The 144,179-nt window shown below is 41.4% G+C and overlaps 7 protein-coding genes across 20 annotated transcripts in view; 2 read left to right on the top strand and 5 right to left on the bottom strand.

Annotated features, from left to right (window-relative positions):
• Nucleotides 1-11,242, top strand: part of ddx43 (DEAD (Asp-Glu-Ala-Asp) box polypeptide 43) — a 40,834-nt gene extending 29,592 nt beyond the window's left edge. Inside the window, exons 23-25 of the mRNA XM_034101160.2 lie at nucleotides 9,751-9,889; nucleotides 10,130-10,217; nucleotides 10,562-11,242. Of these exons, the coding sequence (XP_033957051.1) occupies nucleotides 9,751-9,889; nucleotides 10,130-10,217; nucleotides 10,562-10,780 (446 nt within the window). The 3' untranslated portion in view covers nucleotides 10,781-11,242. The remainder of the gene's footprint in view (nucleotides 1-9,750; nucleotides 9,890-10,129; nucleotides 10,218-10,561) is intronic.
• A 1,417-nt stretch (nucleotides 11,243-12,659) lies between these two features.
• Nucleotides 12,660-15,752, bottom strand: cgasa (cyclic GMP-AMP synthase a). The gene is made up of 5 exons (XM_034101224.1): nucleotides 14,977-15,752; nucleotides 14,635-14,848; nucleotides 13,888-14,145; nucleotides 13,655-13,754; nucleotides 12,660-13,173 (listed from the first exon to the last, which is right to left on the bottom strand). Exons 1-5 carry the CDS (start codon nucleotides 15,724-15,726, stop codon nucleotides 12,843-12,845), a joined length of 1,653 nt encoding a protein of 550 aa, XP_033957115.1. The 5' UTR covers nucleotides 15,727-15,752; the 3' UTR covers nucleotides 12,660-12,842.
• Nucleotides 15,753-20,013: 4,261 nt separating this feature from the next.
• Nucleotides 20,014-25,886, bottom strand: eef1a1a (eukaryotic translation elongation factor 1 alpha 1a). The gene is made up of 8 exons (XM_034100950.2): nucleotides 25,780-25,886; nucleotides 24,297-24,469; nucleotides 24,020-24,199; nucleotides 23,113-23,409; nucleotides 22,539-22,689; nucleotides 21,120-21,376; nucleotides 20,593-20,827; nucleotides 20,014-20,501 (listed from the first exon to the last, which is right to left on the bottom strand). Exons 2-8 carry the CDS (start codon nucleotides 24,438-24,440, stop codon nucleotides 20,377-20,379), a joined length of 1,389 nt encoding a protein of 462 aa, XP_033956841.1. The 5' UTR covers nucleotides 24,441-24,469; nucleotides 25,780-25,886; the 3' UTR covers nucleotides 20,014-20,376.
• Nucleotides 25,887-27,264: 1,378 nt separating this feature from the next.
• Nucleotides 27,265-43,481, bottom strand: slc17a5 (solute carrier family 17 member 5). Its single transcript, XM_034101420.2, has 11 exons — nucleotides 43,313-43,481; nucleotides 42,068-42,264; nucleotides 40,540-40,773; nucleotides 40,245-40,332; nucleotides 39,653-39,739; nucleotides 38,215-38,333; nucleotides 36,033-36,194; nucleotides 35,745-35,877; nucleotides 33,494-33,641; nucleotides 33,012-33,102; nucleotides 27,265-29,864 (listed from the first exon to the last, which is right to left on the bottom strand). The coding sequence occupies exons 1-11, from the start codon at nucleotides 43,389-43,391 to the stop codon at nucleotides 29,727-29,729; spliced, it is 1,476 nt and encodes a 491-aa protein (XP_033957311.1). The 5' UTR covers nucleotides 43,392-43,481; the 3' UTR covers nucleotides 27,265-29,726.
• An 8,409-nt stretch (nucleotides 43,482-51,890) lies between these two features.
• arhgef33 (Rho guanine nucleotide exchange factor (GEF) 33) lies at nucleotides 51,891-74,073 on the top strand. Its single transcript, XM_071205656.1, has 16 exons — nucleotides 51,891-51,936; nucleotides 57,082-57,125; nucleotides 58,674-58,838; nucleotides 59,994-60,115; nucleotides 60,345-60,487; nucleotides 60,572-60,691; nucleotides 62,216-62,342; nucleotides 63,176-63,308; nucleotides 64,953-65,060; nucleotides 67,176-67,268; nucleotides 67,759-67,910; nucleotides 68,324-68,496; nucleotides 68,943-69,376; nucleotides 72,069-72,293; nucleotides 73,183-73,325; nucleotides 73,769-74,073. The coding sequence occupies exons 1-16, from the start codon at nucleotides 51,891-51,893 to the stop codon at nucleotides 73,893-73,895; spliced, it is 2,355 nt and encodes a 784-aa protein (XP_071061757.1). The 3' UTR covers nucleotides 73,896-74,073.
• A 1,505-nt stretch (nucleotides 74,074-75,578) lies between these two features.
• LOC117459776 (mitogen-activated protein kinase kinase kinase kinase 3-like) lies at nucleotides 75,579-129,940 on the bottom strand. Of its 14 annotated transcripts, none has more exons than XM_071205634.1 (35): nucleotides 129,712-129,940; nucleotides 111,553-111,610; nucleotides 109,993-110,083; nucleotides 109,735-109,799; nucleotides 109,574-109,629; nucleotides 108,922-108,969; nucleotides 108,377-108,419; nucleotides 108,090-108,162; nucleotides 107,474-107,605; nucleotides 106,973-107,035; nucleotides 106,754-106,835; nucleotides 105,410-105,526; nucleotides 104,946-105,020; nucleotides 102,766-102,844; nucleotides 102,557-102,615; nucleotides 99,992-100,054; nucleotides 98,594-98,646; nucleotides 98,195-98,233; nucleotides 96,707-96,781; nucleotides 93,648-93,699; nucleotides 92,763-93,141; nucleotides 90,347-90,459; nucleotides 89,188-89,229; nucleotides 88,995-89,079; nucleotides 88,811-88,890; nucleotides 87,928-87,988; nucleotides 87,638-87,755; nucleotides 87,371-87,429; nucleotides 87,019-87,122; nucleotides 85,439-85,622; nucleotides 85,259-85,327; nucleotides 84,520-84,612; nucleotides 83,760-83,830; nucleotides 81,701-81,756; nucleotides 75,579-79,633 (listed from the first exon to the last, which is right to left on the bottom strand). In XM_071205634.1, exons 1-35 carry the CDS (start codon nucleotides 129,808-129,810, stop codon nucleotides 79,546-79,548), a joined length of 3,024 nt encoding a protein of 1,007 aa, XP_071061735.1. In that variant the 5' UTR covers nucleotides 129,811-129,940; the 3' UTR covers nucleotides 75,579-79,545. The 14 variants fall into 14 exon arrangements, with proteins under 14 accessions (XP_071061735.1, XP_033956764.1, XP_071061736.1 ...); XM_034100873.2 differs by having other exon boundaries at nucleotides 85,451-85,622; XM_071205635.1 differs by having other exon boundaries at nucleotides 89,188-89,226.
• Nucleotides 129,941-130,095: 155 nt separating this feature from the next.
• thumpd2 (THUMP domain containing 2) lies at nucleotides 130,096-137,095 on the bottom strand. Its single transcript, XM_034100883.2, has 11 exons — nucleotides 136,900-137,095; nucleotides 135,962-136,100; nucleotides 134,881-135,408; nucleotides 134,619-134,755; nucleotides 134,426-134,503; nucleotides 134,206-134,258; nucleotides 133,919-134,006; nucleotides 132,726-132,797; nucleotides 132,323-132,437; nucleotides 131,670-131,790; nucleotides 130,096-131,217 (listed from the first exon to the last, which is right to left on the bottom strand). The coding sequence occupies exons 1-11, from the start codon at nucleotides 137,008-137,010 to the stop codon at nucleotides 130,875-130,877; spliced, it is 1,785 nt and encodes a 594-aa protein (XP_033956774.1). The 5' UTR covers nucleotides 137,011-137,095; the 3' UTR covers nucleotides 130,096-130,874.
• Nucleotides 137,096-144,179: the final 7,084 nt, after the last annotated feature.

Genomic DNA, 144,179 nt, shown 5'->3' with positions numbered 1-144,179 from the left:
TGGATGGGTTGATTGTGCGTTGATCTGTTGGTAATGCCTCGGGGTTCCGGTGGGCATGTAAACAAATGCATAATGCTGCGCTATACTTTGCGGCCTCGCCCGGTTGCATCGCGACACTTATTGTGTAGTTGTCTTTTAATAAGCAGGTAGTCCTATCATTAGCTAGAACTAGCTGGATCTGATCGATATGGACACAAACGCGAGTGAAGTCTAATCTGACGGGAGAGAGAGATCAGCTGCTGCTGCTGACGAGTCGACACGCAGCTCTGCATAACCACATGCAGCGGTGAGCGAAGCAACACACACTTCAGGTTAGGATATCACACGTAGCTATTTTAATTACCTCTCAAACTACCTAAACTAGTTATAGACAGGGATGCAAACTTGTCACCTTTCGGCGAAATTTGCTGTTTTGAATCCAAAATAGGTCGTTTGTGTGATTCATGTAGATCTGCAATAAAAATATTGTTGGGGTATGGGGGGGGGTCTGGGACCCGGAGTAATCTGCGGCCGCGAGCTGTTATGTGCCATCATGACACGCATGGTGTTCTTTTGTTATATATTATAATGAAGCGCGAGCTGTGTTAATATTAACTGTGCGGTCCGGAGTAGGGATGCTCCGATCGCCAATTTCGGGGCCGATCGCCGGAATCAGTATCGGCCGATACCGATCGAGTGGGCGGGGCCTAAATGGAAGATTTAAACATCACTTTAAATCTTCCATTTAAAGTGATGTTTAAAACTCAGTTAATGCTCATTCACTGGAGCTTCCACAAACAACAATCAACTTAATTATTACATTCAAATGAAGTACATTATTCAAGTTTACATTCACTTTGGATAATAACACGGGAGAAATTAGCGGAAGTGCTCTCTTTTCCTCTCCCCCTCTCTCTCTCTCCTGACAGCCTGTCAGTATCGTCTCATGCAGCTCACTGATCCAGTAATGAGTGACCCGACAGTGAAGAATAAATATATTAATAACTAGTTTAGCTTGTTCCAGAGGAAGATAAAATAGGGTGTGTTAGGTCTAACTCTTAGTGTGTTTCGCTGCGCATACCGGTCCGGCGGGCGGAGCTGCAGGATTTCTGCTTCACACACGTTGCATACCGCTATTTTACTGTCTTTTTCGGACACCTTAAAATAATGCCAGACAGGTGAAGCCATTTTGGCGAGCTTGTTTTGCCGCACACAGAGAAAAGTGTCATGTATTTTACGTCATGCGATCGGCTCTCGCGATCGGCATGTTTTAAAGAGCACCGATCGATCGGTAGAGAGTGAGTATCGGTCGATCTCGAACGGTGACCGATCGATCGGAGCTTCCCTAGTCCGGAGTCCCTGTGGCACAGACTGACCGCTGGTGAACAGCTGTTAGAACGGGCCGTTCAGGTGTTCAGAGCAGAGCGGCAGAGCGTGATGTGCACTGAAAAGTTTTTCTGTCGCAATATCATTTAAGGAATCGTTGAGCTAGCTAGCTAGCATTGTCACTATCTGCTAACGTTAGCTTTAGCCTTCGTTTTTCTAATAGTTTTTTTCATAGGCTATAAACAGAGGTGGTATAAGTGTAGATATTGTACTTGAGTAAAAGTAGAAGTACTCAGATATTGTACTTGAGTAAAAGTAGAAGTACTCAAATATTGTACTTAGTAAAAGTAGAAGTACTCAGATCTTGTACTTTAGTAAAAGTAGAAGTACTCAGGTCTTGTACTTTAGTAAAAGTAGAAGTACTCAGGTCTTGTACTTTAGTAAAAGTAGAAGTACTCAGATCTTGTACTTGAGTAAAAGTAGAAGTACTCAGATCTTGTACTTGATTAAAAGTAGAAGTACTCAGATCTTGTACTTGATTAAAAGTAGAAGTACTCAGATCTTGTACTTCAGTAAAAGTACTCAGGTCTTGTACTTAGTAAAAGTAGAAGTACTCAAATATTGTACTTAGTAAAAGTAGAAGTACTCAGGTCTTGTACTAGAAGTACCAGAGTGTAGGAATACTCTGTTTCAGTAAAAGTCCTGCATTACAAATGTTCAAGTGAAAGTAGAAAAGTATTCTCATCAAAATATAGTGAAAGACAGTAAAAGTAGTCGTTGTGCAGATTGGTCCATTTCCGAATAATATATATGATATGTTTTATAATGATTGATCATGAAAGTGTTCTCAAAGCTGGTAAAGGTGCAGCTAGTTTGAATGACTTTGTAGACTGCAGTAGGGATCGACCGATATGGCTTTTTCAAGGCCGATACCAATACCGATTATTAGTAATCAAGGAGTAATCAACCGATATTTGGAACCGATATACATTTGCAGTAAAAAAAAAAATCTTGGTGTCAAAATGTAGAATAACACAAACTCCAACACAACTTCTTTGAAATGCATTTAAGCATAGCCTATATTATGTTTAATTAACTTTTAAACATCTTACAACTGGTTTCTTCTCTGTGCCCTTTTCTTTAGTGCAGTCATCTGCAATGAGTTAGAGAGAGAGACAAAAAGTGGGGCAGCAGGCTGACATGCTTAACTAACAATAATGCTTAATTTATTATATCTGTCTATCTAGTACAGAGGTGGGAAACCTCCGGCCTCCGGGCCGTATACGGCCCGCGAGACAATTTGGTGCGGCCCTCGATGTCATTTATAAACACACGCAACAAATTAAAAAATGAAAGAAATCTAGACCGCAAACAAATTAAACAAGCGAGTGCCTGTTTTTCCTGGCCAAGGTCAGGGTCCTTGAACACAACACGAGCCTAACGTGTCATCACGTGGTATATGTCTCGACTGACAGGGGTGCAGTTCTGACGGAGAGCACCAGAACGCCACTTCAGAAATTGCAGTACCGATAAGTCCATACACATGCCGCAGTTTCTGCGTGTCTGTGTCTTTAGTTGAAAGCCCAGTGGCGATCTGCTCATCTGTCATACTGATCAGACAGTCAATAACGGTGTTGTTATCATTAGCATCTGGTTAGCTAGCTATGCTAACGAATATAAGAAGCTTTTTCTACAACCAGTGAGGTGAAGGCACATCTTTATATGATCATTATAGTTATAAAAAAAATAAGAGAATAAAGTAAACGGGTATAAAATACTATATGACAGTTATTAATAAAGAAGAATACAGTTTGAAAGGGGAGTGATTTGTCAAATATCCATAAATTAAAAGAAAATCTGCTTACAGTTGTGTTTGGGTGTTGAGAGATGTGTCCATAGATCTCCTAATGTTGCTCTCAAAGTGCACCAGATTGATGCTTTTAACTTCAACATTTAAAAAAAATCTTCCCAGGGGAGCACGCCGCACGTGCATGCATACGCGAGTCATGGTGAGATATCTTGATTAAGAGGTTGCTTTTTCTTTGCACAGAATGAAATGAATGGGCTGTGATTTTAGTTTTTTTAAGCAGAGGTCAATAACTTGTACGGCCCTCTGAGGATATTGTAAAAATTGAAATGGCCCTTGAGAGGAAAAAGGTTCCCCACCCCTGATCTAGTATAAAATCCCAATAAGCTGCTAGCAACTGCAAAACACTAGTACTAGCTAATGTTTTGCAAACTATTAAAAGTGAGGCTATTAACCCTCTGGAGTCGGTGGACGCGCCGGCGCGTCCAAGTGCGCATAATTTTACGTAATTAATCATATATTTTCGATTATAAGGAGTAGAAACATGATTCAGATATCCGCGGAATCGCCGGAAGGGTAGCTTTCCAGCAGTATCTCCTGTGAGACTGTAACCAGGGCACAACAGCCAATATGGCCGCTCAAAGCAGCTTGACTTTACACTGTCTGGGATTGGTGGATTCGTGTGTCCGTCAAGGAAATCTCAGCCGGCAGACATCATGGTCTGAAATGACCAATGGACATCGAGAAATCACTAAGGACCTACCCACCGAGTAAAAAAAACATAAACCACGTTTCTCCTATCAGTTTACGTCAGTGTGGAGAGAGAGAGAGAGAGACAGACAGAGAAAATGGCTAAAAAAAGTTGCCGACTTCACTCGAGATTTTTTTCGCTAGCAGCAGTAGAGCCTCAGATGTTCAGAACCTGAAGTCTTCGACTCTTCTGAAGAAGAAGAACACAACGACAACAACAAGGATCCATTTGGACATGGGTAAGTGTACATATTACAGTAATAGTGTACTAGCAATGTGTGGGGAATACCGCGAAAATGAACAATAGGTTTATTGATATATATTTGTTATCGATAGTCATGAACTTTTTCTTGGGACAAATTAGCAAACGTTTACTCTGTGTTAACGTTATTTTGGTGTGTACAAATGAGATTACATGTGTAGATGATTAAATTAATCATTTATTCGTCCCACAACGGAGACATTTACAGTGACATGATTTTGCCATCGATTATTGTATCATACTGTTCTGTACAGATGAGACTTTGTCATAGATTTATTTATGTGTGCCTGTTATTATTTTACCGTCCTGTACAGATGACACTTTGTAATCAGATGTAGCATATGTATATGTGTGTCTGTGATTTTATACTGAATGTAAAGTAACTGGAAATGTGTGTGTGTGTGTGTGTGTGTGTGTGTGTGTGTGTGTGTGTGTGTGTGTGTGTCTCCTTTTCCAACCTCCCAAACTTTCTTTTTATGTGTGCATTTTTATTTGTGCTTGAGCAACATTTTACTTGAACTTTATTTCAATGAAATTAGTTGTAATTGTTGTCCTACATTTTTATTTGTTTTACAGAGATGTTTCACAGCTGTCTGGGCCTAGTGGCCCACAGGCGGCGTTTATCCAGCAGCCACAACATCCATCTGTGCCGGCCCCCAGGTCAAGATCTACTGTGGCTCAAGGGCCTTCACTAGAGCCATCACCACCAAGGACCAGCAGACCAGCATCACTACAGCTGCCTCCACCTCCATCTGCGGCTGCCACCAGGTCAAGATACACCTCAGCACAAAGGCTCCACCACAGCCATCACCTTCAACCCAGCCAGCAAGGAGGTCTCGTGGAGGTCTCGTATAGCACTTGTACACCCCACCTACACAGCAGCCCATGCACCATCACCCCCACCTACACAGCAGCCAGACCCACTGTCTTGGAAGACAGACAAAGACCTTGACACTGTCTTGACATTTATAATGAATAGTTGGTTGAAAGTTCTGATGTTCAATATTGTAAATAGTTAGATTTTCCAGTTTCTTATATTTATATAAATAGTTGGTTGAAAAAAACATATTTATAATAAATTGTTGGTTGAAAAAAAAAGGTTGAATGCTCAATTTGTATTTTTACACATCACATGAACCTTGGTATGTAATATGAAGTCATTATTCAGTCCTGATGTATCTCAGTCCCTGCTGTGGTGAAAGTAGAGTGATAAACACAAAATTCGAATACATTTTTTTTCATTTTAGACATGAATTACACATTTATATACAGTGTAATTCAAATATTTCACTGCTTTTGTGATCCTAAGACTTTGGTAACCAAATCTAAAACACCAAAACATTTTGATCACATGAGTAAATTTGTGTTTTCATAAGAGTTTTGAAGATTTTCTGAAAATCGGATGTAACATTTTAAGCTTTTGAGCTACTTATCTCATCAAACAGTGCTCTAAGGTGAGTAATTTGCATATATAGCAATACCAGAGATTGTCCTGAACATTTTGATATTTAACACATGGGGTGCCATGTGAGAAGAAACACATTTAAAAGGGGATTTAAGAAAACATCAAAAATTCGAGAAAATACCCTTAGACTCCAGAGGGTTAATGTAGACCTAACGTTAGTCTAGTAGCCTCACTTCTAATATGTTGCTAAACATTTGCTAGATACATGTTGGCTAGCTAATGAGCTTCACATATCAACCTGAAAAACTGCGAGGCTCCACTCGCAGCCCCCCTCCACCACCACAGTTACTCCGCTGCGAGACGCTGCACGCACCCCCAACTCTGACTGACTTCCCGCGTCCCTGTGTAACTGGGAAACTGATAGAATTGGATCATAAGATCGTGGTGTTTTTTCAACTTCAGCATAGGGGATAGGGATGTTTATTGAACTTCGGTTTAACACATGTATGGCTCTGCCGCTCAGCGCTGCTGCTGCTTGCTTCAGTCTGCGTTCTTTCGCACCTGCCTGTAATCTCAGAAGGTCCTGCCTCTGGCTGGCTCCCGCCCGGAAAACCTTCAGTAATAGCCTATCAGATAGCGCTGTGGGCGGGACATTGCTCGTGTACACAGAGTGGTGACTGCAGCCAGAGAAACGGCCGCATCAGAGCCAACGTTTTATCGGCAATTTGATTTTTTTTTAAAAAGGCCGATACCGATAATCGGTCAAATGCGGAATATCGGCCCCGATAATCGGTCGACCCCTAGACTGCAGGGTAGCTTGTGGATTTACTCCAGGTGGAACTAAAGTCTGATTCAACACTTGGTTATATTTCACATCATTCATCCAGATCTGTGAAGTAACTAAAGGTATTAATACATGTAGTGGAGTAAAAGTACACCATGTACCTCTGAACTGTAGAGGAGAAGAAGAACAATGTAGCAAAACTTTGAAATACTTAAATAAAGTACAAGTATCTCAAAATTGTACCCAAGTATAGTACTTGAGTTTATGAACTTAGTTACTTTACACCAGATGCCATAAAGATAGAAAGACTCAGCCTTGCACAGAGGCGTGACAATATATTTTCAAAATGCTCAACAGTGCTGCCAAAATTATAAACTGACTGCTACACAATTAAAATAAATGCTTTTATATATTTCTATTAGATGTGACTCTTTGGCGTTTCTGTTATTACCTGCTGCTTTAGTTGTTCTGACTGCTAAAATCCTCTGTTATTCCTAATTGTAAAGCCGATATTCCGTGGGGTCGGGGGGCTCGGGTCCTTGTCACCTTTTTCATACCGGATTAGTTTGCATCCCTGTATAGTAGGGGTGTAACAGTACACGTACCCGTACCGAAATTATTCGGTACGGGCCCTTCGGTTCGGTACACGTGTGTACCGAAGTGTACCGAACGAATATAACGTTAAACGTAAAAAAATTGAGAACGTGAACAACTTCTTGAAAGTAATCTCGGGTGCTGCGTCGCAGCATTCAGAATAATTTGCTCCCATTGTGTTCAACGCATCATAGAGCGAGCAAGTCATTTCATTGGACGAGCTGGTCAGAGGGATGCGTTCAAATGTAGTCAGTAATTTGTGGAACTGTCGAAATGGTGAACGCAGATAAAGTTGAGCTCAAAAATCCTCCAGCATCATTGAAGTCTCCGGTTTGGGAACATTTTGGTTTCGCAGTTACGTACAAGGATGACGGACAAAGACAGGTGGACCGAACCAAAGCTGTTTGTCGGCATTGTTCAACTAACATTGGTTACGCGGCTGGCAATACATCAAACTTGCACACTCATTTGAAAAGGCATCACCCAAACGTGAATATCACCGGTACCAAAAGAAAAAAGGCTGAAGTGCAAACTCCCGCTAGCATTTAGCCTCCACCACTCGCAAAAAGTTCAGACCGAGCCAAAGCTATTACAAACGGCAAATATCCTTATGTTGCCATGTTAGCAAAGCGCTACCTGGCTGTATCTGCTACTACCTCTGTCCCTAGAGAGGGTGTTCTCCACGGCAGGAGACATTGTTAGTGCCAGCAGATCTGCCCTTTCGGCAAGCAATTTGGACAAGTTCATCTTTCTTTAAAAAAACATGAAATGACAAGCAAGTCATAATGTCAAACTGGCTGCTTAGGTACTAGTACAGTACAAATACAGATTATTTCAGTTCATCGAAAAGCTGCACCTTAATGTTTATTTTATTATATTTTATATTTATTAGAGTGAATATTCATAGTTTAATAATAATTAAAAACCCAAAACTAATATGTTATGTTTTGTGAGTAGGCCTACTAGTACAGTTCAGTTCAAATACAGATTATTTCAGTTAATCGAAATGCTGCACCTTAATGTTTATTTTATTATATTTTATATTTATTAGAGTGAATATTCATAGTTTAATAATAATTAAAAACCCAAAACTAATATGTTATGTTTTGTGAGTAGGCCTACTAGTACAGTTCAGTTCAAATACAGATTATTTCAGTTAATCGAAATGCTGCACCTTAATGTTTATTTTATTATATTTTGTATTTATTTGAGTGAATACATTATTCACAGTTTAATAATAATTAAAAAAATATGTTATGTTTTGTGATAATTTTTTCTGCTGTACCGAAAACATACCGAACCGTGACCTAAAAACCGAGGTACGTACCGAACCGAAATGTTTGTGAACCGTTACACCCCTACTGTATAGATATGTTTAGTTTTACTGTCGGGTCACTCATTACTGGATCCGCGAGCGGCATGAGACTGACGGGCTGTCAGGAGAGAGCGCTCCGTTTATTATTCCCGTGTCATTGTAAGTTACTGTTCACTTTTGAATAATGCAGTTAATCTACTATAATTAGTTTGTTTAATATCGAATCATATCAATTTGTTTTAAAGCTCAATAAATAACAAAGAAGACCTTTGACCGGCACTTTTCTCAGTTTGTCCGGAAGATTGAAACTTCAACGGACATTTTGACCGGCACAAAAATATTCTAGCGGGAACTCTGGTTATGACCAGTGTTGGGACTAACGCGTTACTTTGTAAGGCGTTACTGTAACGCCGTCATCTTTGGCAGTAACTAGTACTCTAACGCATTACTTTTTAAATTCAGTAACTCGGTTACCGTTACTACATGGTGCGTTACTCCGTTAGTTTTTTTATATAGTCAACAGCCAGGCGAACAGAGATGAGAACTGTACTTAAGTACAGTACTTGAGTAAATGTACTTAAATACTTCCTGTGTCACATGCGGAGACGGGCTGTGGGCGTGTGTGTGTTGTTTACTAACAAGACTGTCATGGCGGCGGCGGCGGAGCTCAAGTCTAGTTTCTCCACCTGGAGATATTCTCACTATTTCACTTTTGTCGAGCACAAGGAAAAGAAAGTTTCTGTTAAATATAAGTTGTGTCCTGGCGGGTCAAAGAGCCTATCTACTGCCCAAACCAGTCATTCAAATCTCTTAAAACATCTGCAGAAACAACATGCTGGGACGAAGCTAGTAGCTAAGACCACAGAGACTCAGCCGACGCCACTCCACCTCCACCTAAGCAACAGCGGCTGGATTTTAACCAAGGGATTTAAATCACGGCATATGGGACGGAAAACTTTTTCCAACTACCTGGAGAAAGAATATACAAAAATGTAAAGCCAGCTAATATCGATGCTATCCAGATTGCATATAATGCATGTCAAGTTGATCAACAGATTGTAGTATTCTCCAATGCAATAACAGAACTGAAATGAAGGATAAGGGCATTAATATAATGGGAGCCCTTTTTTAAGTAACTAAAACGTTACTTTTCACAGTAACGCATTACTTTTTGGTGTAAGTAATCAGTAAAGTAACCGAGTTACTTTTGAAATGAAGTAACTAGTAATGGTAACTAGTTACTGGTTTTCAGTAACTAGCACAACACTGGTTATGACAATGAAAGTCTTAGGTCACAGGCTCCTCCAACAGTGCAACACAATACAACAGATAATAGTGCAAGTTAATAGAAATAGTGCAGAATAGTCGATCTACAAGTAATTGGAATATATATATATATATATATATATGTTACAACCAAATGAATGTTATAGATGTTCTTTCAGAAGTGCAGGTGTTTAACAGTCGTATGTCCTGTAGGACGAAACTGTCCCTTAGACAATTGACCAACAATTTAATATTTTTCCAGGCCGAGTTCGTATCCTGGTCGCGACAGACTTGGCATCTCGAGGGTTGGACGTCCATGACATAACGCATGTTTATAACTATGACTTCCCACGCAACATAGAGGAGTATGTCCATCGAGTGGGCCGCACGGGACGAGCAGGGTAAGAGTTTGTGTGTCATTAGTTTACTTTGCAAATTGGCCTCTTTATCTTTTGATTATTTAAAACATCATCTTGAGGCTTCACAAATCATTTTTTTCTCTTTCCCGATTATTTTCATATTTCCTTACTCCCCCTAGTTTAGGAGGGAACGCAACCGTAATGATCACCTTATTCTGAGAGTCTCACAATTTGAAAATCACTGCCAGTGTCTGTTTTAATGGTGATGCATTTATGCTCCAGGCGCTCGGGTGCTTCCATTACCCTGGTAACAAGGGAGAACTGGAGGATGGCCGCTGAGCTGATTCTCATCCTGGAGCGAGCTGGACAGGTTGGTGCAAACATATTATTTTGACAAACCTTTTGCTTTACATTAAAATGTGTTTGACGTAAGGTAACTCAAAGTGTTCATAGAATTGTCAGGCATGCACCTCTCCCTTCGGTATTTCACTGCTGAGGGACAATAGGTTTTATTGTATTTACTAATAAACAAAAGCATGCCATTGTTTCACTTCAAATAAATATATTGTTGAACAAATGCGTAGTTTCCAGCTAGTATTTGCAATATGAAAGCTTAAGTAAACACTGTTATTGAAGGGGATGAAAAATATATATATAATTTTAGTAAAATATCTAATGTCTAAATGAATGTACTCTTTGTTAATCCTGTTGTAGGAAGTCCCTGAGGAGCTGGTGATTATGGCAGAGAGATTCGCGAAGAACAAGAGGGACAAAGAGATGGACAATCCGAGAGGAGGAGGAAGAGGAGGAGGGGGAAGAGGAGGAGGAGGATGGGGAGGAGGTGGTGGTGGTGGAGGAGGAGGAGGAGGATGGGGAAGGAGAGAAGGTGGCGGGAGAAGAGGCAGAGATGAAGACTCTGAATGGGCGTTCTAGTCAATGTCCACACGTATCACAAGGTTCCCTACATAAGGACTCGGAAGTGTTTATAAAGACAAAAAAATGGTTGTTGACACTTTGTTATAAAACAATAAAAAAAATACTATCTGTCAGATAAAAAATAAAAGCAATATACTTTGAGTGAATTATAATTTAGGAATGACGTTTTTCTCATTAGGTTAGTACAGGATCTGTTGTACATTTATTGTTGATTGTATATATTTCCTTTTATACATTTTCTTTGATTGAAAAGTTGTGTTTGCATGGGTTTTGATGGATTGTCATCCTTTATCAGTGAGGCACCTTGTGTTGTGCTTCTGTTTAAAAAAATGTTTGAAATGCACAATTCTGACAGTTTTCTCCTGTCTGTAACAATCACTGCATCTTTTGTTCATGTCATTTCTTTATCAGGCCAGAATTCAATCTGTAAAATAAATTCTCCTTTTTAAAGAGATTTGACACCATGTGTATTTTATTTGTCATATCGAAAAGAAATGACTAAATCTGCATTGACGCATTTCTATAAATCAACTACCATGGGAAAAGTTTACAAAGAAGACGCCAAAGGTAAATGTTAGTTTATAATCATGAATTAGAAAAAGGCAAATCTATTCAGTCTTGTAATTACCAAATATATGCAGAAGTGTACAAATCAGTTTCAACTCCGTTTAGAAAATGTATCAGCCAGAGGTGGGAAGTAGTGCAGTACAAATACTTTGTTACTGTACTTAAGTACATCTTTCTGGTATCAGTACTTTACTCCACTACTTATTTTTCTGACGACTTTTACTTCTTACATTTTGAACACAAATACCTGTAGGCTACCTTCTACTTCTTACATGTTCCAAACAGGCTGGTTCCTTTAGTTTGAATGTGTGTTTGGTGGCGTGATCATTATTAGTTAGTCATTGCGTGCCTATTGATTTGAACACGATCCGTGTATCCATCATTTCCTGGTCTTCTCTAAAGAAGAGGGACCAATGAGAACGTTGTCATGTTGCCGTTGTTCAGCATGGAAACATTCATTAGCTAACAATGACATCAATCAATGTCAGGTACTCTTTAAAACAACTGGTAGTTATGGGTACTTTTTACTGAAGTACATTTCAAAGCCCATACTTCTTTACTTTTACTTGAGTAAAAAAGTTTAGTCAGTACTTCTACTTTTACCAGAGTATTTTTAAACACGAGTATCTGTACCTCTACTTGAGGAAAGGATGTGTGTACTTTTGCCGTCCCTGCTGTCAGCACTTCTGACACGTGAGCTGGTCGTTCGAGGACAACACATTTAGCTAAGTCTTGCTATCAGGCCCTTTCTTCAACACAAGTGAAATACTAAGGTGTTTCTGTTTGAACCCATTTATTACAACTTATTTAGTCTTAACATGATTATTTTCCAAAGCATTGCAACGTGTTATTCATTTGAATGTCTGCAATGGTTCCATGGTAGAAAAGATTAAAGCTCAAAAGTATTTTAAGTTGTATGTCACATCACTGATCTAAGAAGTCCCGACCAGCACAGTCTTAACTTTTCTTTATCACTCCATGACTTTAATTAACAAACTTAAGCGCACAATTTTGTATTGCATAAAACTTGATTTCCCTTATCACTATCTTTTAGTTCAATCTTATTTAAACCGTTATATGACCATTTTTGACTTGTAAGATTATGAAGTGAATAGCAATGAGCCCTTCATTTATAAAAAGGGTCTTGGAGAAGTTATTAAATTCAACTTCATGATTTCTGCATATCTTGCATCCTTCAAGATATAGTTAACGATTGACAGTTTGCGTTTACTTTCATTTTCTTACTTTGACTGTCATGAAGGACTTGGTGTTGCAGTGCATTTAAGAAATACAAAAGAAGCCAAACATGGACAAGCTAGACATTTATTAAAAGGTAGGTTTAGAGAAAATAAATCAATGTGGTAGACACGAGCATTAATTACAACAATTCCATTTCAAATATGCTTTCTTGAACAGTTGCCCAGTTCTTTGTTGAAAGATGTTTCAAACTCTCTGCGGTGCAGTCACAGGTCAAACTCTTCTTGTGAAGTTGTCATTTGAAAATAGGAAAGCCCTTGTCGCATTCCTCCCTGATGCAACGAGCCAGGCTGTTGCACTTGTTCCTGCTGAGACTGGAGAGCAGGTTCTGGGTTGGGATGAAGAAGTTGTTGAGTATACCCTCTTCCAGGTGGGACACAAAGTCCTTCAGAAGCAGGCGGAAACACTGGCTCAGACTCGAGGCCCTCCAGTCCGTGTCTTTAGTTCTGGAGCAGCAGGCGTGGAGCAGCGTGGTTTTGGCGTGATAGGAACAAAACTTTTCAAATGAAGAGTTATTTTCCTTCAGCAGACTGAGAAGGTGCTTCAAGAGCTTCAAACAGTCCTTCCTGTATGTAAAGACAAAGGAACATACTTAGGTACCCTTAAATTGAGGACAATAATAATCTGTCCAACCTCAGAGCACATTACAACAACTGTGAACACACACACACACACACACACACACACACACACACCACTCAAAGACTCCAAAGACACCACTATGTAGACATACTTATGGCTATTTTACTAATATATATTTAGACTGTAAGTGTAAATATGCACATTGACATTGAATTGTATCTCGTTGCACTGTCGTCGCTACTACCTCTGCTTTTACCACTTTTATTTATTTATTGTGTCTATTTTTTACTGCAGTGAGAGTTGCCAAAGAAATGTCCTTGTACTTTGTATGATGACAATAAAGATATATATATTCTGTAATTATACCATTGTTGCCAAATATACATAAAGATTTGTTTTTCTAAGTAATGGCAATGCATTGGACAAAAGACTATTTTTACTTGAGGATTAAGTTAAAATCTTCACCTGCAGCAGCGTTCTCCCTCTTTCTCACAGCATGTCTTCTGCGATCCGTGATTTTTCAGTATGGCCTTCTCAACATGAGAGAATGACACCCTCCAAGTATCTGCGTGGTAAAGAAGAGAAAATACTCAACGGGTAAGGAAAGTTTAAGCTTCCCTTTTTTCCAGTTTTCATTCATTAAATAGCTTATGTAAAAGCCCCAACATGTTGTGTATGTAACAAAGAGAAAGGCTTACCCTTGGCTAGGACCCCGTATTTCTCTTCTGTACCGGTGCCTTCAAATTTTGGTACAAGATAATATGGCCGCCACTTGTATTCCCGCTTTACTTTAGTGCCCAGCCAGCTATCTATTTGAAGGCCTTCTTTGGTGAAAGATGGCCAGCTCGATTTAACCACGAGGCTCAGAACGATATCCAGTGAGACGGTGACCGATTGTACTGTTCTGATCAGAGTCACTGCAGGGCAGCCTTTTTTCTTCCTTGTCACCTCCCATCCTGAAAATACAAACAAGAAGCACAATTTAGATTTAGTATTCATTATGGTTTTATAATGTATACACATTTGACTAAAGCAGACTGTGGCGGCTCAATTTCCAGTTAAGTTTGAGTCGCAGAGAGGCTAAGCTTGGCTTTATGCTGCGATGCGTCTTCAATGAGAAAGTCCATAGGCCTACTGAAGTAAGATAGTTTGACGATATTTAATAAACAAAATAGAAACAGTAATTATAGGGACAAAAACGGTCAACAGAAAAAATGACAGCACAAGTTCACCCTCTGTCATCCGCACTCGACATGAAACAGGTGACCTACAGTACACAAACCACACCCATGTGACATACCGGAAGTGCTCAACAAACAAATACAAGTTACTTAAACAAATAATACAAATAATGAACACAGGCTAAGTAGCATTTGGCACGTACACAGACTTTTTCCTTACGATTTCCCTTTTGGATCTTTTTATATCTACGTTCTGGCAGTTACCTGTATATTTCTTGGCACATTCCTTGACTTCTTCCCTGAACTCGTCCAGCATTTTACTGGCGGATAAAGTGCTGCTCTCTTCAAATCTCTTCAGAGGGCTATTGCCACGTTTTAACTCCACACTGTAAAAGGCTCCATCATCTCCAAACGGACTCACGTTCACTCGGTCAACTGGAATGGCCACCATGACATCAAATTCATCCGGATTAGAAATCTGCAAACACGAAAAAACCACATTATTTAAAGACATTATTTTTCAAGTACGGCACTAACGTAAGTATATCTTCCACCTACTTACAGAACCAGTGTTTGTTTGAGGAGATATGAACCAAAGTGACTTACCTTTAGATTTTCATAGTAACTCCCAGTCCGTAGTGGTTCGGCTTCTTTAAAGCATTGAGTGTTCTTTTTCAAATGCGAAAGTATGGCGTCTACAAGTTCATTAACAACTTCGGATGTATATGATTTTTCATCACTTTTTATTCTTAATTTGTCCAGAGTTGTGGAGAGGATAGTGTCCACTTTGCCTTCACACCGATCAGCCTTTGGGTTCTCCTTGGGTGTCACTGGCTGCATTTTTGTCTCTGGAATTTTATCTTTGGCAGTGCATGTTTTTGCCATCTTGATGTCCTCCGGCTGCAACTTCGTCTTCTCCTCTCTAGATGGTTCTGGGGATTTTTCCTTCCTGACACATTTATTTTCCTTTGTGGTTTTTGGAGAATCCTCTGTAGTGCCCTTTGGCTGCATCTTCTTTGACTTTGTAACTGGTTCTGTTTCGGCTTGTCTGCCTTGCACAGGAGCCTTTTTGTTATCTGCAGGTGTACTTTGCTGCTTGCTCACCTCTTCTGTGAAATGTTGTGTGGTCTTCTCTTTACGGATGCTCTGTGCAGATGGCTTTTCGTCAGTGCTGCTCGTCTGTTTCTGCACCTTTGGTTTCTGTTCCTTTGTGGCGCCTTTCTGCTTCTCTTCTTTAAAGTCCTTCCTCGTACATCTGGGGGGAGATTCATGTTTCATTTCCTCAGGTTTAGATTTACTCTTGGCACACTTAGTGTCAGGGCTTTTTGCCTTGCATGTTCTCCCTCTACCAGTCATGATGCTGCAATGAGAGCAATGAAACAGCTCTGTCAGTTGTACCCAAAGAGTTTCCGGGAAATGAATGAGAACACGCCCCTTTAGTTTTCCTCTGTAGTAAGTGTTTATACACCCACTCCACTCTTTGTCCCTCAACACACATCGGGAGTCATTTTCAACAGCAACTACTCCTTTGATTACCACATCAATATAATCAAAGGAAAAGTATATTTTGTTCACACTAAAAACGTGTCTCCACCCACCACTCTCCTTCTTAACTGAGAAAGAAACTTTGATCCATACCTTCATCACATTCATAGATAAACTTCACTATATCCAAAACTTTGCAGCACCTGTCTTCACACCATGATCATGTCGTCCTTTAGAACTTCCACTGGTTTATTTGTTCCCACAATACATCTATTACAAATGTGTATATCTTAAGTGAGGTGTTTTCATATTATCTTGTGTACACAATGTGTGTGTTTACAGTGTATTTGAGTACTACGAGAAGCGCTCTATAAAAACATTTACTGTATGCATTTTTGTATTATATGATTGTCATACACTGCATTTGAAAATTCCTATTTTGTTCCTGAACCAATAGCTCCATCTCCTGGACACGTGCTCGGACTGCTCTGATTTGTATCAGACTTTCTTTAAACTATCGGAACGTTCAAGGCACTGTCAATTACATGCAGGACATTGAAGGGGGAAAAAAAACTGACCGCAGTCCAACATTTTGGTTGAAACGTGTTTAATGTTAGAAAGAGGCTCATGCCATCTTACAGTAAGGTGTAGTCGCGTATGCCAATTCAAGCTTCTCAAGTGCAAAGTTAGCAAAATGCCAATCAAAGTGCTTTAGGAATCAACAGGTAGTTTACTCTAAAACCCTCGGGAAGGGCACATATCCACCATTTGTTTTAAGTCCTTTTTATAATTTAAACACAACAATCACCAAGTTCTACTTATCTACTACTCGGAAGAACGTAGTTATAGCATTGTGCCATACAGAGCACCATGAAGTTACAAACAAACACTAAAAGCAAGACAACACAAAGAGAACAGTGCCTGCACTCCAGAAAGCTTGAGCGGTGATACGTTTCGGTATCTCTAATAGTTCATTATCAATATCCATCCATCCATCTTCTCCCGCTTATCCGTGGTCGGGTCGCGGGGGTAGCAGTTCCAGCAGAGAGCCCCAAACTTTCTTTTCCCTGGCGACATCAACCAGCTCTGACTGGGGGATCCCAAGGCGCTCCCAGGCCAGCGAAGAGATATAATCCCTCCACCTGGTCCTAGGTCTACCCCTTGGTCTCTTCCCAGCTGGACGTGCCTGGAACACCTCCCTAGGGAGGCGCCCAGGTGGCATCCTAACTAGGTGCCCGAACCACCTCAACTGGCTTCTTTCGACGCGAAGGAGGAGCGGCTCAACTCCGAGTCCCTCCCTGATGACCGAACTTCTCACCTTATCTCTAAGGGAGACACCAGCCACCCGGCGGAGGAAACCCATCTCGGCCGCTTGTATCCGCGATCTCGTTCTTTCGGTCATGACCCATCCTTCATGACCATAGGTGAGGGTAGGAACGAAAATGGCCCGGTAGACAGAGAGCTTTGCCTTCTGACTCAGCTCCCTTTTCGTCACAACGGTGCGGTAAAGCGACTGCAATACCGCTCCCGCTGCTCCGATTCTCCGGCCCATCTCACGCTCCATTGTTCCCTCACTCGAGAACAAGACCCCGAGATACTTGAACTCCTTCACTTGGGGTAAGGACTCATTCCCTACTTGGAGTGGACAGTCCATCGGTTTCCTGCTGAGAACCATGGCCTCAGATTTGGAGGTGCTGATCCTCATCCCAGCCGCTTCACACTCGGTTGCGAACCGATCCAGTGAGTGCTGAAGGTCGCAGACCGATGAAGCCATCAGAACCACATCATCTGCAAAAAGCAGTGGTGCAATCCTTACTCCACCGAACTGCAGACCCCCCCCCCCACGACTACGCCTCGAAATCCGATCCATGTATATTACAAACAGGATTGGTGACAAAGCGCAGCCCTGGCGGAGGCCAACCCTCACCGGAAATGGGTCCGACTTACTGCCGAGGACCCGGACACAGCTCTCGCTTTGGGAGTACAGAGATTGGATGGCCCTGAGTAGAGACCCCCTCACCCCATACTCCCGCAGCACCTCCCACAGTAACTCCCTGGGAACCCGGTCATACGCCTTCTCCAAGTCTACAAAACACATGTAGACCGGATAAGCGTACTCCCAGGCCCCCTCCAGGATCCTTGCGAGAGTAAAAAGCTGATCCGTCGTTCCACGACCAGGACGGAATCCGCATTGTTCCTCCTCAATCTGAGGTTCGACAATCGGCCTGACCCTCCTTTCAAGTACCTTGGAGTAAACTTTCCCGGGGAGGCTGAGTAGTGTGATGCCTCTGTAATTGGCACACACCCTCTGATCCCCCTTTTTGAAAAGGGGGACCACCACCCCGGTCTGCCACTCCTTCGGCACTGTTTCCGACTTCCACGCAACGTTGATGAGACGTGTCAACCATGACAGTCCCTCAACACCCAGAGCCTTCAGCATTTCCGGGCGGATCTCATCCACCCCCGGGGCTTTGCCACTGTGGAGTTGTTTAACGACCTCAGTGACCTCCCACCGGGAGATTGGTGTTGATCCCCCGTCATACTCCAGCTCTGCCTCTAACATAGAGGGCGGAGTTGTCGGGTTCAGGAGTTCCTCAAAGTGTTCCTTCCAACGCCCCAACACTCCATCAGTTGAGGTCAACAACGTCCCATCCTTACTGTACACAGCTTGGATGGTTCCCTGCTTCCCCCTCCTGAGGTGTCGGACAGTTTTCCAGAACAACTTTGGTGCCGCCCGAAAGTCCTTCTCCATGTCTTCTCCGAACTTCTCCCACACCCGCTGCTTTGCCTCGGCCACGGATGAGGCTGCTGCCCTTCGGGCCTGTCGGTACCTTGCAACTGCCTCGGGAGTCCCCCGGGATAACAAATCCCTGAAGGCCTCCTTCTTCAGTCGGACGGCTTCCCTGACCACCGGTGTCCACCAGGAGGTTCGAGGGTTACCGCCCCTTGAGGCACCTAGGACCTTGAGACCACAGCTCCCCACCGCGGCTTCGGTAATAGAGGCTTTGAACACCGACCACTCTGGTTCAATGTCCCCAACCTCCACAGGAATGCCCGAAAAGCTCCGCCGGAGGTGTGAGTTGAAGGCCTCCTGAACTTGGGCCTCCTCCAGACGTTCCCAGTTCACCCGAACTACACGTTTGGGCTTACCAGGTCTATCCAGAGGCTTCCCCCGCCACTCGACCCAACTCACCACCAGATGGTGATCAGTTGACAACTCCGCCCCTCTCTTTACCCGAGTGTCCAAAACATACGGCCTCAGGTCCGATGATACGATAACGAAATCGATCATGGACCTTCTGCCTAGGGTGCTCTGGTACCACGTACACTTATGAGCATCCTTATGTTCGAACATGGTGTTTGTTATGGCCAATCCATGACTAGCACAGAAGTCCAGTAACAAACCACCACTCCGGTTCAGATCAGGGGGGCCGTTCCTCCCAATCACGCCCCTCCAAGTGTCTCCATCATTGCCCACATGTGCGTTGAAGTCTCCCAGCAAGACTAAGGAGTCCCCTTCAGGAGCCCCATACAGGACTCTTTCCAGGGTCTCCAAGAAGGCCGAATACTCTGAACTGCTGTTGGGTGCATAAGCACACACAACAGTCAGAGTTTTCCCCCCCATAACCCGCAGGCGTAGGGAGGCGACCCTCTCGTCCACTGGGGTAAACTCCAACAACGAAGCACCTAACCGGGGACTTGTGAGTATCCCCACACCCGCCCGGCGCCTCACACCTTGAGCAACTCCGGAGAAGAATAGAGTCCAACCCCTATCCAGAAGTAAGGTTCCAGAGCCGACGCTGTGCGTAGAGGTGAGCCCAACCAGATCCAACTGGTACCGCTCCACCTCCCGCACAAGCTCCGGCTCCTTCCCCCCCAGAGAGGTGACGTTCCACGTCCCCAAAGCCAGCTTCTGCCGCCCGGGTCTGGTCCGTCGAGACCCTCCGCTTTCACTGCCACCCTTCTGGCAGCGCACCCGACCCCATCGATGTTTCCCGTAGGTGGTGGGCCCGCGGGACGGAGAAGCGGAGGTGTTGCCCACGTTGCCTTTTCGGGCTGGGCCCGGCCGGGCTCCGTGGCAAGCCCGGCCACCAGACGCTCGCCGACGAGTCCTCCTTCTGGGCCTGGCTCCAGAAGGGGACCCCGGGCTTCCTCCGGGCCGGGTATCCTCACTTCTTGTTGTTTCTTTCATGAGGTCTTTTGAACCAATCTTAGTCTGGCCCCTTGCCTGAGACCAATTTGCCATATTGATATTATCAATATCACAGAAAAATATTGTTATGAACCGAATGGACTGTGCACGTTAACTGATTGATATTACATTGTAACTAATGGTAATCTAACCAATGGAGTCAGGATTGCTGACTCGAGATCTAAATGTCGTTCTTTCCGCCGAATGCTTTTTCGATGCATTGTGATGATTAACCAGTCTTTGATTATTAAGCAGCCAATTGAAGAGTGGAATTGGATGACGGATGTCCTGCCCTGGGAGACCTTGCGGTGGGCAGAGAAGCACAACATTCATTTGTTCCTCTGGGCCTTCTGGGCGGACTTGGTAACTTTACCAGTGGAATAGGCCTTCTTCTCCACACCTTTAATCACTCCGACGGCCACAGTCTGACGCATGTCCCGCACTGCAAAGCGGCCTGAGAGGTGAAGAGGAGTACAGTTACTTTAGGTGATGGTTTCATCTGGGATCAAGCTGTTGCAATTCAATAAAACTACACTTGAACTTACCAAGCGGAGGGTACTCGGAGAAGCTCTCAACACACATTGGCTTGCCGGGAACCATATCCACAATGGCAGCATCTCCAGACTTGAGGAATTTGGGGTTGTCCTCCAGCTTCTTGCCAGAGCGGCGATCAATCTTTTCCTTGAGCTCTGCAAACTTGCAGGCGATGTGAGCAGTGTGACAGTCGAGCACAGGAGCGTAACCTGCACTGATCTGGCCCGGGTGATTGAGGATAATCACCTGCAAAGCAAAGTCACAACATTTAAAAGGCCTGGTAATTATGGGAGATAATTTATATTCTGTCAAAGAAGTTCACTGCAAAGACTCGACTTGGCTTGTTTGGGTTCCGTCTTATCTTGACACCTTCTCTCTGTCAATTTGACAATTAAACAGTCATCATGGCTAAAAAAGGATTCAAAGCGTACTCAAAATAGACTTTACAGCAAATATTCCTCAAGACTTTTAATAGTTCCGACTCAAACTGATTTAATCACGTTCATGTTTCCTTTCTATCAACACATCCTTTGTCTACCTGAGCAGTGAAGTTGGCAGCTTCCAGCGGGGGGTCGCTCTTGCTATCGCCGGCCACATTTCCACGGCGAATGTCCTTGACCGACACATTCTTGACGTTGAATCCCACGTTGTCTCCAGGCAGGGCCTCATTCAGCGCCTCGTGGTGCATCTCCACAGACTTCACCTCAGTAGTCACATTGACGGGGGCGAAGGTCACCACCATGCCAGGCTTTAGTATCCCGGTCTCCACACGGCCCACAGGCACAGTTCCAATACCTGAGAAATGTAGCATTCAATGAAGGACCTTTAACACTAGAACCGCCAATCGGATCAATTTGACCGTGAGCTGTTTTTTATTGTATGTAACTTTTTTTCAATAAAATATTAAAGTCTCCCAGTCTGTGACTTTTTCCTGAAAGTGTGGTATGTAGCACCCTATGATGTTAAAAATGGTCAATATGATGTCGGATTGAAGAAATCGCCCCAAGAAAATTGCCATTTATACCTATTTCCGCCCAGCGGGTCATATTGACCCCACCCCTTTTCGCGCTATTGTTTTTGCGTGTAAACAAACATGACGTGTTGCTATAGCAACGCATTTTGTCTACTGCGGTTCGAGAGAGAGATAGAGAGAGAGAGAGCTAACAGCTGTTTGCTTTTCACCCAACAACGACAACCGCCTCACAAAACGCTATGTTGTAGCGTTAATAAACGAAACAATTTAACAAAATTGCTTGTCAAAATACAATTGCTTTTTAAAGCAATAATTTTACCTTGAAAATCAATGCATTCTAATACCGGGTCAATTTGACCCCGGTGGCGGTTTTAGGTATACAATTCTATTCTAGTGTTAAATCAACATAAAGACAGTTCTGATTGTTTCTGAAGTCTTTACACTGGCTTCCTGTGTGTCAAAGAATTGATTTATAAAGCATTGAATGCCTGCCTAAAATACATTTCTGACCTCCTGCTAAATTATGAACCATCCAGATCTCTCAGGTCTTCAGGGACTGGTCAGCTTTCTGTCCCCAGAGTCAGAACTAAACATGGAGAAGTTCAGTTATATGCTCCAAATATCTGGAACAAACTACCAGAAACCTGCAGGTCCGCTGCAACTCTGACTACTTTTATCTTTGCGGCTGCTTTTAATTGAACTTCTTACACTAACTTGTATTCATGTATTTTTTCTTTTAATGTTTATTTTATTATCTTTGCTTTTTAATGAATGTCTTTCATTTTTGTAAAGCACTTTGAATTGCCTAACTCTAACCCGTGTGGAAAGGTGCTATATAAATAAACTTGCCTTGCCTTGATCTACAATAAAAAAACAACCTGTTTTGATTAAACGCTCTGATCACGAGGTGTTTCATACGTTTCTAGAGTCTATTATCCCTACAGCATTTAGTTTCTACCCATTTGTTGTGATTGCTCTACATGCCTCCTATCTTGTAGACGTCCTGCAGAGGCAGACGCAGAGGTTTGTCTGTTGGACGGCTCGGCGACTGGATGGCATCCAGAGCCTCCAGGAGTGTGGTCCCTGAAGCATTGCCATCTTTCCTATTGACCTTCCACCCCTTAAACCATGTCATCTAGAGACAAGAAAATAACGTACTAAATTATACACTTTGCACAGTTATTAAAGAAGTGTTAAACTTATGATAAAACTAGAAGAGAGAAAATAATTGTCAAGTTTTAGCTTTGTTTGAGCTTCATTTTTTTGTGACTTTTGAAATAAAATAAACTCTGTCTGGGATTCCCGGTTGCTCATGGTGGCTGGTGTTAGCAAACGTAAGCCGGTGTAAAAGCCACAGTGTTCTCTTTTGAACACTGCTTTTGTAATTGCAAGGGCTACTCTATCTGCTCTTATTCGGACAAACAGTCTCAACTATTGTTTTCTCTTATAGCTACCGTTCCCCATCCCGAGTCATGCAAATTGGTATTCAAATTCAATGCTGCTTGCTTCTAATATTTCTTACGGCATTTGCATGACTGGTTTTCTGTGTTGTACTTACATTGGGGCTGGCCTCAAGCATGTTGTCTCCGTTCCAGCCTGAAACGGGTACAAAGGCCACAGTGTCCGGATTGTAGCCGATCTTCTTGATGTAGGTGCTCACTTCCTTCACGATTTCCTCATAGCGCTTTTGGCTGTAGTTTGGCTCGGTGGAGTCCATCTTGTTGACGCCTACAATGAGCTGCTTCACTCCCAGAGTATAGGCCAGAAGGGCATGTTCACGGGTCTGTCCGTTCTTAGAGATACCGGCCTCAAACTCTCCCACACCGGCCGCCACAATCAGCACAGCACAGTCTGCCTGAAGAGGATAAAACATAGTACTGTTAACAATGAAGCTGCTGTCACCATTACTCTGCAACTAGATGAATGAACATGGTGTTAGTATTTGGAAGCTGTTCATTATGGCGCCAATACAAGTGTGTGGAAAATTAAACGCAAGGCATATGCGATTGCACACTGGAATGGGCATGTTAATGTTCGGATGACTACTCTGTCATTCAAGCTGGTCTTTGGATCAGATCAGATCATGTTTGTATTACATTTAAGAAATAACGTTTTATAATGCTGTTTGTTTTTGGTTTGGCTACATTTATTTTATAAACAATTGAATTTAAGGTCATACCTTTTTGAACAGGTTAGATAAATTGATTAATGATATCATTTTAGACTGGCTCTAATACTTTTCTCTTTAAAAATGAGTTAAGGACCCAACTTGACATTAACTTATTAACCTAATTTCTTTAACCTGTGGCTTACTTGAGACTTGGACCAAATTATTTGAGTAACAAGTCACTATTGATCGGAGACACTGGTTATTCTTATCAGAGGCACAGAGTCTGACAAAAGGACCCACATCTTTCCCATGGAGCATGTCCTACACACAGACTGAGCAGCCTCTCGTTACAGACCTGGGAGGTCCCGGTGATCATGTTCTTGATGAAGTCCCTATGACCCGGGGCATCGATGATGGTCACATAGTACTTGTTGGTTTCAAACTTCCACAGTGAAATGTCGATGGTAATTCCACGCTCCCTTTCTGCCTTCAGCTTGTCCAGCACCCAGGCGTACTTGAACGACCCCTTCCCCATCTGAGAAATAAGTAATGGATAGTAATTTGTTCATAGCTGGTGATGACTTTTATCTTATTTAGAAGGCTGTCTTTTCTGACTGCCTGTATCTCCTCACCTCAGCCGCCTCTTTTTCAAACTTCTCGATAGTTCTCTTGTCGATGCCTCCACACTTGTAGATGAGGTGGCCCGTGGTGGTGGACTTGCCTGAGTCCACATGGCCGATCACGACGATATTGATGTGTTGTTTCTCCTTTCCCATGGTGAGTAGAGCTGGCTGAAGCTAGCAGTCTGTTAAAACCAGTGTTAAGTTACAGTTAGTACAACATACAGGACAGGTGGTTGGCAGGGCACGAAACGGAAACCTTGCATGCACAAGTCCCTGTAATTGATGGACATTGGATATATTTTGTGTGTGCAGTAAAATAAATATTTTAAGGGTGGAAAAACAAAGTTGTTAATGCTAGATATGCTTTGTTATTTAACACCGTCTGATTTAATGATATTTGTAAAGCGACTTTGAGCACCTGTAAAAGTGCTTACAAAATACATTTGTTATTATTATTATTTGCAAGATCACACAGTACGAAGTTAAGCAAATGCATTGCAGTGACTGATGCAGAAAGAATTTGAATGGCTGCACAAGGAAAGACGTAAGAGTCTATTTTTCTTTAGTTTATCAGCACTTAAACAATCTCACCATATTGCTGTTCCTTGTTATGTTGACCTAAGGTTGCCGACAAGGACGTCTCTTGACTAGCAATAGATGTTTGTGTCTCAGAAGATTAGGGATGGTATCAATAGCCACTGAACTGTGCCAAGTCTCACAACCCTCCCACTCTGTTTCTCCATCCATCCACACCTCTGCTCTCCTCTTTCACATCACTCTTTCTGCTGTCACTTCAACACAACAAGCCTCTCTCATGTCTTCTTCCAGACTTACTACAGCCTAATTCCAAGCCACAATCCACCATTTTGTCAGCTGCTATCGCATAACAGTGCAGCAGCCATTTCTCAGACACTGCAGTGCACTGTCACATGTTAGTGCAGAGGGAAGTAAACAATGTTGTTAACTCTGCAGGAGTGCTATGGTGATAACCTTGACTACATAATTGCACCACAAAGTCTTCTGCTAAATGAGTCCTGTGAGGATTTAAAGTGAATCTGTTGTGCTGCAGGTAGACGGGCAGCTTTAATCCAACTGTAACCAGAATCCTCACATGATCCAGGCCAGACAGGTGAACTCAGGACTGTCAGTATTTTGCATGCGCATGTTTAACTCATCCTTCAGTATACCGTCACTCACAGCAGCTGCCGCACTGCGTTAACAACACACAATATGATAAAACACATCAAAATAGAACAGCCGCGATATATTTAATATGTACAGGATTGCACGGTCTACCTCCCGCCATGTTTATCATGAACACGCTCACTGGATGCGTATTAAGTGCCCGCCGTCTGCCCTCTTTCCTGCATCACAACAACAATAACAACATTTCCAAAACACCGCATGGAGCCCAAAAAAACCGCTCATTCATTTTCATAGCATCAAAAATACAATGCACAGTTTCAATGCATAGCGTCTCGTAGTGTCGTACCTGAGAGCTGTCCGCTGTGTTTGGGTGCAGGACCTGAGGAGAGACGCTGATCCGGTTTTAGCGCACAGGACAGGAGGGGGTGTTGCGTAATTGCGCGCACGCGCTGCACAGCATCACACCGAGGGAGAAGTTACTGTGAGCGAGTTTATCAGAGGACACTGATCCTGCATGGCAAAGTGTGCATCGCAACAGCCCGAGAGTTATAACTCATTTGGGAAACATATGTGGGCTTGAGATGTGTGTTGCGATTCCAACAACTCAAAATGCAAATTAAGAACTTGAGATGTAGCATGCATTATACAGTTCCGTATGTAACACACACTCAGTTACATACTGAGTAAACAGTCTACATGTATTTACACACTTGTGGGCTGTTCCATCATAGTTGGTGTTGCAGAAAAGTATCATAGAGGGAAACAAATCGCACTTCGAGAGGCAGGACTGTATCAGAATACAATTAATTGATGATTTGAATTTGATGCTTCTTTCCTTTTTTATTTTTACTTTCATGATTTTTCTTCTATAGCTTCTGTCACGTGACCAAATAACTACAAATCAATACATCATTGTATTGGACTTTGTCAGATGCTCTATACATATTTAAGTTTATCCTTTTTTAAAAAAAAATATCACAGGTTGTTAAATTACATCTAATGTAATTACAAGTTCAAATCCATAGGCGGAGTTTGACATTTGCGCTTGGGGGGGCAAACCTTTTTTACTGACGTCAGTACACAGTCCCAACTATTGCGTGGGGTCACGGATACAGTAGCTGTAAACCAGCGTTCACCGCACTGAGTATGACTTTTCCACATACGAACACAACTCGTCCCGTCATGCACGCCTCATGCCCGCCGCACACACACACTCATATGGAAGGGGCGGTCTCTCCCCCCAACAACAGTGCATTACAACTGTAAAACTTATCATAACTGTGCACATCTTATACTTATTTGATAACTACTATATCCCTTGGTTACTTGAACACGCTACAATATTATTAACCAGTGTCCTATTTAGTGCAGAAGTAGACGCCTTAAACGTCCCAGAAATTGGACGTTTTAAAAATCGCCGCATATCTTAAATACAATAGCTGAATCACTTGTATGTAAAAAAAAGCGAGGGAACTTGTGTCCATAACCTCATACGTCACACACACACACATCACACACACACATCACAACATGCGACTGCTCAAAAATGAAATTATTTCAAACAAAACATGATATTATTCAGATTTGTATTGTAACAATCATTATATTACATATATTAAAATATTGATATACGAAATATTTGTATTGGAACAGTTTTAGACGTAGTAATGCTGTAACATATTTCAGCCACAGCCCCCGCAAAATCCGCTTATGTAAATCAACATGTTGGAAAATATGATCTTCCTTTTCATCACAGATGTAAATAAGTTATAATGTTCCTTCACTTCGCTGTGACTGTGGCTATATAATGAAATAACAACACAACACAATATCGATTTGAGAATAGCTGTATATGATTAAGTATATACAATACATTACAGTGAATTAAGACATGTTGACATATTTCAAGGTTAAAAACATACAATGATTCATTTTTTTGTAGTGTATCTATACAGTATATACACAGCAATCAAAAGTCCCATTTTCTCTGTTTGTACACACTCATGTAAATGGAAAAGAAAAAGCAGTAACGAGAGAATTCCTTTATGAAAACAATGAGTCTTCAGTCCTGACTTGTCTGACCCTGTTTAGGCTAATGTAATAAGGCACAAGTGCATTGCACCTGGAATTGGGATGATGACTTACAGAAACAACAACTGAGACAAATCCCTTCAGGCTGATTTTGGTTCACCCCCCTATAGTCATTACACTTAAAGGGGCAAGATACAACAGTCATATATGGAGTAAAACGTTAAGATAGAGAATTACTTCCATTCCTATTGAGTTAACTGTGCGCAATTAAAAAAACAGATACAAATTAAACAAACATCCTTTTTCCATTCTTCTCAGACACACCTGACGAAGAAAGTGCAAATCCTGTGAGTAAATCAAAGGCTGTGTGTCCTCCAGAATCCTCTTCAAAGCACGTTTTACTTTCCCTTCATCAGAACATCTTCTTAGTCACAGATTACAAATAAAATGCTTTCAAAATGCTTTAGTTATGGGCTGCTACCTTAACTATAAAAGGAGGACATAAACAAGTTGTTGTGCACATAAACGTTCCTTATTGGCAACATATCACAAGTAAACAAACAAATACAATAACTTGGTCCCTTTTCAAATCCCATGAAAGAGCTTTAAAATCCATTTTAAGGAGTCACTACAAGGCATGTTACCAAGCGTTGTGCATGTGCAGTCATATTGTTCCCTCTCTAGAGAAACTGTATCAATGTGTGTGTTTAGTCCAGTGGTTCTCAAAGTGGGGGGTGCAGAGGCATGCCAGGGGGGCGCGAGAGACCAGGAGGAAAAATGGTTATAAAAAAATAAAAATAAAAAATCATAAATTGAAAAATTATTGATTCGAAAATAACATGATACAGTACAGTACTATTACGCCTGGGTCTCTGTGTTTCATTAAAGCTCGGCTCTGTGTGTGTGTGGAAGGAGCCATTTTGTGTGCGAGAGAGAGAGAGAGCGCACCGGTACCGGAGATCGTTGTTGTTAGCTTCTGGTGCTAGCGAGCTACGCTAACGGATATAAGGAGTCTTTTCAACAACAAAGTGGAGGAGAGTCCTCTCCTGCCAGACTGAGAGGCTCAGTGAGCTAAAGGACTCTCTCAGCGTTATCTCAGTGGGTCTCAAACGTTTTGGTCACCATTAAAGTAAACAATTATTTCCGAGGCACACGTTTATATGATCATTATAGTTGTAAAAAAATAAGAGAATACATGAAAAACAGGTATGAAATACTATGACAGTAAAACAAGAATAACGTTTAAAAGAGCACTTATATACTAATAAAGGACTGGCTTATCTAAAGCCAGTTGAGTAGCATTGAAATGTGTGGCTCTATGAAACCTGATGTACACCAGATTGATGCTTTTAACTCAAAAGCTTGCCCCCGGACCCCCCTATGTGAGGTCCACACACCACCTATAAAAATAGCACTTTACCCCTGCTTACACCTATATGCCGTGAGCTGATTATCGAGCCTTCATTGTAACTGTCGCACTGTGTGTTTGCGTGGGGATTGTTGCAGTAGAACATTCCACTGTAGCGCCCGGTACATTAATGGGAAACCCTAAATGTTTGAGCACCCTCTATGAAACGTCAAGCTGCCCCACAGCACCCCCAAAAGAAGTCTATTTGTGTTGGGGGGGGGCCTGACGGAAAAAGTTTGAGAACCACTGGTTTAGTCTAAGAGCATAATGACTTTTTTGGGGGGGGGAGCATTCAACTTAAAACAAAGTGTATTGGCACTGAGATATGTCCGCACACAAGTGAAAATAAATGTCCTTGTTAAGAACGTAGACTTGGCAATAACCATAAGTGCTCTGGGGCTTGAATGACAAATGAGCCTGGATAGTTTGCTACCTGACAAACCTGAACACTAAAGGAACTACACTTGGATAAATCTGCATCATAGCTATTACATGCCAATCAAACAGGGTTTACTTAACCTTCTATAACATAAAATAATTCCCATTTGTCTGCTAGTAAAAAGAGAGTGGCCTGCTTCGTAAAAGCAGCTTCCTCTGATACCTCTTAGAGAGCATTCTGTGATTGTTTCCCTTCACTAAAATTGCACTCTTCTCTGTTCCTTGCTCTGACTGTAAGATCATCAGACTCTGGAGAAGTCACAGTAACGAACGTCTTGCAGGATGTAATGGCAGTTAGTTAGCAGCGCTTTGACAATTCAAATCACAGCTGGAACGTATATCTCGCTGTTTACCCGTTTATTCATCAAACCTTCACTCAAGCATCAAATGGAGGAGTCCGACGTCTGTCTTCGGTCTCAGTCTCCGTGGTTGTAGGACGTGTGGACGGCCCAGGGCTGAACGTCTCCTCGGCCGAACAGAGTGTAGACCGTCGCTCCGAACAGGTTGATGCCGGCAGCGATGTAGAAAACTGTCTGCCATTCTTCTATGGTGTTCTGGAGGACAGGAGAGTTCATAAGGAGTGTTAAAGGACCCTATTATACTGTTTTTCATCAATATATTATAGGCCTCAGATATATATGAAAATGTCTCTGAAGTGTTTGGCTCCAAACACCAAACAGATCATTGCAGCATTACCCATAATCCCCTCTGTTTCAGCCCTGTTTCAAAATGGGCTGATTCTCTGTCTTTTACTTTAGAGGAAAATAAGGAGCCCCTCCCCACGCCCCTCTGAGAGGTATTTGGTTACAAAGAACACAATGGCCACTTTCACACCAAGTACTTTGCCGCACTTAGTGCCAGCACTTAGTTCCCCCATGGAACTAAGTGCAGATCGCGTTCACACCGGAATAAGTTCCCTGAGGGAAGATTACGCAAATGAAGCCGCTGACGTCACTTCTTCTTCTGCTTTGGGTTTACTGGCAGGCCGCAAACAACTTCACGGCGTATACTGCCACCCGAAGTCCCAGGCCGGAAGTCCCCAGAGTTGGGGACTGGCTTCTACTGAAGCCTTCCGAGTAAATCGCCAGAACGCCGACACCTCCTCATCACTCCACCGTTTTTTTTTGTGTTGCCATAAGTTATTCTCTCCGTTGGTGCGCGGGGCTAATGCTAATAATGATAATAATGCTAATGCCAGCAAATACAATGGCGGCTTCACAAAACTTTTCAGAGTTTTACGGGGCGTGGTTTGCAATTCGCCCAGCCAATAGAAATTGGTACTTTTTTCTCCCCAGGAAAGTACCACCTCTCTAGCAGGCACTAACAATGGGGGTAAAAGTTAAACGGGAAAAGTACGGGGAAAAGTACTCTGGTGTGAACGCGCCTAATGGTGCTCTAGGACAGTGGTTCCCAACCTGGGGGGCGAGCCCCCCTTGGGGGGGGCGTCAAAGATCGCAGGGGGGGGTGCCAGGCCTCAGATGATTTGAGGCCAAATATCATATTTAGATTTTATTTTATTTTTTAATACATATAATTGTAACGCAATACATGATTGTCACTAAAGGCTCTTTGTCTCTACATTACAATAAAATATAAAAATTAATTGATTCATTTGAATACAAATTCAAGTTAGTATTAAAGGCATAAAAAGACAGACATGTATAATTCTTTCTTTAATAGAAATGTTTCTTCTGCCCGTAAAGTGTCCAAACCAGGCTTTTCTGGATAAGCGCATTTTCAAAACACAGTCATTGTCCATGCCGGTTTCAGTTGGATTATTTGTCAGTTGCTCCGATCAGACACCTCCATTTTGTAGATTATTTACGACTTTTGAATCCACATAAACACATCGGCAGAATCCGGCTTACTTTGAGCACGTGTTTTAAACAGTTTAATCCCTTTGTGAATTGTTTCCACTTCCGCCGTCGTTTAATTTCTTCATGCAGCGGGAATCCAAATGAATTAATCCTGAGTCCAATAACCATCAAAGTCACTCCAATAGTGCTCCTTAATTACGCTTTCATCCTCCTTTAACAAAATACTTCACATTCATCCAGTTTGTGACAGCAGTTGGGGGGGGGGGGGGGCGCAACTTCCAACAGGAGTCATTTGGGGGTGCCCTTGGAAAAAAGGTTGGGAACCCCTGCTCTAGGAGGAGATTCAGGTGATAAGGTGGGGGGAGGGGGGTTACCTTGGTTGGTGATTGGCTAATGGTTACACAAGCCAAAAAAATCGTTATGACATCATAAAGTGGCCAAAATCTGATCAGCTCATTTTCAGACAGATTTTAATATAAATGGATCAGGACAAAAAGAGAGAGAATCTTTGTTCCTGAAACTTTCAGAATCTCTTTACACAGAGGGGACACATGTATAAAAGACATGAACAAGTGGGTTTTGCATAATAGGTGCTAGCCAACTATTCAAGTTGCAGTTTACATCCATTTCTGTACAAAATGTCATTACTTCATGTTAAGTGAAATTGTAATCAAACTTTTTTTTTTACGTCAGTGACTTCGACTAATTCTAATCAGTTAATCCTTAAGTCCAACTAAAAATACAGTATGTGCCACGTTTATGTGCCATAAGGCATTCTGCTAATAATATTTCTAAAAAGGTTTGAATATATTACAATAAGACAATTGTAACAACAACAAATGATATGCACATCCTAAAAACTGAAATGGTGGAAATCTTACAAAAGAACAGCAAATAGTCGTGTTAGAAGTGACCCAAAAAAATGTGAACTTGCAAAATAATCATTTGATATTCTCGTAATTTGTTTGGTTTAGGTAACCTGCTTCAGATAGTATCATGCTTAAAAGAAGCTTTGCTTGCAAATGTAATTATATTCTTGGTCTGTACTTTAAACTGACAGTAACTGCACACTTTTAATTTTTTATTTAATTGTTAGCATTATTTTGTAATCTGCCATATATCTAATGTTGGGGAACGTGCGGTTGTGTTTGTGTAATGTGATAAATGTAAAAAAAAAGTATAAATACTTGTTTAAAAAAAAGAAAAAATGCTTTGATTGTTTAACGGCGTTCTTTACTTTTTTGATCTTCACCTGGTCTGCTTCACGTGATGTAGACTGTGGGTGTGAGCCTGCACCCCCCCCCCCCCCCCTCCACTAACAGTACTATCTGTTTTGTTATGGCACTGTCACTGCATCCTGAGCTTAGCGCCACACAAGACCACTCTGATTGGTTTAAAGAAACACAAACAAGCCATGGGCATTTATTACATGTGGAGCCCGACGTTTCTCTGGGGCTGTGGAGGTCTGGCAGTGGGAGGATGTTCTTCACCTGGTTGCCATTGTTGATAATATAAATTACAGCAATGGTTGGATAGTTGGCCAATACACGGTTTTGTTCTGTGTGGTGATGGTTAAATGCCAAAATCAATGATCTGCTGTATTAAAGGGTAGCGTACTACAACAGCAGAGACCGCATGGAGACATCTTCCTGTTTTAATCCAGAAAACCAGACAAAGAAACCCTAATCGTGCTCTGACTAAACCAAGTAAATAGGAAATGAAGTATCAAGCCGAGTAAGGATCCCATCTGGTTAGTAAGAGACGCTGGAGATCTGGAGTGATCTCAACCTTTTGAAACACCAAGCTATCACTGCTCTGTTCAATGTAAGGGAATCTTATCCACTGTGCAGACGGGTTAATGAAGGGTGAGGGTACACGTCGCACCTGTTGGGTGAGGGTCCTTGCGATGACTGGGCCCACCATGCCAGGAATGGTGGCAAACGTGTTGGTGATTCCCAGGAGAATACCAGCATACCTAAAAACATAACGAGTGCATGATTGTTAAAATACCCACGACAGTGTTGACTATAATTTAACAGCTTTCACTTGAATACAATTAATCTCTTTACACCTGGAGGAGATGTGAAACCTCTGTATGATAATGGTGCACCAGAATATATTCTTATAAATGAAATGTTCCTTTCTCAGGATTTATAATTATGGACAAAATGACACATTACATTATTGTACAATTCTGACATTAAACATTTGAAAGGTAAAATGCATACAGTATAACTAAATTACTCATAAGTGTTGAATTTAAGGCGGCAAAAACAATTATTATGACATAAAAAAGTTAATTTGTTCGTCAGTTTAACTGGATGATGAGCACTAAGATGTTAGTTGATTAACTTGGTGATTCTTACGAAGGAGCGATGTCCAGGTGGTTGATGTTGAAGCCGGAGGCGGACACCCCCCCCAGAGCGGAGGAGAGGGTGAGGAAGGTCACAGCCAGGGTGTAGTCACAGCCGGTGTACCCCACCGCCACCAGGAAGACGGCTGGCCCCAACATCCCTGCAGAAACAAACCATCAGGTGGTTGAGAAGAGAGGGGCAAAAGTACACACGTCCTTTACTCAAGTAGAAGTACAGATACTCGTGTTTAAAAATACTCTGGTGAAAGTAGAAGTACTGACTAAACTTCTTTACTCAAGTAAAAGTAAAGAGGGCTTTGAAATGTACTTCAGTAAAGAGTACCCATAGCTAGCAGCTGCTTTAAAGAGTACCTGACCTCCCTTTATATTAATAGAACAATAATGTCATTGTTAGCTAATGAATGTTTCCATGCTGACCAACGGCAACATGACAACGTTTCCATTGGTCCCTCTTCTTTAGAGAAGACCAGGAAGTGACGGATACACGGATCGTGTTCCAACCAATAGGCACGCAGTGACTCTAAAGAATAATGAACACGCACCAACACACATTCAGACTAAAGGAACCAGCTGTTTGGGAAATGAGAGAAGTAGAAAGTACAGGTATTTGAGTTCAACATGTGAAGAAGTAGAAAGTACAGGTATTTGAGTTCAACATGTGAGAAGTAGAAAGTACAGGTATTTGAGTTCAACATGTAAGAAGTAGAAAGTACAGGTATTTGGGTTCAACATGGAAGAAGTAGAAAGTACAGGTATTTGTGTTCAACATGGAAGAAGTAGAAAGTACAGGTATTTGTGTTCAACATGTGAAGAAGTAGAAAGTACAGGTATTTGGGTTCAACATGTAAGAAGTAGAAAGTACAGGTATTTGAGTTCAACATGTAAGAAGTAGAAAGTACAGGTATTTGTGTTCAACATGGAGAAGTAGAAAGTACAGGTATTTGAGTTCAACATGTGAGAAGTAGAAAGTACAGGTATTTGTGTTCAACATGTAAGAAGTAGAAAGTACAGGTATTTGGGTTCAACATGTGAGAAGTAGAAAGTACAGGTATTTGTGTTCAACATGTAAGAAGTACAAAGTACAGGTATTTGAGTTCAACATGTAAGAAGTAGAAAGTACAGGTATTTGGGTTCAACATGGAAGAAGTAGAAAGTACAGGTATTTGTGTTCAACATGGAAGAAGTAGAAAGTACAGGTATTTGAGTTCAACATGTGAGAAGTAGAAAGTACAGGTATTTGTGTTCAACATGTAAGAAGTAGAAAGTACAGGTATTTGGGTTCAACATGTGAGAAGTAGAAAGTACAGGTATTTGGGTTCAACATGTAAGAAGTAGAAAGTACAGGTATTTGAGTTCAACATGTGAGAAGTAGAAAGTACAGGTATTAGTGTTCAACATGTAAGAAGTAGAAAGTACAGGTATTGGTGTTCAACATGTAAGAAGTAGAAAGTACAGGTATTTGTGTTCAACATGTAAGAAGTAGAAAGTTCAGGTATTTGTGTTCAACATGGAAGAAGTAGAAAGTACAGGTATTTGTGTTCAACATGGAAGAAGTAGAAAGTACAGGTATTTGAGTTCAACATGTGAGAAGTAGAAAGTACAGGTATTTGTGTTCAACATGTAAGAAGTAGAAAGTACAGGTATTTGAGTTCAACATGTAAGAAGTAGAAAGTACAGGTATTTGAGTTCAACATGTGAGAAGTAGAAAGTACAGGTATTAGTGTTCAACATGTAAGAAGTAGAAAGTACAGGTATTGGTGTTCAACATGTAAGAAGTAGAAAGTACAGGTATTTGTGTTCAACATGTAAGAAGTAGAAAGTACAGGTATTTGGGTTCAACATGTAAGAAGTAGAAAGTACAGGTATTTGTGTTCAACATGGAAGAAGTAGAAAGTTCAGGTATTTGTGTTCAACATGGAAGAAGTAGAAAGTACAGGTATTAGTGTTCAACATGTAAGAAGTAGAAAGTACAGGTATTGGTGTTCAAAATGTAAGAAGTAGAAAGTACAGGTGTTTGTGTTCAAAATGTAAGAAGTAAAAGTAAAAAGTCGTCAGAAAAACAAGTAGTGGAGTAAAGTACTGATACCAGAAAATATTACTTAAGTACAGTAACAAAGTATTTGTACTCCGCTACTTCCCACCTCTGTTCAGAAGTAGCACACATGTGTGTATATTTAGATGGTTTGGTGTATTTAGACCTTAGAGCCTCACACAGTAATATAGTTATAGACAGTCCTCCTCACCAACGATGGAGAAGACCTTCCTGACGGTGACGGTGCGGACGAGACAGGTCTCCCTCAGGTGATCGGCCAGCTGACCGCTCAGCACCGCTAACACCACAGAGCCGATGTAGGGAAGAGCCGACAGCATCCCGTTCTGTTGAGGACAAGAAAAGATGCTCGACTATGAACACTGTCTTTGAATTGTATAACCTTTTGACATCTAATTGTATTTTACTTAAATAATGCCCGTTTAATCTCACAACTCATCCCATCAGCTCCACAGATGCATGTGTGTGACGTGGCCCTCACCTGCTGAATGCTGAACCCCAGCACCTCCTTCATGTAAGTGGGCAGCAGCGTGAGCAGCGTGTAGAAGGTCCAGTTGTAGGAGAAGTGAGCGACCACGATGGCCCACAGCGGGCCGGACGTTAGGATGGCTCTCCAGGGGATGTATCCTGCTGAGGTGGACAGCTGGGACAGGAAGTGGAGAACAGAGAGCAGATTTATTAGAAAGCTCTTCATTAAAGCATCAAATGTGAAAGATCGCCAAATTATTAGTAATTTATTTTTATTTTTCAAATCCAGCACCAGACACTTTTTACGCTGCTATGGACAATCTTGCACTAATGCACATTTCTCAAAGTTATTGAAGGGACTGTTATTTTGTATATATTGATTGTTGTGCTTTTATTTAAGTCTTAATGTGTGCATATGTATAAATGTGTCTGTTGATTGTGAATTACATATTTTTATATATATTTGTATTTTTCGTATTCGGGATTGTGGGAAACGGCTTTTCGATCTCTCTGGCCGTTTCTCAATGTCGAGTAAAGCTGCTCCAGAGCCACTATTTCAAGCATACTACGTCATCGAGTGGCGCAGAAGGACTGTTTAAATGCCCAGCATACATGTGCTACCAAGCAAGCCTCCTCGACATTGAGAAACGGCCTCTGTCTGTAGACACAAACTGAAGGATTGACAATAAAGTTGACTTTGAATTTAACTTTCAACCTTCAGCTGTGTGATTATTTGCATTGCATATGTACATAAATACATCCAGTTAACCGCTAGGACGTGTCTATATAACCTCTGAATAAATGGAAACAGGCCTTCTATGATCCTGCAAAGTCTCATGCCAGTTTATCTTCCAATGGGTCTCTATTGCTCTTGATTCTGTTAGCTTTATCTCCCGCTGCTGGTGAGAAGTACGGACCATATGACTGGAATAATCAGACTTGTTTCAGAGTTTATAAATTGATGTTTTGATATATGCTTGCTGTTGTTGAACTTGACCCGAACTTACTTTTAATTCATATGTACATTAGGATTCTTTGTCACTGTAGAGACGTGCAAAATAACAACGTTTTCTTCAAGGTGGGGTAGGTCATTTTGGAGAAACCAGCTCGAGTGCGCTAGAATTTGAAAATACACAGCCGGAGAAAATCTGCCACTTCCTCACAGAGCCCCTCCTCCAACACACACGAACGCTCCCATGACCAATGAGGGCACGAGATAAGTTTGTGCCCCGATGGAAGGCTGACAGGCAGGTAGGCCATCCAGTCACTTTAGCCGGGCCGGCTCAGATGATTGGTCGTGCTTTTTACAGCGCTACGGCTTCCACAGATTACTTGTTTTTATGGATTTGTAGTCAAAGCACTTCAGATATTCATTGCTATCGGGATGTTAAGAGCATTCCATGGAATATAACAAAAAGTGTATCTCGAGCCGGTTTCTCAAACTTACCTACCCCACCTTTAAAGTGAGGTGAGAGACTAATATACAAATGTTAATTTGTTTGGGGGGGGTCGAGGTATTGTCGTCTTGTTATTTTCTAATTCACAACCCTGCAGAAGAATCCAACAGTTATACTTTGTACTCTTCATAAAGATGTCAGGAGTCATGAGCGAGCGTCTGCATGTGATAATAAACTGCAGAGTCATTGCTAGGGCTGTGACACCGATGAGTTACATAAGAGAATAAAACACAGCGTCAGACCGAGGTTATGCAACATTACTATCTGATGTCTGTACTGCGCAGGAAACGTCTGAAACACTGCTACTGTCTTCACAAGAGAGAACAGAACAAATCTCTAAATACCAATTAGTGACATCATCTTCTGAACTTTTACATATTAATAACAGCTATATATTCAAATAAATAATTCATCAAATCAATGTTACTTTTTGGTGGGTATTTTATTTGTCAAACACGTTGCAAACAAAAAAAAGGAGAAGAGGAAACGGTATTTATTTTTTTATAAAGTCTATTTAATCTGAGTCGTATTTTAAAGTTTGAATCACATGTCATACGGTTACCTGTTAATTCACCAGTGTTTCATTGTTTTTGAGTAATTGCTAAAATGATAAATCTTTATTTTTTACATATCTTTTTTTGTGCAAACCAAAGGTGAATAACAAAACCTTTCCTCATATCTACGAAGGCCTGTTCTTAAAGCTTGATTTCTGGACACAGAGTCTGTTTCTGGTGTTACCTCGTTCTTGAGAGAGTTGGTGATGTAGAGCCTCTCCTGCTCTGAGATCCGTGGGTGAGTGTTCGGACTGTCGAAGGCCAGAAACGTCCACAAGACAAACCACACCAGGCCGATAGCACCTGCACACACACACGCACACACACACACACACACAAACACACACACACACACACACACACACACACACACACACACACACACACACATACACACACACACACACACACACACACACACACACACACACACACACACACACACAAAATAAACCCTTCAACACATTAAATATCCAAGGTAGGCAGCAGGTGCACGTATTATGATGATGGTGGAAGAAGAGGCACTGTGTTCGTCACTTTCATGAAACTAAAATAAAAGCCAGTCATTACCCCTTCTTTACTTGTGTAACATAGCTACACTTACATCGGCCCTGTGGTTTACAAACGGGGTTAACTAGTGGCAGTGGCATTTGTTCACCAGGAAAGCAAGCCAGTCAATTAAGCAAGACTTATTTTTTCCATCCGTGAGCACATTTTCTTCTCAAACTTGCGAACTCATCGTTTCCACCGGCCAAAGAGGAACGAAGGAGCAGACACTGGAAACAGCTCGTCTGAGGATTAGAGGATAAGTGTTAAAGGAAAACAAACATCTCCGACTAATCAATGGAGAGGCTGCTGGACGTCAGGGAAATGCTCCAGAGACTCCATAATCCAGACCTGCAGCGACTACAGAAGAGCATTTTTTTATTTACGCTTTCCTAATTAGACAAGATGAGACATCGTCTGAGATGTTCACTCGATAAGGTGTTTCTTATCCGACTTATTCATGACATGATTATTACTAGACAATGGTTTTCTGGCTTAATGCATCACGTGGAAATAGAATAGTAAGGAATTCATCAAGGACCACTTAACCAATAAAAAAACACTCGCGGACCACCTAACTCCACAAATATCCAAAATCACATCGTTTTTCTAGAACAGCTTACAAATCGCCTGAAAATGGTACAAACAAGTGGCCACATGTGTGATGAAGGTGTTGCGCTGGGCTATATCATACCATCGACAGTGAAACTTAAACTCGCTCCATTGCGGAGATATTCCCGCGAGAGTGTGTAAAACTTTAATTTATTAATTTATTTTAAATGTGAAATTGTACCAATATACTCACGGACCACTAGACCACTAGACAATGGTTAGAATAGTAAGGAATTCATCAATGATAAAAAAATTGCTCATATTCTGAAATCAATGCAAAAACCGCAACACAAAGAAAAGTTGAAGCTCATCAAAACCCAAATACAAATCAGGAAAATGTGTTAAATCACTCACAAATAAAATCAAAATATGGAAATAAAACAAAGTATTTCTGGTGGAGGGAAAGTCAGCAACAAAGGAACCCCTCTCCCACCCTACACTAGCGAAACCCCCGGATGTTTTACCGAATATGTAGAATACGTAGGTCCAGTCCAGGTAGAAGCAGATTTGTCCAGACAGAGGAAGAGATATGACCGTCCCCAGCTGGGCTCCTGGGGAGGAAGAGAGAAGACATCTGTATCCTGCAGCGGTCTGAATGCACAGAGTAACTTACGAATGATGAATATACAGAAAGTGAGAGGTAGACATTAATAATGGTATGTCTGATGATGAGGTGAGATGGGTGCGTCATACCCTGCTCTACACATGGTGAGGGAGAGATTCATATGTTTAGATCAAGTTCCTACATTGCCTTGAACTAAGGATATTTTAAGCATGAATGTTATTGTAAGTTAATATGTTGTTTTGAAATGAGTGAGTCATTGGTAAGTACAAAAAATCACTCAGAAAATAGTGGAAAATATCTTCAAATTGTTTTGTGTCCAAAAGTTAAAACGCTTCAATAACCAAATCCAACTTATTAAACAATTAGTTGGAAAGCTAATACATCACTATTCTGTTAAAGAAATATTAAGGCAGTTAAAACCCAATTCTACTGTTTCATACTGTGTTGCATAAATAGAAACGTTTTCCTTTGTGTGTGTGTGTGTGTCTTACCGATGTAGGAGATAGTGAGAAGGCGGCTCCTCTCCAGCGGGGGGGCCCAGGACGCCCACATGGTGTACATGGCAGGGAACGTCACTCCCTGAAGACAAACATAAGAAGAGCATCAACAGGAGTGCAAAAAGTACCAATAACCATCCACTTATCTGTACATGCAAACCATCGCTGTATCTGGTGTGGCTGTAGGTGTGTGTATTAACTCCATTGAGATTATGGGTGCTCAGAGATGCATTTTTAAAAAGGACATTTAAAGACCCCGTGTCGTCTCTTTAGTAATGAAACAACCTACCTCTCCTATCCCTTCCATCACCCTGACAGCGATGAGGTATTTTGCGCCCAGGTCAGCAGCCACAGGGGTGAGCAGCGTAAAAAATATAGTTCCCAGGATCCCCAGACCCATCAGCCACTTGGGGCCCCAGCGGCCGGCCAGGTATCCCCCGAGGATCTGTGTGAGGATGTATCCGTAGAAGAAGGAGCCCAGGATCCAGCCCTGGGTCTCAGAGTCCCAGTTATACACACTGGCCTGTAGGGGGGGGGGTCAGGAGTTTAGTTTGATCAAACTAAAGTTTTACTGCTTGTTTACTACATGTTACTTCAACAGTCGGTTTGTACTTGTAGCATCCTCTCCTTGAACGCCCTAAAGTTCACTTCTAACATGAACACACACTAGAGCTGCATCAACTAGTCCTCTAATTGACAGATAGAAAAAATATACCTAATCTTTCATGCAAATATAGGCAAGGCAAGTTTATTTATACAGTATAGCACCTTTCAGCACCAGGCAATTCAAGGTGCAAATATAGCAAGACATGTTATTGTTTTGGTCTCAAATAGAGACTTCCTGCTTTTTCTCTGTTTTATATAATTGCAACTGAATATCTTTGGATTTTCAAAAGGAATAACAAGACATGTAAAGATATCAACATCACTCAATATTTTAGGACACTTGATAGATTATACAATTATGAAAATAGTTGTTAGTTGCAGGCCAGTCAAACACAGTCAATAACAAAGGGCAAGTATGGTCAACATTTACATTGTCCATGCATTGTTATGTGTGTGTGCAAAGAAGCGGTCTTCAACACAGCTTCTCAATAAGAAGCATAAGGTTACCCAACATGATAACAGCATCTCTGCAGAACTGTTCTGTCAATAATGCAGAGCCTTTCTGGATGATTGTAGCAGCCTTTTGTTACCTTCACAGACTGTAAGGAGGGGCGGGTCATTGTCACATACTCAACTGTTCAGTTTGAAAGATTGAAAAGCTTAGTTTGTGCATCAGTCCTAAATGCGGTTTGAAACCAGATTCTATTTTTCCAGGACAAATTACTAATCATCAGATGTCAACTTATAAATCTAACTATCCAGTAATGATTACAGTTTTTCCAGGCAGACAAATAGGGAAACACATTGGGTGGATTTTAAAGCCCGACAACAAGGGTTTTACTGTCCGAAATGGGTGTGACCGCGTGTGCTCTATCAACTTGAATTAAACTATTTGTCTCTAAAAGGCCACAGAGGAACACACAAGGATGAGTAACAATAACAATCTTAAAGCAGTAATAGTTGTTAAAATGATGAATTGAGCTGCTGTTGCAGTGCGCACTTACTTACTACTTGCAGCTGGACTGGATTTACTTTTTTTTAAGTCTTTTTACGCAGAAAATGTAGTTATTTGTGCCACTTAAATCGTTCTTACTTTACAAAAAGCACTTAACTAATCAAGGAAAAGCTCTTGTGTGCAATACAGCTCCAAGGACAAGTTGAACCAGTTTTAATTATTCTTTTGACTCAGCTGCGTTTCTGTTCTCACTCACTGCTGTGTGGTTGTGTTTGGGCCGTGGAGGGTTGGCATGAGCCGGACACACTGAGCTGCTGTGGTTTGTGTCGGACTGGGTGTTGTTCAGCATGTCCACCATCGCCACACTGAGGTTCACGCGCAACGAGTAGACCACAAAGAAGCCAAAAGAGGAGAGAAGAGCCAGGCCATAGCGCGATGAGCCGCATGCTGGGGCTGCAGGAGACAGAGAGACGAAGACAATGAGACTGTTTGCAGGATGATGTTAGTTGATGTGTACTGAATACAACCAAACTAAGATTGGGCTGTGAATTAATCTATTGACAAATGTTATTAATCATTGAAAAAATAATAACACACAGCATTCATTTACTCTTTATTATGACTGTGACAATGTTAATCACTGGCTACAATATATACATCTTTAAAATAAAGTAATTACAGATTCATTGTAATCCGACAGACCAAATTGATGTTTAAGTGGATTAAATGTTGACATAATGCCCCATTTGTTTTAATAACCATACCTTCTATCTCCATGCAATGAGTCTCTTTTGCATAATGTGCTATTAGATAAAGTGCCATTATGGTTTCCAATGCTACTATATTTTGCATAGTAAAAGAAAAGCACCTTCTTTCTCAGTCATTTTAAAAGATAATGACACAACCAGCTTTAGTCTTCTTATCTGGCAGCTTGCCATGCTTAACATAATACATTTATGCCTTAATGAATTCTCAGTACACTTTTACACCAACATAGACTGTTTCTCAGGGTTTCAACTTGCATATCCAGACTTTGCCAAACTTTTTAGGAACCGTTGTTATCTAACTAACTCTTTAGGTATGCAAACATGACATGACTCAAAGCTCAGGTGCACATTAGGTGTGTCTTGTGACAAAAGCTCAGAACGAATGTCCCTAAAACTCGTGACAAAGGCACAGGTTGGGTGTGGGAAATTAAATCAATATTCAGATGCACCTTGCAACAAAATCCAACTGTAAATTAGACATGTTTATATGTGGAAATTGTAATCATTAAGTCAACTTATCACTATTGATTATTTGCTGTGTAAACAAAGAGTTGCCATGAGTTAAACACGTACAATTAAGCAATTAGTTAAAATAGGTTCCATTTAAGCTTTTTCTCCACATTAAACAGCCTGAAACAGCGCGGCTTTGAGACATATGTTCCCCGATATGAGCCTCCCTTACAGGCAAAAGTAATGTTAGCTTGCTCGGTTAGCTGGAGATATTTTAGTTTTACCTCTCTGGACTCTTTCCTCCTCGGCCCTTTGAAGCAGCGGTGTATCGTCCCTCTCCGTGTCCGACCCGTACCGCTCCATTTTACAGTACAACTGGGTCCACTCGGGTCTACTGCATCCCCGAAAAACAACAACAAAAGCTCCGGCTCGACTACACGTCACAAGATAACCCACGTCACGTGACGAGGGACCGGAAGTAGGAAGAAAGTAGTAGAAGTATTTTAAAGTGCCGGGAAACATTTTATCGGGTTTTATATTTTATATTGTTGAATCGACTCAGTTGTCTTGTGTCTTATCTTAACTTAAGGTGACCAGATTTTCAAAATTAAAACCGGGGACATTTTGAGTTCAAAACATCATTAACATATCCAATTTTCTTCACTGTTAAAGAAAAAAGGGGACACTTCTGGTTCAATTTAATTTGAACATTTTAACTGTTGGATAAAAACAGAAGGACGATAGCTCATATATGAGATTTCAAAAGTATTTTATTTTGAAACTCTACATCAGATTGTCCTGATTTTCTCTGATTGACTAGATGGGGTGCTATCACCCTGAAGTGAAATAAGTATTTTATTGACTTCGAATGACTCTTTGATTATGGACAGTTCCATTAAATAATAATCAACATATAGATGGACAATAGATCTAATTTGAGATTTTAAACAGCATACATTTTAAATTGTGCTTCAGAAAGTAATGTTATTTTAGGAGTGTTGTGGGATGGTGTCAACATCAATTGAAAATAGTCACCCAGTGGAAATGTCCGATATGTCTTCATAACTGTATCCTTACATTTTACATTCACTCAGTTATAATGTGGTAGTTATACGTAGTTTGTTTTAAATTATTATTGATCACATTATATAGTACATATTTCTTTATTTAAGCTTCAACATGAATATGTTTGGTGTGTTTTTTTAGGTATATTTGTTATTGACCGAGTAAACGCTTTTATTTTGAAGGCAGTTTGTACAGGCATCAACCGTAATGCATTGGATATTCGCGCCGCAATAAAACGTGCGGGCTGGCTTGGCTGTGTTTTCCGAAATGGGGGCTGGCTTGACCGCAGTCTGTTTACCCAGTGTTTCCTGACATTAAAGGTTTTATTTCACCTTGCTATGTGTTTTTAACGTATATTTAAAAAAACGGGGACATTTTCAACCGGGGACAGGCCCATACAACTGGGGACTGTCCCCGGAAAACGGGGATGTCTGGTCACCCTATCTTATCTGTCAGAGTGAAACCATTATTTATTTTATTCTATTTTATTTGTATTGTCATAAATTGTACCTCCATGTGTCTATTAACCTAATCAAATGTTATATTTGCTGCATGTACGTTAAAGTTCTTAACAAATAATCTGAGGGGAATTTATTGTTGTTTGTTTTTAACTTGTCATTTTATAAAGCACTTTGAGCTGCATGTGTTGTATGAAAAGTGCTATATAAATAAAGCTTTATTATTATTATTATTATTATTACTATTATTATCTGTGGTTCTCAAAATTAAAACTTTGCTAAACATTATATGTACTTTTCACAATATCTTTATACTTTATCAGATACCCTTTTATCTATAGAGGCGACTCATGATGGTCTTGTTGTATGAGTGTTGAATTATATGAAAACATAACATTGTGTCCATCTTGTTTGTGCAACCGACTTCAGGGCTGAAGTCGAATAGTCCATGGCTGCAGTCGAATACTCCAAAAATCAGCTCCTAAATTCTAACCCTATCGTCTATTCCTTGACCTCTGAGTGAAACGTCACGGGGTTAAGGGATAGTGGATAGGAGAATTCAAAAGGACTTAGGAGAAGAGACTGCGGGGCTGCAGTCGGATAGTTTAAAAATCAGCTCCTAAATTCTAACCCTATCGTCTATTCCTTGACCTCTGAGTGAAACGTCACGGGGTTAAGGGATAGTGGATAGGAGAATTCAAAAGGACTTAGGAGAAGAGACTGCGGTACTTTAGAGAATCCGAATGCACTTTCACTATCCGACGTGTTTATGATGCGCCAGCGGACGTCATTGTGTGCGTCTGCTGCTGTGGGGAAACTACAGTTATACAAAATACAGCGGACTACAACATGGATGTTTAATAAGAACGAGGGACTCATCTAGAGACTCTGCACCGTGCTCTGAAGCTGCTGCTTTGCTTTATGAACGTGGACAACAGAGAAACATATTCTTCATGACCAAAGTTGGAATTGAAATAAAAAAGGAAAGTGAAACGTATGCTCGTCACCCTCTCCCTCCGGTCCACATTAATACAAATGATCCCAATACGTATGATTGTATGAACTAAAGATCTTAAAATCAATACAGATGTATTTATTAGAAACATTAGTCCTTAACATCTATCACTGTGTATATCACCATTCAAACATCTTTTAGAAGTTGAACAAACCCCACACAGCTCAGTAAAGACTGAAATGTTGACTTTATTTGATAATTTCAGTAAAAACTAACGTTCATATTTCTCTTTTGATTATAATACTGATGAACGTTCAATACAAAGCACTTTGGCAACTTACCACCTATGTTTTAAAATGCTTAATAAGCACCGTAACTTTCATGATATCATTTCTCGGTCATAATCGGTTGTTTCCGTGAACGGCCGACTGTTGAGTGACGGCAAATGCTGCGGCTGCAAGGCATTGTGGGGCAGCATTTTCGCTTCTCCTGTCGGTTAGAGAGGTCCAGTGGTTCCTAAGCTAAAGGAGGCTATAAAGGAAGTTTGAAACCTCCTTTCCTATCATTCTCATCATTCTAGAGAATTCGAACGGCACTTATCATGGCTGCCACTGAGGGACTTCCGGGTCATTTCAATCCTTTAGGAAGGTTCCTAAGCTAAATGGACTATTCGACTTCAGCCCGGTACTTTAGAGAATCCGAATGCACTTTCACTATCCGACGTGTTTATGATGCGCCAGCGGACGTCATTGTGTGCGTCTGCTGCTGTGGGGAAACTATGGAAACCACAGTTTTCTAAACAGCGGACTACAACATGGATGTTTAATAAGAAGGAGGGACTACTGTGAACTCATCTAGAGACTCTGCTCCGTGCTCTGATGCTGCTGCTTTGCTTTATGAACGTGGACAACAGAGAAACAGATTCTTCAGGACCAAAGTTGGAATTGAAATAAAAAAGGAAAGTGAAACTTATGCTCATCACCCTCTCCCTCCGGTCCACATTAATACAAATGATCCCAATACGTATGATTGTATGAACTAAAGATCTTAAAATCAATACAGATGTATTTATTATAAACATTAGTGGTCCTTAACATCTATCTCTGTGTATATCACCATTCAAACATCTTTTAGAAGTTGAACAAACCCCACACAGCTCAGTAAAGACTGAAATGTTGACTTTATTTGATAATTTCAGTGAAAACTAACGTTCATATTTCTCTTTTTGATTATAATACTGATGAACGTTCAAAACAAAGCACTTTGGCAACTTACCACCTATGTTTTAAAATGCTTAATAAGCACCGTAACTTTCATGATATAATTTCTCCTTCATAATCGGTTGTTTCCGTGAACGGCCGACTGTTGAGTGACGGCAAATGCTGCGGCTGCAAGGCATTGTGGGGCAGCATTTTCGCTTCTCCTGTCGGTTAGGGAGGTCCAGTGGTTCCTAAGCTAAATGAGTTTATAAAGGAAGTGTGAAACCTCCTTTCCTATCATTCTCATCATTCTAGAGAATTCGAACGGCACTTATCATGGCTGCCACTGAGGGACTTCCGGGTCATTTCACTCCTTTAGGAAGGTTCCTAAGCTAAATGGACTATTCGACTTCAGCCCATTTAGCTTAAGAACCTTCCTAAAGGAGTGAAATGACCCGGAAGTCCCTCAGTGGCAGCCATGATAAGTGCCGTTCGAATTCTCTAGAATGATGAGAATGATAGGAAAGGAGGTTTCAAACTTCCTTTATAACCTCCTTTAGCTTACAGGAGAAGCGAAAATGCTGCCCCACAATGCCTTGCAGCCGCAGCATTTGCCGTCACTCAACAGTCGGCCGTTCACGGAAACAACCGATTATGACCGAGAAATTATATCATGAAAGTTACGGTGCTTATTAAGCATTTTAAAACATAGGTGATAAGTTGCCAAAGTGCTTTGTTTTGAACGTTCATCAGTATTATAATCAAAAAGAGAAATATGAACGTTAGTTTTTACTGAAATTATCAAATAAAGTCAACATTTCACTGAGCTGTGTGGGGTTTGTTCAACTTTGAATGGTGATATACACAGTGATAGATGTTAAGGACTAACGTTTATAATAAATACATCTGTATTGATTTTAAGATCTTTAGTTCATACAATCATACGTATTGGGATCATTAGTATTAATGTGGACCGGAGGGAGAGGGTGATGAGCATAAGTTTCACTTTCCTTTTTTATTTCAATTCCAACTTTGGTCATGAAGAATATGTTTCTCTGCTGTTCATAAAGCAAAGCAGCAGCATCAGAGCACGGTGCAGAGTCTCTCGATGAGTCCGTCGTTCTTATTAAACATCCATGTTGAAGTCCGCTGTTTAGAAAACTGTGGTTTCCATAGTTTCCCCACAGCAGCAGACGCACACAATGACGTCCGCTGGCGCATCATAAACACGTCGGATAGTGAAAGTGCATTCGGATTCTCTAAAGTACCGCAGTCTCTTCTCCTAAGTCCTTTTGAATTCTCCTGTCCACTATCCCTTAACCCCGTGACGTTTCACTCAGAGGTCAAGGAATAGACGATAGGGTTAGAATTTAGGAGCTGATTTTTAAACTATCCGACTGCAGCCCAGCTCTCAAAAAGAAAGGAAGGAGTAGGCCTACTGACCTTTCTAACATTGTGCTACTCATTGTTCGTGGTTTTATTTAATTATATTAGACTCAGGCCATGAACCCAGACAACTGCCCGCTTATTATGATTATCTGTTTGCCTTTTGGAAACTGTCTGCAAGTTCCTTGTCTGATCTTTTTTCTTTTTTCTTTAATTTGCATTGTTTGTATAAAATACCCTTGCTTATTCTTGGACCACTTTTTATTTGCTCCCACCCAATAAAAAAAACCGTTTGTACAAAAAAGACAGTTAGGCCTAATGCTTTTACAGGCTTTTGGTGTCACAGAGATTATTCCCCACAGAGTACAATTCAATAATAGACAATAATATAAGGGTTTTCTATTTATTTTGTTACAGTTGTTTAGTAATGTGATTTTCAGGCTTTTCTGAGGAAATCATTTTCCACTAACCACATTTCTTGAAGAGCAAGTTTTGTTTTGTTTTTAGAACAGGCAGAAACTGACGGGAGCCTATATTCTTCTTGCAAAAACTCACATGTAACCACTGAAATCAGATGATGCATGGGGGAATGATGTAACCTTCAAACACAGCTTTGTTGTTGAAATCTGATGCAGCTCAGCTGTTTGTCTCTGGGCTTTATCATCGCCACCGCAGACGAGAGACGGAAACAAAGAGAGAAACATGCTGCAGAAATGAAGAGAGACAGTCACATATGAGCAGACAGACTTCTACAACAGTGACCTACCAACATGAACAGAGAGACAGACAGGCTCCTGTCAGCCACGGGGCTTTGGTTATAAAGTCTCTGAAACACGAAACATCAGAGACATCAAAGAACAAAACACGTGGACGACATCTGAGTTAAAGTGTTGAGGATGTTAGGTTCTAAAAAACTGAATTATACAAGTCTTTTATCTTGACCTACTTTTGGCAAGTCCTTGACAAGCCATTTGTCATGTTTTACATCAGTTTAAGAAGTACGTTTAAAGGTCGGCACTGCAGGTTAGGGTTAGGGTTAGCAACTTGCTTTGAACCTGACCTTTGACCTAACCTTTTATGAAGAAAAAATTGCAAAAAATATATTATCAGGTTTTATTCTCCTATAGGAGAGAGGAGAAGACCTGAAACATGACATGTTGAAAAATCACATTTTGCAGTAACTACAGATAATACATTAAAGAGTAGTACTTGAAATGAAATGATGGGTTCCTGGTGAAGTAGCAGACAACTTCAAAGCTGCTCTGAATAATTGTTGTTAATCAACAATTTGCCAGATCACTGTGTGTAATGTGAAAGGGGTCCCATGTAAGAGTTTTTCATTTTACAGCCTGCAAACTTTACAGTTTTGCTTCACTCTCAATGTTCTAATTTACATTGTTTCAAGCAGCTGAAAGACACTGTACTCAGCAAAAATGATGATCAACTCACAGATTGCTGTCTGCTAGGTACCAAACGATGGACAGACAACGTTAGCAGCTAAATAAATATTTTTAAGAAAGAACATAGTGATAGCAATGAGTCTCTTTTGCATAATGTGCTATTAGATAAAGTGTCATTATGGTTTCCAATGCTACTATATTTTGCATAGTAAAAGAAAAGCACCTTCTCTCTCAGTCATTTGAAAAGATAATGACACAACCAGCTTTAGTCTTATCTGGCAGCTTGCCATGCCTAACATTATACATGTATGCCTTAATGGATTCTCAGTACACTTTTACCCCAACATAGACTGTTTCTCAGGGTTTCAACTTGCATATCCAGACTTTGCATAACTTTTTAGGAACCTTTTTTATCTAACTAACTCTTTAGGTATGCAAACATGACATGACTCAAAGCTCAAAGCTCAGGTGCACATTAGGATGCACACATATGTGGAAATTGAAATAATTGGGCATTTTTAGAAGATTCCTTCGTGTTGTCATAGGTCACATTTAATAATGGTGCAGGTGTTCAACTTATCATTATTGACTCTTAGCTGTGTAAATAGTTGCCATGAGTTAAACACGTAAAATAAGCAATTAGTTAAAATCATAGGCAGAGTTTGACATTTGCGCTTGGGGGGGGCAAACCTTTTTTACTGACGTCAGTACACAGTCCCAACTATTGCGTAGCGTGCTACGGATACAGTAGCAATAAATAAAGCCAGCGTTCACCGCACTGAGTATGACTTTTCCACATACGAACACAACTCGTCCCGTGATGCACGCCTCATGCCCGCCGTACACACACACACACACTCATATGGAAGGGGCGGTCTCTCCCCCCAACAACAGTGCATTACAACTGTAAAACTTATCATAACTGTGCACATCTTATACTTATTTGATAACTATATCCCTTGGTTACTTGAACACGCTACAATATTATTAACCAGTGTCCTACTTAGTGCAGAAGTAGACGCCTTAAACGTCCTAGAGATTGGACGTTTTAAAAATCGCTGCATATCCATTACTGCTAATTATTGTAATACAATAGCTGAATCACTTGTATGCAAAAGAAAAAGCGAGGGAACTTGTGTCCTTAACCTCATACGTCACACACACACGTCACAACATGGGACTGCTCAAACAAATTATTTGAAACAAATATATTAATCAGATTTGTATTGTAACAATCATTATATTACATCTATTAAAATATTGATATACGAAATATTTGTATTGGAACAGTTTTAGACGTAGTAATGCTTTAACATATTTCAGCCACTCCCCCTAGTGGCAATGCCCCCCCTGCCCCCCCGCAAAATCCACCTATGTCCATTTAAGTTTTTTCTCCACATTAAACAGCCTGAAACAGCGCGGCTTTGAGACATATGTTCCCCGAAATGAGCCTCCCTTACAGGCAATGGTAATGTTAGCTTGCTCGGTTAGCTGGAGACATTTTAGTTTTACCTCTCTGGACTCTTTCCTGCTCGGCCTCCTGTAGCATTTTGCTGTTAAAGACCTGAAATAATTCTCCAGAATTGATGGATACAAATGTTTAATGGAGAGGGAGTATTGGACCTACATTTATTAAGTAGCTGGAAACACAACATTAAAAGATGATGTGGCTCTGCTGCTCAGTTATAATGTTATTGTGTGTTGACAGTTTTTAGCACTGCCCTGCCCTCAAGCTTCAAACCCACTGTTGATTGTTTGGTAATGGGACCTCTCCCTGCAGCTTATGCAAGTCAAATACATTAATTTGGAATAAGGCGTCAACGAGGAACAATTAGACGATAGAAAACATATAAAAGTTCACTTGTCCTAATGACATATCCAACAACACATACTCTGAAAAGTAAAAGACTGGACACTGCAAATATAAACAAGCTTTTACACTTTAATGGCACTGGCCTACTGTGAAATTCTCCACTGCAGGCAACAACCAGCATATTATTCAACTTTACCTGCTGCAATAACTGTAATATCAATGTTAAGCACTGTGTTAATAAGGATGATACACAGCAGCACTAATCAACCAGTCACGCTTCTTTAAATCTAATGAGTTAGAAACAATATGAGTCTGTTTGATGAACAAATGTCTCTCTCTAACTCCTCCTGATATTACCCTCCTGTCTCTAACTCTCTGAGGACAAGGGCCTGTTTGTGCCAAAGCGAAATCATAGGACTCACATGCTTTGGAGGAGAGAAAGAGAGTGATCACAGCAGAAGATAGGGTGGTTCAGAGGAGAGGCACAAGTCAGAGCAGCGGACTGAAGTCATTGTGTGCTGGATAAGGACTACAGGATCAGACAGCTGGGAAATACACTGGATCAGACCCGACCGGATACTTAAACATGGAGAATGGAAAAACAGAAGACATGACAGACGGCGTGTCAGAAGGTAAAACAGGCGGGGAAAAAGTATATTAGTTACTGTTGTGAAACAGGCTGCTGGTTGTATCTAATAGTCACTGCATGTTATGAGATTTATGGGTTCTATTGTTAAGTATTTATTCCAGTCAATTAATTGTTTAGTCAATAAAATGTCAACCAACATTGCAAATTGGCTAAAAACAACTTCAGAGGTCCAAAGTTGATGAATTCGTCAATTTGAAAAGGACAAAACAGATAAGAAAAGTTGCATAATTTTCTCTCAAAACCTTTTCGACAATAACATATAAAAAAAGGTAGCAAAAGTTATCTTGTGTGAACAAATATTTGCTTTATTTGCACATGGATTATTTAAAATGCAACAGGTTTGGGCCAAGAAAGTTGACTTGGTTCAAAAAATTATTAAATGAATCTGCATTATCCATGTTTACTGCTTTCAATGTACAGTGTCTCTAGGCATTATTTAATACTTTATTATTAGAGTCGCTGGAAAATTTACTTAAATCATGTTCCAATAGGAGCTTCGAGGAACATCTGCTGCGATCACAGCACCACATCCTCCTTGTTTCCCAGTGGTAATGAATTAAACACTTTTGTGGTTTATTAATTACCACGCTCAGACACTGTAACTTAATGTTTACATCTTGACTGCAACAACGGAGGCCAATAGCAAAAAGCCACATTTAAAAAAAATAAAACAATTTTTTTAATCATTTTCCTTCTCTTGATGTCACAGTTAGGAAATGTTAAGCAATACATATTGTACATTGTGCCTGGCCTAGTCAATTATGCATGATAATATACGGTAAGTACGTATTTCAGATGACCTTTGGCAATGTTGACAGCAGTCTCAACCTGTGACATTTCCACAACAAACACCAGGATTGTGCTTCATACAACTAGCTAACTGTCCCAACAATGAACTGCATCTAAAGGAAAAATCCATCATAAATATTAATTCCTTTTGCTCTAGCAGTCCAATCATGAACACGACAACTTCCAAGCAGCTTTTTATCTGTGGAACTGACTTGATTCCACCAGGAAACAATGAATAGAAGTCATAGAGACGTACAGTTACCACAAGTCACAAGAAGATCCACATTTAAGAAGTTAAGGAACATTAAGCTGATGCTTGGTCTTGCGTGTTGGATGAATCTCTTATCTTAAAAGGATCGGTATGTGTAGCACTTTCACATGACTGAGGAATCATTCCTAAACCTTTATATCCCAACCTTGACTCCTGTGGTACGAGATATCTGTCTTGAACTCCGGTGCAAATGATTTTGCCTGTAACCCATCACATGCAGACACACATCCTCCACCGCAGAGACACATTATCCTGCTTTGATAACAATCTTAACCATGAATTGCATGACTGGCATCACCTGCAAGACCATACAGATATTGCAAGAACTAATGGTGAACTGCACCTCAACGTTTTCAGAAGATGAACATTTTGGTAATCTGTTCCGAGAATATAAAAGCTTTCTGGACCATGAATTAGTTTGTTAGATTACCAAAATTACCTTTAAAATTAGTTTTTCATACAAAAAATAGAACAAAATCATTTGCATCAACAGTATTTACCAGATTTGACACTGCATTTTATGATGAATTTGAAATGGTACTTACTGGAGCAGTAACACAACTTAGAGAGTTGTTTTCTTACAAACATATACACAGGGGTGCCCATCACTTTTTTGCCCTGGCTCTCAAAGGAGCACCTGGAGATGTTGCTTGGTGCTCATCCTTAAAATGAAATAAATAAACCGGTCTTTATTTGTCAGACACACGGCACTGAACACACATGCAGAGGTGAACACAGAACACACATGCAGAGGCGAACACAAGACAACATTAGCACACCAGTAATCCTACAAGCTGTCATCACTACCCTCCTGACTGTTCTCCTAACTGTCTTCCTCTCTGTCAGACATGGTAGCTGATGATGTAGGTAGCAAGGGCGCCGGAAGGGGGGGGGGCAACACTGTACACATCCCGTTTCAATAATTCCCCGTATACTCTAAAGTCGCATCTAAAAAGAACGCCATCTGATCTAGCTGTGTATATTTAGTTATTTTTGATTGTTATTCAATCTCATTAGCTACAGGCATTTGTGAAGCTTGTAAAGGGAAGAACACAGCTCGCCTCTCACTCGCCAATCTGCTCTTCCACAGCGCCGCTTCCCCTCCCTCCGGCTGACATTATGAATGTAAGGCATAGTAATCCACAGTTACAGTTACAGTTTGTTTTCATCTGATTTCAATTAAACAAAGTCTTGGCTTTCAGAATATTAAACTTGTTTCGGAAAATTCAGATGATAAATACAGCTTTGAAGCTTTTAGCGGCATAATTACAAGCGGAGAACGGAGTAACTTGACGTCACAGCAAGCATAACAACAGCCGGTGTTTCTCCTCAGATCGATCCAGAGAAGAGGAAACTTTAAAGGCCTTTTTCTCAAAATGATGACTCGGTGACAGTCATTATATAATGTGACATATTTTTTTATTTAAACATCTTCTTCTTATATCCGCAGCTAGCACCAGATTCTAATAACAACAGCGCCGGTACCGGTGCAGCGGTGCACCCTCCCTCTCTCACTCGCAGGCCCAATCCCAAACCACTCCCTCGACCCTACCCCTCCGTGATGGAGTGAACTCCGTCTGTAGCCACACTCGCAGCTCAACGAGGCTCCCTCCTGTCAGATGGAGGGAGTAAATACAGCAGCAAGCTTTGGGACGGCCTCCCCTCTCTCCGGCAGAAACAGGAAATGCCGTAACTGTATGTAACAACGGTTTCAAATCAGCATCTCTTAGACAAAAAGTTTAATTTAATAACTCAAATAAAACTCCAAACATCTTTCATTGAGTTTCAAAGCTCTTTTAGTTTTAAACCTGATGTTTATAAGCTTCTTAGTTTTTGCAACGGTCTGTAAATATACACAACTTTATAATAAAATGCACACATTTACCTTTTTCTAGACTAAACACAGGTATGATCCTAAGTTAAAAACATATGAGGTTATCATGAGGTTGTTAACATCGCAATTTATCAGTGGATGTTTGCTGGAACTACTTGTAAACAGCGTGTTTCCTGACGGACACACACAGCGTGACTCCGGTCAGGTAGAGACCGGTCTCAAGTCAGCACTGCTGCAGACTCGCTGTTTGAGGGCTTGATAGCCCACTCCCCCTCCACACTCGTTGCTTTGGAACAGCCCTCAATATGGCGGACCCTCCGCGTGAACGCGCAAACGGAGGGGTAGGGTGTAGGGGTAGGGTGTAGGGGGCGGTTTGGGAATGGGCCGCACTTTGGCTGTGAGCTGCGGGCGCCAGATAAGCCAACATCCCCCATTTTAATCACTTACAGCGCCCATCGTACAGGGCAAATGAAACGTGTAACCGGGGTGAAAAGGGTGTTACATTTACTTAATTATGAACGTTGTTACATCAAGGCCACAAATTAGGATGAGCACCAACGGTCAAAAATGTTTTTTTCCCTCCCAGAACTACCAGCCTCCACAGATCTGGCGCCCTAGGGGAAAATCAACGCCAGTGCGACGGGCCGGTGTTATGTTATGCCGGATTTTGAAGCCCCTCTTTATTTTTGTACCTGCTGGGCCCAGAGTGAAATGCTTTGGTGAGCATAAACTAGAGGGGAACAGCCAGCACCAGTGTGATTTTGGTGAGTCTGTGACTATCCTGGACAAAGATATAGGGGGGGTTCCAAATCCGGCAGCTCTAACAACTGCACTGCCGGATTTTGAAGCCCATCTTTAGTTTTTGACCTGCAGGGCCCAGAGTGAAATGCTTTGGTGAGCATAAACTAGAGGGGAACAGCCAGCACCAGTGTGATTTTGGTGAGTCTGTGACTATCCTGGAGAAAGATATAGGGGGGGTTCCAAATCCGGCAGGAGAAATACCTGCTCTGAACATGTTATGTAGAGAACAGTGCAGATCTTCCCTATTGACACCAGGATTAACCTAGTCTAAAATAAGGAACATTAATAGTGTGATAGAAAATTAAATGTAATGTAATAGAGGCACAGATACAAGATCAATAATACACTTTATTTTAGGGCACCTTTCAAAGCATTCAATGTCACCTTAAAATAAAATTGATACAAACATGTGTTGAGTAGGGATATATAAAATATATAAAAATGATATTCAAAGGAGCAATTCAAGTGAGTGAAGCCAGTTTGAACACATTATTTTTTAGGCTTGATTGAAAATAACACAGTGTCTGATATCATTACTGTTATATCATTGCTTACTATTCGTGGTTATCAGACACTTAAACAACAGAGAAGGTTTTAAGAAATAGGACTATACTGACAAATCACATATTATCCTGTCATTGTCTGTTCTGCAGGAAGAAGGAATATAACAGAGTGGGACGATACACTCAAAAACGGAAGTTTATTCCAATACGAAGATTGTGACAGATCTGAAAAACGTGTCCTTAAAACGAGCCTCCTCGCAAAAGGGTGAAAATACGGCGAACGCTCAACACAGGCGATTACGTCACCTTTGCGCGTCCCCGCGAACAGGGCTTCAATCCACGGCAAGGCTTCAACCTACGGCATAACACCGGCCCTGAGTTCATATGCAACTCGCAAATATCTTTCTCTCTCTCTTCTCTCTCCTCTCTTCTCTCTTCTCTCTTTTCTCTTCTCCCTTCTCTCTCCCTCTCTCTCAATGTTGGTACCCAAATGCGCCTTTTTTCAAATGACCCGGTGCTCTTTTTTTGGCCGAGGAGCGCATGCGCACCTGCGCACCAGTTATGTGCAGCCCTGCATATAAACATCTTTTGGAGTTTGTGGCAACTGTAGCCTGAGGAAAATCACTAGTTATCAGTATTCGGGAAGAATTGCAAATGGATGTCATAAATGCTGCAAACTTCTCAATAATTGTTTCTGAAGTAACCTTATTGAATTATGCAAAGGGATGAGATCAAACCAGGTTTACCTGTGACAGTAATGGTTGCTGTAGGAATGTCCACCTCTGGTGTAACCCAACAAAAAGTGAAATAACATTTTATCCACATTTTTATCCGAGATATAATTGTGTCATCCATTAATGCTTTCCATGCCTGCTTGAAAGAAGATGTAATTACTCTGCTGGTAGCTAACTGAGTTATTTTTCTTTTAAGATAAAGAAGAAAGCGTGGAGGAGGCTAACATAGAGATCGCTCAGGTATTTAAGAACTGTTATTTTCCACACCACTTACACACTTTTTGGTTTGCAGAGTGTTAGAGATGAAAAAGCTACCACTCTCTCTTCCCTTAATCCGTAAATCCGTACAACATCAGGAAGATGCTGACCCAGAAAGCGACGCAGCTTCTGGTCCAGGCTCTCGTCATCTCACGCCTAGACTACTGCAACTCCCTCCTGGCTGGTCTACCTGCATGTGCCATCCGACCTCTGCAGCTCATCCAGAATGCAGCGGCTCGTCTGGTCTTCAACCTTCCTAAATTTTCCCACACCACGCCGCTCCTCCGCTCCCTCCACTGGCTTCCGGTAACTGCTAGAATCCACTTCAAGACACTGGTACTTGCGTACCATGCTGCAAATGGATCTTGCCCTTCCTACATCCAGGACATGGTTAAACCGTACACCCCAGCGCGTGCTCTACGCTCTGCATCAGCCAAACGACTCGCTGCACCCTCGCTGCGAAGGGGACCCAAGCAGAAAGCTTACACACCTTCCGGCGCAGACTGAAAACTCATCTCTTTCGACTCCACCTCGAGCGATAGAATTACTAACAAATAACTGCTAACAGAGCACTTATATACTGATAAAGGACTGGCTTATCTAAAGCCAGTTGAGTAGCACTTGAAATGCTTGGCTCTATGAAACCTGATGGACTTATATGATTCTGTTTTCTTCAAGGTTGTGTCTTCCTGGTCGAATGCACTTATTGTAAGTCGCTTTGGATAAAAGCGTCAGCTAAATGCAATGTAATGTAATGTAATGTAAATTCCCTAATCTTCCTGTTTTTTAAAGGTTTTTTGCATCAGCTGCTTTCACTTAACTGCTCTTGAGCGGCAATCAACTTGTCCCATCTAATCGTGTCACATTTACTCTGCAATTTGTCGTGGGAAGACTCTTAAGTTTTGACTATGACGTGAACTACTGATTATCTTTTCAGACAAAAGCATAGCACAAGTGTGTTCATAATAAAAGCCTTTTAAACATTAGCTGTCAAAAAGCTATGATAACATATCTGTAAATATCACATTTGTTTTGAATTGAGTTATGGGTCACTTATTACTCACATGTCTTTATGGGCTTGTAAACATTAGGTTTAAATGAGTGTAAACTCTTATTCAAAAGGAACCGACCACAACATTGGCTAAACTTGCAATTGATATTATTAAATAATTAGATTTATGAGGAATTCATACTGTTGTGACTCTTTAGATCTGCAACCTCTCCAAATGTAAAGACACAGCATGTCAAACACAGATAGCATCAGAGAAGGAATAAGAGCGGAAGGCAAACAGGACAGATGCTCTATTCAGTCCGCTGCCTGATGCCTTTCACATGACTGAGAGAGAGAGAGAGAAGAACAAAAAACCCAAACTCAAAGAAGAAATAATAATACAACAATTACGATACTGAGTTTCTTTGGTGCATAGTTTGAACTTTCCTAAATTGTAACCCTTTAAATTAATATTTTCTTCTTTTCATTTAAAGCAGGCAGCTGAAAACATTACGTATTGCTTTGCTCTTGTGATACAGCTGCAGGGCCTGGTGGCCGAGCTGCGCGAGGGGTTCCATGCCGCTCTGACGGAGCTGTGCGAGCTGCGTCAGAGGGACCACGGCCTGGAGGAGAAGCTGCAGGCCCATCAGACTGATGTGGATGATAAGATAATGGGCCTCAAGAACTCCCTCAATACCTTTAAGGTGCAAGAGGCGCTATGAAGTGAAAACACACACACACACACACACACACACACACACACACACACACACACACACACACACACACACACACACACACACACACACACACACACACACACACACACACACACACACACACACACACACACACACAGTCTATTCATTGTGGGGTGGAGCGGCCGTTGTAACATAATTTAAAACATCTGACTGGAACTATAAACTAATTTCATTCAAGGCAACTCATTCAGACTACTAAGTTAAAAAATACTGATCGGCATTGTATGTACATTTTCTATATTGTACAATTGGTTTCAATGTACTGTTTTCATCTTTATCTAATTTATCTGCACAGACACAAGCAACTTCATTTAGCCACCAAAGGTTGATTAAATCATAATATCATGAGATGTTCAAATTGAACGCGCATGTTTTCAGTATATTAGGCATGTGCTTTATGCTTTGTGTAGCTTTGTACAGTAGGAGTTATTTAAAGGTGGGGTAGGTAATCTTGGAGAAACCAGCTCGAGTGCGCTCGAATTTGAAAGTACACAGCCGGAACAAATCTGCCACTTCCTTACAGAGCCCCTCCTCCAACACACAGGAACGCGCACATGACCAATGAGGGTACGAGATACGTTTGTGCCCAGATGGAAGGCTGACAGGCAGGTAGGCCATCCAGTTACTTTAGCCGGGCCGGCTCAGATGATTGGTCGTGCTTTTTACAGCACCACGGCTTCCACAGATGACATTTGTTTATGTATTTGTTGTCAAAGCATTTAATATATTCATTGCTATCGGGATGTTAAGAGCATTCCATGGAATATAACAAAAAGTGTATCTCGAGCCGGTTTCTCAAACTTACCTACCCCACCTTTAAGTACAGTATGCACATGCCATAATTATGTGCAAGTTGCCATATTTACAAGGATTGCCACATTTCCCATAAACCCTTCATTTCTTAATGAATATTTGTATATGAATATTAGTATAGTGGATGTTATTTACTGTAGAAGAAGAATGCTGCCTTCTTGATAGATGCCTGAAGGAAACCCAGCAGATTTCCCTCAAAATCAGATATGTACTGCTCACATTAATACATCTAGCTGTGACACTGTCTTGACACTAATGCAGTTCTTTGCTTTAATCTCCCTGCAGGAGGAGCTGAACATGGCGTTGTTCCACATAAAGGATGTGTCTAACAGACAGAGGGAGGTGCAGAAGACGATAGAGATGTTGCAGTCAGAAAACACACAAGACATCCTCTCTGCTTCACACAGGTAGAGCTTTATGCTATGATGATGTTTGAGTTGTTTCGTCCACACATTTTTTGATATATAGACATTATTAGTTAACCCTACCTCCAGAATGCAGAATTTATCAAGAACTGCTTTTAATTTCCCTATAAATAATTGCGTATTGGCAGGGAAGCAAACATATTTGGGGAAATTACAGTAGTTGTTTTTTATTTTCTGTTTCTTCTCCTTCCACTGCTAATTGGGCCAAAAGCAGAAAGGGCTCCAAGGCAGATTTGCTCTCAGGGGACGAACACATCTGTGTGCCGAGCCAATCAGACCTCAGTGTTATTCAGCAGTTCTTCTCCAGTCTGCCACACAGCAGCTCAACACATAGGAGCTCCACATCCACACACAGTGAGTCCACCCACTAAACTGAAGTGAAGACAAATGTCAGACGAATACAAAAGCAGTTTACTCACATTAATGTGTGTGTTGCAGCCTCTGCCTCAGAGCAGGAGGCTCAGCAGCAGAGAGGTTGTCCGTCCAAATCTCCAGCGTGGGGAGAAAGGAAGAACAGCAGAGAGGAGCCTGAGAGACCAAACATCCAGACTGAAAACAGTAAGACATACTGTAATATGTATATGTGTGTTAATAAAACTAATAATACCACATCCCTTATATCATCACCAGAACCACCAAGAGTCACTACTACTTATACACACACGTCTGTTGACTAATACCACTGCCAACAGAATACATACCCTTTCATAATTCAGCATTTTGGGAAACACTTACATTAATGCAGGCAGTCAGAATAAAAGATCAATATTACATGCGGGCGATCCAGGTACTCCAAAATGATCAAGTGACCACACTTAAAGAAACATTTAAAACCCTTATCATCATTAAAATACCAACATATTTCACTCACTCATTGTTTTAAGCCGTGACAAAGACACACAGTTGTCTACACTTGTAGATACACTCTCGCATATTGTTCAAAACACTTTGGGCATTGCCCTCCCTAGTGGCTGAAATATGTTACAGCAACTAGGTCTAAAACGGTTCCAATACAAATATTTCGTATATCAATATTTTAATAAGGTAGGAGGACACTGGTAAATAATATTGTAGCGTGTTCAAGTAACCAAGGGATATAGTAGTTATCAAATAAGTATAAGATGTGCACACAGACGTTTTACAGTTATGTAATGCACTGTTGTTGGGGGGAGAGACCGCCCCTTCCATATGAGTGTGTGTGTACGGCGGGCATGAGGCGTGCATGACGGGACGAGTTGTGTTCGTATGTGGAAAAGTCATGCTCAGTGCGGTGAACGCTGGCTTTATTGCTACTGTATCCGTAGCACCCCACGCAATAGTTGGGACTGTGTACTGACGTCAGTAAAAAATGTTTGCCCCCCTCAAACGCAAATGTCAAACTCCGCTAGCTGTATCCCCTTGTTTCCAACCGTTATGCTAAGCTAAGCTAACTGTTGAATAGGCATATTTCCCAGAAGGTCTTTACATTAGATTCTAGGATATTTAAGACTGTAACTGATGTAAGCAACATCATAGTTTTAGTCTGCATGGATCACATTTCAAAACTCCTAAACAAAGAATCCTCTTCATCTGTTTGAAGTCTAATATCCGGGAGTAAAACTCAACTTGCTATCTGTCGTTGGCTCGTCTCTGATACCAATTGTTGCGTGATAGTGAGCTTCATCACCACTAGTTTACGACAAATAACCAAGAGGAGCTAACCAGTTTAATTTAAACTGTATGACTTATATCTACCTCAACATAGTTTAAACTTTAAGTGTGTGTGTGTGTGTGTGTGTGTGTGTGTGTGTGTGTGTGTGTGTGTGTGTGTGTGTGTGTGTGTGTGTGTGTGTGGCCTAGCATTACTATACTTGTGGGGACCTAAATCTGTTTACATAGTCACGTGTGGGGACTCGCCTCCCTTATGGGGACAAAATGGAAGGGAATCATTAATTTTAGGGTGAAGACTTGGTTAGGGTAAGGGTAAGGGTTAGGCATGTGTTGGTTATGGTTAAGGGTAGGATAAGTCTTCAGGAAATGCATGTAAGTCAATGTAATGTTCCCTGAAGTGATGTATCATGGTATGTGTGTATGTGTGTTTAGATAAGAGGCAGAGAGTGGCTCTGGAGCTGCTGGAATCCGAGAGAGTGTATGTGTCCCACCTGTCTCTGTTGTTGAAGGCCAACATCTCCTTCAATGGATCAGAAGCTCCCACCTCCAAAGACAAACGGTAAGCCTTAAAACACGAATACTACTGAACCCAGTTTGAAAAAAAGCCTAAAAATGTTAATTGGAAATCAAAAACATACTTTATTGAACTGAACCAATAATGGATAAGGATGTAAATGGCCACTTTTTCTCAGTATATAACATTTGTATGAACATTTGTATAAACATTTAGAACGTCCGCACACAACTTTTGGAAACCCAGATTGACCCAGAGAACGCTGACCTTTAACATCCATCCTTAAACTCAATAAAAATGACAGCCTGAAGTATCTTTTCTCTAAATAACACAAACAGATCAACACCGAGATCTATTGCCGGAGTGGCTGCGGATCTAATTTCAGAGGGCATAACAGGAAATAGACTAATTAAATAAAAGCAGGTTATAGCACCAGAGAGACAGATACTAAAGACTACACCACGCAGCTCTCTAAAGTAATCACTGCACAGCACACGTGTTCTCAATGAGCACCAATGAGAAGCTACATGCTAAACGGGGTCGAATGGTACTTGTAAATGATTGCATTTGTTTTAATCTGATATAGTCTGCTGCCATATGTCTGCCACATAAAATGGCCGAATAATTGTCAGTAAATTACATGACCGTACAACTTTGAAGGATGTTTACAATTGTTAACTGTATGCACAATGTTATTTAGATAGAAGATAAAATATTGCTTTCTTTAATGAGGGGTTTTTTCTCTCCAATTTTCCAGCTTTTTGGAATGTTTCCATGTTGGTTTCTTGGTTTCATGTTGGTTCATTTTCTAAGCAGCAAAGAAGGGATTCTCTATAACTCCTGTCTTCCATGTCTTCTCTCCTTCTCGCTGTCTTTAGTCCGTTTCCCAGCACGTTGAGGTTTCTGATCCAGCAGCACCTTGAGCTTCTTCATACTCTGCAGGAACGTGTGCTAAAGTGCCAGTGGCAAGGCATCATGGGGGATGTGTTCATGAGGCTCACCAGCAAAGAGGTAAACCACAAACTCAAGTATGTACACTTGCATGTTACTGTATGGATTTCACTGTTGTGAGGTCGAAATGTAAGACCATAAAGCCTTGTGTGAGCTTTGGCTGATGCAACAGTGTCTGTTTACGGCTCTTTGGTGTGCTGTAAGGGAAATGGTATGCTTACAGAAGCATTTCCACCCTTTGTTCAAGATTCAAGGCTTTTATTGTAATTTGTACATAGCCACAGTGTATATATATATATATATCATTGAACATCTTAGGTCACAGGCGCCTCCAACAGTGCAACACAATGAAACAGATAACATAGTTAAAATAGGGCAAGTAAATACAAATAACAGGATACATTTGACCTAAAACACCTGACCTGTCTTGAATCAAAACCACCTATCAACTTGTAACCACCCTGCAACTGAATTTGTTTTGTATTATTTTGGCCACTGTAGACAAGTGGTATTATTCAATTTAACACAACCTTACTTCTAAAACAACAGCCTCCACAATGAACATAGTTGAATCAGCACTTTGTTGTCTGACACTGTCAATAACAACTCAACATGAACATCTCTAGAAATGTTTATATCTGTGTATATTTAAAAATCCATATAACACAAATAATGTCGACTTTGCTGGCTTGTAAATCAGAACTTGACATTCAGAAGCCACAGCGCCGTCCCAGGCTATTTACTGTGGACGGGTCAAAAGGTTTGGTCTTATGACCGGCTGTGTATAATCAATCTGAATAGTTTGGCAGCCATGACGGACTGGAACAGAAATATCAAATTCCAGCGAGGCCATGATGGGAGCAGGGATACAGCTGTGGTTCACAGACAACATGATTCTTATTATCACTGTACAATGTAATTATTAATATCTAAAAAGGAGCCTGTTTCTTAGCTTAAGAACTTTACAAAATGTTTAATTATATTAGGAAGGTGCTAATGGCAAAAACCAAACTGGGCTGCAAACCAAAAGCAGACACTGGAGCTAATGAGTCTATTCTATTAAGATCAATGTGTTGAGTCTGTGTGTTAGGGTTAGGGTTATCGTGTAAACACCGCCTTATGAATGAGAGGAAACGAGGTAATTGGTAGGAACACCTTTCTATTTAGAACAAATAAAGGCAGCCTGAGAGCTTTAGGAAGGAAATAGATTAAAAAACATTTTGGGAATCCTCCAATTAAAAGCTTTTACAGTTTTTTGTACCTTTATCGTTTCTAAAAGGACCTCAAACTGTTAATGTACATTATCAAGAATTACTTACATTTTTGTATTTATTTGCCATTTTTTATTTGAAAGGTATTTAGTAATAATGATTTATTTTGTTATGTTGTATGGACTTTAAAATTAAATGTATGCAAGAAATATTGCTAAAACATATCTTATCTAGCCAATAAACAGATGGTTGTAATTTAAAATACATTAAAATGTGTATTGATTTAACTACAAGTATCTCCCATTGACATTCAATATCTATTTTACAAAGAAGTCCTGGCAGTGAATTACATAAAACAATGACATTAGCTTTCAGTGAAAATACCTGCAATAAGTCGTGATCAACATGGACAACAGCTGGAAGCCAATGATGGAAAATGAGTGTGGATTGTGCATGAATACAAGCTACATAATTTCTCTCTGTCCCCTTACAGAGCGATTTCCTGGACTTCTACGTGTCCTACCTGAAGGAGCTCCCAGACTGCGTGACGGTCGTCAACATGCTCGCCTCCAGCTCCATTAAAACCTCTGCCTTCCTGGAGGTAACACAACAACAAATCAGTATATAGGAAGTGCAGTAATGTGAAAGGACCAGGCAGGGCATGCTACTGTAAAGCAGGGCTATTCAACTTCATTAGCAAGTGGGCCAAATAGGAAAATCACTGGGGGTTTGTGGGCGACACAATACTTTGTCAAGGAATCACTACAAATAACTCTTGCTTACAGTAGTGCTAATAGATACTAATACATTAAATGAACTAGTCAAGTGCATCCCTTTTTTTTACTTTAATTGTATCAACATAAATCATTACAGAAAGCAACCAGTCCATAAAAAAGTAGGAAAGCTTCGGTTACAAGGCTTGACACAAAAGTGCAAAATGTTGCATCTTTAAAACTAAGGAGACATGAGGTTTTTCCCCCAACAGTTCCATGTCCACTAATGTACAAAACAAGATGAATATAATAAAACAGTATTCATCACATTAACAGTAAGTAGCCATGTGTATAATATACTCAACACTTCCAAGCATACATAAGACAACACAAGTCCGTAAAATGTAATATTAAATGCAAATAGAACATAGTAAAACAATAGCCATCAGACTCACAATAACATATCTTGGAAACATTTTTACAATTTTCAAAACAGTAAGTAGGCTTGTTTGAATGACCATAAAAACAGATCTGCATACATACCATGAATCAGACTTCTGTCATGTTTAGCCTGTTTGAGTCAGTGAGAGAAATTACACTGCATTGATTGAGCTATTTCAGCATAGTTTGGCTCATAAGTGGTAAGAGCAATCCTGAGACACTCATGCAACTTCTCATTGGCCATGGAGCAACGTGCCCTTGTTTTGATGGCATTCATATGAGAAAAGCTAGACTCACAAGTATAGGTACATCCAAATATTGTCAGTATAAGCAAGGCCACCTTCCTCATTGTTGGCCACTTGACTCCGTTCAAATGATGCTAGCAGTCCCTGTACTTTCCTTCTCTGTTCCTCTGAGCCCACGGGAAAACTGGCAGAAAACGAGCCGTGATTTGAGTTGTAGTGTCGCTTTACGTTGTATTCTTTCATCACAGATATACTTTCGTTGCACAATAAACACACCGGTTTATTACTTGTTGCGGCTGGCAAAGTAAATACATATTTGTCAGTCCATTCATTCTGGAATTGGCGACTTTCCGAATCAACTTTACGTTTCTTGGGCTTGGAGAGAGACATCTTGAAGCTGTTGTTAACTAAAGTACTTTCTCTGTGGCCCGCGAACCTAGTGTGTAACGTGAGTTTGACTGAGCCAATGACAAGCGCGGCAGGCAAAATAATGGATTCAAAATAATTCAAATTAATAGAAAAACCAGCGTTTTCGCCGCATCGTCGAATTCAAGGTCTCCGTCCTCACCCTCCAGTGTGTCCATGGAACTCCTCACCCCCCATACCTCCTTGCGGACCACCCGTTCCAGCAACTCCAATTTCCTCAAACCCCCCAGAACTAAGCTCCGTACTATGCGAGACCTGGCCTTCTGCTCGGCTGCCCCCAGCCTGTGGAATGCTCTCCCCGACCACAGACCGTGGAGGCTTTTAAAAAAGGCCTCAAAACCCATCTCTTCAAAAGAGCCTTTGCCTAGACCTTTTTATCACCCTCTTATTTTTTATTTATTGCTTTTTTATTAATTCTACCGTGTTGTGTAATGTTTATTTATACTGTTCATGCTCACTACTTGTAGCACTTCGGGATTTGAATTCAAATATGAAGTGCTTTATAAATGGAACCCATTATTATTATTATTATTATTATTATCGTCGGATTTAGTGTGATCAGACATTTCGATTTGCAGGCAACCTCTTGTGGGCCAGAAAAAAGTTCTGAGAAGGGCCTGATTCGGCCCGTGGGCCGCTACTTGAATAGGCCTGCTGTAAAGCGTCAGAGAATGAATTCATGTGCAGAGAGCATAAGAAATGTATAAAACTCATCACATGACAGTATGGGAAGTTCAGAATGTGTTAACTAAAACATCTAGTTGGCCGAACTCTGTTAGAGTGCAAGGGCCACAGAAACAGCTTAATTAAGTCTCTCATGCTGCATTGGTTTTGTCTTTCCATCCTGATTGGTTGACTCTTTTGCTCTGATTGGTCGCATGGTGCGTTCAGAGTGAGATAATGGGAGATGAATCCAGGCCCTCGCTGCACACTCTGCTGCTCCAGCCGGTGCAGAGGATCCCTGAGTATCTGCTGCTGCTGCAGGTGAGATCAACACACTCAAACTTCATCTAACACAAAGCGTTATGTCGTAGTAAGGCGATTTAAATAGGATACATTCATAAAGAATGAGCATCTTCTCTCTGCAATATCAAACATTTCAATATAACTAAATTACCATAACATTACAATAGCTCATTAATTAAGTGCAGGGTTACACATAGCCACCCAATTTAGAGAGTACAAATCTGCATTTGAAAAAGGAACAACCACAAACAATATACATTAAGATAAATAAACAAACATTAAATAGAGCGGCGACAGAACAAAATGTATAATATTTCATTTATGGTAATGGATCTGAAGACAGCATCTGCGGAACATAAATTGAACATCTGTGTGTGTGTGTGTGTGTGTGTGTGTGTGTGTGTGTGTGTGTGTGTGTGTGTGTGTGTGTGTGTGTGTGTGTGTGTGTGTGTGTGTGTGTGTGTGTGTGTGTGTGTGTGTGTGTGTGTGTGTGTGTGTGTGTGTGTAGGGGTTGTTGAGGCAGACCACAGCAGAGCACCCAGACTACTACCTGCTGCTGGTGTGCATCCAGCAGTTCAGGTCCTTCACGACCCAGTACCACCACCTGCTGCAGCACAACCAGGAGCTGCTGCTGCTGCACAACCGCAAGGAGGTCAAGAGGTCAGGATAGCCGCTCTACAGAACAAACAACATTACACGCATGCTTCAGAAGTCAAACACAGCCTATTCTTACTGTTAGCACCTTACAAATATGGTGTTCTGTGCTGCAGGTCTACCATGAAACATCTGTTAAAGACAGTGGAAAGTGGGATTCAAGCTAACAACATTGGCTCACCGTACCCTTGCAACAGTGCCATGTTGTGAGTATTTTTGTTATTATTTATTAGGTAGTGGGCATTTGTTGCCAGGCAGGTAACAGTAGGTTTATCAGCTTTCTGCTGTCTGGAAACAGGGTTGATTAAGCTGTCTTTGGCTCTTTTCTGCGGTAACAATGTACATTTCCCCTCTGTGGGACTAATACAGGTATTCTGATTCTGATGACTCCTCTTGTATGAATCGTCTATCCCTCACAGAGAACACGCCAACCAGGTGAAGCGGAGCAAGCAGCGTCTCCTGGATCAGATCCAGTCTCATCGTTTCCAGGAATGGGAGCCGGATCGTGAAACTCATTGTTACGACACAGAGTGGCCCTCGCAGCTCACATACTTCAACCCCGAGCTGGACTCACAGAACCACAAACCAACAGGTCATAGAAGCTCTTGAATATAATCTTTATGTGGATTCTGATTGATTTGACTTGATACTTCTGGGCATCAACAGGGTTGTTCGGAGCTTTGATTGAAGTGTGTACAATTAAGTGCAAGACTGTCCAAAAGCGTGCCATGTGTACGATCAATTGTGTTTTGACCCTCTGTATGAGGACAGGCTTGTCGTCCAGACTTCAAACGTCGCCATTTGGGAGACATTCAAATACGTAAACCATCAGACATGTTCAGACAAATCCTAATATTAAGTACTTTGTTTGAACCCTACTTTGTTTTGAGTCCAAGGCACAGACCTTGATGTCTTGTGTCAACGAAACTGGGTACACGAAGCAATTTGGTACCCCATGTCAGATCAGGGGCACACAACACAACACAATTGTTCAAATCAGTCAATCAGTCAATCAGTCAACCATTGTCTGGCTTTCAGGTCTTGGCAGTATCCCTGAGATTGAGGGGGGGTCCTGTCAGCACCGCCTCCCCTCCAGACCTGCAGAGCGGGCTGTACCAGGCTCCGCTCTGGCCGACGCCCTCGGGGAGTTCCTCCTGCCTCCAGACCCCCCGGGGATGGAGAGACTCTACGAGGAGGACAGACTTCACGATGTCTCCATGTTCGACCGCTGCTCCTCCGGCTCTTCGGATTCCTCCATCGACATCGCCTTCGTGAAGTGCCCCAAAGGCCCCTCTGCTTCACATCACGCAATGGCGGCAAACATGTCCACAACTAGGGATGTCTTTGGAAACGGGGGGAGCCATGGGAACGGTTATAAGCTTCTGAACCGAGGATGCGTTTCTCCAGATGAAGCTGTGATGATGCGTCGCAATATGCACCGCCCCCTGCAGGCCAGCCAGCAGAAGAGCAAGGTGAGATTCAAGATTTAAAAAGATTCAAAGGTTTTGTTGTCATATGCACAAAGCTACGGTGTAGAAATGGCAATGGACATCTTCTGACCTGAGCTCCTCTAACAATGCAACATATACAATGAAGTACAAGAATACAAAATAAAAAGTAGTGTAAAAAGTACATACATGTGGGATATGTACAAGAACAGAATATGAAATTAAATAATGTTAATTAAGACAAAATTAAATATGGTTTATTGAGCGGTTTATTCCACTGTACAGTATTTAATTTGACATTCTGTCTCATCTTTTCCTATTTATTTCTGCCTTTTACTGGCACCGATGTGTCCCTACTTTACTTTTATTTAACATTTATTTTGGAAATAAGTTAATAATAATAATTACAGTGGGGCAACAAAGTATTTAGTCAGCCACCAATTGTGCAAGTTCTCCCACTTAAAAAGATGAGAGGCCTGTAATTTCCATCCTGGTATACCTCAACTATGAGAGACAAAATGAGAAAAAAAAAAAAATCCAGAAAATCACATTGTCTGATTTTTAAAGGATTTATTTGCAAATTATGGTGGAAAATAAGTATTTGGTCAATAACAAAAGTTCATCTCAATACTTTGTTATATACCCTTTGTTGGCAATGACAGAGGTCAAACGTTTTCTGTAAGTCTTCACAAGGTTTTCACACACTGTTGCTGGTATTTTGGCCCATTCCTCCATGCAGATCTCCTCTAGAGCAGTGATGTGTTGGGGCTGTCGCTGGGCAACACGGACTTTCAACTCCCCCCAAAGAATTTCTATGTGGTTGAGATCTGGAGACTGGCTAGGCCACTCCAGGACCTTGAAATGCTTCTTACGAAGCCACTCCTTCCTTGCCCGTGTGTTTGGGATCATTGTCATGCTGACAGACCCAGCCACGTTTCATCTTCAATGCCCTTGCTGATGGAAAGAGGTTGTCACTCAAAATCTCACGAAACATGGCCCCATTCATTCTTTCCTTTACACGGATCAGTCGTCCTGGTCCCTTTGCAGAACAACAGCCCCAAAGCATGATGTTTCCACCCCCATGTTTCACAGCATGGTGTTCTTTGGATGCAACTCAACATTCTTTCTCCTCCAAACACGTCCAGTTGAGTTTTTACCAAAAAGTTCTATTTTGGTTTCACCTGACCACAATCCTCTTCTGGATCATCTAAATGCTCTCCAGAAAACTTCTGACGGGCCTGGACATGTACTGGCTTAAGCAGGGGGACACGTCTGGCACTGCAGGATTTGAGTCCCTGGCGGCGTAGTGTGTTACTGATGGTAGCCTTTGTTACTTTGGTCCCAGCTCTCTGCAGGTCATTGACTAGGTCCCCCCGTGTGGTTCTGGGATTTTTGCTCACCTTTCTTGTGATCATTTTGACCCCACGGGGTGAGATCTTGCGTGGAGCCCCAGATCGAGGGAGAGTATCAGTGGTCTTGTACGTCTTCCATTTTCTAATAATTGCTCCCACAGTTGATTTCTTCACACCAAGCTGCTTACCTATTGCAGATTCAGTCTTCCCAGCCTGGTGCAGGTCTACAATTTTGTTTCTGTTGTCCTTTGACAGCTCTTTGGTCTTGGCCATAGTGGAGTTTGGAGTGTGTTAGTTGTGTTCGTTATTCTCGCGTCCAGGAGAGAAGCTTTAAAAAAGGAGACTAATTGAGTCTCTGAGAAGGTTCAAATGGGTACGGTAATGTTACAAGCAGAATATTGTTCAGTCAGAAAAACCGCTCTCGTGGGCGAAGGAAAGAGCGAGAGCCACTTTTTCAGCTGTTATATATCCTCTGCTGGCTCCTCCTGTGGGCCGGCTGGCTCTGCTGGGGGCCGGCCCTCCACGTCTTTAATGTCCGTTGTTGCGTTAAACAGAGGATTTCGACATTTTACATTCATTGCTTACTTCCACATGCCTTTTCGCCTCCTTATCTCTTTCATAACTTTATATGTAACACATGTTAACGGCGTCAATAGCCACTTTAATGATACTAATGGACGGTAGTCTCGGATGTCGTCATGAAGGGTTTTCAGAATAAAAGCTTGGTTTTGAGAACTTCCGGTTTTTTCCAGAATAAAATAGCATTTAAACTGACGGTATGTTTTAACTAAATGATGCCATAAAACATTGATTTTAATTTCTAACAAGTGTGACTGTTTGAGGTTGTGGACAGGTGTCTTTTATACTGATAACGTGTTCAAACAGGTGCCATTAATACAGTTAACAAGTGGAGGACAGAGGAGGCTCTTAAAGAAGAAGTTACAGGTCTGTGAGAGCCAGAAATCTTGTTTGTTTGTAGGTGACCAAATACTTATTTTATCGAGGAATTTACCAAATAATTCATTACAAATCCTACAATGTGATTTCCTGGATTCTTTCCCCCCATTCTGTCTCTCATAGTTGAATTGTACCTATGAAAATGACAGGCCTCTCACCTTTTTAAGTGGGAGAACTTGCACAATGTGGCTGACTAAATACTTTTTTGCCCCACTGTATATAGAAATGCTGTCTTATCTTCTTTATTTCTATTTATTTTTAAAATACTTGTTCACTGTTCATGTTTTAATGTTTTAACATATTTTAATTATGTTCCTCATTTGTGATTTTTTGACATACATGAAAGGTGCTATATAAATAAAGTTTATTATTATTATTATTAAATGTGTGAATCCTCTGCTGTTTAGTCGCTGAACGGCCTGCAGATGGACTCCACAGTGGGGAGTCTGGACGGAGCCCTTCTCTCAGACCACATCCAGAGGCTGGGGCTGGACAGCCACGCTAAACTGGAGCGTCAGGGCAGTAAAGGCAACAGAGGAGGTCCCACCCCGTCCCGTAAGGTACACATTCCCCCGGTGACCAGAGCGGACCCCGAGCAACAGAGCGAGGACCTTCATGGGCTGCTCAGCATGGTGGGGTTACAAAACAAATTCAACAACTCAGTGTATCTTGAAAGGTTGTCTGTAAGGTTAGGGTTAGCGTATTTCTATAGCATATTTCTATTCAAAGTGCTTTACATAAGCTGTGTAACATATGATTACACATGTGGTAAATTAAATGGAAAACAAGACAATACTTTAAAGGTCACCTATTATGCAAAACCCACTTTTCCATGTCTTTTATACATCAACATGTGTCCCCTCTGTGGAAAGAGATTCTGAAAGTTTCAGGAAAAAAGATTCTCTCTCTTTTTGTCCTGATTAATTTCTAAAAAAACCTGTCTGAAAATGAGCTGATCAGATTTTAGCCACTTTATGATGATGTCATAGCGATTTTTTGGCTTGTGTAACCATTAGCCAATCAGCAACCAAGGTAACCCCCCCCCCCCCCCACCTTATCACCTGAATCCCCTAGAGCACCATTGTGTTCTTTTTAACCAAATATCTCTCAGAGGGGTGTGGGGAGGGGCTCCTTATTTTTCATCTGAAGTAACAGACAGAGAATCAGCACTTTTGAAACAGAGGGGATTATGGGTAATGCTGCAATGATCTGTTTGGTGTTTGGAGCCAATCAGAGACAGGCTCTGTATATATCTGAGACCTGTAATATATTGATGGAAAACAGAATAATAGGGCACCTTTAAAGAGAGGGAAGATAGTTGAAAATTAACATTGCAACATTAGTAGTGAGTAGCATAGTTTAATGTCTAAAGATGACTTGAGGAAATGTCTTTAGAAAAAGCAGCGGAAAGGGTTTTAGCCTCGATTTAAAGGAAACATTGAAGATTCAGTTTAATATTAAGCACAGAAACATATGAATGGTATCAAATCAAATATGTAATATTGTTTCCATCTGCACCAGGACTCCGGTTTCCAATCATGGGGGGACGAGTCAAAGTGGAGAGGGGGGGCAGAGGAGAACCATCACACCCCCTTCAGTGAGAGGAGCAGGAAGCAGGAGAAAGGAGGCTTCAGGAGCTCCTTCAAGAAGCTCTTCAAGAAGAAGTAAGAAGGATAGATAGATAGATAGATAGGTAGGTAGGTAGGTAGATATGTAGGTAGGTCGGTAGGTTGGTAGATAGATAGCTAGATAGATAGATAGGTAGGTAGGTAGATAGATAGGCAGGTCGGTAGGTAGGTAAGTAGATAGGTAGATGGATAGATAGGTAGATGGATGGGAAAAAACAAGGCAATAAGAGAAATTAAGACACTATAAATAAACAGTCCAAAATATTTCTGAAATAGAAATAAAATAGCATTAAAAAGTGAAAGAAATATATATACATGTGGAAATACAAATGTCAGTAACAAATATAACGCAGGATATTATTGTGCAACAACAAAAATATGCACATAGTACCGATTTTGAATGATGTGGCAAAAACTAAGGACGTGCACACTCTGCAAGGGAAGAATCAAAATGACCTCTCAATGTTTCTCTCCATCAGGAGCAGTGATGAGAAGAAGGATAAGAGCGGGGAGAAAACACAAGAAAACCAGAACGGTGAACATGAAGCTCCGGGGAGAAACCCCAAGCTGGTGCATCTGGAGATAAACCGAGGCACAGCTGTATGAAGACTCTCTCACACGTGATCAAATATTAAGCTTGATTGTGTCTGAAGAGGTACATACAGTACATATGAGGTTGTTTTACATTAACAACTGGTTTAAGTCATTTAGCTAAGCTACTTTTAATTTCATTATTTCAAATATAAATGTAACACACCTACCCCTGGCCTTCAGAGAGAAAGCACTTGACATTATTTAAAAAAAAGACTATTCAGCATAGATGGTGAATCATCTTCTGTTTTATGTTGTCAATCGTGATAATAGTAAGAGTACAGCAACACTGGCCCTCACCAAAGGGTTAGAGTGGCTTGATTATATTTGTTTTAAACATTTAATATTAAACTAATGACATGCATAATCACATGTACTCAAGGGTAAAAAGCCAAGAAATAAATACCCGTATAGAAAAGAGTTCGCCTTAAAAGGTCCCATGTCAAGCTTTTCCGGTTATTACCCGTCCCCTCGTGTTATGAAGGTTTGTCTGCATGTAAACGGTCTGCAGTCACAAACCCTCAAAGTACACCCTGTAGCGAGTACACCTCTAACACAGAGAAGACCCGTCTGTGCTGCCCCAGAACGCCTCGATTGGCACTCACTTGTTATACATAGATTTAGCTAGTTCTATATATCTGGAATTAGTTGTTATAAAGTTCACTAAATTGATTGTCGACCTGAACTTGTCACTTACAAAACATTAAATTATTTTTAACATCATATTTTTTTAACTCACATGCAGCAGGCTGCAGAAGTAGAGCCGTTTGGTTCTTGTTAGAAATGCAATCACCAGCAAGCAAGAACCTGTCAGCTCAAATAAAAATAAAAAGGGTTTACGCATGATGATGAGAACCACTTGTCCAGGTAAAACTACTTCAACAATCAACTAAATATGTAAAAGGCGAAAGTCTAATTTTCTCCAGTTGCATCCAAACCATTATAAAGCCTCAACTAAGTGTCTATAAAAAATGTCTTGATGCAACTCTGCAGCAGGATAATATTAATTCAATCAGGGGAGACGGTTTTGATGCAAGAACACATATTTATTGCCAGGAATACACAAATGAATGTAATGGAGTTTTGGCGATTAGGCCCCGTTGTGCAGGAGTATATCATTCGGGAGGGGAGAACCGGTCCGATGAAACCCCCCGGGGTCTAGAGACTGGTGGTGGTGAAGGATAGTTGGGTTGGTCTGAAGGGGAGGGGCTTAGCTTGACCCTGGATTCAGAGGGACAGGAGGTGAGAAGGGGTGGAGGAGGGTTGTGTCGAGTCACCTGAAATGACAGCTGTCAGAGGGGGAGAGCAGATTTAAAAGGTTTGGTAGAGCGCTATGATAGGCTTGTGAGAATAGAGCGAAGTTATTGGTTAAGCTGGGGAGTGACGCCCCCGATTACTTATTGAGAGGAGAGAGAGTAACATGGAAATAGTAAATGAATGAGTAAAGACGGCCTTCCTGGCTGAATTTGCGCTGAGCTTCATTTGGATGTTAAATCTATTGAGTCTTTGTCATGTTGTGTTGAAATAAAATCTTCCAGCTTCCAGCTTGCTCATGTCTTTTTTTTGTTTTTAAGCAAATGTGTTACTTATATAGGATTAGTTAGACTAAATATAAGATCGTACCATAACCAAATATCATACTTTTCCCGCTCCGACACGTCAACCGTCTTAAACTTTAAATCACCACAAGACACCAAATGTTTCGAGTTCCTTCTTTTTAATGTGTTAACCTGCCATCTCATAAATCTGTTACACTTCTGAAACAAAATATAGGCAATTATACAGTATGTAAAACAAACCCATTTTATTTTACACTATATACATTTCATAACGTGTGCATTGCATTATGAAAACAAAAGACAAAGGTGGTGAAAAAGCGACAGAACAAAGTGTTTAGACTTCTAAAGGGAGGAGACCTGGGATCAAACTGCTCTTGCAAATAACTCAACGGTGTTTACTTCAATATTCAGAAGAGGATTACTAGTAAATGACCTTAACGCCAATTTACTTTGCTCATATCTGGTGTCTAAAGCAATCCCTTTGAATTATGTTCCCACATGATTTGATCTAGTAGAGGTCATAAAACACAACTGGACTCTCTGCATGTTGGCACCGGCTTCAGGGGATTATAGATGAGCTCTATGACAGCAGAATGTAGTCACTAAAACCCGACAGAAACACACTTAGTTATTCTGCAAAAGAGACAGTTTTCCCTCAATTAAAACGTATGAACCCGACAGAAAACAATGGGACAGATTTAAGAATTTCTTACATGTTTTAAATTAATTCAAAAGTACTTTCCACGAGTTAAGATGTGCAGCTGTGATACAGGATGAGTTTGCTTTGGGATTGAATTATGACAATCAAAAACAAGTCAATTTCGAAAAAAGAAAAGAAAATCTTAAAAAAAACAATAGCTTGAAGTCCTTTTCAGGAGAATCTGTCATTCACTTTGTCTTCATGTGTTCTAAGTAACTTGCATCTATAGTAACTTGTATTGATTTCTCTAAATCGGATCATTTACATGCGTCAACTGAGAGGACAAAGACGCGTTAACAACAGTCTCCGAGCACATGTTCAACACTAACCGTTTACGCTGTTGATGGTTGTCTTTCAAATCAAATTGTAAATCTACGACATACCACAAGACCTAATGTTATTTTCTCTCCAAAAAACAAGATGAATATGACGAAGCAAGTCAAATATCTAATTAAATTAATTAGGCTTTAATAGGAAATGTGATTAAATAAGCTTAAGTGGTTGACTATGTCAATTTGAGGCTATGTAGTAGACTTGGCATCTTTGTGACACTGAATGAACAAATCGATAGGAACATATCTTTGTGAATAAAACTTGTACAGCTCTGAAACTTCACTATGACACTTCTGTATTAACGGGTGTTGGCTAGACGCACATGTTTTAGCATGAAGTCACTCATCTGGGGAAGTGATTCACTTTCTTACTCTGAAAGTGAATCGACCCCAGACCAGCTGTGACATTTCTCTATGGCCTATTAAGGAAATTCCCATTTTAAAAACGTACTACATGGCAATAGTGTGCCTTTTCATATCTCCCACATCAATTTCCTTAGTCTCAATTCAACTCTCTGTGGGGTTTTTTATACAAGAAAGGTGTGCACAGACAATTCAAAAGTACCCAAATAATTTAAACCCTCGCAGTGGATTCAAGCTCTCTTCACTTCACTAAACTACCGGTCTGTTTGCTTCTGTTGCATCACAACAACAGTGTAGTAAAGTAGTAAAGTATCAAGGAGTGTGAATCCAGAGAGATGATCTGTGTGAAAACAGTTACATGGTGTATAGGGACGTCCCGTCACTGAATGCTTAGAGGAAGGACATGCTGCCATGTTGGTAAAGTGGCAGGAACAGATTAGGATTATGACATTTCCACTTTCTGAGCATGACGTGATGTCCCTTTTAAAAACACGTAGAGACATTCAGTGACAAATCTATCGAGAGCTGAAATGCATTTAGACATTAGGTACTCTCTGATTTACTCCACAGCCAGCCTCAATATTTCTAAAACACTTATTGTTCCTTTCAATTCGATGTCATTGCTGTTTTCATGGCGTTGAATATTGAAATTGTCGGTCAAATTCTTATAAAATTCAAAATGTCTCCATTGAATTCAAAGACATTCTTAATCAGGTCTCCATCGTCATATTATTGATATTTAATCGTAGTGAATGACCTGAAAAAGTCGCTTTATGATGCATTAACTTGGAGTAGTTATGAGCTTATATAGCTGTGTTTCTACGAAGGAAATCAATAAACCCAAAATGTTTCAGCTCTGTAAGATATCAGGGTTAACGTTGATGTCTCAGCTATGTTCCTCTGAAGCTACCTGTAGTGTCACAGCTTGTAGAGACGTAGTGCACGGCCACATGGAGACGCTCCTACACACCACACATCTACATGCATGTAGTGATCTCTTATACAGATGTCGGCCTTTAAAAAAAGTCACAGCAGTGAAGGCCGAGGTTAAAAATACAATCACTGAAAGAAAAAAATGTGGATTTACACAGAAGTTCAAAACCATTTTGTCACAAGCTAAGCTAATAAGCTACGCTCTTCCATTTGCTCCCTACAGTAAATGTGTTTTGCCTAAATGTGAAAGCGTCCTATAATGATAGTCATATATATAAAACCATTTTGACTATGTTATGTGATTGTTTAAACAGAAAGGCCCATTGTACTTTTAATATGGTGCACTCCACCCTTGAAAAGTCTATTTATTGCAAAAATAAAATGATGTTTCCTTCTGTGTAAATCCAGCTTTTTTAATATATAGGTGCTTTTTTTTAAATTGACCTTGAGCTGAAACACAACTGTCACTTGTTAAAGACCAGATCTGTACATGACGCACTGGTATGTGCATGTTCTATGTCTACACACACACACGGAAACACACACACTGTGCACACACACACAAGGGCATATATTAGAATGACATCACACCTGTTTATCAAATACCTTTTTCTCTGTGCAAATGTATAACACCAGTGGTTCGATAAAAAATAGCAAAATAAACAAAAACGTTCTGATAAAAACCATAAAAAGGGGTGAATGTCGAAAAACAAACTTGAATGAAGAGAATTTGTAACGCCCGTTGCCCTGACGACTGTCGCTATGGTGCAAACGGGTTTCATTGGTGATGCATGCAACATGAAAACGATCATTTCTGTGTCAGCTCGGTTCAACGCTGAGCTCCAGACTATGAGAGTAATATCAGATTACTGAAGCTGTCCACCTGAGGAGACGGCAGGGCTTCCTGACCCTCATCACATGATCAGGGAACCAGGAAGTGAATCTATTGCTTCATCACTCGCCCACTGTCTCTCCGCTTGTCTCCACAGTTGTACAGAGCAACTATACACACGCCTATCTACATGACCATTAGTGTTCGTCTCTGTCAAAAAAATACTACATTTATATTTACAACAATTAAATAGAGGTCAATTAAGCACTTGTGTGGTGTGTGGGTGACGGATATCAGAATTCAATGCTGGCAGAGGTGGCAAAGCTTTTTATGTTTAAAAACAAATAAAACAGGAAAGCCATCCTGGTTGTTAAAGTTACATCATGCGACAATAAATAAAGGTGTATTTAAAAAAAAAAAAAGGGGGGGGGAAATGAAAGACAGAGGAAAGGACGATGGAGTAGAGAAACGTTTTCTGTGCAAGATGGCTCTTCTGTGAAGCTTTAGCGCAAGTAGCAGTAGTAGTAATATGTGTAGTACGAGTAGTAGAAGTAGTGTTGACGTCAGACTTCTGTTTTCCCAGTCTGCAGTATACGGGGAAATGTGGGAAGGATTCTGGGTTTGATTTGCTCGCCTAAGGTGCAGTTTCCTCCGATTATCTCAACCCAAACTGACCTCAGATCTGCAGTTTCTAACCCTCGCTCCACAACCCGCTGCCCTACTACAACACAACTAAAACACATGTAACACTGCGGTGCATTTTAAACGTCTGCAACTGGGAACACACATCTGCCCCTTGATCGTCTCCTCTCCAAGGGGACACAGGAGTTTTTTTGGGGGGGGGTAAGCGGTAAGGGTGGGGGTCTTTCCCCGGTTGCTCACTCCCTTGTTTGCATTAGTGGAGGGGTGTTTAGAGGGTGTGTTTGTGTGTGTGTTTGTGTGTGTCTCAGTAGCTGTTTTCATGGCCTGCCAGGATGTAGAGGTTGCTGTGGGCTGTCGGGTTGTCTGTGGGCCGGCTCTCCAACACCACCACCCTGAAAAAACACACACAGTCAAAAACACAAGCACACACACACACACACCAGATCCAGGTTAGCTTTGAAGGGAAGGGAAGAACACATGAATCCGTCTTTATTCCACCTTTAAACCACAAAAATCACAACAACCCAGCCTGCTTCTGGCAAAAATAAATAAAACCCTGAGTTAAATGAAGCATTAAGTCGTAATAAAAGACCAGGAGTTATTGCAGTAATTTGTACTGACAGAAGCAACCCACACAGGATATGGTCCAAGCCTGTGAAAGCCCTGTTATTTAGAAGAAGTCAGCAGAGGGAGATACTCTGACAGTAAACCCGTCACACTCCGCTTCCCTTGAGGGAAACTGTGGGAGCGGTTAATACTGTTTTAAGAGGGTCCCAAAGGCTCACACATTCACACATTGTAACTCAAAGAGACTCGGCTGCTTCGTAACGAGGCAATAAAACACCAACATTATCGAGTCGCCATAACACAAGCTGCTGGTTTAAAATGTAGTGCAGGTTTTAACAATCCTTGACACGGAACTGACGGTATTAACTGTCTTTTTGACAGTTATACTATCAGTCATATTGTTAGCTTGCAGCATCAGACCAGACAAAGATGATTTTGGTGCCGTGGTTTATTTCCTCATACACACTCTTTCTTTCTCTCTCTCACACATGAGCAACAGTCCCCACAGAAAGAGACAGGAGGGGTTTCGAGGTGGTAGGGGGGAGCTTCAGTGGGTTTACCTGGGCAGAGTGAGGCCTCTGTCCTGAGCCTCGGGATCCCTACAGTCGTCACGTCTTTAGTGATAAAATATCAGAGAGGATGTTAACAGAGACCTAAAGCCTCATTCACACCGCATGGTCAAACTCTACTCAACTCGTCGTAATGAAATACGTTTTTACTCCGGATAACAACGCCTCCGTTTGGGGATGATAAAACTGCACTATAAATGGAAAATGTGACGCATCCTTTTATTATTACCGTACTTTTCGGACTATAAGCCGCGACTTTTTTCCCCATTTTTGTGTACAGCTAACGGCCACTAGGGAACCTCCTAAATCTATGGATTTTACAGGTAAAATTAACCACCTTTAACTCTATGGGCTCTAGGACCGGTCCGCGCCCGCCACCTTTAAGGGGCGGGCTCCAGCAGGAAAAGCTGGAGGCCGGAAAAGAGTGAGACAGGTAGCGCGCCAAAGTAAAAGTGGAACCGAGAGACAGAACGAGAGCAAGACAGACGGACAATTTAGCTGCTGCGGCTTATAGTCCGAAAAGTACGGTACTTCAATTGAAAGGCGCAGTGTAAAAGGATTACCCAGTTTAAAAAATGTAAAGTAAGTTTTACCCACTTCACATTTTTAAATCTGGGTTAAGTGAAAGAAATGTTGGTACCACTTTCCAATAAGACTACCCTTATAAAGGACTCATAAAGGGTTTATAATTAGGTTGTAAACACTTTATTTATCATTAAGAACTATTTATAAACCAGTCCTAACATAGTTTTCATTAATCAACACAGGCTCACTATTTGGCAAGATGACTAAGCCTTATATTGGCTACTTAGCGAGAATCAACTCAGTGAGCAACAGATACCAAGGATGCTGGCTGATGAAGGAGACGAAGTAAGCTAGGTAGCTAATATAAGGCTTAGCAGTGGAGATACATGTGGGCTCACTATTTGGCAAGCAACCGGTCCCAGGTGCCCTGTTTATCTCATAAAAGCTTATTAATGATTTATAAAGTGCTCACAACCTAATTAATAATTGAATTACAATTACAATTGGGTAGTCTTGTTGTAAAGTGGTACCGAAATGTTTTCCTGTGTTTTGCAGTATGCTTCGTGACATGCAGCTGACTAATGTTTGCTGGTCTGCAGTGTTTAAATGTCACCCTTTATTACCGCCTATGCTCGCTTGGTGGTCTTTTAATTAAGTACCAGGAACCATCGCCAGTGTATAACCGAAAAATAGCGCGTTGTGTCGTACCATGCAGTGAAAATGTGGCTTAAGTGTGTGTGTGTGTGTGTGTGTGTGTGTGTGTGTGTGTGTGTGTGTGTGTGTAGTCTGCAGTCTCACCTGTCTGATCCCAGTAGTCTGAAGATGCGTGTGCTGTCAGAGATCTCCTGGGTGATCTGATGAATAAATATGGAAAAGAGACCGAGCGAAAAATAAACAAAAAGGTCAGAGCTATCGGGATGTCCTCAGGATGATAATTCAATGTCAAGTAAAGTGGCCAATAAGCGTTAGTTGTAAAAAGAAAGGGATTATTGTGAAACAAATAGTTAATTTAGGCTTAATATCAGGTCATTTTGCATGTCTGACATTTTTTCCTTTACTAATAATTTAATAACATGCTTTATTTATTGTCTCCCATTTAAAAAGGAATATTCAGTTATTGTTATATTTTGTGTAAAATATTTTGTGGATGGCTCGCCCACATTGCTTCGCTTTCATGCATCCTTTGTGTGTCTCAAAACGGTGTGCGTGCCCGTCTATTGTAGGTTATACTCTGAGGTGCCTTGTAGTGCTTGAAAACAATCCAAGCAATCCTTACAGGTTAGGTTACAACAAAGGAATGGTATGCTCATGACACTCATTTTTTAATAATTATCATCCGATAAAACAGACCAGTCTCTGCCAGTCTCTCTCTTTTTTTTTTTTAATCCGATGACATTATCAGTGATTTTAAACTGATTATATACCGAAATAACATCAACACTGTGGGCGCCGCCATTTCCCGGACGTGACGTAAACCATGCGTTTGGTTTTCGAGGACACGTTGATCTCCATGTTATTTACTGTAGTTTCTCTCTTCAAATATGCCTCACTGTATCGCGAAATATTGCCATAATTCGGATAGGAACAATCCACGGAATGCTCGGTTCCATCTGTTGCCAAAAGGTAAGCGTAAGAAGTACATTCAGAGGCAGTGGCTAGCGAAATGTGGCCGGCCCGAACCGAGAGATTTACAGGCTCATGTATGCAGCGAACATTTCACATTTCCGGACGACTACTCTGAGAGTATGATCAAACATAACATGGGATTTAAAGAACAACCATTACTCAATGGAGATGCAGTACCATCGGTCTTTCTGGTGTCATCACCGACCAGGACACCAGTTCGGCCAGTAGAGAAATCGCCCTCTGCAAGTGTGAAGCGACGGAGGAGCAGAAGTAGTGCTCGGAGTAAGAATAAGGTATGTTATAGCGCATTTCCATTGCAGCGGCTAGCCCCGTTTTAACGTCCTTTAGCGTCCAGGCCAGGACAGTTTTTGGTGGCCTTTCCATATAGCGTAGTACCGACTAGTGTGTATTTTACCCCAGTTTTTTCCGGCCCCATAAAATCGTGATTCTATGGCCAGGGACAACGAAGCTGAGTATGCTAAACTAGAGAGGGAATCGCTAGCAAGGGTGGTACTACATGCATACATATAGTATCTTATATCATCTTCCCATTATACACACATGCATTTCCAAACATTTGGACTACCTATGTTGCAAATGTATTATCTTTTCAATTTACACACGGCATCTATTGCACGTCTGTCCGTCCTGGGAGAGGGATCCCTCCTCTGTTGCTCTCCCTGAGGTTTCTCCCATGCTCCCTTTAAACTGGGGGTTTTCTTCGGAAGTTTTTCCTTGTACGATGTGAGGGTCTTAGGACAGAGGGTGTCGTATTGTCATACTGATATGTATGGCTGAATTCCCCCATCCAATCTCTTCACATTGGTCAAAACTTGTTCCTCTGCTGACGAGTCCGAACTGAAATACTCCGTGTGTTGACAAAGTGAACGCATGGATGACGTCACGACCATCACGTGACTACTGAAAATGGCAAACATGGCGGCGGCCAGACGGAATATACAGGTCTTGATAAAAAAGAGCTATAAAATCATTATTTACCGGGGAATATCGCTGATTTCTTCAGGGTATGGTTTAAACATAACGTTTCACTAAATACTGAAGTTTTGATTAATTATCTAATGAGTGGACCATTCCTTTAAAATCCTATTATAGCGGGAGATTAAATGAAATCCTGCCATGATGCCTGGAGGCGAACACATTACACGGTCCAAAGGTCACCTCCACTGTGCATTTTCATCTTTAACACATACAGAGAAATGGTATGACTCACCTCATTGGTCTTGAAACTGCGTCCCTGCATGCCATGCCTCCAGAAGGCCAGTACACTGTCTTGTAGACAAACTGCAAAGAAGGGGAAACATTAACAACGATGGTCTTAATGGGCAACATATTAGCTTGTTTTGTTTAAATCCAATAGAGGGATACGAATATGGAAAATGTGTTGGCATAACAGAACATGTCATAGTTAAAAGGAAACAATATAAGCATGTCAATTAATGTCCTTTTAGTGACTGTTATTTTGGATATATTGATTGTTGTGCTTTTATTTATGTCTTAATGTGTGCGTATGTATAAATGTGTCTGTCGATTGTGAATATATAGGTATATATATATATATTTGTATTTTTGTATTTGGGATTGTGGGAAACGGTATTTCGATCTCTCTGTTTGTACACACAAACTGACTAAGAAATCTAGCTAATTTCTGTTCACCAAAGATATTAAGGTCCCAATACAGATGTAAGGAGTTTTATTTGTGTAAAATATAGTCTGCAGTCAGCATGTCGTTGTGTCCCTGGGCAAGACACTTCACCCCAAATTGCTCCTGTGGGGATTGTCCACAGTCCTGAACGCATTACATTACATGACGCTTTTATCCGAAGCGACTTACATACTCAATACTGTTAGCGCACTAACCCACTGAGCCACAGCCTCCCTGTATGTATGTAAGTCGCTTTGGATACAAGCGTCTAACAAATGACATGTAATGTAATGTAATATAGAAGTGTTGCTATTCTCCTCCCATTTACCTGTGGCTTCGATCTGGAAGTTGAAGGTGAGCTCCGCTGACAACTTCCTGCTGGATTTTAACCTGCCCTGGAGGTTCACTATCTTTATAGACCCTGTTCATGGAGGGAGGGAGGGAGAGAGGGAGAGGGAGAGAGAGAGAGAGAGAGAGAGAGAGAGAAGGAGAGAGAGAGGGAGAATGAGAGAGAGAGAATGAGAGATGAGCAAGAGAGGAGAGAGAAGGAGAGAGAGGGAGAGAGGAGACGAGGGAGAGAGAGAGAGAGAGAAGGATGGAGAGGAGAGGAGACGAGAGCGAGAAGAGAGAGGGAGGAGAGGAGAGGGGAGAGAGGGAGAGAGGAGAGAGAGTGAGAATGAGAGAGAGAGAATGAGAGGGAGAGAAGAGAGGGAGAGAGGGAGGGAGAGAGAGAGGAAGAGAGGGAGAGAGAGCGAGAGAGAGAGGAGGAGAGGAGGAGAGAGAAGGGAGGAGAGAGAGAAGGAGAGAGAGGAGAGAGAGAGAGAAGAGAGAGGGAGAGGAGGAGGAGAGAGGAGAGAGAGAGGTAGAGAGAGAAGGAGAGAGGGAGAGAGAGGGAGAGAGGAGAAGGAGAGAGGGAGAGAGGGAGAGAGAGAGAGGGTAGAGAGAGAGAAGGAGAGAGGGAGAGAGAGAGAGGGAGAGAGAGAGAGAGAGGGAGAGAGGAAGCAGGTGAGTAGAAAACGTTGAAGTTGAACAGGGTAAATGCACAGACGAGTGGAAACGCGACTCACTGTCGAGGCAGACGAGGATCGTGTCTCTCTCCAGCTGAGTGACGTGGATCACACACGTCTGCGGTGTGTCTGCAGCGAGAAAGAAGACGGCAGATGTTGTTTTGGCCTCAAAGCTGTACACAACAACAGCTCACCACAAATAAAATGTTGTATGTATGAAATAAGAAGAAGCGTTCTTACAGTTCTTCTCACCTGCTTCTGTAAACCAGGAGGAGGTAGCGTTGGGGTTGACGGTGCCGAACTTCACCACCTGGTTGAGCTCGAGGCCTTTACTGACCGCCACACAGATCAGAGGGTACGTCTGCTCCGGGACCACCAGCATCTCAAAGACCTCCAACGGGCACGGCAACGGGAAGTCGATGTTCTGTAGAGCGGATATGAAGACAGTCGTTAGGAGAGAAGAGTGCCATCAGTGTTGTCCACTCTGAAGGAGATACGGGACGACTGACATCTGGGGACAGACATCTTGTGAAAGAGCAATATATGAAAACGTGGATTTGTATCAAGTAATGATGACACTATTTAAAGTAACACTTTTTAATGATTTTAGAGACTAAATTTAACATTGGAAATTAGACAAGCCGTACAAATGTGTTAACATGTTAAAGGTAGGGTAAGAATGGAGAAACCAGCTCGAGTGCAGCCGAATAATATCTGCCCCTTCCTTCAGACTTCCTCACAGAGCCCCTCCTCGAACACACACGAACGCGCACATGACCAATGAGGGCACGAGGTAAGTTTGTGCCCAGATGGAAGGCTGACAGGCAGGTAGGCCATCCAGTTATTTTAGCCGGGCCGGCTCAGATGATTGGTCGTGCTTTTTACAGCGCCACGGCTTCCACAGATGAACTTTTTTTAATGTATTTATTGTCAAAGCATTTAATATATTCATTGCTATCGGGATGTTAAGAGCATTCCATGGAATATAACAAAAAGTGTTTCTGAAGTGAATTACCTACCCCACCTTTAAGTCTTTTTTACCGTTTAGTGAAGAGGGACAATCACATTGATGAATATTTTTAACAATTAATGCTTCAAAATGTAAATATGCCGGATTTGAGCTTTTCGCTAATTCCCATCCGTAGTCCGTCACATACAACATTTAAGAACATGACATTTATATACATAGCAAAAATAAATACATGATATGCAGAAAGAGCATGAGCAGCATGGCATTTAAGCATTAACCACATGGCAGTACAATGTAGCAGCGATGATATATAAAGTGCAAGAGGAGGTAAAAGTGCTACATCAAGTGCAAGAGGAGATACCCGGGTGTTAAAGTGCATTTAGTCTGTTTCTCAACCATTCTTTGAGTTGACCTTTAAAACTGTTCAAAGTGGGACAACCCCGTATCTCAGTCGGGAGGCTCTTCCACAACGAGCTGCCCTTAATTGATAGAACATTTTGACCATCTGTCTTCATACTCCGAGAGTTATTTTATAAAATGAGCTACAGCAGAAGGCCAGGAGCCTTGATTTAAATCAAGGTTAAAAACCTTTCTTTTTAAAGCAGCCTATCTTGAGATCCTTTAACTTGTATTGCTGCAAACAATATGTCATCGCTTTGATGAATTTCCTTTTTTTTGGTTTGTGTGTTTGTTTGGTTTTTAATTATCATGTGTTAAATGTCACCCTTTATTACCGCCTAAATGTGAAGCACTTTGAATGGCCTCGGTGTCTTAAAATGTGCTATACAAATAAACTCATTAACTAACTCATTAACTAACTAACTGAAATGAGAGATTTTTTCACACTGACCTTGATGAGCATAAACTTCTGCATGGACTCGACCCACTCCAACATCATGACACTGGACTGAAAGGCTCCACACAGATACTTATGGCCTGTGTACGGGTTTCGAACTGCATGAGAACAAAACCAGTGGTCAGTAATTGTTAACTTTCGTGGTAACATCTTAAACACACAATAAATAACCTGTGAAGAATGGATATCTTGAAAACAATTAGGTTGTGAGATATGAAGTACTAACAGTACTAGTATACACATTCTCTATGGGATAATACACAGGTTAACCCCAGAATAACATCATGCCACTTCTTCTATGGTTTATGTCACAAAAAATGCAAAGTTCGCTTTTGCTAAAACTCACCGACGCAGCACTTTTGGCAACCTTTAGTGTCTGGAATTTTAATGGACACCGCATACTTCCTGTAAACAATTAGAAAAAGGAAATCAGAGTCTTTGCAAAATGGATTTTGTGTTGCGATTATTCAAAGGGACAAGGATGGTATGTTTTCATTTTTATTCCATTTGACATAAAAGCGATCCGGAAAAGGGAGTGGAGGATTACAATTGAGTTTACCAAGAAAAAATAATGTTTCTCATTTACATATTTGTAATTCCTGATTAGACTTACCTGGGAATCATCTTATCGGGCAGCTTGTGTGTGGGAATGGCTACCGGTAACTTCCCCAACTGTCTGGCCTGTTCGAACAGTCCGCTCAGACTGTGGGAGTACAGCTGAGACGCTTTTCCTGCAGAGGGAATAAACAAAAGAGAAGAGAATAAGGAAAGGGAACAGAAAAGATACATAACAAATAATGTTGACTGTAAATACAAGATGCACAAACCAGTTATAAGAACAAAACTAAAATATAGTTCACTTCCAAACACTTCCACGACTAGACATGTTATACAATAACTCACCAGATATGGAGAGAAGACAGCTGTTCATGACATATAACCAGGTACACCTCCGAGGAAAGAGCTGCAGGCAGATACAAGGTAGAGAGAGAATTAGGATGCAGCAAATGAGCACTATAGTACAGCTTGCTTGAATAAATTGATTGTCGGCTTTTTAAGAGGAACAACTAATAAATTGTACAAGATTCGACTGCCAATGGGAGGCATCATTAATTAGGAACAGTCAAATTGTATAAACCAATAAGAAAGGTTTAAAGTATTATACATACCAACCAACTATGTGCAATATATATATATATATGCCGTTAATATATACCTGGCTGCTAAATCCTAAGAACTGTTACAGGATGTGTATTTTGTAAATTGTGTAACTTTTTATTTTATTTTAATTATAACTTTTTTTTTGTACTTTAATACCTTTTTATGCATGCTTCTACGTAACATTAAGCTGTCTACGGCTCTTTTTCTGCTGTAACAACGTACATTTCCCCTCTGTGGGACTAATAAAGGTACCGTACTTTTCGGACTATAAGCCGCGACTTTTTTCCCCATTTTGTTTGTACAGCTAACGGCCACTAGGGAACCTCCTAAATCTATGGATTTTACAGGTAAAATTAACCACCTTTAACTCTATGGGCTCTAGGACCGGTCCGCGCCCGCCACCTCTAAGGGGCGGCTCCAGCAGGAAAAGCTGGAGGCCGGAAAAGAGTGAGACAGGTAGCACGCCAAAGTAAAAGTGGAACCGAGAGACAGAACGAGAGCAAGACAGACGGACGATTTAGCTGCTGCGGCGTATATGCAGGTGCGCTTTATAGTCCGGAAAGTACGGTATTCTGATTTTGAAGTATATTACTATTATATTTAAATCTCTAATCTCCAGTCTCACCTGTTCCATGGAGGTCTCATGCAGCTCGTTAAGGTTTAAGGTGTAGATCCCCTCTTCAGCTCCAAATATCAAGTACTGGTCTGAAACACAAACACACATTACTGTTTAGATCAGAACAACAGCTATCATTTCACACTGAACAGTTCCTTAAAGATTCACGGGGGGGTTATTTCTTATTGCTTACCTCTGGTGTCGGGGTTGATCCAGGACGTGGCGCAGTGGATCTTCAGAGGACAGCCGTTGAACACCTTGGAGAAACACGCGCCCATCTGCAAATGGGAGGACGAGAGGAATAAATGCGATGCAAATTATGAACTTTGCAGACAAAAAAAAAAGAGGTGTTTTCTAAAAAGGAAGACAGAAAGACTTTTACTTACATGGACTTTGGGTGTAGGAGGAAGACCATTACTGATTGGCTTCTAGGACAGACAGATAAACACACACACAGACACACACAAAGAGTCAGTCATCATTGGATTATATATAGTCCTCCAACATACTGTAAGTAGGGTGACCGGGTGCCAACAAGCCACATATGGGACAAAGAGGACATTTTTGCAGGACAATGCGGGACATGTTACTGCGTTGCTAAGAGCTAGTTTAGATTAAAGGTCATCTATCATGCTATTTTTAGGCAGTAGCATAGGCCTCAGATATATACAAATATATAAAAAACATGTCTATGAAGTGTTTTGCTCAAAATACCAAACAGATCACCCATTCTAGCCATGCCTCATATCCCTCTATTTCACTTCCTGTTAAAAAGGAAGGGTCTGAGCTCATGCGGGACCCGGCAGCTACGGTCTAAACTAAATGCTGCCGTGATGAAACGCCATATCATGGATTATCAAGGATTCTCTCTGAAACAGTCTGGAGCTCAAAGGCTTTCTCTCTTGCCGGTTATACCACAAGATGAGTTCCTTTTTACTTCCTGCTTCTTCACACACATGCTCTCCAGTACAGGTTAGCTCTGGGTGTTAGCGATGCTAATGTAAACACCGACCATATTACGTCCAAAACAGTCGGGCATTGTTTCTGATAGCAACGTTTCTGATTGGGCCGTGGGTCCACATTTCAGATATTACGTCATATCGGACGCAAATCTGGATCAGCTCCGTTGTAGCTGCGTTTTTAGAGATTTGGGTACGGAGGAAAAGAGAGAGGGTTTTATTTTCTGACGCTGCGTGAGTTCCCTGACACACCGGGGACACATCTTTATGTATAAAAGACATCAAAAAGTGCATTTTGCATGATAGGTCCCCTTTAAGTTATATTTTGGTTTCAGCAGGAATATATCCATAGATCGATATTTTCTTTATGAGCCAGGTGTTGTATGACACCTGGTCACTCTAACTGTAAGTGAATCTTGAGCTACACACAAGCTACTTATTCTTGCATTATGTCAAATATGAATGATCTAAGCAATTGGTTCACTAAAAGCACATTTGGTGAAAACGTAAAATATATAATTGGTGACTTGGTAACTTCCTCAAAGATCTGGAAATCCTTCACTGATATCTAGCAGTGTCTACTTACCGGAACGTCCTTCTTGTCCTTCCTAGTTGGGACACCAGGGGGCATGGTGGACTGTCTGTCTGCTGGACTCTCCCTCTCTACTCCGTGTGCAGGAGCTGTGTTCAGCCCATTCCCTTCAACAACAGAAACAACGCATACAACACAAATTCAGATCAAGTTTGCATGTGAGAGAGTCAGTGTGTGTGAGTACGCAGCAGAACATGCAAGTTAAAAAACAGACTTAGCTGCAGAATACACATTGAAAGCACAATTCAGTCACATTGACACTTTGTCATACATATAGTTGTATGAGTACAATCTAATGTGTAGGACTGAGGACACAGAGGAGTAACACACACACTACTGGGAGGAGAGGGGGGGGGGAGGCGGAAGCAGGCTAGCAGGATAATACACAGGATCAAAGAGAGTAATGAGCGAAGGAGGGTGTTAATGCAGCACACAGACAACCTGATAGCTAGCGGTCAATGTGGGTCGATTGTGGGTTTACTCTACCACTGCAATCATTTAGGAAGCCAAAGGAAATATGCATGCCCTACTGTGTTAAGAAAGCAGGAGTTAGCTGATACACACACACACACACACACACACACACACACACACACACACACACACACACACACACACACACACACACACACACACACACACACACACACACACACACACACACACACACACACACACACACACACACACACACACACACACACACACACACACACACACACACACACACACACACACACACACACACTGAAGGCTAGGAGGACTATTCTGGCATAACTGTATATTCCTAATCTCTATTTCATGTCTATACCGATTCTACTGAACCATATTTTCCAATCTGTTCTCTTATCTCAACTCCAAACAAAACCTCTCCATATAACGTTGCTCACTAAATATTTGATAAAGCACAACAAAGAAATGTGAGTTTCCATAAACACTAATCTGTCAACTAATAACTTGTTGTAATAACACCTGCCTTCTGTCACAATCTAGTGAGTGAACAGGTGAACCTAACTTCTGCTATTGATTTAGTCCAGAGAAGACACGGAAATTAAAAGATATTTTACAGAATGATGGCCTTCATAAAGTAATAAAAACCTGATTCCCCTGAATAAAGCAATGGAAATTATCGGATTGAATCTGTATGGCAATGTCCTACAATCAGCTGGATATAATTGTGTGTCTTTGTTAAGAAGTAAGCTTGTCAATTTGAAAGCGATTGTCAAAGCTTAGGTGTTTCTGTTCACATTGTACACAAATTGCCTAAAACATTTTAAATGCTGTTGTTTAAACGCTTATTTTTTCGTTTGCTAACTTCTCAATTAAACTGCCGAGTTACATTTTAGCATTGATATTTATAAAGCTGCCAACAGGAACAGAAAAGACCAGAGTGGATGAATTAATAAGAACTCATGTCATGTGCCATACCACTATTAGGCGCTTTCACACCGGAGTACTTTTCTCAGGAATAGTTCCGATAGTTCCTGGGATTTTGCGTTCACACCAAAAAGATCTGGAACTAGAACTTTCCAGGTTTTTTTTACGATCCTTTTCACCCCTTTTTAGTGCCTGCTAGAGAGCAGGGACTTTCCTGGGGAGAAAAAGGTTCCAATTTCTGATTGGCTGGGCGAATTGCAAACCACCCCCCCGTAAAACTCTGAAAAGTTTTTGTGAAGCCGCCATTTTATTTGCTCGCATTAGCATTATTAGCATTAGCATTAGCCCAGCGCACCAACGCAGAGAGACTAACTTATGGCAACACAAAAGAAAACATGGGAGCGGTGGAGATGAGGAGGTGTCGGCGTTCTGGCGATTTACTCGGAAGGCTTCAGTAGAAGCTGCTGGGAGTCCCAGCAGCTTCTACTGAAGCCAGGCCAACTCTGGAGACTTCGGGTGGCAGTATACACCGTGAAGTTGTTTGCGGCCTGCCAGTAAACCCAAAGCAGAAGAAGAAGTGACGTCAGCGGCTCCCTCAGGGACTTATTCCGGTGTGAAGGCGATTTACTAGATAGTTCCAGGAAGAAAAAAAAACTATTGCTGGGAAAAGTACTTGGTGTGAAAGCGCCTATTGTGTGCTGTTTCCTGAGTTCTGATCAGCCAGGACAATGTTTTTTTCTCCTCTTCCTTCTTCCTCCAAGGAAGGAAGGGCCAGTAGTAGCAGACGACTAGCTTTAATATGATTGGGTAAGACAACCAAGTAGACTTAACGAAAAATGACAAACACTTATATTGAGCAGGAGCTGATGGACAAAAGAACTACAAACAAAAGATTGGAAAGCACTGGTATTAATGGAGTCATGGGACATATAAATTAGACTGCGAGGACTGACTAGTGGGAGACCACACAACCAATCGAGGGGGGACGACAGGGTCTTTGGGAACTACCAATCTACCAAGTGGCTGCTCTTACTCTCTTCCTTTTCCTCCTCTTTTTCCTGCTCCTCTTTCACCTCCTTCAGCACCTCCCACGCCTCCTCCAGCTCCTCATCAGTGTGAGGCGTGTGGAGCCACTCCCAGAAATGCCTAAAGCTCCCATCATCCTCTGGGGCAGAGTTTTCGGCGTCCGAGTGCTTCGGGCTCTCGTTACCTAGGCTACTGCGGCGGTGGGGCGGCAGCTTCGGGGGCGGGGGTCTCGGGGGGACGTTGGAGGCGGGTTTAGCGGGACTCGCCGTGTCGGGGACCGGGCAGCGTTTGATGGTCCCTCCCCCGTCATCCTCACTGTGTGATTGGCTATCGTCAAGTTTGTGTTGTAGCTGCTGGGGTTGTTGGGATGAGCAGAGCGACTTGGGCTGAGGGGAATAACAGATGGGGACAAAAAGTTATATTTCATAAATCGAAACAATACACCTCTCTTTTCCATGACAGTAAACAGAGTGGTGCAGTGATGACGTATTTCTGTAGGCCGACCCGGAAGTAAGCTGTGCATGGGTTCCCTCGACAAAAAAGCAATGGGATACCTCCATAGGATTTTGGAATATTGTAAAAAATAAGATCTGTGGAAAACGAACCTGTTTGATAAATGCACGTTTTGTTCAGCCGGATAATCTCCACAAGTCTACCCTACTTTTATAATTGTTTAATCATAAATCGAAATTGATGGATTTATGATTTAGAAAATTATAAAATTAGGGTAGACACGTGGAGATTATCCGGCTGAACAAAACGTGCATTCATCAGGTTTGTTTTCCCAAGATCTCATTTGTATACACACCTACAAAAATACGTCATCCCTGCACCACTCTATGCATGTGGCAAAATAGGACTAAACTAAGACTTTAAAATACATTGTTCATACCTTGGGAGGAAGGGGAGGCGGGACCTTTGGCCTCATGATCGTGCTCGATTTACTGAAATGGTAGGAGAAAATGTAAGATTCTGCTTAACAAAACATAAGAAGCAGCCTAAAAAACATTTTCAGTCAAAATGGAAACAATACAGTTTTCACCACAGAGGTCATGATTTCACTTGCCATTTTAGTTTTTACAAGATCACATGATTTAGAATGTAATATAATTGTTTCTTTGGTGGATCCCATACAGAAACAAAAAGTGTAGTTACGCTGTTAATAAAAAATAAATATATTTTTTTTTACATGTTGCATTTTGTGTAGCGATCAGCCGCTAAAGAAACCCTGAAATGACAAGTATAATCATATCCCAACTGTTGTTTGACAGTGAGGCAAGATCGCTACTTTTAAGGGTTAAAAATACTATAAAGTTAGACTAGCACGTTAGAGATCACGAGGAACAACTACAGGGGCAGCATGTGTAAAGTCTCTGGGAATAGCAGCGCTGATACTGAAAAACTGATTAGATAATTAAAGCCAGTTTCCTAATTTACCTCATACCATTCACATTACATTACATGTCACTTGATAGACGCTTTTATCCAAAGCGACTTGACAGGAGCAATTTGGGGTGAAGTGTCTCAGGGACACAACGACATGCTGACTGCAGTGGGGTTTGACCCTGTGACCCCCCTGATCCGAACACCAACACACAACCCGCTGCACCACACGCCTCCCATATACTTGAAATTCAACCAATCTCTAAATAACGCTAACTTTTTGTTACCAAAGTAATAATTTTGACTGCAGAGAAGCACTATATTCCCAGAGACTTTATTCATTTGGCTTGGACAATGTCTTGATTTGTTAATGTCTGACAGAGAAATACCCAATATGAGCTCTCAAATTCTAAAAGACAAATACTAGGGGCCAATCACAGTGATGATAATACAGGAACACCAAGAGAGAGGCTAAGTCCCGCCCATCTGCTTCCGCTCCATGGGACCTTATTTCGGAAAAATTATGTATTGAAGTCAATGGGGAGAGAAAGATTATCTTTCGATCCCGTTTGAATTGTGCCATGAAATTCACATATGCCGTTTGTAAATCTAAACAAATAATTTCCATGTCAAAAAAGTCAGTTTGTCGTAAAACTGTTGAAATATAAGACTATGAAAAATACGCAACTAGAAAGACTACAACTCCCAGAGTCCCGGTCCGGCATGCTGGCTCTTACGAACCGACTAACTCCCCTTGTGTGTGTGCACAGCTCTCAACATGCCCAGACTTGGAGTGATTTTCACCTCTTTTAATACTTTTCACCTCATTCTGAAAGAAAGAAGTGAAATGATCCAACGTGACGGCCGTCTTGGTGTGTGGTGCGAGACGGGAGATGTAGGTCATTGAGCGGTTCACACTAAAAAAGTGTTACTTCACAGTTTTACGACACATTTTTTTTTGACTTGCAAAATTCTCTTTTAAATTGACAAACATCACATGTGTAATTCGTGGCACAATTCAAACGGGATCGAAAGATAATCTTTCTCTCTTCATTGACTTCAATACATACTTGTTCCGAAATAAGGTCCCATGGAGGTCCACCGGAAAGGGAGGGACTTCGCCTCTCTATAGCAATGAGTCACAGCGATCCAGTTGAATGGGGGTCAACAGATATACGGCTTAATACCCCCTTAATGTCAACTTTATCAGTAACTGACAAAACAAAACAGTTATGATGCAATGCTCCAGCTGTGGGTTTGTTAAGGGTAGAATGAGAACACTGTATTGGGAAATGCTGCATGGTGCTGGGGGGCAAATGGCACAGAACTGCCGTTAGGAAATCATGCATGGGTGCTAAGGAAAACATTAAATGGTGGAAGGAACGAGAGGAAGTCGGCAAAAAAGCATCTAAAACAGAAGAGGCGTTGAGTTGTAACAATCTGACCCTACACTGACGAAGAAAATATACTGCTACAATTAGCTATATCTTCATTTATTTAAGAGCTACTAAGCAACTGTTTCCCTGTGTACATTTGTTTAAAATCACCTACAGCTTTTAGCGCAGTGAAGTTATGCTCCGAAAAAGGTCCTCACGATATCAAAGTGTTTGACTTTTAACATTTAAATCTTCACGCTTAACAGATTTTTCGCATTTTGACTGAATTCGTCGTTTTATCAGTTTGAACCGTGAAGCGCCCTGACCAATCACTTAAAATGTTTCTTTCTATAAAGAACCACACAGACGTAAAGACGATCCCGTTTATAGCCAGGAACCATTACTTTGATTTCACTGTACACTACGATCGATCGCAGTGCATTGAGGAATTCCAGTTCTTTCTATGTGTGCATGTTGCACCGTGTGCGCGCTGAGTGCTGAGGCCTTTCGGACTGCAGGGGAGAATACATAACTAGAAACAATGTTCCAGCCCTCCACGGAGACTTGGCTTTTACACAATGAGGGATGAGGCTGGACGCCAAACACACCGTTTTATAAAAGGCAGGAAGACAGCTTGAATTCCCACACACACATGCACACACTCAGCAGGGAGGCACACAGATGGCGACGCAAGTGGAGAACAAAACAAGACGACAGCGAATAAGATGTCAAGGTCACGAGGATCTAAGCGCCGAAAATAAACCCAGATTTTCACGTGTATCTGGTTTAGCACCTAGCTTTAATGTACTTTTTATTTCTGTGGTGTTTTTTAATACCTATGGCTAAAGTTATCCACTTTCCCTGTGCATCTATGGATTTAAACGAATAAAAACGTTCGGTATTAAGCCTCCAGGCGAGGTTAAGGGTTAGGGTTAGTAAGCTATTAAACGTCACACAAGACAGCAGTAATGGCACAGGCTGTAAACACACACAAACACAGGTGGCGAGATGGTGGGGGTGTGCTGCATAGAAATGCGTTGATGAAACCGTGGGAAAGACAAGAAGCCTTCCTCCTCTTCCTCACCCTTTCCTCTTCGTAAAGACAGAGGAAAGGATGGGGGAAGAAGGAGGGCTGAAGAGACGAGGAGAGAGAGAGAGGCTTCTAGTGCTACGACTGGGGGGGAAAACTTACTGAGTGTGAGTTTCATCATCATCTGCACCATCATCATCCTCATCATCATCATCCCCTAAGTGTGCCACATGGCCCCTGGGAGAGGAGGTGAAGATAGGAGGAGGGTGGGTAAGAGAGGAGAAGGGAGGAGGTGGGAGGAGGAGAACAGAAATAGAGGATAGAGGCAGAGGAGGGAGAGATTAAGGGAGCAAGCAAAGGAGGTAGGATGACAACAGGAGGAGGAGGAGGAGGAGGAGGAGGAGGAGGAGGAGGAGGAGGAGGAGGAGGAGGAAGAGGAGGATAGAGGAAGAGGGGACAGGGGAGGGAGATCTGAGTGAAGCTTCATCCACAAACTACCTCTAACCCTCACAGATCTGAAAGGACTGAACAGATCCAAACAGAAAAGACAACTGGGTTTAAACCTTTCCAGTCCTTCCAGATCTACACACGCCCTCCACACAATACACGTATCCTCTCATCAGGCAATTCATTTCAATGTAACCAATCAAATCTCAGATATTTGAATATGAAAGTGGCTTATTTTGAAGACACTGATTTTCTGATTAGAGTTCATATTTAACAATGTTTTAGTAAGACACCTACTTTTCACGACTGATTAAATTCATGAAGACTTCCTCATTCCGAGTCTATGCCTTATTCTGTATCCTAATACTTTTCTCGTATAATACAATTTAAAACCTGAAACTATGAAAAAGCCACGGTCAGACACTTGCTTTTCCCCCTTGGAGTTATTTCTACTACCAGACCAGGCACTTCTATACACTAGAAGAAGCTTTAACTCTTAACTATATTCTACCTAGGTCAGTCGAATAATGTAATGATTATATAACCTAAAAGACTAAAACAACATAGCAGTTATCTCCTCTCCTAGTAATACTTCTACCGCTGTCCAGTAAAAGGAGAAATAAGGGACCAAACCCTTTTTATGTAGTTATAAAAAACAACTACATTTTAGGTGTCTTGCCAAACAGCCTTACAAAATATAATATAATAACAACATTGATTTAGCAAACCTTGCTTTTACACAATTCGCAGCACATTTGACGTATCAGATTGTCTCATAACAGATAGCAAAGCACGGTAATTATCATCGTTTTTGAGGTAAGAAATACACAGACTTGCCGAAAACTGCTAAAGACACCCACTGGAGTTTTGTCTGGGAAACTGTATAAACACTCACATTTGTGTGTGTGTGTGTGTGTGTCTTTGTGTGTGTGTCAGCCATGCTCTGAAGGAAGCTCCTATGAAGCACAGCCTTCTCCTGATGACACCAAAGCATGAAGCAAGCCGCAGAGGGAAAATAAAACCCAGAAGAATCCAAAATGCTGAGAGCAGTGACAGCCTGAAGTCATTACAAGGTTAGTTGCGTGTGATTGGCCCGATTAGTCCTGACGTTAACAATGATTGGCCGATGGGTGGGCGTGGTTAGAGCACCAGCGAATCAAGAGGCCCCGAGTGAATCAGGATATCCAGACACTTCTGACTCACCTCTGATGAAGCTCCTCCTCCACAGATTTAAGAAGACTCCTGTTTGAGGGACAAGTGGAGAGAAAAGCATGAGTGATAATACAGATATATGACAGAAAACAAAGGGGTACAAATCTAAGTTAAGTGCTTGCAAAATAGTGTCCCTGATCTGAATAAAGGTGAACATTTTGCTTACAAAGCACCCTTGAAAGCAGAAAGCTAAGAACAGCACTTGAACATCCCTCGAGCTGCAATTATAAATAAATCAGCCCACAGAAATCTCATATTCTGTCTCTCCCTGTTCGTCCACAACCTCCCCCAAGGTTATGGACTAACGGGGGGATACAGAGATCAAGGTAGAGGAGAAAAGAGAAAGAAATATACATCATAAAAAAGACAGTCAGTGAACACGACACTTACTTGTTTCCTCCCAGAAGACTTGGTGAATCGTGTCCGTACTCCAACTGCAAGTCCTTAAAGAAAAACAACTTACATTACAACTGTGGCATAATAAGTCATACGTAGCTCATTGAAGCATCTACTGGTTTTAATTTCTGCAGGGACATAAACAGGGCTTAAGATGTTGGCCACCATAACAATGAAATCAAATAGTGACTCTACTGAAACATTGTTCAATAGTTGAATTACTGGGGTGGATGATAGGAGTAATAATATCTCCAGAAAAGCAGCAAGTTCTCCCTGGAAATAAGCAGCAGGGGCTCAGCCTACATCTAGTACACGAAGACACAATGTGAATCAGCATTGAGTCATGACAACATTTGTAAAGATATGACAAGCATGCAGAGGGACACACACACACACACACACACACACACACACACACACACACACACACACACACACACACACACACACACACACACACACACACACACACACACACACACACACACACACACACACACACACACACACACACACACACACACACACACACACACACACACACACACACACACACAACCACACACACACACACACACACACACACACACACACACACACACACACACACACACACACACACACACACACACACACACACACACACACACGAAAAGGGCCTCATGGCTCCGCTCAACTACAAGACGCAAGAGGTTAGTCAACATGTAGGCAGAAATGTAGGAGAAGAGACGCCTTCTGCAGAGAGAGAGAAATATAAAGTAATGTCAGGTAGAAGAAAGGAAAAGTTGAAAAGTTGAGTGCGAGTGTTTCTAATTAATTTCAAATACAAATGATTAACCTTTTTTAAGTAGGAATGCCTGTGTGTGTGTGTGTGTGTGATTTTTTTTCATTTAGAATTTGGTCTGATGATTGAAATGTTTGTGTAAGTATGTGAATTTCATATATGTAAAGAAAACTAAAAGAACAACAATAACAACAACAACAACAACAACAACAGCACCACTACGGACTCTAATCACCATGACAACTACAACACCAGTTAGTGAGGCAACAGCCAAGGCTGGAAGAAAGAAGAATAGAATGAACAGACGGACGGACCAGAATAGATGGAAGAAAACTGAAAATGAATAAAATACATGTTGGACATGGAGCAGCCAAAAACAATCAGCAATCTAGGAGATACATTAAATAAATAAATTCACAAGAGACAGCTTAAAAAGCGAGAGAACCAAAGGGAAGGATGAGGACGTTCCCTTCAGAAACAGATTATCAATGACAAAGAGAAACGTGGAGAGGGAAATAAGGTTAAAAAAGAGAGGAAGTAAATAAAGAACGAATGTAGGAGCAGAGAGAGAGGCCGAAGGAGAGAGGGACGGATAGAAAGAGTACTACCAGATTAGATCTCGCGGTATAGTAGAGCTCCTCAACACAGTCCAGATAGGGCTCAGATTCACACTGGTCAGCAAGACAGAGCGAGAGAGACCTCAGTTAATACATTAACCTGGACTGATGGAGGCAAGGGCCGACGAGACACAGATACACGAGAGACGATGGTGGATGAGAAATGGATTAGGGCCAAAATGGGCTTTGAAGTCCGTGGATCAGCGAGAGAGAGGAGGAGGAGGAGGATGAGGAGAAGGAGGAAGATACTGGATTATTAATCTGACAGGAAGAGGGGGATAGGTCAAGGGGGGAAGGGAACTGGTGGAGATGCAAAACTGGGGAGGAGAGGCATTAATAAATGTGATGTGCTACTTGTAGGGCTGCTCAATTAATCGATTATGGCTTGCAACGATTACGAAAACAACGTAATCGAAATAAAACTTATGTTAAAAACATACTGTTCACATTTTCTTTCTCCAATAAATGGATGTTTTCAAAGTCAATGAATAATCGCATTTAATTATCGCAATTACAATTATTGACCCACATAATCGAGATTATGATTCGAGCAGCCCTAGCTACTTGGTGCTTATATAAGACAATTGGAAACATCTGTCTTATTCCAGTAGTATTTATTTTAATTAAGACATGATGCTATCGTAATACTGGTTCCTGAGTGTTGTTTGTTTTTGGTTAGCAGTACCAAGCTGAAGGCAAGTTAGACTCCAGACTTCTCAATGCCTCTTTAATCAAATGAATTCCATTTAAAACCAATTGTCTGCACATTTCCTCTGAGACTGAGGTCAGCATGATTTTGAGGTAAATAATAATACAAATATGTTAACAAAGATTGTAGAGTTTTAAAGACTTTTGAAAGATTCATTTAAGTAATTTTAATACTAATTTTACAGATTTAAATAGTAACACGTATTGATGAATGAATACAATTCCTTTTAAGGCATTTTAAGTATCCGCAGAAACCCTGATTTCACAGAAAAACATGCCGAAGATAACTCCTGCCATTGACCCCTTTGAGCATCAAAATGCTGCCAGTATTTACATCATCAATAATATATAACAATATGTATGTGCTAATGATTTATTGATTCTAAAATGCTATATATAGCACTGTCATCCTGAATGGACAGATCTTGTGGAGGACGAGCCGTGATATTATGTTACTTTGAAGCAAAGGACTGAGGGCCAATGGATGAACGTGGATTAACGTTAGGGCTGCTCAATTAATCGTATTTTAATCGCAATTACAATTATGGCTTGCAACGATTACGTAGACAACGTAATCGAAATAAAACGATTTTTTTATTATTATTACTTTTTTTTGGTGGTTTTTCAGTTGAATTATACTTAAAGTTCAGGGTAATCAACTGTTAAAAACATAATGTTCAAATGTTTTTTTTCCAATAAATTGATGTTTTCAAAGTCAATTTGAATAATCGATATCAATTATTGACCCAAATAATCGAGATTATGATTTTTGCCATAATCGAGCAGCGCTACTTAACGTTACAAAGAACTACACTGGGGACTATGTCTCATAACATGAATCGATGAATAGATTCAGGATTAGGTATTTCTCAAAAGACTTGAAAAGGTAGAGGAAAGTGGAGTTTGTGGAAAAAGTGCAAGTGCAAAGGACGGACAGAAGAAGTGAGAGGGAGTGAGGGAACGGAGGACTTTAACATAACGTGACCGTGAACCCTTCACCACAAGCACACACTCAGTAGCTCTAAAAGTGATGGGCAAAAACAGAAACAACTTGAGTTACTCGAAAACAAAGTTAGCAGTGAACTATAGCTCAAACAGTACACATTTTATAACCAACACTTTATAATATAACACATTGTTTTAAGCCATAATATACATTTTCACTCTAACAACCAGAAAGGATACATCTCTGCCTATGCTGTTGTGAATAAGGAGACTCCAGAGCAAGATGGCTAATATAAACCGTGCTTCACAGTCCTTGTTGTTCCCATGTCTAAGACTGCCTGGCTGTCACCACTGGGCTGGAGATGTTCATGGTGGCGGCAGATGTTTTTCCAGCCGCGGCAGCCAGCACTAACAGGTGGATCCCGAGGCTCTTCAGTCCACGTGGGACACATTATCCCTGGTGCTCTGGGATATGCAAGAGTCTCCTCTGATTTGGACGTCCACAGGAAAGCATTCTCATCGGAGGCCTGGAACACCTCAATTGGAGCTTTTCCACATATAGGATCACTGCTGCTATGTTTCTATTGTATCCAAGCGGCTCGCCTGAACCCTAACATCGCCCATATACTCTGATCTCTATCAAACTGATTTCATTCTCACCTACAATAAGATTTATCGGGACATCCCTGCCTAAAATCGCTTCGTGTGTGTGACTACCAGAGGGAACTATGTGCATGGGCTTCATGTTTAGTTTGACACAGACTGACAACAACATAGGGTGCTTCCTGTGAGTGGGTGAGGGTCAGCCATGCTGGTACTGGTGTTGACAACCACACGGACATGCGCTCACTCTCCCACTCCCACACACACACTTACACACATATGCCACAGGTAAAAACTCACCGGTTCATGATGAGGTTCGGTCTCCTTTCTCAGTGGAGGATCAAACTTAACTTGGCCAACTGAGAACGACAAAGTGAGAGACAGAGTATGGGGAAGAAACAGAGGGGAACATCATGAGATTCTCCGTTTGTGAAGAGAGTCAGAAGGTGTATCTGTTGTCTGACTCAAAATGCATTTGTTGTTGTTGTTGTGAACTTGTGTGAACTCACAGTTGATCTCTGACAGCGTCTTTCCCTCCCTGGTGCTCCTGCTGATGGAGCGAATGCGATGAGGAACAGAGACCGGGGACTATCAGGAAAGAGAAAGACACACACAGTAAATAGCCGTTCAAAGGATAGACACCGTGTAGCAGTTCAAACGGCACTTGAGAAGATTACAATAGGCTTTTAAAAATAACAATAATCCTTCAGCTATTTCCTGTGGGTGGGATTCGATGACACAGCAAAATGAAAGCCAGCCGCACACTGCAACCAGACAACCAACACAACCAACGGAAAACACAAACCTTCCCTGGCAACAACATTTCCTTTAGAAACTATTCTCACGAGTCCGTGTATGAAATTCTTTATTCTTATAATGCTCGAGGATATTCTGAGTGGGACTGCAATGCAGCACATTCATGTTTTAATGTTGCAGACCCATGTGGGAAACAGTTGACAACAGACTTGGCATCACACAATATGCACTGACAACAGGGTAACTGCATTTCAACTTGAGATATTTCACTGGCTCCACTTTCAGCATTTCATCTTAAGATTTATACTTGTCTTGTAGAACACAGAAAAACACAGCAACCTCAAACCATGCCTGTAAAGCACTGGGAAAAGACAAACAAGGCAACAATGCATCTGTCAAAGCCAAGTAGCACAGATCCACTTATAGACGTGTCCATTTAAAACCACCTCTTATCGACGTAATCAAGTTCAACTTCTTAACAAACAACTCACGGTTAGTAGTACCTGTAATGGCAAAGATTGATGAAGATGGCTACCATACCGGACATATTTGAATACTCCTCGACGTTTTCAAAATGTTATTGTATCTTATGTTTTTAAAGTGTGATAAATAATATATTTTGATTTATACAGAGCTGCATAAATATTCCTGAAAGTCTATTTAAAGATGATTTGAGTTACAGATGGGTAACCTTCACCGTATTACTGATGCTCAAATATTTTTCAACAACAAAAGTCATGAGAGAAACCTCTCTAGAAGTGGGGAAAATGCCAACACTATTTGTTTGCACCTTGGATTGAATGCAATCTGCTGAAGAGAGAGAAGTGGTCACACTATGGTAGCCATCTTCACGAATCTAGCCATTTCTTTAAACCACAGAAAAAGAATAAAAGGAAGTGATAATAAGTGATCTGCTGGAGTTTGGATAAGACGGCAATAATGGTGTCATGGAAGTGAGCATAGTTTGTTTGTTATCAATACTAAGTAAGTAAGATGAGTACGATAAGGAGATTGAAACCACTGCACTTAAAGGTGGGGTAGGTAAGTTTGAGAAACCGGCTCGAGATACACTTTTTGTTATATTCCATGGAATGCTCTTAACATCCCGATAGCAATGAATATTTTAAGTGCTTTGACAAAACGTGTCATCACTGGAAGCTGTAGCGCTGTATAAAGCATGACCAATCATCTGAGCCGGCCCGGCTGAAGTAACTGGATGGCCTACCTGCCTGTCAGCCTTCCATCTGTGCACAGACTTATCTCGTGCCCTCATTGGTCATGTGTTCGTTCGTGTGTGTTGGAGGCGGGGCTCTGTGAGGAAGTAGCAGATTTTTTCCGGCTGTGTATTTTCAAATTCTAGCGCACTCGAGCTCGTTCCTCCAAATGACCTACCCCACCTTTAAGTTAATGAACAATGTTGACTTTTTTAATCATTTGTTCTCTATAGATAATAAGATTTTAGTCTTTTAGTCTAGCCAAAACCTGATTTATTTTTAAGGTTAATTTAGTTGTCATTGCTACTTCTACATCCATACTTAAATCAATGGCCATGTTTTTATCACGAGGCCAAAAGTACATCTATGTGGCCGTCTATGAAATGCCGTTTAAAAATGAATAATAATACGTTTAAATCAAAGATAATATACTTTTAATCAACAACGTCTGATGAAAAAGAAAATCCTGAACAAAAGTGCTCTGTGGCATGTTGAGCCAATCACGTCACTGGTAATCCATCAGCCTTCAGATAAATGACATGCCAATGCCAGTTTCCATGACAGCACCAGCAGACACTGCACTGAATGGAAATCTACTTTCTATTCATTCAGTCCTGTGGTCCTCCTCCTCCTCCTCCTCCTCTGAGAGACAAACACATCTGACAGTATCGTTTGTGTTAGAATGACATCACTGCAGACACCGCAGCCCAAACTGGTACCTTCCTGCGCGCCGCAAAACGAGGTGCACGTCGAGCACCGGGGCTTATGGGTAGGAAATGACCCCTGTACTTAAACTGAGGAGGAGGTAGAAGATGGGGGGATGGAGACAAGAAGAGAGGAGAAAGAAAGGAAGGGAGAAAGAAGGAGGAGAGAAAGGTAGAGAGAGAAAGGAGAAGTGCTACAAGGAGGAAGAGAGGAGGAAAGAGGAAGTAGAAGAGCAGAAGATAAAAAGAGTGCAAAGAAGGAAAGGAAAGAGGTGGTAAGGGGTAGGGGGAGGACAAAGAGCAGAAAGATGAGTCACATGTGCCGGGGAAAAGGGAGACTGAGGTTGTGGAGGGTGAAAAAATGGTGGTGGGCGAAGAAGGAATTTAATGAACAAATAAAAAATAAATAAGCGGGATCCAGTAAAAACATAATCACTGTTCAGTTGACCTGACTGCAACTCGAGAAGGTCAAAGGTTACCTCTGGTTCAGGGTCATCGTCGTCAAAGTCGTTGAAGGTGCTGTGGTCGGGGTTGTTGGATTTGTCCAGCAGCTCGATGGCCAGCGTCCTGCTGAGAGGCTGGGACACAAAGGGGTGCTGGAGGACAGACGAGAGGGAGAGATGTGTTAAAATGGCTCTCGTCTCGTCTGACTAACAAAACTGAGGATTTCAAGTGTCCTGGCGTAAGACGCTGTGACAGATGTTGGTGTGTCGCTTGACAAATGACTACACGTCAAAACTATCAGACAGTAGATTAACATTCAATCTATTGGCTTGTCATTTAATAGATAATTAATAGCTGTGGCAATAGTGAGAATGAATTTAGCAGCCGACACCTCTTGTTCAAATATGATCACAAGCGGACTTTTGTTTGTTTGTTTCGGGTTGACCCAATTTATATATCACACAACGATTATTTTACAAACTGAAGCATTGGCTATCTGATCTGGGAATGTGGTTCGCCTGTATTTTATATACAATGTGCCTCTATCAAATGTCATGATTTTGAAAGTTGACATACTTATAAAAGCATAAATGGGGCGAAGCCTGCGAGCTAGTTCAGGCAGTCAACTCAAGCACCAATCATACATTAACACGTGGTGCGCCTCGTCCCTCTGACAAGCGACCAAACGCATTCTCCTAAACATGCCGCTCTATTTAGGCTGCCAGGTCTTCCTGCCTCTGCCTCGCTATTGCTGCTGCTGCCACTGCTGTGTTCACGTTGCTGCTGCTGTGTTTCATGTTACTGCTGCTCGCCTGCCCCACCACCACACCGACTTCCACCCCAGCTTCCACCCCAGCTTCCACCCCAGCTTCCACCCCAACTTCTACCCCAACTTCCACCCCAGCTTCCACCCCAACTTCTACCCCAGCTTCCACCCCAACTTCCACCCCAGCTTCCACCCCAACTTCTACCCCAGCTTCCACCCCAACTTCCACCCCAACTTCCACCCCAACTTCTACCCCAGCTTCCACCCCAACTTCCACCCCAGCTTCCACCCCAGCTCCACCCCAGCTTCCACCCCAGCTTCCACCCCAGCTTCCACCCCGACTTCCACCCCAGCTTCCACCCCAGCTTCCACCCGTAGGCTCGTTCTGTGTACATCTGTGGAGTGATGAGGCCCGAGCCTAGACGCCAAACTCAAACTATATGCTGCTTCTAATAAACATATTAAGAAACACGTGAGTTGTCTGACTGAATAAGCTTTATTGAAATAGTGTAACCTGCAGAGAGTATCCATAAATAACAGAAAGTTAGGATGGGCTACCCTATTTAGAGTAATCTGTTTGTTTTAAAGAAGTGTAAACGTGTTGTTTTATCACCTGCAGCAGCTTCTCAGCTGTGGGCCTCTTCTTGGTGTTCTTGGTGAGGGCTAGTTTGCAAAAATGGTGGAAGTTATTTGTCCTGGAGAGAGAGGGAAAGAGTAAGGGTTAAAATGTTGGTCTTGTGACCAGCTGGGCAGATGTTTGATCAAACTGTGTAATATGGCAGCGTTAATCATATCTCAACGGGTGAAGGTAGTGAAGAAGGGGGTCTCTTACCATTTCACTTTATCTTTCAACTTAGGGGGCTGGAAATTACTCTTGGTCATTAAGAAGAGAGCCCTGCAGAACAAAAGAGAGGAATTAATAAACACTAGTACTGACACATAATAGCCTTAAACCATGCACTTATAATAAAACACTTATTGCATTTAATCAGCAAGAAGCTACAATATCGGCCTTTTTGTCTCACAAGAGGTAATAAATACAATTAATGATTGATTTGATGGTTCTGTATTTGGTGAATTATAAAAAACGTACAAAACGTGAAGTGATACATTTTAATAAATGACTTATTAGAACTATAAAAACTGATGGAATATCTCCACTCCAATCACAATGTGTAGGAAGAATGACACTTTCCATATCACATATTCCATATCACAAGGCCCTTTCTTTCTAAAATATAACATTGTTTCCCATCGACTGCAGGTCTCCACGCCGCCATCATCACCGCCCAAATAGCTTTTCTACCCATCACACACACAGACATTCCTCTACCTCATGGGGTGCAGGTCAAACATGGGGGGCTGTAGTTCAGCCAGCTCTATTGCCGTAATGCCCACAGCCCAGATATCACACAGCTGGTTGTAGCCTCCTTTCCTCTCGACTGCTGCTACCTCTGGAGCCATCCTATGGAGCGAGACAGAAGGAGGTCATGAACAACAACAAAAAGGGATAGAATAGGAGGAAAATATGTACTAAACCAGGTTAATTAAACAGCCACAGACATGGACAACGTTTTCTACAGCTTTTCTCTCTAGCTGCTGCCCTGAGGGGCCCCACAGAGACCCCTGATGTTAACCTCTGACTTTATAATGTTCCTTATTCTGTAGGAGCCCCTTCAGGACCAAATAAATGGTGTTGTTGAGGTTTTGTTAAAGTAAGAATAGTGTGGTTCTACTCGATATGCACTAAGAACTTATCAGCTAACTCATTAGATACCTGATAAGTACAAAATGCATGGTGGGAAATTCCTGTTGGATGACACATTTCATCATTCCACATGACGTAAGAGACTTTATTCAATTCCAACGCATTCCCCAAATGGATTGCCTTTTGAATAATATACATCATATATGCAATGTCAAAGGAGATGAAGGAGTAAAAAACGAACCAGTATGGAGTTCCAATGAAAGACTTCCTCTTGGCGAGAGTGGCTGTGATCTGGGCCGATACTCCAAAGTCAGCTATGGAGAGAAAAAGGACGAGAAGAGAACAAAGGGGGGAGCGGAAAGAATAAGGAAGAAGAATAAAAACGAGAAAGGATTGACATAAATTATGATATGATGACGGGGGAGACGGAAAAAAGACAGAGAAGGAAACCGAGTCTGCAAAAGAGGCCCTTCAGGTTCAGTCTGTTGAAGCAGAAGGTGACTGCAGATCTCTGCGTGTTCCACTCACCTAGCTTAACATAGCCGTTGTCTGTCAGGAGGATGTTTGCTCCCTGCCAGACACAAACACGCCACATATCAGCATCAAACGAAAGAGTTCACACTTCAAGTCAATTCAAATTAACTTCAGTTCAAGGAGCAGGCAGCAGTGAAGGTTTGCTGCAAAGTGCCTTTTCACTGATCAATGCAGCTATGAATCAATTATCACTGAATGACTGTGCTTGCTTTTCAATTGATCATTATTTACCTCTCATTGTTCATAATATAGGATTAATAGAACTGGCTTTACTTCACAACCATGTGGTGGATAAAAATCACAGAAAGAGAAGTGTGAAAAAAAGTAATCTATTACAACAACCCAGCCAGCTAGGATTCCTACTAATGAGAACATTTGAGAGTGTTTGATTAACAAGTCAGGTTTTAAGGCTGTATTCTGTTGCTATCGTAGTGGTTAACTTTATACTCAAACAGGAGGTTAGAAGTGACTTGGAAAGGCCTTAAGTATTCAAACATGCTGGCATGCGTTTATTTCCATACAGTTGTCTCCAAACTCACCTTGATGTCTCTGTGCATTTTGCCTTTATTGTGTAGGTAGTATAAACCCTGTGAACACAAAGCAGCTGGTGTTACTGACAGTGGCAGAATAAAGGAAACAGTCATGTGATCAAAATAACAACCGGGCTAGGTCAAACTAAATAGAGCTTTTTGTTATTCTCAAAATAGAAATTTAGATATTTTTTCTCAGGAACAACTTGTGGTTCAATAAAAAGCAGATGTTGGGAGATTGGCTTAACTCACAGTTGGCCGCGCTGACATTATCTGTGACACTCTGTCATAGTATGCAGCTGTAGCGCTTTGGGAAATAAATCCCGTTTTTTTTCCTTACAAATATCCTTTTAGTTTAATTCATGATTTGATTTTGAACATCTTCAATACCATTTATCTTTTAAATCGTAAAAAGTAATTTTCTAAAAAGCACAAGGAAGACACTTTTACCAACATACAGCAAAGGCCAACTATTACTCAAGATAAATGCTAGTGCTAGCATGAAGCACTGCAGCAAACAGTTCATCATTATTAATAGTATTGAAGTCTACGGTCTTATAATTTCACAAAAAGACATATTTTTAGCATTTCCAGGTCAGCCGATTAACAATTAGACCTATGTGTATTCCCCCTCTCATATCAAAGTGTGGTGTATTTGTACCTGCAGGGTCTCCCGTGACATGTAGGCTATCTGTGACTCTGACAGAGGCCCGGTTACTGCAGGAGGCAAACAAGGGGGGGAAGACGGATGAGTCACAGTGTGAGAACAGGTGTAACAACAGCACAGTTCAAATCAAAATGTGTGTGTTTGGTTGTTCTTACCATGATAGATATCCTGCAGGGAACCTCCTCCACAGTACTCCATACTGATCCATAACTTATCTCTCCTGTAGCACACAGAGAACACGGTGTAAGAACATCTTTCCCAAACACTTATCAGTCTTTTACTTTCTCTCACACACACACCATATTTGACCCTCTTTGACAAATATATGCTACGACAACAGGCATTAACGTCATGAATATATATAATCTATTTATCAAATATTGCGTATGACAAATACATTCACACGCACTTACCGGAGATAACTGCCAAAATAGGCTACGATGTTAGAGTGCTTACAGTCTTTCATCATTATAATCTCCTGCTGGACGACAGCAAAGTCCTCACCTGGAATGACACGTGTGGAAAAACACACACATTATTATTATACTGATAATCTGCTATCTTAATGCTTGACATGGTTATCATTATTCACGAAGCAACAGAACAGAGGATAATGGGTTGGTTCATTGATGTGTGCCTCATTAGTGTGTGTGTGTGTGTGTGTGTGTGTGTGTGTGGTGTGTGTGTGTGTGTGTGTGTGTGTGTGTGTGTGTGTGTGTGTGTGTGTGTGTGTGTGTGTGTGTGTGTGTGTGTCAGAGTTCCCGTTAGCTGGTAATTACCGGACTATGACCGATGCTGAAGACCGGCAAATCTAAATCTCTCCGGTCAAAGTGTCCGGTCAAAAATAATTTCCCCTTAGCGCAATACTGCATCAGTTGCGCCACTTATGTGACAGACAAGAATAGTCAACTCTAATGTCTAACACGTAATGTGGAGAAAGAGATGTCCTGTATGGGTTGATTGTGCGTTGATCTGCTGGTAATGCCTCGGGGTTCCGGTGGGCATGTAAACAAATGCATAATGCTGCGCTATACGTTGCGGCCTCACCCGGTTGCATAGCGACGCTTATTGTTTAGGTGTCTTTTAATAAGCAGGTAGTCATATCATTAGCTAGAACTAGCTGGATCTGATCGATATGGACATAAACGCGAGTGAAGTCTAATCTGACGGGAGAGAGAGATCAGTTGCTGCTGACGAGTCCACACGCAGCTCTGCATAACCACATGCAGCGGTGAGCGGAACAAAACACACACTTCAGGTAGAATAGCACACGTAGCTATTTTAATGAGCTCTCAAACTACCGTAACTAGTTATAGATGTGTTTAGTTTTACTGTCGGGTCACTCATTACTGATCCGCGAGCAGCATGAGACTGACGGGCTGTCAGGAGAGGGAGAGCGCTCCGTTTATTATTCCCGTGTCATTGTAAGTTACTGTTCACTTTTGAATAATGCAGTTAATCTACTATAATTGGTTTGTTTAATATCGAATCATTTCAATTTGTTTTAAAGCTCAATAAATAACAAAGACCTTTGACCGGCACTTTTCAAATTTTGTCCGGAAGATTTAATGGACATGTTGACCGGCGAAAAAATATGTGTGTGTGTGTGTGTGTGTAAATGATGAGTGGCAGTGTAACAGGATGGAGAGCAGCAGAGAGGGTTTTAACATGATTTCCTTCATTAAATTCCACAAATAAAGATCTTAATTATTTAATAATAGTCTCATGGCAACATGGAGAAGTGTGCTTGTAACTTTGGACGGTTTTCTTCGTTAACGTAGGAATGGAAAATGGAAACTCAAGCAGCAGCTGAGTGAAAAATAGGTCTGATGAATGAAACAGAGCTTAATGAAAAAGATGGCGAGAGAACTGCAGAGAGGAATTAAAGAAGATTTGAGGAAGACTAGGAAAAAGGGTTAGAGAAGATGGCAGCCAAAAAGGAGATGAAGGAGAAGAAAGATGAGACAACTCACCCGGTTCCAGTTTGATGACTTTGATGGCGGCCAGCTCTCCTGTGTTTACATTTCGAGCCTAAAGGACGGAAAGAGAGAAAGTGAGTCACTGAAATACTGAAACCAGCCGTTTATTTGACTTTCGGGAACACGTTGATCCTGGCTACATGTTTGCCACATCATTTAACTCGCTATTTAAACCCATTTGGTTATAATGGAGACATGCGCATGGGAAAAACAGCAGGCGCTTTGAAACCGTGTAAAGCCCACGTCACACAGTCCCGAAATTGACACCAGAATATGGAATTGTGAATGTCGCACGAAGATGGCCCCGAACTTGGTCAACAGCCGAACTTGGACGATGCCTACAGAAGGCCACACGATGGCGCCCGAACCGCACACAAAGGTAACATTTACATTACATTTAAGACAACTGCAACGAAAGTAACACAAACAATGTAATATCCTTCACAGAACACAAATTGGGCTATTTACATAATATGTTTATATGATTTTGTTGTGCAATAAATGCAATCTCGATGTCACGGTACTATAATACGATGGCTACACGACGGCATTGCGAGGGCTTCACGTAGTCGTGTTGCCTTCCTAAGACAATCCGGCAGCTTCTTGTTTCCTTCGTATTGTAAGTAAAGACGAAGATGACACGATTGGACAAGATGCCCTCACGCTGGCCTTACGAAGGGCAAAATGGACACACGAATTCAACACGAAAATGAACCTTCGCGAGGTCTTTTGGCAATCTTTTGCCACCGCTCACGAAGTTGCTGCCGGAGCCTGAGAAACTCCACCGGCGGTCATACGAAGGCTTAAGATGCCTCACGAATGGCCCGATGTTGCTACGATCAGAGTCGAACTTGAACATTTCCTTTATCGTGTGTCCATCGGGTGTCCATTTCGGGACAGTGTGACGCGGGCTTCTCAATTACCTTTAATTAATTTCTCTGACACTTGATTCCTCGTCCTTTATCATGTCAACTGATGCCAATAAATAGAGCCTTTTTTATCAGCAATCTTCCTCATGGTTCAACCGTTTGCTCTGCTGCAAAATAGTGCGACCTGCGTAATATTGTCGTTATTCCTCCGAACATGAATGGTTCACTGTGTGGTTTGCCGCCTGTTTAGCAATTTCAAAATACCAGCAGTCATGAATAGCATACTCACAGCTCATTTAAAAAAACACACACAACACACACACACACACACACACACACACCACACACACACACACACACACACACACACACACACACACACACACACACACACACACACACACACACACACACACACACACACACACACACACACACACACACACACACCACACATCACACACACACACACACACACAACACACACACCACACACACACACAGAAAATCGAGAAAGCATTCCCCTTCCAGAGACACACTGTCAAACACACTCGTACCTGCTTGGTATGACATTGAAAACGTTACATTAAATAATAAATACAAATAAATTACAATAAAATGACTTGTTTAATCTTCAAATCATGTCTATAATTTTGAGCACCAAATTATTGAAAAGTATCGATAAGAGTATCGAAAAAATACCGGTATCGATAAGCATCCCTACACACAGATAACGTGGACTTCGACAGAAACTCGAGAAAGTATTTCCTGTATTCCTGAAAAGCTGAAATTGATCAAAAAGCAGTGGTTTAGCAGGACACTGAGGCTGCCTTTCTATAAATAGTGAGCTGTGTTTACATTCAGCAGCAGAGGAATTCTATATGAAATATTCATGAATAAAACATGCTCTTTCAGAGGAGACATGAATTGCTTCTCTCAGACCAAGAATGTGCCAGTATGACTGCGAGTGACATTGCAGAAGTATGAGAATGAGAGGCAGTGTTTGTGAGTGAGCGGGAGAAAGAGGCGCCTTTACTGCAGATACCGATAAAAACAAGACTTCAAACAAGAAGTTAAAAACCGTGAACAGACCGTGAGTAACGTCGTCCCGTCATGCCTTACACACTTCTATCCTCCATGGAGACAACAACAGAGACAGAAACACCTTCATCCACCCTGATTCTGGCTGGAGACTAAACAGCATATTTATGCAACATTATCCTCATGTTTCTGGTCTGTTCACTTTATTGGGACGTGGTGACAAAATGCAGGGTATACTTTCTGCTTTTAAAATGAAATTCATAAAGCCTCAAGCATTGGAGACGTTTCCGTTTCCCTATTATCACCTGGATCACTTTCATGCCTGATGACGAGTTGTTTTATTATGGCTGCACGATATGAGGAAAGGAAGATTGTGTGTATATTGTGATTGCAATCATGCGTGGGATAAATAAATAGATACTTAAGTGTAACTTTCTAACGTCTGTCTTTTTGTTTACTGCCAAAATACATGATATAGCTTATTGAATTAACCATTTGAAAGTTAAAAGGAGTTTATTTTCACCAGTTTTATAGCATGCTCCAACTCAATAAATCATGTTGTCAATAAAAACAATATACGTGTGTTTTTCTACGCATCCTTAGTTTTATATTTAAAAAAATTAGGGCTGTGTCATCTTGATGTAGAGTGTTTGAATTTCAATTCAGTTGTTTCTAACTGAATTGATCTCCATAAAGACAAGACTATTAATAAAAAAACGTTTTCAGAAAAATACTGTTACCGTACTTTTCGGACTATAAGCCGCGACTTTTTTCCCCATTTTTTTGTACAGCTAACGGCCACTAGGGAACCTCCTAAATCTATGGATTTTACAGGTAAAATTAACCACCTTTAACTCTATGGGCTCTAGGACCGGTCCGCGCCCGCCACCTTTAAGCGGGCTCCAGCAGGAAAAGCTGGAGGCCGGAAAAGAGTGAGACAGGTAGCGCGCCAAAGTAAAAGTGGAACCGAGAGACAGAACGAGAGCAAGACAGACGGACAATTTAGCTGCTGCGGCTTATATGCAGGTGCGCTTTATAGTCGAAAAGTACGGTAAATTGAAAGGGCTGTGCAGTCGAAAGCAATATTGGCTGTTCTGGCATTATCAACGGCTCTAACCCGTTATAATGTCACAGTGTTCTGTGGTAGAGGGATGCATAATGTGCAAACTGAACAGCTCAGTCAGCACGAGCAGTGATAGCCACCATGGCTCAGGGGGAAAGAAAATGGCACCAACAGAAACTCAAATTTCACCAACAACACACATCAGCACTGCCCACACAAGAGGCCTGCAAAAACAGTAACACAATAGTGATGACAAGACTAAATCAAATGAAAAAACCCAAGGAGAACCAAAGCGGAAAACGACAGCACTAACAAAATCAACCAGTGACTTGAAAGACAACAATTAATTCTACTTTGTCAATGAAAAACGCAAGGATTTGATCTAGAGCAGGGGTGTCCAAACTTTTTTCACCGAGGGCCACATACAGAAAAATATACGAAGGGCTGGGCCGCTCACTAGAGGTATATCGCCTCATAAGTTCAGTTATAACGCATAATGCAGGAATCCTGAAGTCAGATGTAAGACATTTCAAGACCTTTTTTAAGACCCTTTCCATACACTTTAAGACCTCATCGCCACTTGGAGTTCTAACCGGTTACCTTGGCGACACACTTCACCTCACATTGACTATATACAGTATTGATTGTCCTTCCTCCTTATCTTCCAACCATTTGGACGCAAACTTGCATTTCACCATAACGATGTTGTTTAACAACCGGCGTAAACGGACCTTCGAGCGCTATCAAGCAGCGAGCGTGCGATGTCCTGTTCAGATGACGTCCAATCCAACGGGATGCCATCAATAAACTCCACAGAATCACACTACACACCTACGCCATGATTACATTCAGGCAGACGGTAGAACACAACCTCTTTGGACACTTTATATACTTATTGAAAACAAGCTAAGAAATGTAATACCTTGGGAAATGCCGTTTAATATTTTTTAATAGCCTTAATTTTCGCTAAATTGATTTATCAACTGTTAATACTTTTTAAGACCCCGCGGACACCCTGTAGAAGTTAGCAAAATCAATCAAATATGAAGGGTGTATTTCAAGCTTGTTATGTAAATAAGTCATTGGGCTTTTCTCTTATCCACTCAGAAGTGTTAGAAAATGTTTCCAACTTTAATTGACTGAATTTATTTGAAAAGTGGTACTACTGTGTAATATGTGTTTACATTTATATTTAAGAAGTACAACATAAGACGAGCACAAGTTTCATTTGTGGGCCATATTCCATTGTACTTTTTGAATTGGCTGAGGGCCGATTCAAATTGGTCCGCGGGCCGTAGTTTGGACACCCCTGAGCAGCTAGAGAAAGACAAAGAGAGAAGAAGAACAACAGACGACAACCCACACCAAACAAAGCTGAGGCAGGGAGGGAGGGGACACACAGAGACGTAAACAGAAGACAGAATCCGAGTGGAGAGCAGACACAGTGTCTTCAGTCAGCAGACACACAACCGATGACGCACAGCGCTCACAGAACAACACAGCCTGACCTCACTGCACGAGGGGCCGACTGCAGCATCGCTCTGATCACCGATAACTAGCAACTACAAATTAATGCAGACACAAACTCAACTTTTCCACCACAAAGTGTGATTTCTGCAGATGACAATGAAACCTTTGAATCTTGAATCTTTGAAAAAGTTAAGAAATAAGGACATTTTATTTTGCCTCCAAACTATTGCATGGCTTGATGTGCTTCGACTACACAGTAATGAAGAAACTAAGCTTATATCCATTCTTAACACTGCCATTAGGCCTTGTGTGAGTGTGTGTGTGTGTGTGTGTGTGTGTGTGTGTGTGTGATATATCCAGCATATGGACAGCTCGGTGGAGGCTTGGTGTGACATTTCACTCTCTCCTCTCTCTGACCATGAAAAACCAACGGCGTAAGCAAGAGGCAGCTCTCGGTGCTGATCACACTCAGATTGATCTGTAAATCTGCAACTACAGTAAAACAAACAGGAATTAACCATTTGATTTTATTCTATATTTGGTGCTTTTTAAAGTTCATTCTGTGTGACAGTTGTCGTGGGAGACTAACTCCTGGCAGGTGGCCTGTCTGGTAGAGTGTTTTGCATAAGGTCAGAGGTCAAGGAAAGGTTGTTTCAGGTGCCAGGTTCATGTCGAGTATTCACACTCACTCTCTGCCTAATTATAGATGATGGGAACCAGCAAGGACTCCAGATTGAAAAGCATTTAATTTACCGATTTAATGACCATTTTAAGGATGACTAATACGGTGGTAATAAAATAGATGACCCTACAGCTTGTGATACGGATTTAGACATGACGATTCTGTGATCAATTCTTCCTAGCATATTAGAGTGGATGTATTAATTGGTAGATGATGTGATTTTATTTGTGTCTCTGCCGTCCTTTCTGGAGATTGTAAAGTGTTTCTGTCGTCTCCTGTCAAGGTGTCAGACGTTATGCAACACAACTTGAAAAACGTGCCCGCTTGACTTTTCATTGTGTTTACATTCACACGCTCACATACTATCTCCTTCTCAATCAGTACTTTGACATTTCCAAGACCGTTAGTTGAAAAGACAAGCTTGCCCACAGTTTTCCAACAATGGCCTTGGAGGAGGGGGTTCACACACTCACACACATATGAAGGAACAGCCAGGTGATTCTGCTACAGTGGGTTTGGGCATTTACTACTGCAGGAGTTGTTAATTCACTTCCTCTGAAGATTTTTACCAGAGATTTGAGGTTGTGAAAAGGTTTTATATACTCAACCATTCTTCTTTGACCTGTAAGACTTCAGGCCAAGCAGCAGTTTTCTTTTACTTGATGTATTCGACTTCAACCTATTGGTATTACCCACATTGACACGTGCATTTCCAAACGTTTCTACTATCATGTGAAGACCTCTGTACTCCTGTCTTTTTGTCTTGAGATAAAATAGGATATCTTCTGATGGTTAACAAACTTCTAAAGCTTCGAAACACTTTCAAAATCCTTTGGAACATTTGAAAAACTACTGACGCCAAGCTAAAGACAAAACAGCTGTTCTTAGTCTTTTTCTGCAACATTTTGAAATAGGATTTCCCCACAAGGCTTTGAATTAAGCAACGTGAGACACACCCACTGAGCTCTTCTTTAAGCTGCCATCTCACCACTCATAAGAACCAAGGGGTCACAGATTGACGGCTATAGGGCTGCACGAGATTGGAAAAAACTGACATTGCGATTTCCCCCCCCCCCTGCGATATATATTGCGATAGGAAAACATACAGGAATTGAAGAAAATACCGTTTTTTTTCCGCAAACCATCCTTTCGTGAACTTTAATGCTATGTATTTTTGTAACTCTATTTAACCGGATGAAGGATTTTAGTCACGGACGTCTGGATCTTAAGTTATCAGAGCAGCAAGCTGAGCTAGCTCGGTTAGCAGCGCCAAACTGCCCTGGAGAAACACATGAAACTACTTTATTCAGTGTTTTTACCTTTGATCACCGGGTCCGTTAGCTTTGGAGATTTGATTGTGATCGGTGGTTTGCTGTGCATGCAGAGCCTGCATGTCACTCAAGTACCCCTGACATGAGAGCCACGCAAGTTTTCCTTTTGTAGCAAGCAGCAAAATAATTGTAACATGACGTGTTTGAGTTAATTTGCCTACTTAATCAAGTAGGCATCGACATCAAGTCAAATTCGACATCAAGTCAAATTCCTAGTATGTGCGAACCTACCTGGCAATAAACCTGTTTCTAATTCTGATTAAGATTAATATCGCAAGTACTAAAACAAAAAATAAAATAAAATCTCAGTTCCGCGCGATGTATCGTGCAGCCCTAGACGGCTATCACCGTTACATTCTTTAAGCCAAAGCTAGATTCATGAACCATGTTGTGTCCAAGTTGTAAAGGCACACTTTTCCTCCCAGAGAGCTACACAGCCGTTACCAGGGCATGGCCCCAGGAGGGGAACAGGTGAGGCAGTGAAGCGTGTTTAATTAGCACACCTGTCTTTCCACAAAATGACCAGTCACTGAAGCAAAACACCGTTAAATGCGTGCTCACAAACACATGCTTTCTTCCATTCAGGAGCTTATATTTTAAGAACTGAAACCCTTCCTCCATCCACCACAATCTAATCTATGCCGAGTAGTCATTTGATCTAGTATCTAGTATAGACATCCGTCTTTCTTAAAGTGAAGGCTTCTGCCAATAGCAATATAACTGCATTTGTTTCCAATACATCTCAACTGGGATATAATGAAATCACTGAAGTGGAGCTCCAATGTAAACGACATGGCACAACATCGCAAAGCAGTTTCATTAAGTTTGAGAACTCAACTAATTCACTTAATCTCAACATAACTCTTTTAAATCATGCCATATGATTCAGAACGTTTTGAACGATGGTTGAGGTTGTTGTTCAAAACTAAGAAGAACAAGTGCTGTACAAAATGTTTGATTAAATGAATGTAACTGATTCTCCATCCGCACTGATGAAATCAACATGTAGTGTCGGCCCGTGATTTCACAGACCACACACTCCTGCCATACTGACACACCCCAACAGTGTGTGCATGAATCAATGCATGTACAGTGAGTGTAAGACGCTTAAGGCTGCATAATGAATCTTTTCAGCGTCCACACTCTGATGTGCACATGAGGAATAGTCACATAAGAGCCGAGGTATAATATCGTGCTACAACTTTTTCTGGTGCTCAATGCTTGAAGAACTTCACAGTCCTCATTCTCCATGAATAAAAAAGAATAATAAAGGGGAGACGAGAGGGTCGCCTCCCTACGCCTGCGGGTTATGGGGGGGAAAACTCTGACTGTTGTGTGTGCTTATGCACCCAACAGCAGTTCAGAGTATTCGGCCTTCTTGGAGACCCTGGAAAGAGTCCTGTATGGGGCTCCTGAAGGGGACTCCTTAGTCTTGCTGGGAGACTTCAACGCACATGTGGGCAATGATGGAGACACTTGGAGGGGCGTGATTGGGAGGAACGGCCCCCCTGATCTGAACCGGAGTGGTGTTTTGTTACTGGACTTCTGTGCTAGTCATGGATTGGCCATAACAAACACCATGTTCGAACATAAGGATGCTCATAAGTGTACGTGGTACCAGAGCACCCTAGGCAGAAGGTCCATGATCGATTTCGTTATCGTATCATCGGACCTGAGGCCGTATGTTTTGGACACTCGGGTAAAGAGAGGGGCGGAGTTGTCAACTGATCACCATCTGGTGGTGAGTTGGGTCGAGTGGCGGGGGAAGCCTCTGGATAGACCTGGTAAGCCCAAACGTGTAGTTCGGGTGAACTGGGAACGTCTGGAGGAGGCCCAAGTTCAGGAGGCCTTCAACTCACACCTCCGGCGGAGCTTTTCGGGCATTCCTGTGGAGGTTGGGGACATTGAAAATGGTCGGTGTTCAAAGCCTCTATTGCCGAAGCCGCGGTGGGGAGCTGTGGTCTCAAGGTCTTAGGTGCCTCAAGGGGCGGTAACCCTCGAACCTCCTGGTGGACACCGGTGGTCAGGGAAGCCGTCCGACTGAAGAAGGAGGCCTTCAGGGATTTGTTATCCCGGGGGACTCCCGAGGCAGTTGCAAGGTACCGACAGGCCCGAAGGGCAGCAGCCTCATCCGTGGCCGAGGCAAAGCAGCGGGTGTGGGAGAAGTTCGGAGAAGACATGGAGAAGGACTTTCGGGCGGCACCAAAGTTGTTCTGGAAAACTGTCCGACACCTCAGGAGGGGGAAGCAGGGAACCATCCAAGCTGTGTACAGTAAGGATGGGACGTTGTTGACCTCAACTGATGGAGTGTTGGGACGTTGGAAGGAACACTTTGAGGAACTCCTGAACCCGACAACTCCGCCCTCTATGTTAGAGGCAGAGCTGGAGTATGACGAGGGATCAACACCAATCTCCCGGGCGGAGGTCACTGAGGTCGTCAAACAACTCCACAGTGGCAAAGCCCCGGGGGTGGATGAGATCCGCCCGGAAATGCTGAAGGCTCTGGGTGTTGAGGGACTGTCATGGTTGACACGTCTCATCAACGTTGCGTGGAAGTCGGAAACAGTACCGAAGGAGTGGCAGACCGGGGTGGTGGTCCCCCTTTTCAAAAAGGGGGATCAGAGGGTGTGTGCCAATTACAGAGGCATCACACTACTCAGCCTCCCCGGGAAAGTTTACTCCAAGGTACTCGAAAGGAGGGTCAGGCCGATTGTCGAACCTCAGATTGAGGAGGAACAATGCGGATTCCGTCCTGGTCGTGGAACGACGGATCAGCTCTTTACTCTCGCAAGGATCCTGGAGGGGGCCTGGGAGTACGCTTATCCGGTCTACATGTGTTTTGTAGACTTGGAGAAGGCGTATGACCGGGTTCCCAGGGAGTTACTGTGGGAGGTGCTGCGGGAGTATGGGGTGAGGGGGGTCTCTACTCAGGGCCATCCAATCTCTGTACTCCCAAAGCGAGAGCTGTGTCCGGGTCCTCGGCAGTAAGTCGGACCCATTTCCGGTGAGGGTTGGCCTCCGCCAGGGCTGCGCTTTGTCACCAATCCTGTTTGTAATATACATGGATCGGATTTCGAGGCGTAGTCGTGGGGGGGGGGGGTCTGCAGTTCGGTGGACTAAGGATTGCACCACTGCTTTTTGCAGATGATGTGGTTCTAATGGCTTCATCGGTCTGCGACCTTCAGCACTCACTGGATCGGTTCGCAACCGAGTGTGAAGCGGCTGGGATGAGGATCAGCACCTCCAAATCTGAGGCCATGGTTCTCAGCAGGAAACCGATGGACTGTCCACTCCAAGTAGGGAATGAGTCCTTACCCCAAGTGAAGGAGTTCAAGTATCTCGGGGTCTTGTTCTCGAGTGAGGGATCAATGGAGCGTGAGATGGGCCGGAGAATCGGAGCAGCGGGAGCGGTATTGCAGTCGCTTTACCGCACCGTTGTGACGAAAAGGGAGCTGAGCCGGAAGGCAAAGCTCTCTGTCTACCGGGCCATTTTCGTTCCTACCCTCACCTATGGTCATGAAGGATGGGTCATGACCGAAAGAACGAGATCGCGGATACAAGCGGCCGAGATGGGTTTCCTCCGCCGGGTGGCTGGTGTCTCCCTTAGAGATAAGGTGAGAAGTTCGGTCATCAGGGAGGGACTCGGAGTTGAGCCGCTCCTCCTTCGCGTCGAAAGAAGCCAGTTGAGGTGGTTCGGGCACCTAGTTAGGATGCCACCTGGGCGCCTCCCTAGGGAGGTGTTCCAGGCACGTCCAGCTGGGAAGAGACCAAGGGGTAGACCTAGGACCAGGTGGAGGGATTATATCTCTTCGCTGGCCTGGGAGCGCCTTGGGATCCCCCAGTCAGAGCTGGTTGATGTCGCCAGGGAAAAGAAAGTTTGGGGCTCTCTGCTGGAACTGCTACCCCCGCGACCCGACCACGGATAAGCGGGAGAAGATGGAATAAAGGGGATACAATAAAATAAAATACAAAAGTCTATGTGATATAAAATAACTTCATCAAATGTAAGGGTAAACGCAGTTTGTTTCTTGCCGGTTCTACTTGAACAAGGAACCGTCAAAAACTACAATCGTAGACAATTTCTCAACCAACCAAGCAGGCCTCTCTCGACTCTCGAGAATAACCGAGGAACTGTAGAAGAAACAACTGAAAAAAAGGAGATGTGGTTCAAAACGAAAGATAACGACACTTCTTGTATTGAAATATCTCAGCGAGACAGGATGATGTTGACCAGAAACAAATACTTCTATTTCTTCTTTTGCAATGTATCCAATCCAATCCACTTTATTTATATAGCATGGTTTAAAAACAGAGGGTTTGCCAAAGTGCTTCACAATGAACATAACATTATAATAAAATATAATATTACACGAATAGATAAAAAAAGCACACATAAGAATAAATACAAGGCACATAAAGGCTATGGACAGACGGTGAAAGCATACAAATAGGTATGACATAGCTCAGACTGACTGGTAAGCGAGGGGAAATAGGTGGGTTTTTAGGCGGGACTTAAAAGCTTCAAGAGTGGGCGACAATTTAAATGTAATGTATAGCAACACAAACAATATAGCATGTTTCCAATATTCTTCATCCATAATGCAGTTTAAGACGAGTCAAAACCAAAACACGCAATGACTCAATATTCCCGCCACCCTTCATTGCTCATGTTTTCATTTCTAATCCGAGGCAATCGCTTGGTATAAAAACAAACATTTAGTCCAATGCAGGTCTGAGCTCCTCCAACTATCACATGAGTGCACAACCTCAAAATAGGATTTGACACTTGTGCTAACATGATGCCAAGACTTTCAGCAGCAGATTTGTACCCTGGCAGAGACTTGAATACCAAAGGTGCTCAAAACAAGCCTCAAAGACGTATTCCCTTCCCGGTTAGTCAGTGACCAGCTTTTAGTTTAAGGGACACATTACTCTCGCTGTTGTGCCCATCATTGCAGGGTTAAGAGCTTAAGTGTTAAAAAAGGAATTCATTTCTTAGATTTAATGAATTAGAGCTTGGGGATTGACAGTAGCAGCTCTTCTACGGAGATGTTCGGATTTCCAAAGGGAGGTTCTGTGAATAAATAAAAAATCAAGAACCGACATAATTGAACTATTCATATCTTAGACTGCACTGTAACTTTTATGTTTTAATGTTTATTTTATTAGCTTTTCTTTTTAATGACTGATTTTAAATGCCATTTTCTGAATGTCTTTCATTTTTTGTTTTTCTTTTAATGTTTCTTTTATTTTCTTTTACTGTTTTTAAATGCCTTTATCTGAATGTCTTTCATTTTTGTAAAGCACCTTGAATTGCCTGGTGCTGAAAGGTGCTATATAAATAAACTTGCCTTGCTTTCTAGAATAACAGTTTTTACAGATAAAACATAGCACTGTAAATCATATGTGCGTCTGAAGGGGAAGTCTCAAAGACGTCTTCACCCGTCACACCATTATTTATTTTGTGTTGACCCGCCCTGCAGAGTGTCATGCCATGCACTGTAAACAGTCTGCAAACCAACAGCTCATCCCTGCAGGCTCTTTGTTAATCATTCAGTATTTTATTAAGAAGCAAATACTAGCTACATGATCTCTAAACTTTAATAATGGTTGAACTGGACTTTAATTAGCCCGCGAGGTCCTGGACTGGCTTGGCCGTTTGTTTGCATAGTAAAAAGAAATGTAATGCTTTAAGCAGGTGATGGACAGTCTGTTTTGACAGTCTGTTCAGACGCGAACTGTCAAATAATACACTGTAGACTCACGGCAAAGGCATCGGTAAGACATATAAGACTTCGTAAATGAAAGGTGGAAAGTAAAATTAATTTCCAATAGGTTTGTCACATCTAGTTTTCACGAGATACAGTAGGTAAGAGTTCACAATATAAATAAAACATGTTGTAAAAATAATGCTCAGGTAAATTCATCATTAACTTTGTCTATATCACCGCAACCCTACTTTTACATCAACCACTCTATTTAGGGCCTTTAATAAGTCTTTACTGAAGGAAATGTAATTTCATTTTTTAAACCATAAGACACCAAACTCAACACACAGCTACCTGTAAGTACAGCGGATGCATGTCAAATGACTTCAGAGCTACTTTTCTTACTGGTACATCAGGTTTAGTCTCTTGCCCCTACACCGTGTCATTAACTGTAACCATGCTATCTAACTAACTTATCAATATGTCACAGCAACAGTTACATAGAGACACATTCCTGCACGCAATAATTATTTTAGTTCACAAACTGAAACCAGAGAGCCAGGATGGGGACTTTATTTCTGATCAAAGACAGAAGAGGATATCAGGAACCTTGCTTAGCTTCAGAGCTATTTGTGAATGCACATCCACCTCAGAGAGGAACCACTGGAGGAGCAGAGACAAAAACAGGATGGTTCTGGGCCAGCAGCTCTTAATTGTGACTCCACAGCCACATGTGTGTGTATGCATGTGGCAATACAATGATACAGTTTTGTGTGTGTGTTGTGCAGCAAGCTACTGGAGTGTGAAACAATAGGACACACACACACACACACACACACACACACACACACACACACACACACACACACACACACACACACACACACACACACACACACACACACACACACACACACACACACACACACACACACACACACACACACACACACACACACACACACACACACACACACACACACACACACACACACACACACACACACACACACACACACACACACACACACACACACACACACACACACACACACACACACACACACACACACACACACACACACAGAAACACACACACACACACACACCAAACATTTAAAAGACATCACCATGGAAAAACAGGGATGACACTTATTACCATTTTAAATTTGATATACCAAAGAAAATAATCAGTAAACTAATAGACAGTGAAACAAATTGTTAGTTTTTGCTCTACTTAATATAACTTAAAGGGGACCTATCATGCTAAATGCACTTTTTGATGTCTTATATACATAAAGTGTCCCCGGTGTGTCGGGGAACTCACGCAGCGTCAGAAAATAAACCCCTCTCTCTTTTCCTCCGTACCCAAATCTCTAAAAACGGGGCTACAACGGAGCTGATCCAGATTTGCGTCCGATACGACGTCATATCTGAAATGTGGACCCACGACCCAATCAGAAAGTTGCTATCCGAAACAATGCCCGACTGTTTTGGACGTAATATGGTCGGTGTTTACATTAGCATCGCTAACACTCAGAGCTAACCTGTACTGGAGAGCATGTGTGTGAAGTAGCAGGAAGTAGAAAGGAACTCACCTTGTGGTATAACCGGCAAGAGAGAAAGCCTTTGAGCTCCAGACTGTTTCAGAAATAATCCTTGATAATCCATGATATGGTGTTTCATCACGGCAGCATTTAGTTTAGACGGTAGCTGCCGGGTCCCGCATGAGCTCAGACCCCTCCTCTTTTCTTTTTTAAAGCTTTATACTAGTGGTGCACTGGTCCGATATTAGGAATTATGACATCATCCCGATAAAAGTATTAATAGCCCCGATAATATACAATATTTTTTTTGTTTTGAGCAAAACACTTCATAGACATATTTCTTATATATTTGTATATATCTGAGACCCATGCTATTGCCTAAAAATAGCATGATAGGTGACCTTTAAATCACGGACCTGTGGATATGAACACCATGATGTCTTCCAATTCCTTTGAAGAGGAACTTATTAAGAAATGATTATCTACCACAATGTTGCCAATCATGTTATTTGTATTCATAGTAAGTAGGTGCGTCAAATAAACAAGTTGTCAACAGTCGTCATACTGTGCTGGTAAACTCACTAGAAAAGCATGAAAAATATGCAAGAAAAACAAAGTCTGGTAGCATTTCTTGCCACGTACGTGTGAGTCCCAAAATACCCAGATGGCTGGCATGTTTTCAGAGCACACACACTGCGACAGAAATTGATTTGTCATTAACTGATCTCTGCTGCGATTGAAGGCTGTTGTCTGCCTCTACTTCCTCAATCCACAGCCACTGTCACCTTGAGGAAACAAGCAAGTCATCCTATCCAAACAACATGAGTGACGTCATACCCTGTGTGATGGTAAAGACTTGGCATGTGCATTTTCTTCTAAAGCGCAGACAGTGACAGCTGCGGTTACTGCGGCACCCAGAAAACAGGTTTACATGGATGAAGAGCAACATATAAGGCTACTACAAGAAGCTCTTTTGAAACTGTTAATTACCAAATGAGATTTCAAAAGAAAAGCATTTTCTTGTTTATATAGCATCCTTAGCATCCAGCACAAAACAGGCTTTAAAGCTTGGCTCATCAACTTGAGATATTTCTCCTATTGAGACCATAAGCGTGCCGTGTGCAGCTTCCTGGCATCAGGTTGCAGGAATCCTCAGCTTGGATGCTTCAACGACTAAACGGTTAGCTTTTACTGGAATTTCAAGCCACAACCGTGAGAAGCAGTCAAATAAAGGTCTAGGGAAAAAAGGAAATCATTTGAGGTGTTCACCAGCAACAACATGAGGTGAGTAGGATGGGTGTTTTTACTAATCGCTAATGATTTCAGTTTAGGAATGGTAGATCCCACGTGAATACAAATCTCTACAGAGAGAATCTTCTGTCACCATGTGTGTAGCTCACTAACGATATATATGACTATGTTTCATGTCATGAAGAAGGTTTTTATGAACTATCCATATTGTAAAGCGTGTTTTGTTTTCTCCTGTGTGAATAAAAACAATTCTAATTGAAGGACTGAGTATTTCTCATTTTATAAAGAACTTAAGTGCAAAAAGAAATACAAATGTCAAGTAAAGTTTTAGAGTATCTCTATTTGTACATTTCCCCTCTGTGGGACGATAAAGGTATTCTGATTCTGATTGTGTACATTGTATACACACCGCTTAATACCAAATGTAATGGAGAAATTGTGTATTACAAAATGTTAATGATGTATTATTTCACCATGATGCAATTCCATCTGAAGTCCATCATAATTCAAATTAAATCCCTATTGAGAAGACAAACTGGTATTGTAGTAATTCATACATTATTTTGGGAGTGTCACTACTATTATGATAAGCAATACACTGTGCACACTGATACAGGCCAATTGCACAACCTTAAAATTGTGTTATTTATTTCCCCCCCTTCCTAGTCAGCCTGGGGGGTGTCTGCACAAGTCATCCCTGCCCTCAGGGGCATCTAAAGAATTGCATTCATGGTACTGGGATTGCAAGCTACCTTAATTGAAATGCCTTTAGTGAGTGGGCCACTGACCTGCACCAAACTGTCCTCCTGCACAAACTGCCAGCTGTGCTTAAGTAATTAGAAATACAAAAAAAGCCTCAAAACTGAATAATATTATATTTGTTCTCTCTTTAAAAACTTCCAACAGGGCTCTTGGGACAAAAGGTACAAGATACTTGCATTGTCTATTGTTATCATTTTTATGAATGGATTAATCAACTGCCTGCAGAGTTTCAGATGTCTTATGTATACACCTGACGTGATCATATACACTAGATTAAAAAGGTATTTGCTTCTCACCACTGTTCTTACATAGTGACCTTTAATGAGATGAATACTGTCTAACAAGTGTGTCTGAGCCGCTGCTGAAGAGAGCCAGTCAGACCTGTGTCTGCAACAAGGCAAGATACTGAACTTAAATTAGAAACCAACAAGATGGGCTGCAGGAGAGAGGGAAGCATTGTAGAAAACCAGAAATGCTAAGAAATAGTAACAGGTTGAAGGGTTTTTGGAAGTACTTTTGGAATGATTGGCATCGATGGTAATAGATGGATTAATTGATGTGTTCAAAATGACAGAAGGATGTATCGAGTCTTTAGTATCCGTTCACAGTCCTGTAATTACCCTAGAGAGCCTAAAGGTTAACCAAACACCATCTGGAGCTATTACAGTGTTTAAATGAATCTCCAGTCTGCCAAAAGGCCTCTCCCCTCACACAGTGGTGAAATTAAATACCTCAACATAGTCAGAGTGACTCCATTAAAAACAACCACCAAGTTAAGAGTTTCGATGTTCATCTTGCTTGACCCGACTAATACTATAGAGCTGATAAGTAACTTGGATACAACAAAGTACATACATTTGTATAGTCCCAATACCCTTTTTGCTGCTACTCTTAAAGCCATGGTTGTGTACGTATGTGTCTTCATTTGAATTATATTACTAATGAGTGCTTTCTTCTCTATATTTGATAAGTTAGCTTAGGCTACTCTTTATTATTGGTTGTCTTTTTTTAAACCTGTTATGCCACTTTTGCTATAACAATGTACATTTCCAGGACTAATACAGGCATTCGTATTCTGATTCTTAAGCTTCTCATCTAAATCATTGTTTTGAATACTCAGTAGTGCACATTCATGCACTTAATATACTTGCTGTGTATTTTACAGCAATCCTGCAAGATCGCATTTGTTCTTATGTCCGGTTGCATTCCTTCACGACTTTATGTGATATCATAAATGTTGCGTGGCCTTTTTATGCACTTCGACGTTGTATTACTCTAAATTACCTTGTAATGGGTATGATGCATTTATTCTATGTAACATATAACACGCATGGTGATAATGTGACTGTGGTGGAGTTCAGGAACTGTCTCCCCTTTTAATGCTGTCTGCTAACAGGGCCTTGGTACACTGTGGGACCAAAGATAAAAGCTAACGCGACATAAACTAGACAGTCTACATAGAAATGAACGTCCAAGTTACTCCAAACCTTGGAATACTTCTTACTGGTGTTAACACATTTATAATAATCATACAAGGTTTTTAAAATAAAGGTTGTTGTTGTTGTTGTTTCAGCCAAACTGGATTTCCAGGCAGGCAGCTGTCAGTCTGTATCAGGGCAAAACGGAGACAGTTGTTTACTAATTTTGCCAAAACTATGCCATATTGTGATTAATGATAAAGCTATACGGTTGTTTCTGCTTCAGTCTATGTTCCCGGATAAGTAACACATCACCGCTCGTTGTAATTGTGTCACAATGTTCCAAAGAAAGCCTGGTTAGCTTCTTGATGCTATCATCTTAGCTGCGTCCGTTCTCGGACAGCTAGCGGCTAAACGGCTCCGTCCAAAGCATTCGTTGTTTATCACCAACAGTAATATTTAGACCATAAGTACAGTTTGAGACGTAAACACACGTGCATTCGTAGCATTCGTTAATGCTTTGTAACGACCAACACTTGTAGAGTAAAATTACAAGTAAATATGATTTCTGCTCGACAAAACAGATGTAGCTTTAACGTCTGCGCCCGATAACAGGCTTGAGGTTTATAGTCAATGTTAACGACAGCTTTGGTTATTTATAAATGATCTGCCATCGAGTATTGTAGGTAATCATTTGAATTCCTTTCAAATTAACCCGGATGTCCACAATAGTCGGTTAAAAAGGCCAAAACAATAACAGTCATAAACATCATCTTGGCTACGCGTCCGACAATGGAATCACATTGCATGAGTAGCAGATTAAATACTGCATCAGTAAACATCAAAACGTTAACAATCTTGTATATTATAAACGTGCTAATCGTGGCTGTATTATTTTGTTTTCTGCTGTTATGACAACACTGACGAGCTACAAAGGAGAGCTATGCATGTCTAACCCACTGCTTGTCCGATAATGGATCCCTGTGGCTGCTGCTCTCACTGCAGTTTTACCTTGTACACATCTCCGTATGTGCCGCTTCCTATCCGCTGGATCAGCTCGAAATCCTCCTGCGGATTCCTCCGGGACAGGTCGACACTGGAGTCCATCATGTCCACTGCCGATTACGGCGCCGATCGCGTACGGTTAACGAGCCCCAACAATGTATGAAAACAGTAATTTTAAGAAAAACATACGGCGTCAGAAAATCCCAGCCCGATTCCACTGTAGCTCCAACATGGCTTCCACTGCGCAATGAGCATGCGCAATAGACATCATGGCGTACACAGCATGAGTCTGCCCAGGGGAGTGAAGCTGCTAGATTTAATATTGATTTTAAAAGATAAGTGTGGTGATTAAACAATAGTAAACTGCAAAAAACATACACAAACAGTCACTTGTTTATTTATTTATCCAATTTTATTAAAAAAAAGGTCATCACCTAACACCTGGTTTTAACCCAAGATTTATTGTACTATTTCAATTCTAGTAGGCTACTGGTAGATCCACAAAATGAAGATTAAGTCAGATTTTCTAATCAACAGAGGCAGAAAAAACAAACAGTAAATTGACATCTGAAAGGGAAATGAATGCAAACACTAAGCCCTGTGTGGCCTTGTCTTGCCCCTCTGTATAAAACTGGGCTAAGCAGGGCTAAACAGCAGATGGCAACATTGTGATTCAGCTGATGGGGTTTGTGTTACAGGCAGGACAAAGACTTATACAGAAACATATAAGGGATAAGGCTTGTGGTATTCCATATTTTTGGTCAACATATGACCAAAAATACCAAAAACAATGAATGGTTTTTGCTAACAAGTGTATTTGGTGAGGCAGAAGCTTGAAATACATTTTTAATTATGTGTGATAGGTGTGCTAAATCTATTGAAAACCCATTGTGATCTTCTTTAGAATGGAAATGGGCATACACTGTCTTGGTGTCATTAATATCCTCAAGAGCACCAACGGGTATTAATTAAAAGACACATGTTGACTCTGGTTTAACTAACATTTCCTACAAATATATATTTCTTCATATTATTTGCAATTGAAAAAACCTTAGAGACAAACCACATACTTTTACTAATGTGTGGCAAAACCTTTTGTGATTCTTCACGAAAAAAGTAAAAAAGATAAGTAACTAAATACGTTTGAATGTAACTTTCACAAACACAGATCAAGTGTCCATCTTGACATATTTATGAAGAAGTCCATCTATGGCCCCTAAGCTGAGTCGAAGCGTTGCCTGGTGCTTCAGGGAGGAGAGAGGGGCAGGCGGACTGTGCTGTAGCCCAGACGGAGCCTCAGTTTCCTGGGTAGGTGGGGATTGGACCCCCTGTTGGATTTGGGATGTCTGCTGCTTTGTGGAGGACAGAGACGGAGATGGACAGTCTTGTTTCCCAGGCTTTGCTTCTTGGTTAGATGTTGGTCCGGTGTCTTTCTGTGCCAGGAGCTTTTTCAGGACACAGGATAACTGAGGACTCAGAAGGAGAACCAGGGTACCACCGATACAGAGGACTCTGAAACACACACATGTCAAGTACATTACTTAATAACTCTTTACAGACAGGCAATCTTTTGTCATTGCTATGAGATCATTTAAAAAAAGTGATAGTTTGAAGTTACAGCGCAAAATCTAACATGATTTAGACTTTATACAGTTTAAGATCTATTTGGATGTGAAACTTGACCTTACAAGCAAATAGTTCTGCGCAGTACGCACACACACACACACACACACACACACACACACACACACACACACACACACACACACACACACACACACACACACACACACACACACACACACACACACACACACACACACACACACACACACACACACACACACACACACACACACACACACACGAGAATGAGAACAACTACAAACATTTTCTGATTCACTGAACAATTCGGCAAGAAACAAACAATGGAAACAGACACACAGACACACAGAAACACAAACCTCTCCATCTCAGTGAGGATGCGAGGCAGGTTGGCAGCCATGTCTGTTTTGGTGCCAAACTTCCTTCCAAACGGCAGGTCACACACGACGGCATCCACAGTGGAGCTGGGCAGAGGCAGCGCTGCACACACAGAGGAGGCCAAGAGGTCATTTAAAACATGAGGGTTCACTCTCACCTTCCACTCGCTGACTCCAATCCAAAACACACTGCTTTGGATCCTCAGAACTAAATAAAAGCAATTTCTAAAAGCTGGATATGGAATTAGTGAATTGCATCATCCCCTGAGATTCATAATTGAATTAATCCAAGAGAAAAATGGCAACGTGTTCCAACAGAGGGACACATTTCATTTGCTGGCAATGTTTATAGAGCGTTTACAATGTATTTCAATTTGAGCTTTATTTATTTCCAGAAGACAGATATTTATTATTGTACAAAAAGGCAATGTAAATGTCACTATTTAGGGGCAAAGGGTTAATTTCTATTGTCAAAATACATTAGTTGTGGATTTTCATTTGATGACAACTAAGTATGCACAGCTTTACCATACATGTCATCCACAGACTAACTTAAGATCTCTCTTGATATGAACACAAGCGTAACGACAAACATTTAGGATTATTGTAGTGATCATTTTGTGCAGGTTTCTTACTCATAGATGAAGCTTTCAGCAGGTGCATCCTGTTTCCCAGCTCTGCAAACTCTACGTTCTCATTGGCCCTCTTCAACTGTCCATCATCAATGTCCATTCCCAGGAAACAGACATCCTGAAGAATGAGGGGTCCGACCATTATGAGTCTTCAAACAGCCCACTACAGTATATATAATAACTTCAATATTTATGCATTTTTACATAAAAAAACAACAAGCTATATTTCCATTGAGACCAAAGATGAAAACAAATTATTTATCATGAAAGATGTGCACTAATTGTGAGGTATGTATGTTGTGTATCACAACAGTTTTCATACATTTAGTCCAATTCCAAAACCTACAAAGTAATTTTGTTGACAGTTCGACACTTAATGGAACTCTGTGTAGATTTCTGTCCTTACCTGATGTTCCTGTGCTGCTTCTATTAGGATGGTACCGACTCCACACATTGGGTCCACCACACAGAAGCCTGGCTGGGAAAGAGCAGATAACATACAGTTTGTCAAACTCATACTGTGACTGAAAGACACAATCCAATGAGTGGGCAGCAGTGACGTGCGGTGAGCTTCATGGCTGCTGAGGCAGATTTACAAATATTATATTTTGACCGTAATCGAAATATTCGGTTATTTTCAAAAGCTTTTTTAGTCTGATGCTTCGATTCATTTTGAACAGACCATTCAACAAAAGGATACCCACGATCTAAATATTGGATTGTTCTTTCTTAGTAAGATCCCATTTTCATAACAATTGGGGTCTTACCTTGACTTGAAGATGAAGTCCATGCTTTCCTTCTGGACAACAATCTCTATTACTTTTTTGTAAAAGTCCTCCTTATCTTCCTATAGTTTCAAAAGTCTAGTTTGTTGTTCGCGTCTACCGTCTCTGCGTAGAATAACATAACAAGAACTTGTGGGCTCACGTGCGCCCCCTTCAGTGCGGCAGAGGCTATGGCTGCCTCCCCTGGTGCTTTTTTCATTGCCGTTGTATGATGAGACCAGCGAGCCTAAATATCATATATGTGAAATAAGTTATTTAGAAACTATGGATGGCGAGGATAAATGTAATAAAGGGATCTACAAACATTACATTGGTGATATACAGTGAGATGGTGCAGGCATGCGCTTAGGGCCCGCTTTCCAGCCAGTTACTGTGGGCTTACGAGAGGCAGAGCTCGTCTCTGCGTCACTTCTCTTCGCTAGCCGTAGTTGTAGCGGAGCTCGGTCAATTTGCTGATTTTGACTATAAAAAGCGATTGGAATCATACAGAAATCACACTTACAACACAGATCAGTGGAGACATTTTTTTATTATCACTATTTAGTTTTTCTTTAGTTGTTTTTCCGTTACATTGGAGTATGACAGGTGAGGCTCTGCCGCTAACCGTTTTAAAAGGAGGACATTGAAGGCTCAATTGTCACATTATATGAGTCCAAGCCTGATTTGCCTTTTAAGGTGATTAGTAAAAGATCAAATACCTTCTGGTTTGCATACAGTAAATATAACAAAGTAGTTCCTTCATAGTTTTCAGAAGTCATAAATGTACAAACCAATAAAAAAAGAATACAGCAGCAGCCATTCAGGGTGTTATTACCTGTATCTGAGCCAATGAGGCCATAGCCCAGGCTACAGTGGACCGCAGTCCTGTGGTTTTAATGTAGCTCCGGTTAGCCAAAGGTAACCTGAGGGAAACAGACAGAGAGGTATTACTTATGACTGCTTAGCAAATGGAATTACAGCTGAAATATGTTACATCTATTATGTTTCTGAGGTTTCAAGATAGTTTGGGATTATACCTCAAAGTCTTCTTATTAGAGGGGATGTCATGGAAACAGCATATAGTCATTAGTTAAATGTAGAGAAAGTGTTTCTGTCAATCACCTGGTTAGTGGAAACCCGACCAGGCAGTTGTCATCACTCAAATAAACATTAACCTGCAGGAAAAAAAGCAGACAATGAATGATGGAACATGTGAAAGGAAAGGCAAGAGAGAAAACAGTCTGCCGACCACATTTACCAAAGAGTATCTACTAATGATATCAATAGTTTTGCCCATCAAGATACGGTGCATTATCTTGTGAGATAAGGAAACATTGTTTACCTCCAGCTGTGGATTCTTCAGGTCAGCTTTCCAGCCCATCAGTCTGCTCAGACCTACTCCTATCACTCTGCTCACCTCCTACATCAGACACAACATGCAACCAAGTTATATTCCTCTGAACACAATACACATTTCTAAGTGTTTTATGTTACTTCTAAGGCAACTTTGTCCAGTGCATTTGAACTTCCACTACCTGTTGGCTGTAATAGCGAGACAGGGATCCTGTACACTTGCAGCTGATCCTGAAAGTCACCGCTGCAGGAGAAGGAGGCTCTGGTTTGATCAGACTGGGTTGCAGAAGTGTCTCATCTCTTCCTTCAGTAGTCGTCCCTTTATTACATTTAGGCAACCACAACATGGAAAGAAGACAACAACCAAAACAAAATCAACAACATAAATGACGTGTTAAGAAAGAATGTTGAATTAAAACAGAAAAGAAAACGTTTTTTCTTTACCATGTTCCACTTTTTGCACTGTTAAGTCCTCTGCCGTGTTATCCACATTCCTGCCACTTCCCTCCTGTAATCCTGAGGTTGCGTGATCACAAACGGATCCTGTGCCACACAAATCTGTTTCTGATATTATTCCATTTTGTCTACAGATGCTTAACCCCATCCTTTCCTCTTCGTCCTCCTCTTCGCAGTGTCTCTTTCTGTCTCTATCAGATGTCCTCTGATCCTCTGCATTGTTGTCACAGCTAGACTCATTTCCTACTTCGTCCCTCTTTCTCTTTTTCTCCGGTGTCTGGGCTTCTGCTCCACAGGTCTGTCCCCCTCTCTCTACTATCTCTCTCTTGAGCTCTTCACTCCCTCTGCCCTCCTCCCCTGTCTTCCTTGTGACTCCCAGGGCAGTGCTTTGTGATTTGACAGTAGTCCTTCTTCTGCTCGACAGCTCCCCCTGCAGGCGGCTCCATGTCATTACAGCACTGCTCCATTGATCCTTGTCCCCCAACACTCTGGACTGCAGCACAGAGGATGCTTTTGCTGAGAAAATAACATGATATAAAAGCCATTACATACATTGTAATTGAGCACCAAATTAACACTGTCCACAATGTGAAATAACACTTTGCACCAGAATTTATGATGTCAATATTGGCCGCTAGCTCACAACTTTTTATATTTTAAAACTCGTATATTGATGCTACTTATTTCTATTCCTTGCATCTGAAGTTATTTGATGATTACTTTATTAACGTGTGATTTCATAAAATGTGTCTACTCATTTTATTGACCTTTTCTGCACTGTCCATAATATGCTGAAACAATGTAAATGTGTTCCCGCTGTGGGACGAATAAAGCATTTCTGATTCCTGAATTCTACAGTGGTTTCGTTGTCATGATGTGATTTGAGAAGCACTATTAATTGAAATCACATCATTTTGACTTTTTAAAGTAAAACTGATTTTCCCAGTTAATGGGAGTGACTTAATTTCCCACGAAAAAATACTTCTAAAAGCAAAAATACAATAAATATCTGCCAAGGGGTTCCTAAATAATTAGCATTACATGTATTAGTGTATTACATGTGAGGTACCTTGGTTGGTGTGGGCAGGCAGCAGCACGGGCGAGTCTTTTTTCAACAAGAGGAAGAGTCTCTCTGCAGCTTTGAGCTCACTGACTCTGTCGATCCCTGCAGAGGAGCTGAACAACACTTTACCTGAAATCTGACACACCTGGACACAGAACAACAAAAAGAGAAGGCCATGAATTCAATCGCTTGTTTTTTTTATCTCATTTTGAGATGATCAACAGTGCATTGTTGAAATAGATAGTGATACGAATATTTGACAGTAAAAACTAAATCAGGTGTTAATATATTGTTTCATTTCAAACCTTTATTTACCCAGGTGTATCCCATTGAGATCATTGATCTCTTTTTCAAGGGAGACCTGCTCAGATTGTCTGATATTTTTAAGTTTTCCTTCAGTTCAATGAGTTTAACTAACAGAGTTTTAATGGGGTTTTACTTTCAGGAAATTCAAAGTGTATCTTGAGGAAAAGGAGCAGAGATGCATTAATGTCACTTTAAAATTGCAGCTGGTATTTGAAGTTATTTGCATTTAGCATCTTGTATATTCTCCCCATCACCAATTAAGTCATGATCAATGCAGTTTTACTAATATAATTACATTAGAATATATTTGTTAGAAAACTTTGAAACCAACTAAAGTTTTCAAGTACATGTAGAGGGGTAAGAAGCACATTATTTAGTATTAAGTCAAGTACAAGTCGGCTCCCTCAAAATTATGACTGTTACTTTAAATTAAAAATAACGTTAACTTAAATTACGTTGATAGTTATGCGTTTTTAGTCAACATATTATTTCAAAACAGGTTACAACACAGCTACAAACCAAAGGACGAATTTCATACCTCTGCATATCAAACACTCTCAAAACTAACTTGTTATGAATATGAATGGAGTTCATACAGCATGACATTAGACGTTATGTCATTAAACTAAAACACTCACATCTTCAGCTGCCAGCTTCCTCTTCACTTCGTCGATCAAGAAAGGCTCCATCCCCTTACCGTACGTGCAGTAGTAGCGAACTAAACTCCCCTCACTTCTCGGTTCAGCCATTATGTTACAAAGTGCACTACTTGTGAAGAAAGTCAACAAAAGTGTGCGATACTTTCTACATGTGTGCTGAAGTCGCCATATTGGTTTTGTTGTTTACAACGGAAGCGGAAACACGTCATGACACTGCAGTAATTGGTCTTGGCCACCAGGGGTCTCTCTCACACAGTGGAAAAATACACTGATGGACCTGGGAACATGGTTTTACAGAAACAACCTGCATGCATATTGATCGCGACATTTATCACAGTGTGAATGCAATAATATGTCTTCAATATCAATTGTCTGTGTAATAATGGCGTGTTAATGTGCCACAGCATTGCAAAGCCCACAACAACAAGGCTTCATTTAATTAAATACAAATTGAAGTGACACACACACACACACACACACACACACACACACACACACACACACACACACACACACACACACACACACACACACACACACACACACACACACACACACGCACGCGGGCACACACACACGCACGCGGGCACACACACACACACACACACGGACACGCGCACACACACACACACACACACACACACACACACACACACACACACACACACACACACACGCACACACACGCAGACAGAGAGAAACACACAGGGTACTTACTTAATACCCAAACGCCTCAGTGCGCACATTAGGTATTCAGACTCACATGGGAAAAAGACAACAACAGACTGTGAATCTACACGTTGCGCGCACACATATTCACATTCGTTTTGGCAAACACAATACACATACACCTCTGCTGCTGTGTATAACCTGGATGCAGCTTTAAGGAAACTGTGAGGAAAACTCTTAGAAATACAGCGAAAACAACTGCGTTTACGCAATTCTGAGAGATCCTCCTTCGGGGTCTTAGCAATTCACTCTCTCAATTTCTTTCTTATCTCTTCCCCTCCTTACATCTGTGACACGCTCTCAAACACTTTCCTCTTTTCCCTCTCTGACATTTTAATGACCCCCAAACATATTTAATCCTCACACTTTACTTGAACAGTGTTCTGCTTGTTGCCATTAGCCATAACACCCTTAAACACTGACAGGCTGCTTCGACTTGCCAGTGTTATGCTTTCTCCAGTCCAGACAACGTCAAGAATTATGTTTGTTCATATATATTTATATGACAGCAAACATGGTTATTACTTTAAAGTTATGTTTTGATGCCTCAATCAATGGCATTTGAGTGGGGTTTGATTCCCACTGAATCAATAAGTGATTGCTTTTGGGAGCAAATGTTAAATTGTTCATACTAATTATTAACATTGGACAACTGATTCTCTGCAGACAATTTGAGACAACATATCAACCTGTTCTGACACAATGAATATCTCAAATACTTATTTGGTTTGAGGATTAAGGAGAAATGTTCGTTAAAGGTGGGGTATGTAATTTATTTCAGAAACGCTTTTTGTTATATTCCATGGAATGCTCTTAACATCCCGATAGCAATGAATACATTAAATGCTTTGACAAAAAATCCATACAAAAATGTCATCTGTGGAAGCCGTGGCGCTGTAAAAAGCACGACCAATCATCTGAGCCGGCCCGGCTAAAGTAACTGGATGGCCTACCTGCCTGTCAGCCTTCTATCTGTGCACAAGCTTATCTCGTGCCCTCATTGGTCATGTGCGCGTTCGTGTGTGTTGGAGGAGGGGCTCTGTGAGGAAGTCTGAAGGAAGGGGCAGATTTGTTCCGGTTGTGTACTTTCAAATTCGAGCGCACTCGAGCTGGTTTCTCCAAAATTACATACTCCACCTTTAAGCAAAGCATATTCATTCATTATCTGGAAAGCATACATGAGTGTTTTTTAATTGGGTAACAATCCCTTTTGTAGAAGTTGAGATGTATTACAGCATAAGTTAAACTGAACATTTCCTCAGTCTGTCTTCATTAGAATCCCCACTTTGACCAGATCCACAGTGCACACTTATTTTTTCGCTACATTACATTTATTTGACAAATGCACCCGTCATCCAATTAGCACAGCATGTCTTTATCTAAAAACGTTAAGTGAGTTTCTTCTTCAGAATATTAAACAGGTTGCAGAATAATGTTTCTGTCTGCATACAGCTCCTCATCTCACAGTCAGAGGCCCTGTTACACTAAAATGCTTTCGATATAAAACTTTATTGGGCTGCAAGGTGAATAATGATTACAGTACTCCGAGTCAGTGACAGGTTTGATTAAAATGGATGCAGTTGGATGGGCTTTTAACCAACAAGACACAATCCCGTTCCCCCTGTTTCTTTGCCACTCTCGTTCTCTTTAAAGTTTAGCTTGTGACTACTTTCATCAGCCCATAACATTGGATGTATCCATGTAGAAAGAATACATTAATAGTCTTTCCAACAGCTGCCATTTGCAATAATTAGGCCCAATGCTGCCAAGCTTCACAAAATGGATGCTGCTTGGCAGACCTGTCATGGCGTGATGTATTATTGAATATTAAACTTGTTTTTATTCTCCTCCACTCCCCGGAAGGAGGGAAAGGGATAAAAGAGATAGAGGTAGGAAGAGAAGAAAGGATGACGAGAGGAAGGAGTTACGGAATATAGAAAATAAATGGAAGGAAAATGATAATTACAAAGAAAGAGAAAAAAAACTAGCTTTGTTTTATCATGTTGAACTTATTAGTGCAGCATAGATGTTATGAAGGGAAAGCAACACCAATATAAACAGTGTGGCAGGATGCAGGATATTAGCAGATTTAACGTTCTGCATAGAAAAATTACTCACACAAAGGAATGAAATTGGGGGGAATCAAGTGATGGTTAAGTTATTACAAGGAGGGGTTAGGGTTAGGGTTAGGGTTACTCCCCTTTCAGTGTTCCCGCAAAATGTTAAAAACACTAGGGCGGGTTGAGGGGAAACCAAGTTCCACTGTTTCCTTTCCTTTGTTTGCTACGTTGGGGGATGACAAACTAAACCATCACGACCATTAACTTGTTCATGTTGGTGTCAAATAATTAATTTTGGTCACACAATTTAAACATCACTGAAACCATAATGTTCGGTACACCACAATTTCCCACTGACACCTAAATACATCACCAGAGATCCGAACCTAAACAACAAAATAATGTTATACTTGGACATAATTCTCTTTTGCCAGTGATTTTCAGCAACTAGGAATTATGACACACACACACACACACACACACAGAAACCTTTCTTTGTCCTTATACACACACACAGATAACACACACACTCACAGAGACTTAAATGTCAAACGTCCACTCCCTGAATCATGTATTTTCAAAATGAAAATTAAACTTGATGAAATATCATTATCTCTTATCTAATTACACATTCTTTGTGTGATTATTAATATTCACTGAGGTTTCAAAAGGCCATACTATTATTGTACGTGTGTGTGTGTCCATCTGTGAACTCCTCTCTTATATGAACATCAACTTGACTTTATCTTTTAATTATTTTCTTTTGCTTTACTCTCCACTTCGGCTCTCTTCCCCTCTTCTTCCCTTCTCTTCTTTCATCATCTGTTTCCTGCCCTCTCCTCAACTTTATTTCCTTTTATCTTTACTCAACTCTCAAATGGAAATGAGACCTTTAGAGAGAGAGGGTAAAACTGAAAGAAAAGGCTGAGTGGGAGGTAGAAGAGAACATTCACTACATTTGTATATGTGCATCCAAGCCTATTTCTAAGTGCTGATCTGTGTACAGTATGTGTGTATGACGTGAGCATTTTTAAATATTTAGTGCCCTCAGAGGAGTCTGAAGTGTGTCAACAATGTCAAGCATCCATGGAGAGAGCGAGTGTGAGACAGAGAGCACGGCATCAAACTGACAGAAGCAAAAACAGGCGAGAGATGGAGGATGGAAAACAGACTGGAGGCAAAGACAGAAGGAGAAGGTGTGTTGGCCCATGTGTGGGTCGTTACATGCCTGCTGTGTAAAGCTTTAACGCCTTCAATTTTTAAAACATCAACATGTTATTGTCAAATTCCCAGTGACACCTATCATAAACAAGTGAGCAAACCAAAGTCAAAGTCAACTTTATTGTCAATCTTTCAGTTTGTGTGTACAGACAGAGAGATCGAAATACCGTTTCTCACAATCCCAAATACAATAACAAAGATATATAAAAATATGTATACAAATATGTATATACCTAATATATATACACAATCAACAGACACATTTATATATGCACACATTTAGACATAAATAAAAAGCACAACAATCAATATATAGAAAATAACTGTCACTTCAATAACTTTGAAAAATGTAGCCTACATTAGTGCAAGACTGTGCATAGCAGCGTAACAAGTGTCTGGTGCTGGATTGACTATCTCATAAAATGTGTTGTTTAATTTCTTCTTATATTATTCCCGTCCCATGTGTACAGATTTCAATGTATATTATGCTGTTTCTTATCAACATTAATTCAAACAAATCATCTCCTTTTTTACAGCGGGCATTTTGTCGTTGTCGTCAGGGAAAGCACTTTTGTTCAGGACCCTGAGACTGACCAAGCTAAATGGAATTCAGCCATCATTAATCTTGATTTACACCGGTGCTTTTCATGTCAACACGTCTTCTGTAAGGAAATGCATCTTTTTCTGTTTGCAGAGCACTTGTTTTTAGCCAAGTTTGGTTATCTGCTTGAGTGCTGGTACTTTCACAAGTTTAAAGATGTGGGCTTTTTAGCAGATTGGTGATAAAGGGACTAAGCTGCCCTTCCCTGAAATAAATGCTTTGACCCTGGACAGAGTGTAAAATATGATATATATAAAATGTAACTTTGTACAGTCCACTAGGATAGGAAAACAGTGGACATCGTTAGCAACGCCCTCCCGTTACTTTGGCTTTGACAATAACTTAACTCTTTGATTAGTTTTGCTTGAATGAAAAGGGTGTTTTAAAGATGCATTCAATATGTTTTGGCCACTTGGGGCAGTTGTAATACAACACATCATTCAGATGCTTTTACCTTTTAAACTTGGCATGGCTAATGTTAGCAAACTGTTTCAAATTGAAATAAATGTGATTCAATGTTATAAAAACATTGATTTGAGCAGGTTGAAAAAGTTAAAAAATTAAACTGTTGTTATCATGAGAGAGACATTTGGCTAAATCCCATAATAAGATAGTGCTGTGTGTGTGTGTCCTTTTCAAGTCATCAGAGACAAAAGGCAAAAGATAACAACATCAAACCACTGAACCCACCAACAGGAAAGGACACAGCTGTTTGAATCCTTTTGATGGCTAAAACACTGATTGTGAAAAACAGATGACTGAGGAATGTCTACCAGGTTTAATCAAAATGAGTATAAGACACAACACCCATTCAAATGATCTCAATCACAGTGTTACTCATTTCATTTAGCTACAGCTGTAATATGTAACACACACACACACACACACACACACACACACACACACACACACACACACACACACACACACACACACACACACACACACACACACACACACACACACACACACACACACACACACACACACACACACACACACACACACCACACACACACACACACACACACACACACACACACACACACACACACACACACACACACACACACACACTTCTGAGTCCTGGCAGTGCATAGGCCCTTGTCCCAGTTAACAAAGAACACCTCTCTCACACACACACACACACACACACACACACACACACACACACACACACACACACACACACACACACACACACACACACACACACACACACACACACACACACACACACACACACACACACACACACACACACACACACACACACACACACACACACACACACACACACACACACACACACACACACACACACACACACACACACACACACACACACACACTTCTGAGTCCTGGCAGTGCATAGGCCCTTGTCCCAGTTAACAAAGAACACCTCTCTCACACACACACACACACACACACACACACACACACACACACACACACACACACACACACACACACACACACACACACACACACACACACACACACACACACACACACACACACACACACACACACACACACACACACACACACACACACACACACACACACACGCACGCACACACACACACGCACACAATCCCAAATCCCCTTGCCCCATATTCCATCAAGTAAAAAAGTCAACATCAAACACCCAAGGCCACTGTTCCACTTAACTAAAAAAAGAAAGCTGAAAGCCCTTGGCCTATTTTGACAATGTTTAACACAGCCATGCAGAGTTTGTATTACTACCCAAGGTCCTCTTCCACAAAGTCCCCTAACACAAGGAGGATTAGTTTAATTTCAATATCATGCATTCACTTAATGAGAAAAAGGGCAAACTATCTATTATGAGAGGTTTTCATTCTCCAGGCACCAACAGCAGAAAGGCAACATTGACCCTCTCACATGGAGATTACTGGGACAAACCCCCAACAGAATGACAGCCTTGGCTTTGAATACATGAGCAACTGTCCCCAGCATTTACAGCAGTGGCATTTCCTGGCTCTGCAGATAGGGGGAGCTCTAGTTTAATGCTGAGTTACTTTCTGCTGCGGTGTTGTCTTGGATAATCTCTTTACTGCAGCAGGAGAGGAGGAAGAGGAGGAGGAAGAGAGGTGAAGAGAGTATGCCCAAAACACAACTGACTGTTAGTAGATATATGAGATATGTGACTGAAATGATGCTGGTACCTTCATTTTAAATGTTAGGGAGCTATTTGGAGGTATTTGGAAAATGTTATGTCTAACTGATATGAGTGGTATTTCTTAAATATCTACTTTTGCTTTGGTCTTGTGTTGAAGTTCACATTCACAACTTGTGTTCAAACCTTATGGTTCAAACTCATAAAGAGCCTAGGCTTAATGTTATATGTCTTTTAGTATTTGCACAGGTTAATCAATGCTGAAGTATTATTTGTACACTAAACACATTTTTTTATTTGAAAGTGTGTTTTTTGTGACAATGTCAGTGTTTTCTTTTGCCTGTTGCCCGGCCATTTTCCTATTAGGTTGTTTAAACCGCACATTTATTTGAATGCAGGACAAGGCTGTTTAGCAGAGAGGGACGGCTCTGTGAATATAGCTTTTGTTCACGTCTTAAATCTTGTTTATATCCTAGGCGGTGGTGGCAAAGTCCATAGGGACTTGGCT

The sequence above is a fragment of the Pseudochaenichthys georgianus genome, chromosome 15 (assembly GCF_902827115.2).
Source record: "Pseudochaenichthys georgianus chromosome 15, fPseGeo1.2, whole genome shotgun sequence".
NCBI classification, from domain to species: domain Eukaryota; kingdom Metazoa; phylum Chordata; class Actinopteri; order Perciformes; family Channichthyidae; genus Pseudochaenichthys; species Pseudochaenichthys georgianus.
This window is presented reverse-complemented; position numbering and strand designations above follow the sequence as displayed.

Coding starts and splice junctions, on each gene's coding strand:
- slc17a5 (XM_034101420.2), bottom strand. CDS start 43,391: ATGGAGCGGTACGGGTCGGACACGGAGAGGGACGATACACCGCTGCTT. Junction 40,774..42,067: donor CCAAACACAACCACACAGCA/GTGAGTGAGAAC, acceptor CCCCCCCTACAG/GCCAGTGTGTATAACTGGGA. Junction 33,103..33,493: donor CACCTGGACATCGCTCCTTC/GTAAGAATCACC, acceptor TTATGTTTTTAG/GTATGCTGGTATTCTCCTGG.
- LOC117459776 (XM_071205634.1), bottom strand. CDS start 129,810: ATGATGGACTCCAGTGTCGACCTGTCCCGGAGGAATCCGCAGGAGGAT. Junction 88,891..88,994: donor GATCAACCCCGACACCAGAG/GTAAGCAATAAG, acceptor TTTGTGTTTCAG/ACCAGTACTTGATATTTGGA. Junction 79,634..81,700: donor AGACTACTGGGATCAGACAG/GTGAGACTGCAG, acceptor GTGTTTTTTCAG/GGTGGTGGTGTTGGAGAGCC.
- thumpd2 (XM_034100883.2), bottom strand. CDS start 137,010: ATGGCTGAACCGAGAAGTGAGGGGAGTTTAGTTCGCTACTACTGCACG. Junction 134,259..134,425: donor TGAAGAATCCACAGCTGGAG/GTAAACAATGTT, acceptor TTTTTCCTGCAG/GTTAATGTTTATTTGAGTGA. Junction 132,798..133,918: donor CCTCATTGGCTCAGATACAG/GTAATAACACCC, acceptor GCTCTTTCCCAG/CCAGGCTTCTGTGTGGTGGA.
- eef1a1a (XM_034100950.2), bottom strand. CDS start 24,440: ATGGGAAAGGAGAAACAACACATCAATATCGTCGTGATCGGCCATGTG. Junction 24,200..24,296: donor TTGAAAAAGAGGCGGCTGAG/GTGAGGAGATAC, acceptor CTTATTTCTCAG/ATGGGGAAGGGGTCGTTCAA. Junction 23,410..24,019: donor TGATCACCGGGACCTCCCAG/GTCTGTAACGAG, acceptor TATCCTCTTCAG/GCAGACTGTGCTGTGCTGAT.
- arhgef33 (XM_071205656.1), top strand. CDS start 51,891: ATGGAGAATGGAAAAACAGAAGACATGACAGACGGCGTGTCAGAAG. Junction 51,937..57,081: donor GACAGACGGCGTGTCAGAAG/GTAAAACAGGCG, acceptor TTTTCTTTTAAG/ATAAAGAAGAAAGCGTGGAG. Junction 63,309..64,952: donor TGAGGCTCACCAGCAAAGAG/GTAAACCACAAA, acceptor GTCCCCTTACAG/AGCGATTTCCTGGACTTCTA.
- cgasa (XM_034101224.1), bottom strand. CDS start 15,726: ATGACTGGTAGAGGGAGAACATGCAAGGCAAAAAGCCCTGACACTAAG. Junction 13,755..13,887: donor ATACGGGGTCCTAGCCAAGG/GTAAGCCTTTCT, acceptor TTTACCACGCAG/ATACTTGGAGGGTGTCATTC. Junction 13,174..13,654: donor GAGGGAGAACGCTGCTGCAG/GTGAAGATTTTA, acceptor CTTTACATACAG/GAAGGACTGTTTGAAGCTCT.